Raw genomic sequence first — 137,798 nt, forward strand, 5'->3', positions numbered from 1 at the left:
CCACAGTTCTTCCATCTGCCTCATTATAGGGAATCTTCCACCAGAGATTCAGTCTGAATCACATATTTTCAGAGATTTACACCTGAAACCCTGATGCAAGCACTCAGCGCAGAGCCCAGGACAAATGTTCGCCGAGCCTTAGGCCGGCCTCACACTAGCGAGTTTTACGGACGTACGAGCGCATAAACTACGTCCATAAAATACGCATTACACACGGCCCAATGATTCTCTATGGCCCAGCTCCTATCTGCTGTATATTACGCATCAGTAATATACGGTCTTGTACGGCCGTAAAAAATCGCAGCATGCTGCGTTTGTCACCGTATTGCGCAAAAAAAATCGCCAATGAAAGTCTATGGGGGCAAGAAAAATACGGATTCCACACTAACCAGCAGTGTGACTTGCGAGAAATACGCAGCGGTGTTAGTGAAAAGCCGGTAATTCAATTGCCGGCTTTTCATTTCTCCTTCCCAAACCCGACATGATATGAGACATGGTTTACATACAGTAAACCATCTCATATCACTTTTTTTTTTTTTGCATATTCCACACTACTAATGTTAGTAGTGTGTATGTGCAAAATTTGGGCGCTGTAGCTGCTAAAATAAAGGGTTAAATGGCGGAAAAAATTGGCGTGGGCTCCCGCGCAATTTTCTCCGCCAGAGTGGTAAAGCCAGTGACTGAGGGCAGATATTAATAGCCTAGAGAGTGTCCATGCATCTTGGCCCCCCCTGGCTACAAACATCTGCCACCAGCCACCCCAGAAAAGGCACATCTGGAAGATGCGTCTATTCTGGCACTTGGCCACTCTCTTCCCACTCCCGTGTAGCGGTGGGATATGGGGTAATGAAGGGTTAATGTCACCTTGCTATTGTAAGGTGACATTAAGCCAGATTAATAATGGAGAGGCGTCAATTATGACACCTATCCATTATTAATCCAATTGTATGAAAGGGTTAAAAAAACACACACATTATTAAAAAGTATTTTAATGAAATAAACACACAGGTTGTTTTTTTATTGCTCTCTCAATCCACCTGAAGACCCTCGCTCTGAAAAATAATAAACCAACAATATACATACCTTCAGATGATCTGTCACGTCCCACAAAGTAAATCCATCTGAAGGGGTTAAATCATTTTACAGCCAGGAGCTGTGCTAAAGCACTCGCTCGTGCCTGTAAACCCCGGGTACTGAAAGGAAAGCAGGATGATCTGTACTTACCTTGAGTTGCGGTGATGCGCCCTCTGCTGGATGTCCTCATGAACTGGAGCCTTGGAAAAGTTCCCACGCTCGAGTTCATATGAGGACATTTCAGTACCCGGGGGTTTACAGGCACGAGCGAGTGCATTAGCGCAGCTTCTGGCTGTAAAATGATTTAACCCCTTCAGATGGATTTACTTCGTGGGACGTGACAGATCATCTGAAGGTATGTATATTGTTGGTTTATTATTTTTCAGAGCGAGGGTCTTCAGGTGGATTGAGAGAGCAATAAAATATTAAAACAACCTGTGTGTTTATTTCATTAAAATACTTTTTAATAATGTGTGTGTGTTTTTTTAACCCTTTCATACAATTGGATTAATAATGGATTGGTGTCATAATTGACGCCTCTCCATTATTAATCTGGCTTAATGTCACCTTACAATAGCAAGGTGACATTAACCCTTCATTACCCCATATCCCACCGCTACACGGGAGTGGGAAGAGAGTGGCCAAGTGCCAGAATAGGCGCATCTTCCAGATTTGCCTTTTCTGGGGTGGCTGGGGGCAGATGTTTGTAGCCGGGGGGGCCAATAACCATGGACCCTCTCTAGGCTATTAATATCTGCTCTCAGTCACTGGCTTTACCACTCTGGCAGAGAAAATTGCGCGGGAGCCCACGCCAATTTTTTCCGCCATTTAATCCTTTATTTTAGCAGCTACAGCGCCCAAATTTTGCACATACACACTAGTAACATTAGTAGTGTGGAATATGCAAAAAAAAAGGGCATATGAGATGGTTTACTGTATGTAAACCATGTCTCATATCCTGTCGGGTTTGGGAAGGAGAAATGAAAAGCCGGCAATTGAATTACCGGCTTTTCACATATATCGCACTGAATTAAATATAAATACAGAATATACTGTATATATATATGTGTCTCAATGACATATATATATATATATATATATATATATATATATATATATATATATATATATTATATATATATATATACTGTATATATGTTTTAACGAACATTTGAGCACATAAATCCATTAGATGTCGGTTTTGCAAGCCTGCGAGAAAATATCGCAGTACGGATGCCATACGGATTACATACGGAGGATGCCATGCGCAAAATACGCTGACACACCCTGCCTACGGATGACATACGGATCACTATTTTGGGGACTTTTCTGAGTATTACGGCCATAAAAAACGGACCGTATTTACATACGCTGAGTGTGAGGCCGGCCTTTCTGCGATCTTTGGGAGGCAGAATGAAAAAAATCAACATCGGGTGAAGAATTGGTTTTATTTATTTTGTATGCCATTCCTTGTGTGGTATAAGTGATTAGGTGACTTTATTCTTTGGATCGGTGCGATTACAGCAATACCAGATTTATATTGGGTTTTTATGTTTGGCAGCTGTCACACACTAAAAGATGCTTTTTATCGCAAAAAAAACAGTTTTTGCATCAGCATATTTTGAGAGCTATATTTTTTTATATTTTGGTTCACTGACTCATGTCAGGGCTTTTTTAAAAAAAATTCTTTATTTAAGTTTTCAAATAACAAGCAAGAAATCAGAATTGTTATAGCACACAATACAATCTAGTATGAAGGATAGAGAACGTATGTTTGCATATACCAATTAGTAGCATTGAGGTCTCTACTAGAAGAATCAAACAAAACATAACAGACAAACAAACAGTAAAAACAATAATAATACAAAGAGAAATAAAAGAAAGAACAAATCAATAAAACAATTCCAGGTCAAAAAATAAATCCTTATTCCAGCTCTACTGTAGAGAGAGGAAGAAAGGTTGGGTGACATGAATAAAGAAATGTGACTTTAGGACTACGTAATATATATATCCGCTGATAAAATCATGAAAAAGAGGAAGGATGTTAATTTCTTATAGAGGGCTAAGACAGGTTATCACTCAGGTCAATGGGTCCAACCACTGTGGCGTTTGCAAGGGGTCCGGTAGGGGGCAAAGGAAAAAGTAGCGCATCTGGGACAAGGATCAAGACATGGGACAGAAGGAGAACTATCAGAAATTAAAAACAAAGAAGCGAGGAATGACTAAAGGTTTTATTGGAGGGCGTGGGAAAATTTAAACCAAGGAAGCCAAGAGATTTGAAATTTCTCATGTGAGTGAATTTCCCAGCTGGACAGTTCTTCCAAACGATATAAGTCATGTACCTTAGGCTAGGGTCACATTGCGTTAGGACAATCCGTTTAGCGCTAAGCGCTAGCGGATTGCGCTAACGCAATGTCTTTTTCGGGGTCGCGTTAAACGTCCCCGCTAGCGCAGATCCCCGATCTGCGAGAGCGGGGAACAGACCTCGGGCGCGCCGCGGACGCTGCAAGCAGCGTCCGAGGCACGCTACAAAAGACCGGCACATCGCTAGCGCGTGCCGAAAATGACACGCGCTAGCAAGGCGCTTTAACATTGCCGGCAATGGGAGCGCTAACGGACGCGTTGCACGGCGTTCATTTCCCCGTGCAATGCTGTCCGTTAGCGCTCAGCCATAAACGCAATGTGACCCTAGCCTTAGTGATCCATTCATTCAAAGTTGGAGGGGTCGCCTGTCTCCAATGTGTTGAGATCAGGTGTTTTGCAGCTGCCAGAAAAAGGGGAAGCAGGTCGTGTTTCCTTGGGTTAAAAGTTGCCGGGTAAAGAAAGTAAAATATCCTAGGGTGTAAGGTTTTGTTTCATTAAACAAATACGACGTAGAGATTTGTTTATGTCAGTCCAGAATTTCAATAATCCTGGGCATTAGTAACATAGTAACATAGTTATTAAGGTTGAAGGAAGACTTTAAGTCCATCTAGTTCAACCCATAGCCTAACCTAACATGCCCTAACATGTTGATCCAGAGGAAGGCAAAAAAAACCTAAGTAAGCTCCATATTGGGGAAAAAAATTCCTTTCCGACTCCACATATGGCAATCAGACTAGTCCCTGGATCAACACCCTATCAAGGAATCTAGTATATATAACCCGCAACATCATTGGTTGGAAAGAAGTCGGGAAATTGGGAGGTTCGGTAGGGAAGCCCAAAGTCCAAAAGCATCTTCATAATTAGGGTCGGTCAGCCATGGAATAATTTTTAGGGGGATATTATCCAGAAAAAGGCAATAAGTGATTTGGAATAAGGGCACTCCTAATGGATAAGGCGTTTTGAGTCAGATCATCGACTTTTTGTTATGGTGGAATAATAGATGACCAAAGATAAAGGTCAGCATCTTTTCCCATCAGGGAAAGTTCCACATTTGTGCGTGGATTATCCGAGCTGGATTTAACCAAGTTTATCCATCGGGCAAGGTTGATGACTTTATAGTATGTTTGAAAGTCAGGGAGACCAAGACCACCAAAACCCTTGGGGAGAGAAAGAATTTTTAGGAGAAGTCTGGCTTTTTTGTGTTTCCAGACAAAATTAGAGATCAGTTCGTTAATAGAGAGGAAAAATGAGTTAGGGAGAGGTATGGGAACCATATTCATTATGTAAACATTTTGGGGGAAAATATAATATTTTATAACGTTAATTCTTCCTATCCAGGATAAATATGAAAAATCATACTTTTTTTGATCTGCTTGTAATTTTTCTAAGAGGAGAGAGTAATTATACTTATACAGGGAAGAGGGATCCGCAGTTAAGAAAATTCCAAGGTATTTCAATTTTTCTGAGGGCCAGTTAAAAGGAGTGTCATTCTTTAGTGCCAAAATATCTGCGTTGTTTGACTAAACATTTAGAGCCTCTGATTTGTTCATATTTATTTTAAAGTTGGAGACTTGACCAAAATCAGTGAATATAGCCATAAGTCTGGAAAAAGCTATTTTTGGGTCAGAAGCAGCTTTGATCTCCAACTGACCGACAGGGAGGCCTTTGATGTCATCATCCTGTCTAATCTTCTGTATCAGACGCCTCTCCATTATTAATCTGGCTTAATGTCACCTTACAATAGCAAGGTGACATTAACCCTTCATTACCCCATATCCCACCGCTACACGGGAGTGGGAAGAGAGTGGCCAAGTGCCAGAACCAAATACTTATTTTCCACCATAATATGCAAATAAAATGATAAAAAAACAGACAATGTAATTTTCTGGATTTTTTTTTCTCAGTTTGTCTCCCATAGTTGAGGTCTACCTATGATGTAAATTACAGACGCCTCTCATCTTTTTAAGTGGTGGAACTTGCACTATTGCTGACTGACTAAATACTTTTTTGCCCCACTGTATATATATATATATATATATATATATATGTGTGTGTCTCAATGACATATATATATATATATATATATATATATATACACATACTGTATATATGTTTTAACGAACATTTGAGCACATAAATCCATTAGATGTCGGTTTTGCAAGCCTGGGAGAAAATATCGCAGTATGGATGCCATACGGATTACATACGGAGGATGCCATGCGCAAAATGCGCTGCCACACCCTGCCTACGGATGACATACGGATCACTATTTTGGGAACATTTCTGCGTATTACGGCCGTAATAAACGGACCGTATTTACATACGCTGAGTGTGACGCCGGCCTAACAGAGTAGACACTGGGAGGACTGGACGAGGAGACAAGGAAGCCTGGGAGAGACAGAGAAGCTGAACTGGCTGGACAGAGTGGAGACTCAAAACAGGCAGTACAAAGACAAAGGTGGACCTGAGTCACAGAAGCACAAATGCCAGACAGGCAAGGAGCAGAGGAAGGAAACGCCTTATATACATGGAGTGCTGGAGGACTTCCGGGTCACGGTCCTCCAGGATCACAGAGAGGAGATATAGAGTGCCTGTATATCAGAAAGAGGAAGTGCTGGAGTGGGCGGTGCGCACGCGCACCCGACGAGAACCAGGGAGCGGAGAAGAATGAAGGAAAGGATGCGCGCCTGCAGGAGGAGAGCGCCGCAGCGGGTTAGAATGAGCGGAAGGAGTGGCCGTGACAGTACCCCTCCCCTTACTCCCCTCCTTTCTAAGACCAGACAGAAACCTAGATAAAATCTGAGGAGCTTGTATGTTCTCACGGGTCTCCCAAGACCTCTCCTCGGGACCAAAACCCTTCCAATCAACCAAAAAGAGAGTCTTACCTCGAGACTTTTTCATAGCAAGAATGTCCTTAACCTCAAAGACATCTGGGTCGGAGACAGATAAAGGAGTTTGAGCAGGAGAAACATGGAACTGATTGAAAATGACAGGTTTTAGAAGGGAGACATGAAAAGAGTTGGGGATCTGAAGTGAAGTGGGCAATTTCAATTTGTAGGCAACATCATTGATACGAGACAAAACTTCGAAAGGACCTATGTAGCGTGGACCCAGTTTATACGAGGGGATTTTAAGACGAATAAACTTGGAAGACAACCACACCTTATCACCAGGCTGAAATAACGGAGGATCCAGGCGTCTCTTATCAGCATATCTCTTAGTCCTTGCCTGTGCCTGTTCTAACGCGATTTTGGTCTCCCGCCAGACCCTGGAGAACTCCTCGGACAGAAGATCGGCTGCCGGCACACCCGAGACAGGAAGTACCGGCAGAGGAATACCAGGATGTTGCCCATAGACTATAAAGAAGGGAGACTTGGAAGAAGAAACATTGATATGGTTATTGTATGCGAACTCGGCCCATGGAAGCAAATCAGACCAGTCATTTTGATGACCGTTGGAAAAATGACGAAGATAAGTCATTAGAATTTGGTTTGTGTGCTCTGCTTGTCCGTTGGTCTGTGGATGGTAAGCTGTAGAGAAATCTAGAGTAACGTTCATTAGTTTGCATAGAGCCCGTCAGAATCAAGAGGTGAACTGGACTCCTCTATCAGAGACAATGTGTACATGGAAACCGTGAATCCGGAAGATATGAGTAAGGAAGATTCTTGCCAATTCTGGAGCAGAAGGTAAGCCTGGCAAAGGAACGAAATGAGCCATCTTGGAGAATCGATCTACGACCACAAATATGACTGTATGACCAGAAGACCGGGGTAAATCGGTAATGAAATCCATTGCAATATGTTGCCATGAAGCCGAAGGAAGTGGAAGCGGATGCAGGAGACCGGAGGGCAGACGTCTAGGAACCTTGTTCCTTGCACACGAAGGACATGCAGCGACAAAACCTTGGACATCCGGAAGAAGAGATGGCCACCAATAGTGGCGCAAAATGAGAGCAAGTGTCTTCTTATATCCCACATGGCCTGCCAATTTAAAGGCATGACCCCAACGAAGAACTTGAGTACTCTCGTTCTCCTGGACAAAGGTCTTACCAGGAGGCAAAGAAGACACGCTAACCAGAGCCACAAGAATGATTTTGCTTGGATCCACGATATGTGAAGGCTCCTCTTCCGCATCGGATGCGAGAAAAGATCTGGATAAAGCATCAGCCTTGAGATTCTTGTCGCCGGGACAGAAATGTAATTCAAAGTCAAAGCGGGCAAAGAATAACGACCATCTGGCTTGTTGGGGGTTAAGTCTTTGCACTGAGCGGATATACTCCAGATTCTTGTGGTCAGTATAGATCTTGAAAGGATGAACAGTTCCTTCTAGCAGATACCGCCACTCCTCCAACGCCAACTTGTTGGCCAATAGTTCCCAGTCGCCAATGGTGTAATTTCTTTCAGAGACGGAGAAGATCTTGGAAAAGAAACCACAGGTAGCCAGGTGTCCGGAAGAAGATCTCTGGGAAAGTACTGTGCCAGCGCCGATGGCAGAGGCATCTACTTCTAAAATGAAGGGCTTATTGATCTCAGGTCGACGGAGTACAGGAGCCGAGGCAAAGGCTTGTTTTAGAGAGTGAAAAGCATCTTCAGCCTCCGAAGACCAAACGTGAGGGTTAGATCCTTTACGAGTCAAAGCTGAAATTGAGGCGACCAGAGAGGAAAAATGTGGGATAAACTGCCGATAATAATTTGCGAATCCGAGAAAGCGTTGAATTGCCTTTACTCCCTGCGGACGCGGCCAGTTAAGCACAGCAGACACTTTATCCGGGTCCATCCGCAAACCAGAATCAGAAATTACATAGCTAAAAAACGGTAGCGAAGTTTGTTCAAAAACGCACTTTTCGAGTTTGGAGTAAAGATGGTTTTCTCTTAGTCGAGACAGAACTTGGCAGGTGTGTCTTCTGTGGGAAGCTAGATCCGAAGAAAACACAAGAATGTCGTCCAGATATACCACTACACTGGAGTAGAGTAAGTCCCGGAAAACATCATTCACAAACTCCTGAAACACCGCTGGAGCATTACACAGGCCGAAAGGCATGACTAAATATTCATAGTGGCCATCTCGGGTGTTGAAGGCGGTTTCCATTCATCACCAGAGCGAATACCGATGAGGTTGTAGGTTCCACGAAGATCCAGTTTCATAAAAATACGTGCTCCCCTAATACGATCAAACAACTCAGGAATGAGTGGAAGTGGATACTTGTTCTTGATTGTGAGGTTGTTGAGACCACGGTAGTCTATACAAGGACGGAGGGTTCCATCCTTCTTAACGAAGAAAAAACCTGCGCCTGCTGGAGAGGAAGATTTGCAGATAAAGCCTTTAGCTAGATTCTCCTGAACATATTCAGACGTGGCTTGTGTCTCGGTAGGAGACAATGGGTAGATTCGACCTCGAGGCGGAGTACAGCCTGGTACAAGATCAATTGGGCAGTCGTATGGTCGATGCGGAGGCAAGGTCTCTGCTTCTCTCTTATTGAAGACATCCAAAAAAGCCTGATACAAGGAAGGTAAATTTGAGGATTCAGAAATAAGACGAGAAGGTTTTCTTGGCTGAACCTGAAGAAGACAGTTCTTCTGACAGAAGAGACCCCAACGCAGGATTTCACCTGACCGCCAGTCAAGAGTAAGCTCATGAAACCTCAACCAAGGAAGACCAAGCAAAATAGTATGAGACAAGGAAGGCAGCACATAGAAGGCGATCTTTTCCCGGTGAAGAATTCCAATTTGAAGCTCCAATTCTTCGGTAACCAAGGTAACGGACTCCCTCAGAGGTTGACCGTCGACCAACGCAATCTGTCGAGGAGTCTCCAGGGATCTGACCGGAATCCGCAATCTCCTAACAACCTCGAGATGGATGAAATTCCCAGCAGCCCCAGAATCTATATAGGCAAAATCAGAAAAACGCTTATCACCCAAATGCAAAAGAACAGAAAGAGTAAAGGTACCGTCACATTTAGCGACGCTGCAGCGATCCAGACAACGATCCCGATCGCTGCAGCATTGCTGTTTGGTAGCTGGAGAGCTGTCACACAGACAGCTCTCCAGCGACCAACGATGCCGAGGTCCCCGGGTAACCAGGGTAAACATCGTGTTACTAAGCGCAGGGCCGCGCTTAGTAACCCGATGTTTACCCTGGTTACCAGCGTAAAAGTAAAAAAAAAAACACTACATACTTACCTTCCGCTGTCTGTCCCCCGGCGTTCTGCTTCTCTGCACTGTGTAAGCACAGCGGCCGGAAAGCAGAGCGGTGACGTCACCGCTGTGCCCTGCTTTCCGGATGGCACTTACACAGTGCAGAGAAGCACAGCGCCGGGGGACAGACAGCGGAATGTAAGTATGTAGTGTTTGGTTTTTTTTACTTTTACGCTGGTAACCAAGGTAAATATCGGGTTACTAAGCGCGGCCCTGCGCTTAGTAACCTGATGTTTACCCTGGTTACCAGTGAAGACATCGCTGGATCGGTGTCACACACACCGATCCAGCGATGTCTGCGGGAGATCCAGCGACGAAATAAGGTGCTGGCCTCCTAGCTCCGACCAACGACATCACAGCAGGATCCAGATCGCTGCTGCATGTCAAACACAACGATATCGCTATCCAGGACGCTGCAATGTCTCGGATCGCTAGCGATATCGTTGTTAAGTTGTTCAGTGTGAAGGTACCTTAAGGGGTTGAGAGGGTTCAGAGATACCTAGGGAGACCTCTCTTACCTGCCCTAGGTGGAGGCGTTTCCCGGCCTGACTGGACAAGAACGCAAAAGATGTGATGCACTGCCGCAATAGAAGCAAAGACCTTGGGTTAGCCTTTCCTTCCGACGCTGGTCTACAGGTTTTAGGCGATCCACCTGCATAGGTTCTGGAGCAGTACTAGCAGAAGTCAAATCTGAAGGAGGACGGGAAGAACTAGGAATAGCCGGAAGAAGACGAGGAGACCTTCTCTCTCTAGCGGTTTCCCGAGAACGTTCTTGAAAATGTGAATCGATGCGGGTCGCCAAAGAAATAAGATCCTCCAGGGAGGTCGGAGTATCACGACCCACTAACTCATCCTTGATCCGAGGAGAAAGCCCCTGCCAGAAAGCTCCTACCAGAGCCTCATTATTGCATCCTAATTCGGATGTAAAAGTGCGAAACCGGATGGCGTATTGACCCACCGAAAGCGTACCTTGATGGAGGTTAAAAAGGGACTCGGTGGTAGAGGCCAAACGACCCGGTTCGTCAAATACCTTGTGGAAAATATCAATAAAGATGGAAAGTTGAGAAACGAGAGGATCATCCCGCTCCCAGAGAGGATTAACCCATGCCAAAGCCTCACCCTCCAGGTGTGAAATTACAAAGGCTACTTTAGCACGGTCAGTGGGATACTGCAAGGGAAGTAACTCAAAGTGGAGCTGGCATTGGTTTAGAAACCCTCTACACAATTTGGGATCCCCACTATAGCGAGGAGGTTTCGCCAGACGAGGAGGTGGGTGAGGGACCGAAGCCGGGGGAAAAACGGGAGCGGAAGCTTGAAGAGCACGAAGGCGATCATCCACTGAAGCCATAAAATTAAGTATATGGTTTTGAATATCTCGCTGTTGAGCTAGCTCCTGTTGAAAAGTAACCAGCTGCGAAGCACTACCGGGATCAGAAGCCTGTAGCACGGAGAGACGAGACTCCATGGACTTCAAAAGGGACATAATCCTGGACTGGTTTTCCCATAGGAACAATAACTCCTTCAGAGTTGGAGTTGAGGTCCCAGCGGGGTCCATGGCCTGTCTGTACTGTGAGAATCAGACTGCACTCAGATGTCATCCGAGTGCAGTCCTATTGTGAGATATTTTGGAATACCTGGGGTGGACCCGCAGATCCACGACAACGAACCTCCCAAGGGTGAGTTGACCAGGTAAACCACCCCCTATACAGGGAGGGTTAGGGGCAGACCCAAGGGAGACTATTGCCGCAGAAGCTGGAACCCGGAGATAGGTAGTAGGAGGTAAGAGCTGGGTACAGGCGAGACCAAAGGAGCACTGAGAAGGGGAAGACACAAAGGAAGCAGGACAGGACAGAGACACCAGACTAACAGAGTAGACACTGGGAGGACTGGACGAGGAGACAAGGAAGCCTGGGAGAAACAGAGAAGCTGAACTGGCTGGACAGAGTGGAGACTCAAAACAGGCAGTACAAAGACAAAGGTGGACCTGAGTCACAGAAGCACAAATGCCAGACAGGCAAGGAGCAGAGGAAGGAAACGCCTTATATACATGGAGTGCTGGAGGACTTCCAGGTCACGGTCCTCCAGGATCATAGAGAGGAGATACAGAGTGCCTGTAAATCAGAAAGAGGAAGTGCTGGAGTCAGGGAGTCATAGCTAGAGCTTTTGCTGCCCAGGGCTGTTCCCGAGTTTGGCGACCCCCCTCCCCCCCCCGGAAGTGTGGCTGAACTACCCGGATATGACGTCACCTTCACATAACTTTATTTCGCGGAGCAGAACGTACAGTTCCGGCTGCAGGCTGTGCCCGGCGTGTAGGGTGAATATGGGCGGTAACTGCCGGTGAGTGCCCACTCGGCCCCAGGCTATGTGCTCAGGATGCGCTACAACGAGAAGGAGCTGCTGTCCCTCTCCCGGCAGAGAGCGGAACAGGCGGCGGAGCTGCACATGAGGGGCGTGCACTCGCCGGCGACTGACAATGACGTCAGACGCCGGCGACATGCACGCTGGGACTGACGTCAGCTGTCAGCCTCAGCCTCGGGCCCGCTCGTCAATAGCGTTAAACAGCTGCAGCCTGCAGCGCCGGCCGCGGCCCGGTGACCCACCCCCGCATTGTGCCGCCCAGGGCGCCCCCCCCGCCCCCCCGCACCCCCCTTCCTACGCCACTGGCTGGAGTGGGCGGTGCGCACGCGCACCCGACGAGAACCATGGAGCGGAGAAGAATGAAGGAGAGGACGCACGCCTGCAGGAGGAGCGCGCCACAGTGGGTAAGAATGAGCGGAAGGAGTGGTGGTGACACATTTGTTTTTGTGAAGATGCTTTTTATAAATTTTTTCTCTTATTGTTTTTTAAAGGGAATCTGCCACCCCAAAAATCTTATATGAGATAAGGCCAACGGCATCAGGGGCTTATCTACAGCATTCTGTAATGATGTAGATAAGCCTCCGATATAACCTAGAAGGTCAGAAAAACAGGTTATATTATGCTGACCCAAGGACGGTCCCAATTCTGTTCGGGTCCGATGGGCGTTGTGGTCCGGCGCCTCCCATCTTCATATGATGACTTCTTCTTGTCTTCCTGCCGCGGCTCCGGTGCAGGCGTACTTTGTCTGCCCTATTGAGGGCAGAGAAAAGTACTGCAGTGCGCAGACACCAGGAAAGGTCAGAGAGGCCCGGCGCCTCCACACTGCAGTACTTTGGTCTGCCATCAACAGTTCAAATCAGTAGGCCTGTGCTGGAGCCGCGGCAGGAAGACAAGAAGAGGACATCATCGTATGAAGATGGGAGGCACCGGACCCGGACCGCGATGCCCATCGGACCCAGACTGCAGAGGGACCGCCCCTGGGTGAGTATAATATAACCTGTTTTTCCTACCTTTCAGGCTACATTGGGAAATTATCTACAGCATTACAGAATGCTTTAGATAAGCCCCTGATGGCGGTGGCCTTAGCTCATATACGATTTTTGGGGTGACAGATTTCCTTTAGGCATTTGTGTGGTGAGTGTGCCACTTTTGTTTCCGTGCATGTAGAAACGATGCCTACAGTACGTGAACAATTTGGCCCATCTCACGTTTAACATATCTTTAAGTTTATTATGGAGGGAGGTGAGGTCCAGGTGAGACTCACGTGATCTAGTGTTTTTTTGAATAGGTTCTGTTGTATTAATTTGGTGAAGGAGAGACTGGATTTCCTTATCTCTCTGCTTTTTAATGTATGAACTCAATGAGATGAGTTCCCCTCTGAGAACAGCTTTATGTGTCTCCCAAATGTTGGGATGCCACAGTGATTGAACCCGTACCTACCCAACTAGTCATCATCAATCCATTCCTTAAAGTCCTTTGTCACATCAGAGAGCCTGAAAAAAACTATAAAATTGGGTAAATAACAAATTATGTCCAGTGGTATGCTCGCCCATCGCAGGGAGGGGGGTTTGAATACCTAAACATAGGCGAGGTAGTCCAAGTGGTGATCTTAGAACAGTAATATACAGGGGCCCGGCAGGTCAGAGCAGTGGTGTATCTGGGGGGGCAGCCGGGGCATGTGCCCCGGGCGCAGCCGACAGGGGGGTGCCAGCGGGCCACCTGATGATTCGGCGGTCCAAGGAGGGCGTTGGCAGGGCCAGGTAGCGGGGGCTGTCTAATTATACTCACCTACTCCTGGCGCGGTCCCTGCAGGTCCCTGGCTGCCCGGCGCCCCGGCTTCTTCCTGTACTGAGCGGTCACATGGTACCGCTCATTACAGTAATGAATATGCGGCTCCACCTCCCATAGGGGTGGAGACGCATATTCATTACTGTAATGAGCGGTAACGGTGACTGCTCAGTACAGGAAGAAGCAGCAGCGCTGGGGAAGTAGGGACTGAACTGCACCAGGAGCAGGTGAGTATAATGAGGAGGGGAGCGCAGCACTGTGTGATATTCACCTGCTCCTCGTTCCAAGCCGCCGCTCCATCTTCTGCAGTGACGCTGAGGTCAGAGGGCGTGATGACGTAGTTAATGCGCGCCCTCTGCATGACCGTCAGTGCAGAGGAGGCGGAAAATGGAGTGGCGGAGAGGTGAGTATGTGATTTTTTTTTTATCGCAGCAACAGCATATGGGGCAAGTGTCTGTATGGGGCCATAACGTTTGTGCAGCATTATATGGGGGCCATAATGTTTGTGCAGCACTATATGGGGGCCATAATGTTTGTGCAGCACTATATGGGGGCCATAACGTTTGTGCAGCACTATATGGGGGCCATAACGTTTGTGCTGCACTCTATTGGGGCCATAATGTTTGTGCAGCACTATATGGGGGCCATAACGTTTGTGCAGCACTATATGGGGCCATAACATTTGTGCAGCACTATATGGGGGGCATAATGTTTGTGCAGCACTATATGGGGGCCATAATGTTTGTGCAGCACTATATGGGGGCCATAATGTTTGTGCAGCACTATATGGGGGCCATAACGTTTGTGCAGCACTTTTTTTTTGGAAGTGCATTTGAACAGCAAGGTGGCTTGTTGTTGAAGGGAACTAGAGAAAAAAAAAAAAAAAACTATAAATCTTCAGCATAGCGAGTGTGAGCGAGCTGAGTGTGACCTGAGCATAAGTGTGGACGGCAGTAAGTGTGACTTGTGATTCAGTGACTTTGGGTTCAGGGAGTTTCCAAGGGAGGAATTGCTGTCTGTTTTTAATTAATACTTTGTATTTATTTTTTATATAACGTTTCTGTGGTGCAATCCCCATTAGGAAATGTGCTCCACTATTGTTAATGCCATCCAGTGCACATCTTGCCACATGTATGCAATCCTTGATCAGCCGGTCGAGGGTGCATACTGCTGTGCGAGATGTGAGCACGTTGTGCATTTGGAATCCCAGATTCTGGATCTAAATGTGCAGCTGGCAACACTGAGATCCATAGACAATATGGAGAGGAGTCTTCTGCTCACAGAGCGGCCGCTCAATGGGATAGATGAGGAGGGGGATGGTAGGATGGAGCTGCAGGACAGTAAGGCAGTTAGCTGGGTGACAGATAGAAGGCGGGGTAGAGGGAAGAGTGCCAGGGAGGCTAGTCCTGATCTGGCACACCCCAATAAGTTCGCTAAGTTGGCAGATGAGGGGGGTGCCAGTACAGGAGTAGCACTGCTGCAGCCAGGCATGTCCTCTGAAAGCTGGAGGAGTGACTGCTCCAGTAAGGAGGGAAATAGGAGAGCAGGGCAGGCCAGACAGGTGCTGGTAGTGGGGGACTCAATTATTAGGAGAACAGATAGGGCAATCTGTCACAAAGACAGGGATCGTCAAACGGTGTGCTGCCTACCTGGCGCTTGAGTCCGACACATCGCTGATCGGGTGGACAGATTACTGGGAGGGGCTGGTGAGGACCCAGCGGTCATGGTGCACATTGGCACAAATGACAAAGTTAGAGGTAGGTGGAAGGTCCTTAAAGATGATTTCAGGGAATTAGGCTGCAAGCTGAAAGCAAGGACCTCCAACGTGGTATTTTCCGAAATACTGCCTGTACCACGTGCCACGCCAGAGAGGCAACGGGAGATTAGGGAGGTTAATAAGTGGCTCAAGAATTGGTGTAGGAAGGAGGGGTTTGGGTTCCTGCAGAACTGGGCCGACTTCTCAGTTGGCTACAAGCTCTACGCTAGGGACGGGCTGCACCTCAATGGGGAAGGTGCAGCTGTGCTGGGGGAGAAAATGGCTAGAAGGTTGGAGGAGTGTTTAAACTAGGGATTGGGGGGAGGGTATTCATTTTATAGGAGGGGAAGATAGTGCAGATAGAGACCTGGGCACAAATAAGGAAGTTGGGGGTGGCGGTGGCATGGGGGGTGGGGTTAGAACAGCTAATAATTTAAGAAAGAATAGAGGTACAGAGAGGAACATCAAGTGCATGTATACTAATGCCAGAAGCCTCGCCAACAAAATGGACGAATTAAAACTAATGTTGTTGGGAGATAATTATGACATGGTGGGGATATCTGAGACATGGCTGGACGAGAGACATGACTGGGCTGTTAATTTACAGGGCTATAGTTTGTTCAGAAATGACCGAATAAATAAGCGAGGGGGACGTGTGTGTCTATATGTAAAATCACCCTTAAAACCCATCCTGCGTGATAATATAGGTGAATCTAATGAAAATGTAGAGTCCCTGTGGGTGGAGATAAGGGGAGCGGGAAAAAATAATAAATTACTGATAGGGGTTTGTTATAAAACTCCAAAAATAATGGAAGCAATGGAGAATATCCTCGTAAGGCAAATAGATGAAGCTGCGACTCAAGGAGAAGTCATTATTATGGGGGACTTCAACTACCCTGAAATAGATTGGGGAACAGAAACCTGCAGTTCCAGTAAAGGTAATCGGTTTTTGACAACTATGAGAGACAATTACCTTTCACAACTGGTTCAGGACCCAACAAGGAGGGGGGCACTGCTAGACCTAATATTAACCAACAGGCCAGACCGCATATCAAATATAAGGGTTGGGGGTCACTTGGGGAATAGTGATAGTTTTCAGGTCTCCTTTAACCCCTTCATGACCCAGCCTATTTTGGCCTTAATGACCTTGCCGTTTTTTGCAATTCTGACCAGTGTCCCTTTATGAGGTAATAACTCAGGAACGCTTCAACGGATCCTAGCGATTCTGAGATTGTTTTTTCGTGACATATTGGGCTTCATGTTAGTGGTAAATTTAGGTCGATAATTTCTGAGTTTATTTGTGAAAAAAACGGAAATTTTGCAAAAAATTTTGAAAATTTCGCAATTTTCACATTTTGAATTTTTATTCTGTTAAACCAGAGAGTTATGTGACACAAAATAGTTAATAAATAACATTTCCCACATGTCTACTTTACATCAGCACAATTTTGGAAACAAATTTTTTTTTTGCTAGGAAGTCATAAGGGTTAAAATTTGACCAGTGATTTCTCATTTTTACAACAAAATTTACAAAACCATTTTTTTTAGGGACCACATCACATTTGAAGTCAGTTTGAGGGTTCTATATGGCTGAAAATACCCAAAAGTGACACCATTCTAAAAACTGCACCCCTCAAGGTGCTCAAAACCACATTCAAGAAGTTTATTAACCCTTCAGGTGTTTCACAGCAGCAGAAGCAACATGGAAGTAAAAAATGAACATTTAACTTTTTAGTCACAAAAATGATCTTTTAGCGAAAAAATTTTTATTTTCCCAAGGGTAAAAGGAGAAACTGGACAATGAATGTCGTTGTACAATTTGTCCTGAGTACGCTGATACCTCATATGTGGGGGTAAACCACTGTATGGGCGCACGGCAGGGCTCGGAAGGGAAGGAGTGCCATTTGACTTTTTCAATGAAAAATTGGCTCCAATCTTTAGCGGACACCATGTCGCGTTTGGAGAGCCCCCGTGTGCCTAAATATTGGAGCTCCCCCACAAGTGACCCCATTTTGGAAACTAGACCCCCCAAGGAACTTATCTAGAAGCATAGTGAGCACTTTAAACCCCCAGGTGCTTCACAAATTGATCCGTAAAAATGAAACAGTACTTTTTTTTCCCACAAAATATTTTTAGCCTCAATTTTTTCATTTTCACATGGGCAACAGGATAAAATGGATCCTAAAATTTGTTGGGCAATTTCTCCTGAGTACGCCGATACCTCATTTGTGGGGGTAAACCACTGTTTGGGTGCACGGCAAGGCTCGGAAGGGGAGGTGTGCCATTTGACTTTTTGAATGAAAAATTAGCTCCAATCGTTAGCGGACACCATGTCGCGTTTGGAGAGCCCCTATGTGCCTAAACATTGGAGCTCCCCTACAAGTGACCCCATTTTGGAAACTAGACCCCCCAAGGAACTTATATAGATGCATAGTGAGCACTTATAACCCCCAGGTGCTTCACAGAAGTTTATAATGCAGAGCCGTCAAAATAAAAAATAATTTTTCTTTCCTCAAAAATGATTTTTAGCCCAGAATTTTTTATTTTCCCAAGGGCAATAGGAGAAATTGGACCCCAAATGTTGTTGTCCAGTTTGTCCTGAGTACGATGATACCCCATATGTGGGGGTAAACCACTGTTTGGGCGCACCGCAGGGCTCGGAAGGGAAGGCACGCCATTTGGCTTTTTGAATGGAAAATTAGCTCCAATCATTAGCGGACACCATGTCGCGTTTGGAGAGCCCCTGTGTGCCTAAACATTGGAGCTCCTGCACAAGTGACCCCGTTTTGGAAACTAGACCCCCCAAGGAACTTATCTAGAAGCATAGTGAGCACTTTGAACCCCCAAGTGCTTCACAGAAGTTTATAACGCAGAGCCATGAAAATAAAAAATAATTTTTCTTTTCTCAAAAATGATTTTTTAGCCCACAATTTTTTATTTTCCCAAGGGTAACAGGAGAAATTGGACCCCAAAAGTTGTTGTCCAGTTTCTCCTGAGTACGCTGATACCCCATATGTGGGGGTAAACCACTGTTTTGGCACACGTCGGGGTTTGGAAGGGAAGTAGTGACGTTTTGAAATGCAGACTTTGATGGAATGCTCTGCGGGCGTCAGGTTGCGTTTGCAGAGCCCCTGATGTGCCTAAACAGTAGGATCTCCCCACAAGTGACTCCATTTTGGAAACTAGACCCACAAGGGAACTTATCTAGATGTGTTGTGAGCACTTTGAACCCCCAAGTGCTTCACAGAAGTTTATAACGCAGAGCCGTGAAAATAATAAATGTGTTTCCTTTCCTCAAAAATATTTTTTTAGCCCAGAATTTTTTATTTTTGCAAGGGTAACAGGAGAAATTTGACCCCAAAAGTTGTTGTCCAGTTTCTCCTGAGTACGCTGATACCCCATATGTGGGGGTAAACCACTGTTTGGGCACATGCCGGGTCTCGGAAGGGAAGTAGTGACGTTTTGGAATGCAGACTTTGATGGAATGGTCTGCGGGCATCATGTTACGTTTGCAGAGCCCCTGATATGCCTTTGGAAACCCGCCAAGGAACTTATCTAGATGTGTGGTGAGCACGTTCAACCCCCAAGAGCTTCACAGAAGTTTACAACGCAGGGCCGTGAAAATAAAAAATCATTTTTCTTTCCTCAAAAAAGATGTTTTAGCAAGCAATTTTTTATTTTCACAAGGGTAACAGGAGAAATTGGGCCCCAATATTTGTTGCCCAGTTTGTTGTGAGTGTGCTGGTACCCCATATGTGGGGGTAAACCACTGTTTGGGCGCACATCAGGGCTCGGAAGGGAAGTAGTGACATTTGAAATGCAGACTTTGATGGAATGGTCTGCGGGCATCACGTTGCATTTGCAGAGCCCCTGATGTGCCTAAATAGTAGAAACACCCCACAAGTGACCCCATTTTGGAAACTAGACCCCCGAAGGATCTTATCTAGATGTGTGGTGAGCACTTTCAACCCCCAAGTGCTTCACAGAAGTTAATAACGCAGAGCCGTGAAAATAAAAAATAATTGTTCTTTCCTCAAAAATTATGTTTTAGCAAGTAATTTTTTATTTTTGCAAGGGTAACAGGAGAAATTGGACCCCAACAGTTGTTGCCCAGTTTGTCCTGAGTACGCTGGTACCCCAAATGTGGGGGTACACCACTGTTTGGGCGCACGTCGGGGCTTGGAAGGGAGGGAGCACCATTTGACTTTTTGAACGCAAGATTGGCTTTAATCAATGGTGGCGCCATGTTGCGTTTGGAGACCCCTGATGTGCCTAAACAGTGGAAACCCCTCAATTCTAACTTCAACACTAACCCCAACACACCCCTAATCCTAATCCCAACTGTAGCCATAACCCTAATCACAACCCTAACCCCAACACACCCCTAACCACAACCCTAACCCCAACACACCCGTAACCCTAATTCCAACCCTAATCCTAACCCTAATCCCAACCCTAACCCTAATCCCAACCCTAACCACAACTGTAACCCCAACACACCCCTAACCCTATCCGTAACCCTAACCACAAGCCTAATCTTAACCCTATTTCCAACCCTAGCCCTAATTCCAACCCTAACCCTAAGGCTATGTGCCCACGTTGCGGATTCGTGTGAGATTTTTCCGCACGATTTTTGAAAAATCTGCAGGTAAAAGGCACTGCATTTTACCTGCGGATTTACAGCAGATTTCCAGTGTTTTTTTGTGCGGATTTCACCTGCGGATTCCTATTGAGGAACAGGTGTAAAACGCTGCGGAATCCTCACAAAGAATTGACATGCTGCGGAAAATACAACGCAGCGTTTCTGCACTGAATTTTCCTGTACTGTAAACCTGATGGAAAACTGCTACGAATTCACAGCGGCCAATCCGCTGCGGATCCGCAGGCAAACCGCTGCGGATCCGCGGCCAAATCCGCACTGTGTGCACATGCCATAACCCTAACCCTACCCCTAACCCTACCCCTAACCCTAACCCTAACCCTACCCCTAGTTCTAACCCTAGTTCTAACCCTAACCCTAGTGGAAAAAGAAAAAAAAAATATTTTCTTTATTTTATTATTGTCCCTACCTATGGGGGTGATAAAGGGGGGGGTTTATTTATTATTTTTTATTTTGATCGCTGTGATAGAACCTACTACAGCGATCAAAATGTACTTGTAACGAATCTGTCGGCCGGCAGATTCGGCGGGCGCACTGCGCATGCGCCCGCCATTTTGGAAGATGGCGGCGCCCAGGGAGAAGACGGACCGACTTCGGGAGGCTCGGTAAGTATGAGGGGGTGGTGGGGGGGTGGATCGGAGCACAGGGGGGGAAATCGGAGGACGGGGGGAATGGACAGGAGCACGGGGGAGCGGACAGGGGGACGGAGGGGGGTACCGGACAGAACGGAGGACTGGGGAGGAGATCGGGGGCGGTGGGGGGGGCAGAACATGATTTCCAGCCATGGCAGATGCTATTGCAGCATCGGCCATGGCTGGATTGCAATATTTCATCATTTTCATAGGTGAAATATTGCAAATTGCTCTGATTGGCTGTTGCACTTTCAACAGCCAATCAGAGCGATCGTAGCCACGTGGGGGCAAAGCCACCCCCCCTGGGCTGAAGTACAACTCCCCCTGTCCCTGCAGATCGGGTGAAATAGGAGTTAACCCTTTCACCCGATCTGCAGGGACGCGATCATTCCATGACGCCACATAGGCGTCATGGGTCGGATTGGCACCGACTTTCATGACGCCTACGTGGCGTCAAAGGTCGGGAAGGGGTTAATAAGATGTGTAGTAGAGGGGTGACAAGGACACTAAACTTCAGGAGGGCAAATTTCCAACAGATGAGAGAGGATCTTGGTGCAATTAACTGGGACTATATCCTGAGACATAAAAGTACACAAAGAAAATGGGAGACGTTTATTAGCATCCTGGATAGGACCTGTGCACAGTATATACCGTATGGGAATAAACATACTAGAAATAGGAGGAAACCAATATGGCTAAATAGAGCTGTAAGGGGCGCAATAAGTGACAAAAAGAAAGCATTTAGAGAATTAAAGGAAGTAGGTAGTGATGAGGCATTAAATAAATATAGAAAATTAAATAAATTCTGTAAAAAGCAAATCAAGGTAGCAAAGATTGAGACAGAGAGACTCATTGCCAGAGAGAGCAAAAATAACCCCAAAATATTCTTTAACTACATAAATAGTAAGAAACTAAAAAATGATAGTGTTGGCCCCCTTAAAAATAGTCTGGGTGAAATGGTGGATGAGGATGAGGAAAAAGCCAATATGCTAAATGACTTTTTTTCATCAGTATTTACAAAAGAAAATCCCATGGCAGCCAATATGATTAGTGATAAAAATTCCCAATTAAATGTTACCTGCTTAACCCAGCAGGAAGTACGGCGGCGTCTAAAAATCACAAAAATTGACAAATCTCCGGGCCCGGATGGGATACACCCCTGAGTACTGCAGGAACTAAGTACAGTCATTGATAGACCGTTATTTTTAATCTTTAAAGAGTCCATAATAACAGGGTCTGTACCACAGGACTGGCGTATAGCAAATGTGGTGCCAATATTCAAAAAGGGGACAAAAACTGAACTCGGTAATTATAGGCCAGTAAGCTTAACCTCTACTGTGGGTAAAATCCTGGAGGGCATTCTAAGGGATGCTATACTGGAGTATCTGAAGAGGAATAACCTCATGACCCAGTATCAGCACGGGTTTACTAGGGTCCGTTCATGTCAGACTAATTTGATCAGCTTCTATGACGAGGTAAGTTCCGGACTGGACCAAGGGAGCCCAGTGGATGTAGTGTATATGGACTTTTCAAAAGCTTTTGATACGGTGCCACACAAAAGGTTGATACCTTTATTGAGAATAATGGGGATAGGGGAAAATATGTGCAAGTGGGTTGAGAGCTGGCTCAGAGATAGGAAACAAAGGGGGGTTATTAATGGAACACACTCGGACTGGGTCGCGGTTAGTAGTGGGGTACCACAGGGGTCAGTATTGGGCCCTCTTCTTTTTAAAATATTTATTAATGACCTTGTAGGGGGCATTCAGAGTAGAATTTCAATATTTGCAGATGACACTAAACTCTGCAGGGTAATCAATACAGAGGAGGACAATTTTGTATTACAGGATGATTTATGTAAACTAGAAGCTTGGGCTGATAAATGGCAAATGAGCTTTAATGGGGATAAATGTAAGGTCATGCACTTGGGTAGAAGTAATAAGATGTATAACTATGTGCTTAATTCTAAAACTCTGGGTAAAACTGTCAATGAAAAGGACCTGGGTGTATGGGTGGATGACAAACTCATATTCAGTGGTCAGTGTCAGGCAGCTGCTACAAAGGCAAATAAAATAATGGGATGCATTAAGTTACATAGTGTCTGTATGGAGCATCTATGGGGCCATAATCAATGTTTCTGCAGCATTATATTGGGCAAATGTGTCTATGGAACATCTTATGGGGCCATTATTAACCTTTATGCAGCATTATATGGGGCATATTTTAATATGGAGCATCTTATGGGCCGATCATGAACTGTATGGAGCATTATATGGGGCTCCTGATTCAATATGGATACTCAAAAACACTTAACCTACTGATGTCTCAATTAATTTTACTTTTATTGGTGTCTATTTTAACATTATGGAGATTCAGGAATGTACCTTGGCTTGGTCATACAGTTTCAATAGAGTTAAGGTTCAAATGGGGGAGGTTTTGGGGAAGGGGGAGGTTTTTTTTGGGGGGGCGCCAAACTGATCCTTTGCCCTGGGTGCAGGAAAGGCTAGATACACCTCTGGGTCAGAGGCACCCAACACCATGTTGCAGTGCAGGAGATTCCTCCTGCACGGCAACAGTCCGAGGCGTATCTAGGGGGAGGGGGCAACCGGGGTATGTGAGAGATAGGAAGCAGCTCCAGTCAGCACTGTGAGACAGCTTCTCCAGCTCTGCAGCCCCGGGACAGAAGGTGAGAGCAGGGGGAGGTGCAGGACAGAGCTGCTGTAAGCAGGAGAAACTGAGGAGCTGCAGGTTTATATCAGCCTCCCCTGTACCAGAGAGGAGAGTGTGAGATGTGTATATGAGCTGGTATCTGGTGTGTGTGTGTCTGATATCTGTAGTGTGTGTGTGTGTGATATCTGTAGTGTGTGTGTGTGTGTGTGTGTGTGTGTGTGTGTGATATCTGTAGTATGTGTGTGTGTGATATCTGTAGTGTGTGTGATATCTGTAGTGTGTGTGTGTGTGTGATATCTGTAGTATGTGTGTGTGTGTGATATCTGTAGTGTGTGTGTGATATCTGTAGTGTGTGTTTGTGATATCTGTAGTATGTGTGTGTGTGATATCTGTAGTGTGTGTGTGATAACTGTAGTGTGTGTGTGATATCTGTAGTATGTGTGTGTGTGATATCTGTAGTGTGTGTGTGTGTGTGAGGCAGGGGTGTAACTACCACGGTCACAGCGGTCGCCGCTGCAAGCGGCTCTGGCAGGTCAGGGGCCCGTGTGTCCCCTTGAGCCTGTCTCCCTTGTCCCCTTATGCTTGTGTCCCTTGTCTGTTATGGACCTGGTGGTTAGGAGCACCCGAAATGACCTGATGGTTAAAACAGAAAACCTGGGACAAGCTCTGAGGAGGTGGTAACTCTACTGACTGCAATTCCTAATCCTATCACACACACTAGAAATAGCCGTGGAGCGTGCCTAACTCTTCCTAGACGCCTCTTCACAGCCTAAGAGCTAACTACCCCTAAAGATAGAAATAGCAGCCTACCTTGCCTCAGAGAAATTGCCCAAAGTAAAGGTAGCCCCCCACAAATATTGACTGTGAGTTAAGAGGGAAGTAACAAACACAGGAATGAAACAGATTTTAGCAAAGGGAGCCGAATCTTCTCTAGATAGACAGAGGATAGGAAAGGGAACTGTGCGGTCAGTATTAAAAACTACAAAAACCACGCAGAGTGTGCAAAAAGACCTCCACACCGACTCACGGTGTGGAGGTGCAGCTCTGCACCCCCAGAGCTTCCAGCTAGCAAGGAAATATCATAATAGCAAGCTGGACTAGAAATGTACAGCATGTACTGAGAAATATATTCAAAAACCAATGAACAGCAAATGATCTAGCAGGGACTTAGCTTCTGCTGGAGTAGACAGGTCATCTGAGAAATCCAAGAGAGATCTGAACCAGTACTGAGACATTGACAGCTGGCATGAACTAACGACCTGGGCAGAGTTAAATAGGGAAGCCAGCAGAAGCAATAAGCGAGGGCAGCTGAGAAAGCCAACCTCAAAGATCAGCAGTTCCACTCAAAGCCACCAGAGGGTGTCCAAGGACAGAACTCACCAAAGTACCATTCATGACCACAGGAGGGAGCCCGAGAACGGAATTCACAACACTTGTCCCCGTGTGCCAGTCTCCCTTGCCCATTAGTCCCTGTGTGTCCCCATGTGCCTGTCTCCTTTGTCCCCTTGTGCTTGTGTCAGTCTCCTTTGTCCCCTTGTGCTTGTGTCAGTCTCCCTTGCCCACTAGTCCCTGTGTGTCAGTCTCCCTTTCCCACTTGTCCCTGTGTGTCCCCTTGTGCTTGTATCCCTTGTCCCCGTGTGTCCCCTTGTGTTAATCTCCCTTGTCTCCTTGTGCTTGTCCCCGTGTGTCCCCTTGTGTCAGTCTCCATTGCCTACTAGTCCCCTTGTATCAGTCTCCTTTGCCCACTAGTCCCCGTGTGCCCCTTGTGTCAGTCTCCCTTGCCCACTTGTCCCTGTGTGCCCCTTGTGTCAAGCTCCCTTGCCCACTAGTCCCCGTGTGTCCCCTTGTGTCAGTCTCCCTTGCCCTCTAGTCCCCTTGTAACGTTCTCCCCTGCCTCCTAGCCCCCATGTGTCCCCTTGTGCCTGTCTTCCTTGCTCCCTAGCCCCCCTATTTACCCTTGTGCCTGTATCCCCTAGCCCCCTTGTGCCCTCTCCCCTGCCCCCTCATCACCATTTGCTCGTGTCTTTCTCACTGACCCTGTATGGAGGGGCTGCATTATACTATGAGGGGGGCTGCATTATATTCTATGGGGGTTACATTGAATTGTATGGCAGGGCTGCAGTATACTCTGTGGGGTGGCTGCATTATACTCTGTGGGGTGGCTGCATTATACTCTGGGGTGGCTGCATTATACTATGTGTGGGCTGCATTATACTGAATCGAGGACTATGGGGAATATATTATACTATATGAAGAACTATGGGGTCCATTATACTGTGGGAAGTGAATAAGACCCGGGAGGGTCGAAACGTCGGGTTCTACTCTATCACTGTGGCGAACTATCATTTTGTTTTTCCTGAATAAAATTGGCTTAAACCTTTTTTTGCACTATACTAAAATTGAGTGTGCGGTAATTTTTTCTATGTGGGAAGTGAATTGTGCGACATGGATGACGATGGCGGTGCATTATACTATATGGAGCACTATGAGGAGTGTATTATACTATATGGAGGACTGAGCAGTGTATTTTAATATATGGAGGACTATGTGGAGTGTATAATACTAAATGGAGGACTGAGGAGTGTATTATACTGTATGGAGGACTATGAGGGGTCTAACGCATCGGGTATTCTAGAATATGCATGTCCCCGTAGTATATGGACAATGATGATTCCAGAATTCGCGGCAGACTGTGCCTGTCGCTGATTGGTTGAGGCAACCTTTATGACATCATCGTCGCCATGGCAACCATTATGACATCTACGTCGATACTGTGCCCGTCGCTGATTGGTCGAGGCCTGGCGGCCTCGACCAATCAGAGACGCGGGATTTCCATTATGACATCATCGTCGCCATGCTGTGCCCGTCGCTGATTGGTCGAGGCCTGGCAGCCTCGACCAATCAGAGACGTGGGATTTCCAGGACAGACAGACAGAAAGACAGACAGACAGACAGACAGACGGAAAAACCCTTAGACAATTATATATATAGATGGAGCACTATGAGCAGTGTATTATACTATATGGAGGACTGAGGAGTGTATTATACTATATGGAGGACTGAGCAGTGTATTATACTATATGGAGGACTGAGCCGTGTATTATACTATATGGAGCACTATGAGGAGTGTATTATGCTATATGGAGCACTATGAGGAGTGTATTTTAATATATGGAGGACTATGAGGAGTGTATTATACTATATGGAGGACTGAGGAGTGTACAATACTATATGGAGGACTATGGGGAGTGTATTATACTATAAGGAGGACTATGGGGAGTGTATTATACTATAAGGAGGACTATGGGGAGTGTATTATACTATAAGGAGGACTATGGGGATGCATTATACTTCTTATATGGATCACTATGACTTCTATGTTAGCCCCTGATGAGTATAATGGTTTATTTTCTTTTATACATTACATAACAATGGTAGTACAGGGGACAAATATATCCCAGGATGGGGCACCGGATAGTTATTCAACTGAGGTCACACTATACAACTTTGCAATAAAGCTATAGTGTGCAAAATGAATAAGGAAAATATGAATTTGGGAGGAAAATATTTTGGCGTGGGGGGGGGCCCATTTGAAAGTTTGCACCGGGGCCCATAACTTTGTAGTTACGCCACTGGTAATATACCTAACAAAGATGATAAAAGAACCAGAAAAACCAGTAAGGAAACTGAGAATGAGATCCGTGAAAAAGGATCTGAAAAAACAAAAACATGCAGGTGATTCAAGAAAACAAGAGGGGCTTCCCTCATCCGAAATCGTCTTTCTCCGCCATATCTGGAAAAGAGTCTGGGAGAACTAAGCTTCAAAAACTTCTCTTGCTTAAAAGGGAGATTCAGAGAAGGTGGTGAACAAAAGACCAATGATTTCGACTCAACCAAAATTACCCATCGCGGGGCTTTGAAGAGTTCAAGTTGGGTGGTTCTTGGAGACAATCTTCTTAGGTTTAGGGGAGGAGTGCTTTTTCTTGAGGGACCTCTCCATTGGTCTCGTCAACTGGGGGAGGCTCCAGCGTGTGTCGACTGGCAACCAGGAAGGAATGTCCATTGGTGCAATGTACAGAACCTTCCAGGCATTGTCTAAATCAGTTGGGGTGCGTATTGTGACCTGATGGTTGCCCATGTTGATAGCAAGACCAAAAGGGTATAGCCACTTATAAACCAGACCCCTTGATCTCAGTTCCGTCAGAAGGGGCTTAAGGATCCGTCTCTTTGCAAGGGTAGAGGGAGAGAGGTCCTGAAAAAGTTGAAGTTGTGAACTTTCATAAAGAAGTTGTCTTGTTCTTTAGCATTAGCTAGAATGGCAGCTGAGTCAACAACACTTAAGAGACCACATATGACATCTCTTGGATTATTATTTTGTTTTGGCTTGGGCTTGAGGGCACGGTGCACTCTTTCAATGACAATAGAATCAGCCCTCTCTTTGCCGAGGAGTTTAGTGATTATTTCCCGGAAACTTTGTCAAGGGATTCACGAGCAAAAGATTCAGGCTGTCATGATCTCCATGGCCAGAGAACTAGCATAAGCCTCAATAGGAACAAGCTCTTGGAAGATGTAACTGTACTGACCATGAACTAAACCTACCGCATCATCTAGAAGTAGCCAGGTAGCATGTCCTACTTTTTATCCCTATATGCCCAGCGCCGGCCGGAGAACTAAATAATGCTAGCAGAGGGAAATATAAGACCTGACTCACCTCTAGAGAAATGCCCAAAAAGGAGACAGAAGCCCCCCACATATATTGGCGGTGATATGAGATGAAACAACAAACGCAGCAGGAAAATAGTTTTAGCAAATTTGAGGTCCGCTTTCTAGATAGCAGAAGACAGACAGCATACTTTCATGGTCAGCAGAAAACCCTAACAAAACACATCCAGAAATTACTTTAGGACTCTGGCATTAACTCATAATACCAGAGTGGCAATTCCTGATCAACAAGAGCTTTCCAGACACAGTAACGAAACTGCAGCTGTGAACTGGAACCAAAATACAAAAACAAAACATGGACGAATGTCCAACTTATCTAGTAGATGTCTGGGAGCAGGAACAAGCACAGAGAGGCTTCTGATAACATTGTTGACCGGCAAGCATCTAACAGAGAAGCCAGGTTATATAGCGACACCCAGATCTAATCAGAACAGGTGAACAGGGAAGATGATGTCACAAGTTCAATTCCACCAGTAGCCACCGGGGGAGCCCAGAATCCAAATTCACAACAGTACCCCCCCCTCAAGGAGGGGGCACCGAACCCTCACCAGAACCACCAGGGCGATCAGGATGGGCCCTATGAAAGGCACGAACCAGATCAGAGGCATGAACATCAGATGCAGTGACCCAAGAATTATCCTCCTGGCCGTATCCCTTCCACTTGACCAGATACTGGAGTCTCCGTCTGGAAACACGGGAGTCTAGGATTTTTTCCACAACGTACTCCAACTCACCCTCAACCAACACCGGAGCAGGAGGCTCAACGGAAGGCACAACCGGTGCCTCATACCTGCGCAATAACGACCGATGAAAAACGTTATGAATAGAAAAGGATGCAGGGAGGTCCAAACGGAAGGAAACAGGGTTAAGAATCTCCAATATTTTATACGGACCGATGAACCGAGGCTTAAACTTAGGAGATGAGACCCTCATAGGGACAAAACGAGAAGACAACCACACCAAATCTCCAACACAAAGCCGAGGACCAACACGACGGTGACGGTTGGCAAAAAGCTGAGTCTTCTCCTGGGACAACTTTAAATTGTCCATCACCTGCCCCCAGATATGATGCAATCTCTCCACCACCGCATCCACTCCAGGACAATCCGAGGATTCCATCTGACCGGAGGAAAATCGAGGGTGGAACCCCGAATTACAGAAAAACGGGGACACCAAAGTGGCAGAGCTGGCCCGATTATTGAGGGCGAACTCCGCCAATGGCAAAAAAGCAACCCAATCATCCTGGTCAGCAGACACAAAACACCTCAGATATGTCTCCAGGGTCTGATTAGTCCGCTCGGTCTGGCCATTAGTCTGAGGGTGAAAAGCAGACGAAAAAGACAAATCTATGCCCATCCTAGCACAGAATGCCCGCCAAAATCTAGACACAAATTGGGTTCCTCTGTCAGAAACGATATTCTCAGGAATACCATGCAAACGAACAACATTTTGAAAAAACAGGGGCACCAACTCGGAAGAAGAAGGCAATTTGGGCAGGGGAACCAAATGGACCATCTTAGAAAAACGGTCACACACCACCCAGATGACAGACATCTTCTGAGAAACAGGCAGATCTGAAATAAAATCCATCGAGATGTGTGTCCAAGGCCTCTTAGGAATAGGCAAGGGCAACAATAATCCACTAGCCCGAGAACAACAAGGCTTGGCCCGAGCACAAACGTCACAAGACTGCACAAAGCCTCGCACATCTCGTGACAGGGAAGGCCACCAGAAGGATCTTGCCACCAAATCCCTGGTACCAAAAATTCCAGGATGACCTGCCAATGCAGAAGAATGTACCTCAGAGATGACTCTACTGGTCCAATCATCAGGAACAAACAACCTATCAGGCGGACAACGATCCGGTCTATCCGCCTGAAACTCCTGCAAGGCCCGCCGCAGGTCTGGAGAAACGGCTGACAAGATAACTCCCTCCTTAAGAATACCTGTGGGGTCAGAGTTGCCGGGTGAATCAGGCTCAAAACTCCTAGAAAGGGCATCCGCCTTAACATTCTTAGAACCCGGTAGGTACGATACCACAAAATTAAACCGAGAGAAAAATAATGACCAGCGCGCCTGTCTAGGATTCAGGCGCCTGGCGGTCTCAAGATAGATCAAATTTTTGTGGTCAGTCAATACCACCACCTGATGTCTGGCCCCCTCGAGCCAATGGCGCCACTCCTCAAACGCCCACTTCATGGCCAAAAGCTCCCGATTCCCAACATCATAATTCCGCTCAGCGGGCGAAAATTTACGGGAAAAGAAGGCACAAGGCCTCATCACGGCGCAGTCAGAACTTTTCTGCGACAACACTGCCCCAGCCCCGATCTCAGAAGCGTCGACCTCAACCTGAAAAGGAAGAGTCACATCAGGCTGACGCAACACAGGGGCAGAAGAAAAACGGCGCTTAAGCTCCTGAAAGGCCTCCACAGCATCAGGGAACCAATTAGCAACATCAGCACCCTGTCTAGTCAAATCGGTCAATGGCTTAACGACATCCGAAAAACCAGAAATAAATCGACGATAAAAGTTGGCAAAGCCCAAAAATTTCTGAAGACTTTTAAGAGAAGAGGGCTGCGTCCAATCACAAATAGCTTGAACCTTGACAGGATCCATCTCAATGGAAGAGGGAGAAAAAATATATCCCAAAAAGGAAATTCTCTGAACCCCAAAAACGCACTTAGAACCCTTGACACACAGAGAATTAGACCGCAAAACCTGAAAAACCCTCTTAACTTGCCGGACATGAGAGTCCCAATCATCCGAAAAAATCAGAATATCATCCAGATACACTATCATAAATTTATCCAAAAAATCGCGGAAAATATCATGCATAAAGGACTGGAAGACTGAAGGGGCATTAGAAAGACCAAAAGGCATCACCAAATACTCAAAGTGGCCCTCGGGCGTATTAAATGCGGTTTTCCACTCATCCCCCTGCCTGATCCGCACCAAATTATACGCCCCACGGAGATCAATCTTAGAGAACCACTTGGCCCCCTTTATGCGAGCAAACAAATCAGTCAGCAACGGCAATGGGTATTGATATTTAACCGTGATTTTATTCAAAAGCCGATAATCAATACATGGTCTCAAAGAGCCGTCTTTTTTTGACACAAAGAAAAAACCGGCTCCTAAGGGAGATGACGATGGACGAATATGTCCCTTTTCCAAGGACTCCTTTATATATTCTCGCATAGCAGTATGTTCAGGCACAGACAGATTAAATAAACGACCCTTTGGGTATTTACTACCCGGAATTAAATCTATAGCACAATCGCACTCACGGTGCGGAGGTAGCGAACCCAGCTTGGGTTCTTCAAAGACGTCACGATAATCAGACAGGAACTCAGGGATTTCAGAGGGAATAGATGATGAAATGGACACCAAAGGTACGTCCCCATGAGTCCCCTTACATCCCCAGCTCAACACAGACATAGCTCTCCAGTCAAGGACTGGGTTGTGAGACTGCAGCCATGGCAATCCTAGCACCAAATCATCATGTAGATTATACAGCACCAGAAAACGAATAGTCTCCTGGTGATCCGGATTAATACACATAGTCACTTGTGTCCAGTATTGTGGTTTATTATTAGCCAATGGGGTGGAGTCAATCCCCTTCAGAGGAATAAGAGTCTCCAAAGGCTCTAAATCATACCCACAACGATTGGCAAAGGACCAATCCATAAGACTCAAAGCGGCGCCAGAGTCGATATAGGCGTCCGTAGTAATAGATGACAAAGAGCAAATCAGGGTCACAGACAAAATAAATTTAGACTGTAAAGTGCCAATGGGAACGGATTTATCAAGCTTTTTAGTACGCTTAGAGCATGCTGATATAACATGAGTAGAATCCCCACAATAGAAACACAACCCATTTTTCCGTCTAAAATTCTGCCGCTCGCTTCTGGACAGAATTCTATCACACTGCATGTTTTCTGGCGTCTTCTCAGTGGACACCGCCAGATGGTGCACTGGTTTGCGCTCCCGCAGACGCCTATCGATCTGAATGGCCATTGTCATGGACTCATTCAGACTTGCAGGCACAGGGAACCCCACCATAACATCCTTAATGGCATCAGAAAGACCCTCTCTGAAAGTAGCCGCCAAGGCACACTCATTCCACTGAGTAAGCACAGACCATTTACGGAATCTTTGGCAGTAAATTTCAGCTTCATCTTGCCCCTGCGATAGGGACATCAAAGTTTTTTCTGCCTGAAGTTCCAAATGAGGTTCCTCATAAAGCAAGCCCAAGGCCAGAAAAAACGCATCCACATTGCGCAACGCAGGATCCCCTGGTGCCAATGCAAAAGCCCAATCTTGAGGGTCGCCGCGGAGCAAGGAAATCACAATCCCAACCTGCTGTGCAGGGTCTCCAGCAGAACGAGATTTCAGGGACAAAAATAACTTACAATTATTTCTAAAATTCTGAAAGCTAGATCTATTCCCTGAGAAGAATTCCGGCAAAGGAATTCTCGGCTCTGATACCGGAGCATGAACAACAAAATCTTGCAAACTTTGTACTTTCGTGGCGAGATTATTCAAACCTGCAGTTACACTCTGTAGATCCATTATAGACAGGTGAACATAGAGCCATTCAAAGATTAGAAGGAGAGAGAAAAAAAAGAAAGACTGCAGCATAGACAGACTGGCAAGTGATCCAATTAAGAGCACACTAACTACTAGAGAAAAAAAAAAAAAAAAAAAAAAAAAATTTTCAGCAGACTTCTTATTTCTCTCCTTTCTCAGCCAAGGATTTTAACCCTTTAGGGGGCCGGTCAAACTGTCATGATCTCCATGGCCAGAGAACTAGCATAAGCCTCAATAGGAACAAGCTCTTGGAAGATGTAACTGTACTGACCATGAACTAAACCTACCGCATCATCTAGAAGTAGCCAGGTAGCATGTCCTACTTTTTATCCCTATATGCCCAGCGCCGGCCGGAGAACTAAATAATGCTAGCAGAGGGAAATATAAGACCTGACTCACCTCTAGAGAAATGCCCAAAAAGGAGACAGAAGCCCCCCACATATATTGGCGGTGATATGAGATGAAACAACAAACGCAGCAGGAAAATAGTTTTAGCAAATTTGAGGTCCGCTTTCTAGATAGCAGAAGACAGACAGCATACTTTCATGGTCAGCAGAAAACCCTAACAAAACACATCCAGAAATTACTTTAGGACTCTGGCATTAACTCATAATACCAGAGTGGCAATTCCTGATCAACAAGAGCTTTCCAGACACAGTAACGAAACTGCAGCTGTGAACTGGAACCAAAATACAAAAACAAAACATGGACGAATGTCCAACTTATCTAGTAGATGTCTGGGAGCAGGAACAAGCACAGAGAGGCTTCTGATAACATTGTTGACCGGCAAGCATCTAACAGAGAAGCCAGGTTATATAGCGACACCCAGATCTAATCAGAACAGGTGAACAGGGAAGATGATGTCACAAGTTCAATTCCACCAGTAGCCACCGGGGGAGCCCAGAATCCAAATTCACAACATCAGGCATACCTCTCAGCCTAACATTCTTCCTCCTGCTTCGATTTTCCTGGTCTTCCACTGCCAGGAGAGCTGTGTTTAGCTGATGTTGTTGATGGAGAAGCTGATCACGTAAGCAGGTTATTGCATCTACTGCTTCCATGTTGGCGAATTCCAAAACTTCCACTCTCTGGCCCATTTTTTGCAAGTCTGTACGTAGGCCAGATATTTCATCTAGGAGTGGTTGCATACTTTGGGCCAAAAACTTTTTCATGAAAGCTCTGGAAATTCTTGCAGAGTCTTCTAAAGTGGATTCACAATCAGAGCCATCTCCACTAGAGTCTGAATCTCCTATATTATCAGGGGAGGCAGGTCTCTTAGAGGATTTCTTTGAAGGGGTCTGCATTGTATCAGCCCTTTTCTTTAGGTATTTATCGAGATCACCATGAGATTTGCATTTCTGTTCCTCGGTTGAGGTCTTGGTCGTATGTTTTTCACACTCTTTGTTTGTTCTGACCATGTTGAAGCTTCTATTAGCATGATGTGCATTGATCACCACTTGAACATATTAGAAGAAATTATCTGTCCATGTTAATGCAGAGAGCAACGTTTTGCAAACTGAACAGTAGGTGTCACTCTTGTGTCAGCCAGAAGAATAGAACATGGGTCTTGGTGTGTATAAAAAAAAATAAATATAATGTAAAAATAAGAAATAAAAAAAACAAAAAAAAAAGAAAGTTATCCAAGAAAATGATTGTGCGTGACAGGGCTGCTTATTCTCTAGCCTTAAGGTCACACTGGGACTTTAGGAGGCAGTTCGTTCTGTACTGAGAGGAAAAAACTGTATCCTGCCCCATAATGGCTGTTGCAAGGGAAAAATGGTGCCGGCCTCATGGAGACACCGATGGGGAGGGGCCTCGCTCCGTGCTCCGCTTCTCACCTCTAACCGAGGAATGGAGGATTTCTTTACTGCTTCGTTTGATAGCCGCCATCCTCCTGCCATACACCTCTCAGGTGCCGAGTCAGATTGCGTTCAGCGGGGGAAGCAGCCACAGTCATGGGGCGCTGCTGTCGCATCGCTGCAGGATTCGCTCCCTGGGCACCGCTCCCTCAACCGCGAGAGGAAAGGTAGCTTTTTTTATGGTGACCGCGGGGGTATGGTCGGGGCAACCACGAGGTCCGGTGAGTGCCACGTTTAGGTGCTGTTTATATGGAGAGGTCTACAGCTCCAGACTGGCGAGGCCTGGGCCGGATCTTGTACTCAGGGCTTGTTTTTTGCAGGACGAGTTGACGTTCTTATTGGTACCATTTTCGGGCACATGACATTTTTTGATCGCTTTCTATTCCAATTTTTGGGGGGCAGAATGAAAAAAAACACAGCAATTCAGGATTTTTTGGGGGGTTATGATGTTCTGTGTGTGGTAAAGTTGATATGGCAGTTCTATTCTTCGGGTCTTCTGTTTTGGTGCTTTTACACAATAAAAACTATTTTATAGACAGAATAATTATTTTTGCATCTTTTTATTCTAAGAGCTTTAACTCACTTTTTCGCTGATTGAGCTGTATGGCAGCTTGTTTATTGCAGGACAAGATGACGTTTTAGAAGTACCAGGTTTATTTATATCTGTCTTTTTTATCACGTTTTACTACACTTTTTGTTCGGCGGTATGATGATAAAGCACTGTTTCTTGCCTTTTTATTTACTTTTTTATGGTGTTCACTAAAGGGTTTGACTAGTGGGACAGTTTTATAGGTCGGGTCTTTGCATACATGGCGATACCAAATATATGTACTTTTATTGTTGATATCTTTTTGTTTAATTCAAATATTTATTTATAGATACAATATCTTTTGATTATTTTTTATTATTTGTAATATTTTTACAATGATTTGAAAAATAAGTTTTACTTTTTTTTTTTTTACTTTTATACTTAGTCCCACTATGGACTATCAATTTTTACAGGCTGCTCTCTGCAGCAGCAGCATCCCCATGTTGTGTATACTGTCAGGTCTGCACTGACAGAGAAACTTGCTGATCATGCACTGTGAATCATCACCTGCTCCTGGAATGCTGCGTGAGTGTGCGCGGACGTTCGTGCAGATGTAATGATCTGTGCCTGGTCAGATAGACCCAGGTCACATGGACGGATTATTACATCTGATGTCAGAAAAGGGTTAAAGGGGTGGTCCAAGATACTAAGTACTTTTCATTCTAAATGCCTATTTAATGCTGTAATCTAAGCTGTTTTCTAATAAATTTTGATAAAAATTTCCCTACCCTTCCCTGACTACTCTTGGGGTTTTTTTGGAAATCATATATAGAACAAAGCACCAACAAGACCGATGTCATATAAAACGTCAAATTTTTTATTGATAAATATATAAAACCATATGACCAAGAATCAATAGGGATTTGACAAAGGTGAGCCAAAATAGGTGGAACCACAATCAGAGACTGATACCGTAAGGTACATACGACATGAATAATTTCCCAAAAAGGTGCATGTGCACAAATTATAAAGTGGTGCATACTATAGCCAGATCAAAAAGTCCCCAGAAGGGCTTTGTGCCACATCTAGAAAAAAGAGCAAGGAGCAAACGGTAACAAAACTAAAGTGTAAGCATTACCTGAAAGGTACCTGGAGCTCTGCCACCGTCTGGTTTTTTTCCCTAGTTCCTCTTTGAAGATGCTTCATTTGAGAATCTCAGTGCATGCTGAGATACTGAAAGCTCCATCAGAGGGCAGAGCAGAAGCCTCTGTCCCCTTCCTGAAACAAAGCATCATCAGTGACCTTGGCTTCAGAGGTGGGCAAGTCCCTGTGGGATGAGCACTGTAAAGGCCCCGTCTCACATAGCGATTTACCAACGATCACGACCAGCGATACGACCTGGCCGTGATCGTTGGTAAGTCGCTGTGTGGTCGCTGGGGAGCTGTCACACAGACAGCTCTCTCCAGCGACCAATGATCAGGGGAACGACTTCGGCATCGTTGAAACTGTCTTCAACGATGCCGAAGTCCCCCTGCAGCACCCGGGTAACCAGGGTAAACATCGGGTTACTAAGCGCAGGGCCGCGCTTAGTAACCCGATGTTTACCCTGGTTACCAAAAAAAACAAACAGTACATACTCGCCTTTCGGTGTCCGTCAGGTCCCTTGCCGTCTGCTTCCTGCTCTGACTGAGCCGCCGTACAGTGAGAGCGCAGCGGTGACGTCACTGCTGTGCTGTGCTCTCACTGTACGGCAGCACTCAGAGCAGGAAGCGGACGGCAAGGGACCTGACGGACATCAGATGGTGAGTATGTACTGTTTGTTTTTTTTTACATTTACGCTGGTAACCAGGGTAAACATCGGGTTACTAAGCGCGGCCCTGCGCTTAGTAACCCAATGTTTACCCTGGTTACCAGTGAAGACATCGCTGGATCGGTGTCACACACACCGATTCAGCGATGTCAGCGGGACCTCAACGACCAAAAAAAGGTCCAGGCCATTCCGACACGACCAGCGATCTCACAGCAGGGGCCTGATCGCTGGTACGTGTCACACATAGCGAGATCGCTACTGAGGTCGCTGTTGCGTCACAAAACTAGTGACTCAGCAGCGATCTCGCTAGCGATCTCGCTATGTGAGACGGGGCCTTAAGATGTGTAAAATGACAGCATGTTCCGGCTCAGATCAGTAGCAACAAGCTGACAATAGTGCAGCAGAGTGCACTAACAGCCACACTTAGCATTCTGATAACCTGCCCTGCTCTGTTGGCGGCTCATTACTACTGATCTGAGCCAGCAAGAGAGCGCACTGTCTTTATGCACATGGTACAGAGGATTAGCCCAGCCCCTAAAATGAAGGTTACTGATACCGGATTCAAGTTAGTCTGCAGTTAGCTATTAGATATTAGTTAGTTATTCGATTTTTAGCTATTAGTTATTAGTTAGTTATTCGATTTTTCATGCATGGTGAATTATACATAGAGTGGATATTGTTTGGGTAAAATTTTGATCAGGACTTTGAGATGTTTATTTTGCCTACTTGTGGTCCTGGGTTATTAACATAAATCGCTTATGTAGCACATAATCAAACATACTCAATCGTACGTAAGTTCAATTTGAAAAGAGGTACCCTGGACCACTAGCACTCAAAATGACCAGCTCAATGTCCTGAACAATATTTTCCAAAAAAAAATCAACTCTATGTGTCGTTCAGAAGTTATTTACGTAAATCGCTTATGTCGCGAATAAACAAATGCACTCAATCGTACGTAAGTTCAATTTGAAAAGAGGTACCCTGGACCACTAGTACTCAAAATGAACATACCAATGTCCTGAACAATATTTAGCAAAAAAAATATCAACTCTATGTGTAGTTCAGAAGTTATTCACGTACATCGCTTATGTCACGAATAAACAAATGCACGCAATCGTACGTAAGTTCAATTTGAAAAGAGGTACCCTGGACCACTAGCACTCAAAATGACCAGCTCAATGTCCTGAACAATATTTGCCCAAAAAAATATCAACTCTATGTGTAGTTCAGAAGTTATTCACGTAAATCGCTTATGTCGCGAATAAACAAACGCACGCAATCGTACGTAAGTTCAATTTGAAAAGAGGTACCCTGGACCACTAGCACTCAAAATGACCAGCTCAATGTCCTGAACAATATTTGCCAAAAAAAATATCAACTCTATGTGTAGTTCAGAAGTTATTCACGTAAATCGCTTATGTCGCGAATAAACAAACGCACGCAATCGTACGTAAGTTCAATTTGAAAAGAGGTACCCTTGACCACTAGTACTCAAAATGACCAGCTCAATGTCCTGAACAATATTTGCCAAAAAAAATATCAACTCTATGTGTAGTTCAGAAGTTATTCACGTAAATCGCTTATGTCGCGAATAAACAAATGCACGCAATCGTACGTAGGTTCAATTTGAAAAGAGGTACCCTGGACCACTAGCACTCAAAATGAACATATCAATGTCCTGAACAATATTTACCAAAAAAAAATCAACTCTATCTGTAGTTCAGAAGTTATTCACGTAAATCGTTTATGTCGCGAATAAACAAACGCACTCAATCGTACGTAAGTTCAATTTGAAAATAGGTACCCTGGACTACTAGCACTCAAAATGACCAGCTCAATGTTGTGAACAATATTTGCCAAAAAAAATATCAACTCTATGTGTAGTTCAGAAGTTATTCACGTAAATCGCTTATGTCGCGAATAAACAAACGCACTCAATCGTACGTAAGTTCAATTTGAAAAGAGGTACCCTTGACCACTAGTACTCAAAATGAACATATCAATGTCCTGAACAATATTTACCCAAAAAAATATCAACTCTATGTGTAGTTCAGAAGTTATTCACGTAAATCGCTTATGTCGCGAATAAACAAACGCACTCAATCGTACGTAAGTTCAATTTGAAAATAGGTACCCTGGACTACTAGCACTCAAAATGACCAGCTCAATGTCCTGAACAATATTTGCCAAAAAAAATATCAACTCTATGTGTAGTTCAGAAGTTATTCACGTAAATCGCTTATGTTGCGAATAAACAAACGCACTCAATCGTACGTAAGTTCAATTTGAAAAGAGGTACCCTTGACCACTAGTACTCAAAATTAACATATCAATGTCCTGAACAATATTTAGCAAAAAAAATATCAACTCTATGTGTAGTTCAGAAGTTATTCACGTAAATCGCTTATGTCGCGAATAAACAAACGCACGCAATCGTACGTAAGTTCAATTTGAAAAGAGGTACCCTGGACCACTAGCACTCAAAATGACCAGCTCAATGTCCTGAACAATATTTGCCAAAAAAAATATCAACTCTATGTGTAGTTCAGAAGTTATTCACGTAAATCGCTTATGTCGCGAATAAACAAACGCACGCAATCGTACGTAAGTTCAATTTGAAAAGAGGTACCCTGGACCACTAGCACTCAAAATGACCAGCTCAATGTCCTGAACAATATTTGCAAAAAAAATATCAACTTTATGTGTAGTTCAGAAGTTAATCACATAAATCGCTTATGTAGCGAATAAACAAACGCACTCAATCGTACGTAAGTTCAATTTGAAAAGAGGTACCCTTGACCACTAGTACTCAAAATGACCAGCTCAATGTCCTGAACAATATTTGCCAAAAAAAATATCAACTCTATGTGTAGTTCAGAAGTTATTCACGTAAATCGCTTATGTCGCGAATAAACAAACGCACGCAATCGTACGTAGGTTCAATTTGAAAAGAGGTACCCTGGACCACTAGCACTCAAAATGAACATATCAATGTCCTGAACAATATTTACCAAAAAAAAATCAACTCTATGTGTAGTTCAGAAGTTATTCACGTAAATCGTTTATGTCGCGAATAAACAAACGCACTCAATCGTACGTAAGTTCAATTTGAAAATAGGTACCCTGGACTACTAGCACTCAAAATGACCAGCTCAATGTTGTGAACAATATTTGCCAAAAAAAATATCAACTCTATGTGTAGTTCAGAAGTTATTCACGTAAATCGCTTATGTCGCGAATAAACAAACGCACTCAATCGTACGTAAGTTCAATTTGAAAAGAGGTACCCTTGACCACTAGTACTCAAAATGAACATATCAATGTCCTGAACAATATTTACCCAAAAAAATATCAACTCTATGTGTAGTTCAGAAGTTATTCACGTAAATCGCTTATGTCGCGAATAAACAAACGCACTCAATCGTACGTAAGTTCAATTTGAAAATAGGTACCCTGGACTACTAGCACTCAAAATGACCAGCTCAATGTCCTGAACAATATTTGCCAAAAAAAATATCAACTCTATGTGTAGTTCAGAAGTTATTCACGTAAATCGCTTATGTTGCGAATAAACAAACGCACTCAATCGTACGTAAGTTCAATTTGAAAAGAGGTACCCTTGACCACTAGTACTCAAAATTAACATATCAATGTCCTGAACAATATTTAGCAAAAAAAATATCAACTCTATGTGTAGTTCAGAAGTTATTCACGTAAATCGCTTATGTCGCGAATAAACAAACGCACTCAATCTAACAAATTTCTCCCCCAAAAAAATTCAGAACTCTATGTATTTTTGAAGAATTATACAAAATATGCTAACTCCACATGTGAAACATTTTATCGGTACCTCACTGTTTGCTATCACAACTTACTTGAAGTTTCCATAAGGGCTTAACCCACTAATCTATGTTTAATTCAAGGGTTGTTGAACAGATGCTAAGTTTGTGTGTGAAATTACACTTAATAAAGTTTTATGTCATCAAATTATTTATATGTAATTGTATCGTCATTCTTAACCTTTTTTTAACTTTACATAGTGGTTCTTGTGTAGACATGGGGGTCAGTGGGTGCTCTCATCCGCTGTCCCGACCACCTTTACAAAGACAGCATGGACCATGGCTCATCCCAACTGAACGCCCGACCTCCTCAACAGTGGGTGGAACACTACTCATACAACACAGGGTGACGGAATCACAATATTAAGACTTTCTGGGATCTCCAAACAATTAATGGCATATATCACACAACCAGCAAAACACAAAATGTAACAGGCAACAGTTTCTCACCCTTCCACTGGCTCACCAGGGATTATAATATCCGTTCAACAGAGCTTCCAGGGCTACTTACTCCAAGCCAGCAGCACCCCGCTTTCGGCGGGCACCCACCGAGAACGGAATAATGCCAGAATTAGGAAGCTGACTGAGTACCGCAAATTCTGTAGTCAGGTGACTGGATTGTCCCAAGCTGTATACCGTCCTTATGTAGTCTTTGATCTCTCATCCGAATCCTTGCATTCGATGCTGAAGTCCATTTAGTCTTATAATCCATGTTCAGTTATGGCCTGCCAATCGGATCCGCAGATCAAAAATTGGTACCATGCAGCAAGAGAGACTTGGTCACTGGACAGTCCTTCTATACCCCTGAGCTCTCAATTCAGACTTGGGTCTTCATGATTGGTGGAATAAGAGTGTGCTAGATTGGCTAGATTCCAAGCCGCAAACATAATATCTTTAGTACTAATGGTGTCTAACAGAGATGAGATAGAGTCAGCTAATTTACATAGAATCGAGCAATACAATGAAAGGTTAGCATAATTGATAAAAGGCCCCGTCACACATAGCGAGATCGCTAGCGAGATCTCTGCTGAGTCACAAGTTTTGTGACGCAACAGCGACCTCAGTAGCGATCTCGCTATGTGTGACACGTACCAGCGACCAGGCCCCTGCTGCGAGATCGCTGGTCATGTCGGAATGGCCTGGACCTTTTTTTGGTCATTGAGGTCCCGCTGACATCGCTGAATCGGTGTGTGTGACACCGATCCAGCGATGTCTTCACTGGTAACCAGGGTAAACATCGGGTTACTAAGCGCAGGGCCGCGCTTAGTAACCCGATGTTTACCCTGGTTACCAGCGTAAATGTAAAAAAAACCAAACAGTACATACTCACCATCTGATGTCCGTCAGGTCCCTTGCCGTCTGCTTCCTGCTCTGAGTGCCGCCGTACAGTGAGAGCAGAGCGCAGCGGTGACGTCACTGCTGTGCTGTGCTCTCACTGTACGGCCGGATCTCAGTCAGAGCAGGAAGCAGACGGCAAGGGACCTAACGGACATCAGATGGTGAGTATGTACTGTTTGTTTTTTTTGGAAACCAGGGTAAACATCGGGTTACTAAGCGCGGCCCTGCGCTTAGTAACCCGATGTTTACCCTGGTTACCCGGGTGCTGCAGGGGGACTTCGACATCGTTGAAGACAGTTTCAACGATGCCGAAGTCGTTCCCCTGATTGTTGGTCGCTGGAGAGAGCTGTCTGTGTGACAGCTCCCCAGCGACCACACAGCGACTTACCAACGATCACGGCCAGGTCGTATCGCTGGTCGTGATCGTTGGTAAATCGCTATGTGTATACGAGTCTGTGACCTTCCCTGGCAAAGGTAATTACATGAGTCAACAGGAACTGTAAACCTAGACTCCTAAAGGTACCTTCACATTAAGCGTCGCTGCAGCGATAGCGACAACGATGCCGATCGCTGCAGCGTCGCTGTTTGATCGCTGGAGAGCTGTCACACAGACCGCTCTCCAGCGACCAACGATGCCGAGGTCCCCGGGTAACCAGGGTAAACATCGGGTTGCTAAGCGCAGGGCCGCGCTTAGTAACCCGATGTTTACCCTGGTTACCAGCGTAAAATGTAAAAAAAACAAACAGTACATACTTACATTCGCGTCCCCCGGCGTCCGCTTCCTGCACTGACTGAGCGCCGGCCCTAACAGCAGAGCGGTGACGTCACCGCTGTGCTGTACTTTCACTTTCACTTTACGGCGCTCAGTCAGTGTGTGAAGCGGACGCCGGGGGATGCGAAGGTGAGTATGTAGTGTTTGTTTTTTTTACATTTTACACTGGTAACCAGGGTAAACATCGGGTTACTAAGAGCGGCCCTGCGCTTAGTAACCCGATGTTTACCCTGGTTACCAGTGTAAAACATCGCTGGTATCGTTGCTTTTGGTGTCAAACACGACGATACACGCTGGTCTGACGACCAAATAAAGTTCTGAACTTTGTTCAACGACCAGCGATATCACAGCAGGATCCTAATCGCTGCTGCCTGTCACACTCAACGATATCGCTAGCCAGGATGCTGCAACGTCACGGATCGCTAGCGATATCGTTTAGTGTGAAGGTACCTTTAAGGTACCGTCACATTAAGGCTAAGTTCACACGTTGCAGAATTGCCGTGGAAATTTCCGCGGCAATTTTGCGCCTCCTGCTGCGGGAATATCGCATGCAGAATTAGCATGCATATACCCGCAGAAAACTAGCGTTTTGCAAGCATAATTAGCTTGCAGAATGCTAGAGTTTTCCAAGCGATCTGTAGCATCGCTTGGAAAACTGACTGACAGGTTGGTCACACTTGTCAAACAGAGTGTTTGACAAGTGTGACCAACTTTTTACTATAGATGCAGCCTATGCCGCATCTATAGTAAAAGATAGAATGTTTAAAAATAATAAAAAAAATAAAAAAAATGGTTATACTCACCTGCAGACCTCAGCGCCGTCCGTTCCTATAGCTGTTGTGCGGTGAAGGGCCTGAGATGACGTCATTGGTAGCGTGAGCGGTCACATGCTGTCTCGCGACCAATCACAAGACACTGACGTCATTGCAGGTCCTTCACCGCCCAGCAGCTATAGGAACCGAAGCGGCAGCGTGCAGCGGAGAGGCTGGAAGACTGCGGGGGACATCGAGGGTGAGTATATCGATATTTTTTATTTTTATTCTTTTATTTTTTACTAATTATATGGTGCCCAGTCCGTGGAGGAGAGTCTCCTCTCCTCCACCCTGGGTACCAACCGCACTTGATCTGCTTACTTCCCGCATGGTGTGCACAGCCCCGTGCGGGAAGTAAGCAGATCAATGCACTCCTATGGGTGCAGAATCTCCGCGATTCTGCAATTTTAATGAACATGCTGCGTTTTTTTCTGGAATGCGATTCTGCTCAGGAAAAAAATGCAGCATGTGCACAAAAAATGCGGAATGCATTTTATTACATAGGATGCTTAATGTTAGTGAAAAACCGCGAAAAAAACGCGAAAAATATGCTACGTGTGCACACAGCCTTAGCGACGCTGCAGCGATACAGACAACGATCCCGATCGCTGCAGCGTCGCTGTTTGGTCGCTGGAGAGCTGTCACACAGACCGCTCTCCAGCGACCAACGATGCTGAGGTCCCCGGGTAACCAGGGGTAAACATCGGGTTGCTAAGCGCAGGGCCGCGCTTAGTAACCCGATGTTTACCCTGGTTACCAGCGTAAAATGTAAAAAAAACAAACAGTACATACTTACATTCGCGTCCCCCGGCGTCCGCTTCCTGCACTGACTGAGCGCCGGCCCTAACAGCAGAGCGGTGATGTCACCGCTGTGCTGTACTTTCACTTTCACTTTACGGCGCTCAGTCAGTGTGTGAAGCGGACGCCGGGGGATGCGAAGGTGAGTATGTAGTGTTTGGTTTTTTTACATTTTACACTGGTAACCAGGGTAAACATCGGGTTACTAAGAGCGGCCCTGCGCTTAGTAACCCGATGTTTACCCTGGTTACCAGTGTAAAACATCGCTGGTATCGTTGCTTTTGGTGTCAAACACGACGATACACGCTGGTCTGACGACCAAATAAAGTTCTGAACTTTGTTCAACGACCAGCGATATCACAGCAGGATCCTGATCGCTGCTGCCTGTCACACTCAACGATATCGCTAGCCAGGATGCTGCAACGTCACGGATCGCTAGCGATATCGTTTAGTGTGAAGGTACCTTTAAGGTACCGTCACATTAAGGCTAAGTTCACACGTTGCAGAATTGCCGCGGAAATTTCCGCGGCAATTTTGCGCCTCCTGCTGCGGGAATATCGCATGCAGAATTAGCATGCATATACCTGCAGAAAACTAGCGTTTTGCAAGCATAATTAGCTTGCAGAATGCTAGAGTTTTCCAAGCGATCTGTAGCATCGCTTGGAAAACTGACTGACAGGTTGGTCACACTTGTCAAACAGAGTGTTTGACAAGTGTGACCAACTTTTTACTATAGATGCAGCCTATGCCGCATCTATAGTAAAAGATAGAATGTTTAAAAATAATAAAAAAAATAAAAAAAATGGTTATACTCACCTGCAGACCTCAGCGCCGTCCGTTCCTATAGCTGTTGTGCGGTGAAGGGCCTGAGATGACGTCATTGGTAGCGTGAGCGGTCACATGCTGTCTCGCGACCAATCACAAGACACTGACGTCATTGCAGGTCCTTCACCGCCCAGCAGCTATAGGAACCGAAGCGGCAGCGTGCAGCGGAGAGGCTGGAAGACTGCGGGGGACATCGAGGGTGAGTATATCGATATTTTTTATTTTTATTCTTTTATTTTTTACTAATTATATGGTGCCCAGTCCGTGGAGGAGAGTCTCCTCTCCTCCACCCTGGGTACCAACCGCACTTGATCTGCTTACTTCCCGCATGGTGTGCACAGCCCCGTGCGGGAAGTAAGCAGATCAATGCACTCCTATGGGTGCAGAATCGCCGCGATTCTGCAATTTTAATGAACATGCTGCGTTTTTTTCTGGAATGCGATTCCGCTCAGGAAAAAAATGCAGCATGTGCACAAAAAATGCGGAATGCATTTTATTACATAGGATGCTTAATGTTAGCGAAAAACCGCGAAAAAAACGCGAAAAATATGCTACGTGTGCACACAGCCTTAACGACGCTGCAGCGATACAGACAACGATCCCGATCGCTGCAGCATCGCTGTTTGGTCGCTGGAGAGCTGTCACACAGACCGCTCTCCAGCGACCAACGATGCTGAGGTCCCCGGGCAACCAGGGTAAACATCGGGTTACTAAGCGCGGCCCTGCACTTAGCAACCCGATGTTTACCCTGGTTACCCGGGGACTTCGCATAGTTGGTCGCTGGAGAGCTGTCTGTGTGACAGCTCTCCAGCGACCACACAGCGACGCTGCAGCGATCGGGATCGTTGTCTAGATCGCTGCAGCGTCGCTAAATGTGACGGTACCTTTAGGCCGGGGTCACACTTGCAAGAAACTCACATGAGTCTCGCACCTCGATACCCGACACTGGCGCCAGCACTCGGGACCGGAGTGTGCGGCTGCATGTATTTCTATGTAGCTGAACGCTCCAGGCCCGAGTGCCGGCGGTAGTGAAGGGTATTGAGGCGAGAGACTCGTGTGAGTTTCTCGCAAGTGGGACCCCGGCCTTGAAAGAAATATGTTTAATTTTAAAAAAATGAAAAAAAAAAATTGGTGCCAGTGAGGGAAAGCCAGCGACTGGGGGACCAATGTTTGTAGCCTGGGAAGGGGTTAATACCCATAGATCTTTCCAGGCTATTAATATCAGCTCGCAGCTGTATATTTAGCCTTTACTGGCTATAAAAATAGGGGGACCCCCCCAAAAAATGACGTTGGGGTCCCCCTATAATTTATAGCCAGAAAGGCTACGCAGACAGCTGCGGGCTGATATTCATAGCCTAGAGATGGACCATGGATATTGGCCCCTCCTGGCTGCAAATACCAGCCCGCAGCCGCCCCATAAATGGCGCATCTGTGAGATGCACAAATTTCGGTGCTTAGCCTCTCTCTTCCCACTACCGAGTAGCGGTTGGATATGGGGTAATAAGGGGTTAATGTCACCTTGCTATTGTAAGGTGACATTAAGTCGGATTAATAATGGAGAGGCGTCAATAAAACGCCTATCCATTATTAATCCTAGAGTAGTGAAAGAGTTAAAAACAAAATAAAGACACAGCAAGAAAAATGGTAGTATTTTAGTATTATTAATTTAACCATACTTACCATACTTCAGAGCCTGCAAAAAACGTAAAATAATAAACCGTATACTCCCTGTCCGACGCAGTCCAATTAATAACGAGTGTCCCACGATGATCTCCCCCATAGAACAGTGACATCGGGTGATGTCACTGCTCTAAAGGACCTCCAGTGACACACTGACAGGAGACAATGGCTCCTGCAGTGCATCACTGAGAGGTTACTGTAGTTCACTGGTCTCACTTTATGGCAAAAGCTGCATGGGAACTTTCTCACAGCAATGCCAAAAGTGAGACTGGGGACTAGATTTTACAGTGGCGGAGGAATACAGTGCGGAAGGATACCTTCCTCCCGTCATTGTATTCCTGGAGCCCCTAGAGAGCGGTCTCATCAGCTGATGCTGCTGCTCTCCACAGGAGATCGTCGTGGGACACTCGTGGATTTCAGCGGACAGGGAGTATATTGTTAGTTTGTTATTTTAATATTTTTTTTACAGATGACACTGGCTTCGGGGAACAAAGTGACAAGTTATGGTGAGTATGTACTCTATGTTATATGTACTTTATGTCTATATGTATGTAATGTATGAATGTATTGTATGTATGTAGTATGTATCTAGTATGTATGTTGTATGTATGTGGTATGTTGTATGTATGTAGTATGTTGTATGTATGTTGTATGTAGCATGTATGTATGTATGTAGTATGTTGTATGTATGTATGTAATATGTTTGTAGTATATAGTATGTTGGATGTAGTATGTATGTTGTATGAATGTGGTATGTTGTATTTATGTTGTATGTATGTTCTATTTATGTAGTATGTTGTATGTATGTGGTATGCATGTATGTAGTATGTATGTATGTAGTATGTTGTATGTATGTATGTAGTATGTATGTTTGTGTTGTTTTTTTTACAATCCACACATTAGCCGGATGATGGGACTACTACTGTCCCATCATTGGCTAATGTGTCAATCACTGTCATTGTAGCAGGCATAGCCGATGGGACTTGTCATACCATCGGACGATGGCTGAACAAAGACACAAAGACCCCCGGCAGGCCCGCACAGACCCCGGAGAGGCCCGTACAGACCCCCAAGAGGCCCGTACAGACCCCTGGCAGGCCCACAAAGACCCCCGAGAGGCCCGTACAGTTCCTCAGCAGGCCCACACAGACCCCCGACGGTCACACACAGACCCCGCCTGCACACACAGACATGCAGTCTCCGCCCACGCACCGCCCACACTCCATTATAGTGCATCTTGACATCATTTGAGCAGCCAATCTCAGCCATGCCATTAGTTAACATGGCTAACATGCCTAACAGGATGTGCCCACACTTCTTAGGATCCTCATTGGCTGAATAGAATAAAACTAGCTCATTGCATTATGGGAACTTCTGATTCCGGTATTCGATATTGTAAAAGTATTGGAACTCAGTATCGGAACTCCGATACAGCGAATATCGGCCGATACACGATATTGCAGTATCGGAATGCTGGAAACAAACATCACTGTCAGAAGTGCAATGGATAGTGAGCTTATATGTCTATAAGAAGTCATTAGATGTCATGGCGTGGTGTGGTTATTTTTACATTTAACATTGATAGAAAACAAAAACAAGTATGTTTCCAAATGAATAACACTCTCCTCTTTGTGCAAATTTATAACCTGTGATATAAGGTATATCCTTTAACATATTCAACAAACTATGTAATAAACATAGAAAGCAGATTGTACTATCTTCCCCTATGAAATAAGTCAAATGAATTAATTTCACAAATGACCAATTGAGACCCAAAGATTATTATTCTGTGCCATTTATCATTTTCATGGAAACATACTAGGGTTACTTAGGAAATTAAAAAAAACATTCTAATGGACAATGACAGACACAACACTTAATTTGTATTCATGAAATCTCAATGTTGTATTACCAAGCTAACCATGTGATTTATATTTTTATTACGTGTTCAGAGTGGCATAGGTATTTAATATTTTAATGTAAGTGTATGTAATTTTTTTTTAAGTGCTCAGTGTGCCACATTAGGGTTATAATTTAAATGTAACTGCATGTAATGTTATTACGTCACCTTTACAATGGACAACATTCCCTATCACAAGGACTATAAACATGACAACAGACCACACATATTTTCACGCCTAAGCCAACTAGAACGCCAATCATACAACCCTGATGCAAGATAGCCACACAAATTTGCGCCCTGCAATAGCTAACATGCACGTTGTAACGTTTCGTAAACTCAAACCTGTTAGTCCAACGATGGGTATAGACTCAACCACTGAGACATAACTAAAGTCTCTTATCTGCCTTTTAAAAATCTTAATGTGACTATGGCTGCTCTTCGTACATCAAAACATTCCTAAGCCAACAACCTAAAAATTTTATGCGCATTAAAATTATCTACTGTATTTAAAATGCATGAATGTTCCACTTTTCACAATGACGCAACTCACTTTAGTTGCATTTCATAGATATTACAAGGATTGGTAACAAATAAAATTTATGTCTAATAATCAGTTTACTAAAACCATACTACTAAATCAACAACCTTGATCAGGTACATAAAACTTAATAATCCACATATTTTGAAATTATTGTCAGTGACATGAATATAATAAGCATTTATAATAGGTATACTTTCTAATATTATTATCAATTAATTTAATTTCACATACTTTGTGCCTATAATACATAGAGTATGAATATCTAGTTGAAGCACTACTTCCTTGCACACTAGTTGACAAGATGATACTTGTCAACAATATTTATACATACACTGTAGCAGTTTCGTATTAAGACAAAAATTTTAAAGCAAGACCTCCAATGTCTAACCTTTTTGAGATATCAAAACAAAAATGATTCAAAAAATTTACATTAAGCAAGTACATTTGTAAGTAAAATGTTGAGACTGATCTCATCATTTACTTTTATTCTTAAAAATATTAAAAATTTTATATACCCAAATATAAATTTAACTTTCAAACAGGACAAACACAACAACACTGAAATTCATACTTGAGGTTACAGTGTAAGTTAACTTCAGTATGCCAGTTCAACACAAATCCTTACCATGTACAGATGAAGTTCACAGACAATCCTCCATGTAGGGCCACTCTATAGCATACTTCGATGGCTTCCAAGTGAGTGTATCACATCAGAACAGCTCAGTGATGACATGGACTCTTTCAATGCCTACTATTGGTTGAGTTTCTTAAAATTTGGTCACACATGATGGTATTCTGTTTATTACCATGTGATAAGCCCCTCATTGTTTCTACAAGACTCTAAAGGCCCCGTCTCACTTAGCGACGCTAAAGCGATCCCGACAACGATACGACCTGTCAGGGATCGTTGCTGCGTCGCTTTGTGGTCGCTGGTGAGATGTCAAACAGTGAGATCTTCCAACGATCGCTGCTGCGATCTCACTGTTTGACATCTCACCAGCGACCTGTAGCGACCTGTACAACGATGTCACATGGGAGCTATTATGACGATTCAGTGTCTGAGTCGTCAACGAGGTCATTGGTAAGGTGTCAAACACAGCGATGTGTGCTACCCAGCGGGACCTCAACGATCAAAAAAAGGTCCAGGCCATTCCGACACGACCAGCGATCTCACAGCAGGGGCCTGGTCGCTGCTACGTGTCACACATAGCGAGATCGCTACTGAGGTCGCTGTTGCGTCACAAGACTTGTGACTCAGCAGCGATCTTGCTAGCGATCTCGCTTAGTGAGACGGGGGCTTAAGGAGTCTAGGTTTACAGTTCCTGTTGACTCATTACCTTTGCCATGGAAGGTCACAGACTCGTATAAATCAATTATGCTAACCTTTCATTGTATTGCTCGATTCTATGTAAATCTCTATCTCATCTCTGTTAGACAGCATTAGTACTAAGGATATTATGTTTGCGGCTTGGAATCTAGCCAATCTAGCACACTCTTATTCCACCAATCGTGAAGACCCAAGTCTGAATTGAGAGCTCAGGGGTATAGAAGGACTGTCCAGTGACCAACTCTCTCTTGCTGCATGGTACCAATTTTTGATCTGCAGATCCGATTGGCAGGCCATAACCGAACATGGATTATAAGACTAAATGGACTTTAGCATCGAATGCAAGGATTCGGATGAGAGATCAAAGACTACATAAGGATGGTATACAGCTTGGGACAATCCAGTCACCTGACTACAGAATTTGCGGTACTCAGTCAGCTTCCTAAATCTGGCATTATTCCGTTCTCGGTGGGTGCCCGCCGAAAGCGGGGTGCTGCTGGCTTGGAGTAAGTAGCCCTGGAAGCTCTGTTGAACGGATATTATAATCCCTGGTGAGCCAGTGGAAGGGTGAGAAACTGTTGCCTGTTACATTTTGTGTTTTGCTGGTTGTGTGATATATGCCATTAATTGTTTGGAGATCCCAGAAAGTCTTAATTTTGTGATTCCGTCACCCTGTGTTGTATGAGTAGTGTTCCACCCACTGTTGAGGAGGTCAGGCATTCAGTTGGGATGAGCCATGGTCCATACTGTCTTTGTAAAGGCGGTCGGGACAGCGGATGAGAGCACCCACTGACCCCCATGTCTACACAAGAACCACTATGTAAAGTTAAAAAAAGGTTAAGAATGACGATACAATTACATATAAATAATTTGATGACATAAAACTTTATTAAGTGTAATTTCACACACAAACTTAGCATCTGTTCAACAACCCTTGAATTAACCATAGATTAGTGGGTTAAGCCCTTATGGAAACTTCAAGTAAGTTGTGAATGTGATAGCAAACAGTGAGGTACCGATAAAATGTTTCACATGTGGAGTTAGCATATTTTGTATAATTCTTCAAAAATACATAGAGTTCTGAATTTTGGGGGCAAAATTTGTTAGATTGAGTGCGTTTGTTTATTCGCGACATAAGCGATTTACGTGAATAACTTCTGAACTACACATAGAGTTGATATTTTTTTGGCAAATTTTGTTCAGGAAATTGAGCCGGTCATTTTGAGTGCTAGTGGTCCAGGGTACCTCTTTTCAAATTGAACTTAGGTACGATTGAGTGCGTTTGTTTATTCGAGACATAAGCGATTTACGTGAATAACTTCTGAACTACACATAGACTTGATATTTTTTTGGGTAAATATTGTTCAGGACATTGAGCTGGTCATTTTGAGTGCTAGTGGTCCAGGGTACCTCTTTTCAAATTGAACTTATGTACGATTGCGTGCGTTTGTTTATTCGCGACATAAGCGATTTACGTGAATAACTTCTGAACTACACATAGACTTGATATTTTTTTTGGCAAATATTGTTCAGGACATTGAGCTGGTCATTTTGAGTGCTAGTAGTCCAGGGTACCTATTTTCAAATTGAACTTACGTACGATTGAGTGCGTTTGATTATTCGCGACATAAGCGATTTACGTGAATAACTTCTGAACTACACATAGAGTTGATATTTTTTTTGGCAAATATTGTTCAGGACATTGAGCTGGTCATTTTGAGTGCTAGTAGTCCAGGGTACCTATTTTCAAATTGAACTTACGTACGATTGAGTGCGTTTGTTTATTCGCGACATAAGCGACTTACGTGAATAACTTCTGAACTACACATAGACTTGATATTTTTTTAGCAAATATTGTTCAGGACATTGAGCTGGTCATTTTGAGTGCTAGTGGTCCAGGGTACCTCTTTTCAAATTGAACTTACGTACGATTGAGTGCGTTTGTTTATTCGCGACATAAGCGATTTACGTGAATAACTTCTGAACTACACATAGAGTTGATATTTTTTTTGGTAAATATTGTTCAGGACATTGATATGTTCATTTTGAGTACTAGTGGTCAAGGGTACCTCTTTTCAAATTGAACTTACGTACGATTGAGTGCGTTTGTTTATTTGCGACATAAGCGATTTACGTGAATAACTTCTGAACTACACATAGACTTGATATTTTTTTTGGCAAATATTGTTCAGGACATTGAGCTGGTCATTTTGAGTGCTAGTGGTCCAGGGTACCTCTTTTCAAATTGAACTTACGGACGATTGAGTGCGTTTGTTTATTCGCGACATAAGCGATTTACGTGAATAACTTCTGAACTACACATAGACTTGATAATTTTTTTGGCAAATATTGTTCAGGACATTGAGCTGGTCATTTTGAGTGCTAGTAGTCCAGGGTACCTATTTTCAAATTGAACTTACGTACGATTGAGTGCGTTTGTTTATTCGCGACATAAGCGATTTACGTGAATAACTTCTGAACTACACATAGACTTGATATTTTTTTTGGCAAATATTGTTCAGGACATTGAGCTGGTCATTTTGAGTACTAGTGGTCCAGGGTACCTCTTTTCAAATTGAACTTACGTACGATTGAGTGCGTTTGTTTATTCGCGACATAAGCGATTTATGTGAATAACTTCTGAACTACACATAGAGTTGATATTTTTTTTGGTAAATATTGTTCAGGACATTGATATGTTCATTTTGAGTACTAGTGGTCAAGGGTACCTCTTTTCAAATTGAACGTACGTACGATTGAGTGCGTTTGTTTATTCGCGACATAAGCGATTTACGTGAATAACTTCTGAACTACACATAGACTTGATATTTTTTTTGGCAAATATTGTTCCGGAGATTGAGCTGGTCATTTTGAGTGCTAGTAGTCCAGGGTACCTATTTTCAAATTGAACTTACGTACGATTGAGTGCGTTTGTTTATTCGCGACATAAGCGATTTACGTGAATAACTTCTGAACTACACATAGAGTTGATATTTTTTTGGGCAAATATTGTTCAGGACATTGAGCTGGTCATTTTGAGTGCTAGTAGTCCAGGGTACCTATTTTCAAATTGAACTTACGTACGATTGAGTGCGTTTGTTTATTCGCGACATAAGCGATTTACGTGAATAACTTCTGAACTACACATAGAGTTGATATTTTTTTGGGCAAATATTGTTCAGGACATTGAGCTGGTCATTTTGAGTACTAGTGGTCAAGGGTACCTATTTTCAAATTGAACTTACGTACGATTGAGTATGTTTGATTATGTGCGACAAAAGAGATTTATGTGAATAACCCAGGACCACAAGTAGGCAAAATAAACATCTCAAAGTCCTGATCAAAATTTTACCCAAACAATATCCACTCTATGTATAATTCACCATGCATGGAAAATCGAATAGCTAACTAATATCTAATAGCTAACTGCAGACTAACTTGAATCCGGTGTTACTGATAGTGTTACAGGTGAGAGAAAGAGACAGAGGACCCTAAAAAATCACAGAGAGAGAGGGAAGGAAAAAGAGTGAAAGAAAAGAGAAGGGAAAAGAAAAAAGAGACAAAGAAAAAGAGAGAGAAAAAGAGAGGAAGAGAAAGAGAAACAAAAAAAGAAGAGAAAGAAAGGAAAAGAGAAACAAAAAGCAAGATAAACAGAGAAAAAGAGGAAGAAAAAAAGAGAAAGAAGAAGAGAGAGGAAGAAAAAGAGAAAGAAAGAAAAAGAGAGACAAAGAAAGGAAAAAGCATGAGAAAGAAAAAGAGAGGAAGAAAAAGAGAGGAAGAAAAAGAGAAAGAAGCAAAAAGAGAAAGGAAAAGAGAAATAAAGAGAGAAATGCACAGACTTGAAGCACATTCCTCCCCCAGCCTGACACTACTGCTTCATCTGTGGATGATGGGGGTCACCCAAGGTTTCCTCTAAGGAGCAGATGCTGCAGCTCAGTGATAATAACGCTATGGTGTAAGACCCTCACACACAGAGTTCACGTCTCTGGCTTTGGTGATGGTTTCGTTTCCCTGCGTCTCTTCCCTCCCTGCCCAGCACCTACAGGATGAGGGCAGGCACCTCTCGGTAATCCGCTGAGATTAGTTTATCTCCCTCCTCCTTCTGAAACACCGTCTTGTCCCCTCCACAGAGAGAGAAGTGGGTGGCTTAGGGGAGGGACAGTGGGCACCTGTGGCCGGGCACATCGTCCTCCTCGCCCCCTATTTCTAGTCCAACAAGAGCAACCAACAAAGGGAACATCAAGGAAAACACTTCTGTGTCAGGACTGACTTATACAGGATCTGCTCTCATCATTTAACAGAAAGGTAAGAACAACAGATTAAGCATCATTTCCGAATGTAAGATTTGTACGTACAGATGTAGCAGGGCTGAATTTGTTACACTGTAAGGTCACAGATTTATTGTGAGTTGAGTCTTTTACCTGCAGCCCTGCTATGGAGAAAGAAAGACAATGCTGGGTCCAATGACTTGTCTCTATGACATTTGTAGCATGTATTTTCTTTACTCCAAAGACTGGAAAGAAAATGTAATATCTGAAGACAAATGTTTGTTGCATCTTATATATTATATATAAAAAACACATATAAACAAAATTAAAAAATGAACTGACATGAATATTTATACATGAGAGTGTGTGATTTTGTCTCTTGTCTTTCGTGGGCTTTCGGATGCATGTAAAGCTTAAATACTGTACAAAAATGTCATTAAGAGTTTTCTGGAATCAATTATGTTTGCTTCCTGGCTTGTCCAATGTGAAAATAACAAAATACAGTAGTGCATACAGACTTGAAGTGGGTGAGCACAGATTATTTAATTTTACACTGGGCAGACCAAGAAATAAAAAAAATCCTGGAAAATCCATTTAATTCTAACATATTATTATAGGTTTTCACAAATTACAGTTAAATAAAAGTATATTAATTAGGTACAAAATTAGCACTTCCCAACATGGTACAGAAAATCTATAAGTGGTTATTCTCAGTGACTTTTTTTGTGTGGGCCGGTACATAAATACATGTGTAGCAGTCCTAAATCTGTCATGGCTGCATTGTACGTTACTAATTGATCGACTTTTCTATACCACAAGTAAAACGCTGAAGTTACTATGATTTGTATGAAGTACATTGCATTTTATTACAGTATGATTAACCACTTAAGGGGTTGTCCAGGACTTTGGTTTATTTTTTGCTCTGGGGCTAAGATGTTGCTAGCTACCTGCCTGCTGTGCCCAGCGCCGATCTCTGCCTCCTCAGGACAGTCACATTCCTGCCAAAGAGTCGGTGACTACTGATGATGTCACGTTGACAGAGCAGCTTCTTCTTTTCCGCTCTGCAGTGACAATCAGCAGTGACGCCAGGGCTGGACTGGGACTAAAATTCAGCCCTGGCATTTGAAGTCACACAGGCCCACTTGTCACATGGTGACTGTATAATATCTTTGTACACTTGTAGGTTACAAGAAGTGAGGGGAGTGTAACACGACTATGTAACATATAATCACAGCTGTATCCAGCATTACAGCTCAGTCCCCATAGAATGTAATACAGCACAGCCCCCATAGACTATAATACAGCACAGCCCCCATAGACTATAATACAGCACAGCCCCCATAGAATGTAATACAGCACAGCCCCCATAGACTATAATACAGCCAGCCCCCATAGAATGTAATGCAGCACAGCCCCCATAGACTATAATACAGCCAGCCCCCATAGAATGTTATGCAGCACAGCCCCCATAGAATATAATACAGCCAGCCCCCATAGAATGTAATGCAGCACAGCCCCATAGAATATAATACAGCACAGCCCCCATACAATATAATGCAGCACAGCCCCATAGAATATAATACAGCACAGCCCCATAGAATATAATACAGCACAGCCCCATAGAATATAATACAGCACAGCCCCCATAGACTATAATACAGAACAGCCCCATAGAATATAATGCAGCACAGCCCCATATAATATAATGCAGCACAGCCCAATAGAATATAATGCAGCACAGCCCCCATACAATATAACGCAGCACAGCCCCATAGAATGTAATGCAGCACAGCCCCCATACAATATAACGCAGCACAGCCCCATAGAATGTAATACAGCACAGCCCCATAGAATATAATGCAGCACAGCCCCATAGAATGTAATGCAGCACAGCCCCCATAGAATGTAATGCAGCACTGCCCCCATAGAATGTAATGCAGCACTGCCCCCATAGAATGTAATGCAGCCCAGTCCCCATAGAATGTAATGCAGCCCAGTCCCCATAGAATGTAATGCAGCCCCCCCCCCCATAGCCCCCTTATCACTCAGACAGTCAATGACATATAATAATAATTAAAAAAAAACACTCTACTCACCTCTCTCCTCGTGCCCCGCGTTGCTCCTGGCTCCGGTCTCAGCAGCTGCATTCTGCCCGCCCGGTCACACAGCAGGTGCGCGATGATATGACGTCATTGCGCACCCGCAGTGTCAGCGGCAGGCAGAGCGGGGAATGATGGGAGAGGGGGCATCAGCAGACGCACTCTCCTCCATCATTGCATTCAACTGCACCGGCGTCATAAACGCCGGTATAGTTGAATGCGGGGCCGGGAGTGTGGGGACAGCGGGGGGAGTGTGCCGACAGCGGCACACTCGAGCGGCCCACTACTGCCATCGGCCCTTCTGGCACTTGCCAGAATGGCCCGATGGCCAGTCCGGCCCTGAGTGACGCTCACTCGACTGAACAGACTGGAGTATGAAGAGCTGCTTTGTTGACTTTTTTTCACACTTTTGACTGACTTTAATAGTCCTCTTAGGAGACTTGAAACTGTGATCGCCCGATCGCTTGTACTATACAACACTTCAGCATTGCTACGTATAGTAGAAATCATGATCTCCTATGAACGATGGCAACAAGCCGGTGTTCACAGGAGATTCACATCGACAGGCACTGGGGTCCTCTGCAGATTCCCTGGTTGTAATGATAACCTATCGATGTGTTGCGTTCAAGTGACAGCGGTGCCGATGGGCGGGACATGTGACGCGCTTCCAGCTGGCGTGTGTTAAATCCCACAGTCAGTGATTGGACAGGTGGAGTGCTGCTATTAAAGGCACTTGATGGCTGATTAAATCAGTCATTGAGTGCAGGGAAAGACATGGGCTCAGCATTGGAGCGTGCAATGAAGGCATGGACAAAAGATCAAAAGATTGTATCTGCACCAAAATGGTATCATTAAAAACGTCAGCTCAGCACGCAAAAAATAAGCCCTCACCTGACCCCAGATCACGAAAAATGGAGACACTACAGGTCTTGGAAAATGGCGCAATTATTTTTTTTTTTTAACAAACTTTGGAATTTTTTTTCACCACTTAAATAAAGAAGAACCTAAACATGTTTGGTGTCTATGAACTCATATTGACCTGGAGAATCATAATGGCAGGTTTTTAGAATTTAGTGAACATTAGTCGGCACTGCTCCATATTATAACATTGGAGCGAGTGCTACACAATGAAACATCAGATAGCACTCGTCCGAGTTTATGCTGGCTACATGCCAGTCTGAACGAGCCCTAAGGGTATGTGTCCACGTTCAGGAAACGCTGCGTTTTTGACGCAGCGCTGAGCCGCAGCATCAAAAACGCAGCGTCCAGATGTTACAGCATAGTGGAGGGGATTTAATGAAATCCCGTCTCCACTGTGCATTTAAAAACGCATGCGTTTTTCCCGCAAAAACGCATATGCGATGCGTTTTTTCAGAACGCAGCATGTTGCTACAATGAGCAAAACACGCAGGAACACCGCAGGTGACCTGCCAGTGACCTCAGGTGCATTTTTGGTCAGGATTTTACCTGCATAAAATCCTTTCCAAAGCCTGAAGCAAACCTGAACGTGGACACATACCCTAAGAGAAATATACAGCTACTGGAATTAATAATACTGACAATAGCAAGAGTTGCACCCTCTGTGTGCTGTATGGATTCCATGTATCAGCAAAGTATGTTCATTTCAATGTAAATACCACTTTACAGAATTTCCTAGCAGAGCACTTCATTTATATATAATTAGACACAAAACATTTAGTGTGTTAAAGGGAACCTGTCAGCAGGATTGTGCACAGTAACCTACAGACAGTGTTAGGTTGGTGCCATTATACTGATTAGAATGATACCTTGGTTGGCGAAATCCATCTTGTGGTTGTTGTTTAATCTTTATTTTCAGTTTTCAGTTAATGAGATGCGACCTGTGTGGGGGTCTTCATGTGATGCTCTGATTAGATATTCATGCTGATGGCTTATGAGTTATGACAAGTCACTTATCTCAAAGTGAACTGCCCCCTATTTTACATAATGAATATTATTTGAATGGGGAAAAAAATCACCTTCAGCAGGCAGGTGCTGTATGTTCTCCCTGTGTTTGCGTGGGTTTCCTCCGGGTACTTCGGTTTCTTCCCACATTCCAAATAAATACTGATAGGGAATTTAGATTGTGAGCCCCATCGGGGACAGCAATGATAATGCGTGCAAACTGTAAAGTGCTGCAGAATATGTTAGCGCTATATACAAATAAAGATTATTTTTTAATATTATTATTAAGTCCTTCATCTTTTCTTTTCATCTTCATCCAGCACAGACCGCCATCACCTCCAGCCAGGGCTCGTCTCTGCAGGAAGTAACACAGTTATCTAGAGCAACACATTACTTAATTTTTCCCCAAATTCTAAACTACATCAGAAGAAGAAAAAAAGGTGACAGTGTCGCTCTGTACAGTAACAAGACCGCCTCCCGCATTTAAAACAGTATCCTCAAAAATTAAAATAAATATATCACTGCAGTAATAATATCCCTTAATTAGCCCCTATGGTAATAATATCCCCCATCTTGGCCCCTTTGTGTCTCATTCCTGGCTCCAGCAATATGTTCTCCCATCCTACCCTGATGAGTATCGATTCTGCCCCCATGTGATATCCCATCCTGCCCCATCTGTCCCATGATCCTGCCCCATCTGTCCCATGATCCTGCCCCATCTGTCCCATGATCCTGCACAATCTTCCCCATGATCCTTTCCCATCTGTCTCCATTGTATCCATCCTGCCCAATGATCATGTACCATCTGTCTCCAATCCTGCCACCCCGTGTCTCCAATCCTGCCCCGTGTCTTCAATCCTGTCCCTGTATCTTCAATCCTGTCCCAGTGTCTCCAATCTTGCCCCTGTGTCTCCCATCCTGCCTCTTGTCTCCATTCTGCCCCTTGTCTCCATTCTGCCCCCATGTATCCCATCCTACACCCTTGTCTCCATTTTGCCTCTGTCTCTCCATTCTGCCCTGTGTCTCCATTCGGCCCCTGTGTCTCCAGTCCTGCACCCATGTCTCCCATCCTTCCCCCGTGTCTCCCATCCTGCCCTGTATCTCCAATCCTGTCCCCTTGTCTCCATTCTGCCCCATGTCTCCCATCGTGCCCCATGTCTCCCATCCTGCCCCTTGTCTGCAATCCTGCCCCTGTGTCTACCATTCTGCCCCCGTGTTTCCATTCTGACCCTTGTCTCCCATCCTGCCCCCATATCTCCCATCCTGCCCTGGTGTCTCCAATCTTGCACCCATGTCTCCCATCCTTCCCCTGTGTCTCCCATCCTGCCCCGTGTCTCCATTCTGCCCCATGTCTCCCATCCTGCCCCTTGTCTCCCATTCTGCCCCTGTGTCTCCATTCTGCTCCTGTGTCTCCAGTCCTGCACCCATGTCTCCCATCCTTCCCCCTTGCCTCCAATCCTGCCCCCGTGTCTCCAATTCTGTCCCTGTGTCTCCATTCTGCCCCTTGTCTCCATCCTGCCCCTTGTGTCTCCCATCCTGTGTCGGGTAGGATGGAGACACATGGTCCATATTGCCGCTGGGGCCCGAACCTGGTGATCAGAAGAGACGGCCCATACGCCAGTCAGGGCAGTAATGACCTGATGGCGGCCCTGATCTCCTAGGTCACTGCAAGGCTTCTCAGTAGCAGGAGGGTTCCTCCTTCTATTTCTCTATGCTCATTGTTGTGCTTGTTAACAATAATCACATTAAATGAAGTAACACCAAAAAATACAATAAATAAAATACAGGGTAATCTGAGCAGCTAGCTGTCTGGGGTCATGACTAATCAGCAATGAAGTACCAAGAGGTTATTTGACTTCCTGAGAAATTGTTTCCTAAAGGTACCTTCACACGAAACGACTTTACAACGAGAACGACAACGATCCGTGACGTTGCAGCGTCCTGGATAGCGATATCGTTGTGTTTGACACGCAGCAGCGATCTGGATCCTGCTGTGATATCGCTGGTCGGAGCTAGAAGTCCAGAACTTTATTTGGTCGTCAGATCGGCGTGTATCGTCGTGTTTGACAGCAAAAGCAACGATGCCAGCAATGTTAAACATGGAGCTAACGACCTGTGAGAACGATAAGTGCGTCACCGCTACGTCACAGGATCGCTCCTGCGTCGTTCTGGAGCTGCTGTGTTTGACATCTCTACAGCGATGTAAACAGCGACGCTGCAGCGATCAGATCGTTGTCGTTCTCGTTGTAGAGTCGTTTCGTGTGAAGGTACCTTAAGTCTTATTAGGGACAGAGACTAATATGGTGACAATTTCATTGTGGTATAGATAGATAATATAAAAGCAACAAGTAATATAAAACTAAAATATTCTGGATTTCATAACATTTCTTTCTAAGGTTCCTCAACAGAAACAGAAAACCCCTTAAGTATAATGTCATTCTAATAGAACTAGACAGAAAAGCTCTTGTTAACATTTGCATGAGCAGCTGAGCAAATCAGATATCCTTCTGGCTTAAAAAGACTTTCTGCCTCTCCTGAGCCAGAGCTTTCCCTCAGCTGTTTCTGACCTTCTTACAACTGGATAAGCTGACAATCACCTGATCGCTTTGTGCAGAATTCCCTCCCAGCTTAGCCTTCGCTGCCAGTTTATACAGTTCTCCTGGCTCACTATAATGCCATCTTTTCTGTTCTGAGAACAGGTTTGCCTTGTGATATCAAAATCCACAGAAAAACCTCCCTCGTGTGTGCAAAATTCAATTTTGGTCACAATGTCCTCATTTATTACAGGGGGTAGGAATCTTACATGGTGCGCCTACCCTTGTTGTGCACCCTGTGATATTTTGGTTTATGTGCTCTTGTCTTGTATTTTAGGTGTATAGCCTATTAGAATTCTTAGTTTCATCTTTTTTAAGATTGAAAGTAGATTTAAAGCGTAACAGTCATTTTAATTTTTATTTCATAAATTAGTAGTACGCATGAAAATAAGTAACTTACTAACTATGTAATATATCTTATCAGAAATGCCTGCTTCTTTCTCTGCCAGAATTGATCAGTTATTATCAAAATTCTCAATTCTGACACAGTTGGGGGCTGCAACCCTCAGCTGTCAGCTTCAGCAAGACTGGTTATCAAGAGTAGAGGGGTCCCCATGTCATATTTTTATTTAAATAAATAATTTAAAAATGGCGTGTGGTCGCCCAATTTTTGACAACCAGCCTTGCTAAAGTGGACAGCTGGGGGCCGGTATTCTTTGGTTGGTAAAGGGCCATGGATATAGGCCACCCCAGACTAAAAATAGCAGCCCGCAGCTGCCCAGAAAAGCCCCCAATTCTCTCACTTTGCACGGCTCTTCCCACTTGCCCTGTAGCAGTGACAAGTGGGGTTGATGTCACAATTGTATTGTCCGGTGAAATGTATGTGTAACATGGATTACGGCATGGGACAGAACGACCGATAGGTGAGGGTTATTTTTGTTTTTTTATTTTAGTCTTATTACAGGAGAATGAGGGCTTCGGTGGAATTAGGTGAGTATAACTGTGTTTGTTATTTTTAAATAAAAATGGCAAACTGTTTAGTCTTATTTCTAATAAAGGATTTTATTCTGGCTGTGTCTTTATTTACCATACAACTATGGGATTAGTAATGGATAGGTGTCTCATAGACACCTCTCTATTACAAAGCTGTGGGCTTGATGTCACCAGAAAATACAAAGGTGACATCAACACCACAAATATGAACCCACTTGCCACTGCTAGAGGTCAAGTGGGAAGAGCTGGTCAAAGCGCCAGAATTGGCTCATCTAATAGATGTGCTTTTTCTGGACGACTGCGGGCTACTATTTTTAGGCTGGCGGGGCCAATATTCATGGCCACTTATTAGCCTGAGAAGCCTGAGAATACCAGCCTCCAGCTTTCTGCTTTAGCAATTCTGGTTGTCAAAAATGGGGGGAACAGTGTTGGAAATGTGTCACCCCAGGAGTTCGGGTACCACAGTGGTGCTGCCTTCCTCTTGGAGAGGGTACTGCAATGCCTGGAGACAGGAGGGATCCCTTTGGCAGGTAATCTTACATGCAACACTTTCTGACTCCAGGCCAGAAGGGGGAGCTCTAAACCCTGTTTAAGGGGAACTTCCTTATATACATCCTTGTCTGGAGGAGGAATTAGAGAGTTGAGAGCAGACAGTGAAGGAGCACTGAGGAACTTAGGGGCTAGAGGAGGGCTGTGATTGGGTCCCTCTAAGCAGAGTGCAAAAACTGGGCACCAGGAGCCCGAGGTTGTGGGTAACTGCAAGTCACACAGCAGAACCAGAGGGCAGGAAGCTAAAAGTGACTTGACCACAGTAAACCTGAGGTACAGCAGCATTCCATATCCTGGAGTCACAGTGTAAAGAGACCCCAGAGAAACGGCTCAAGTTGCCTACCGTGCAGGTACTGTCCCAGGACAGAGTAAGAGAACTTTGTTAGGACACCACAGGCAGCAAGAGACTAGAAACCAGCGCATAGGGGAAGGCTCCCAAACTGACCTGGATTCCTACTTGTTTTTGGGCTGCCTGTACTCCTTCTACACCTGTTACCGGTACCCTGAACTGAGGCTGACTACAACATCAATAAACCAGGTAAAGACTGCAACCCTGTGTCCTCCATTTACTTGCCAGCATTCATCATCCCTGCTAAACACATCAGGAGCCCTAGGGACCCCGCTTCACCTGTGGGAATTGACACCATCTTTGCTGCAGTAACATTGTCCCAGAGGACCCCTTTAAGCAGCGTCGGTCCCCTCTGACCCTTTAAAGACCTTTCCCCTTTTCCTTGGGCGCCCAGGGCCACGGACTGGGTCACAGCCACCGTGACATCCCCTTTAAGTACCGGACCCGGTACCGAGTACCACATGGCCCTGGCAGGTGACTCAGAATCATTGGCTTTTGTGCTGTGTATTTTTGGCTGTATTTGGTGATTAAATTGACGATTAAATCGGTGAATATTACAAATTCGGCGATCTTGAACTGAACCAAATATTAAAATATTCACTCATCTCTATTCATAACCAAAAGATATATGTTATTTGGAACAGGGCCAAAAACAAAAAACTTGAACTCACATAACCGCTGCTTGCCGCCCTATTCTTTCAACACTGAGGCCTTATGACGAGCAGTGACCTCTGTGGCCTGGACGCGGCAAACAGTCTTGGAGATGGAGCACACAACGCTGGAACGAAGAAGACGATATGGTGGCTGGAAAGGTCAGAGGTGAGTATTACTTTTTTTGTTTGTCTTTTTAATATCCTACATTCATAACTATGGGTCATACATACAGTGAGTACAGAAAGTATTCAGACCCCTTTACATTTTTCACTCTTTGTTTCATTGCAGCCATTTGATAAATTCAAAAAAGTTATTTTTTTCACATTAATGTTCACCCTGCACCCCATCTTGACTGAAAAAAAACAGAAATGTAGTAATTTTTGCAAACTTAATAGAGAAGAAAAACTGAAATATCACATAGTCATAAGAATTCAGACCCTTTGCTCAGACACTCATATTTAAGTCACGTGCTGTCCATTTCCTTGTGATCCTCCTTGAGATGTTCTACTCCTTCATTGGAGTCCAGCTTTGCTTAATTAAACTGATAGGACTTGATTTGGAAAGGCACACATCTGTCTATATAAGACTTCACAGCCCACAGTGCATGTCAGACCAAATGAGAATTAAGAGGTCAAAGGAACTGGCCAAGCAGCTCAGAGACAGAATTGTGGCAAGGTACAGATCGGGCCAAGGTTACAACAGAATTTCTGCAGTACTCAAGGTTCCTAAGAGCACAGTGGCCTCCATAATCCTTAAATGAAAGAAGTTTCGGACCACCAGAAGTCTTCCTAGTCCTGGTCGTCCAGCCAAACTGAGCAATCGTGGCAGAAGAGCCTTGGTGAGAGAGGTAAAGAAGAACCCCTAAATCACTGTGGCTGAGCTCCAGAGATGCAGTAGTGAGATGGGAGAAAGTTCCACAAAGTCAACTATCACTGCATCCCTCCACCAGTCGTGTCTTTGTGGCAGAGTGGCCCAACGGAAGCCTCGCCTCAGTGCAGGACATATGAAAGCCCGCATAGAGTTTGCTAAAAAACACATGAAGGACTCCCAGACTACGAGAAATAAGATTCTCTAGTCTGATGAGATGATAATAGACTTTTTTGGTGATAATTCTAAGCGTTAGTTGTGGATAAAACCAGGCACTGCTCATCACTAGTGATTGGTGAGCACTAAAATGCTCGGGTGCTCATTGCTCGGGTCGAGCAAATTGGAATGCTCGGGTGTTCGACCCGAGCAATGAGCCCTATGTAAGTCTATGGGAAGCTCGGGGATTTTTCTGGCGGGCAACACCCCCCCCCAGTCTGCATAGGGACTGGAAATTGGTGAAATCGATGGGAACAGTGCTCAAATGACATGGGAACAGCATGGGGAAGACCCCTGGAAGCATTTCTGTCTCCCAGGTCACTGCTGTGAACAATGTTGTCAGAGTCATATGACACTTTTACAGACTCACGATAAAACATACAAAAACTAAACCAAAATGGATTTTCCTGGGAAATATATTAAGGAACATCCTTTCCAGGGTAATGACTTGTATATAAGGCAAAATAAATAGCCAAAAACAAAAATGTTCCTCCACACCTTGGGTTGGGCTATGTTCACACGTAGCATTTTTGATGCATTCACTGGGAAATGTCTTTTTAACATTTTACAACCTTATCTGGCCATGTGGTGTGTTGCACATTATCAGACACATCTTGTTTCATTTATGAAGGAGGGACTCTGAAAGTCACAAAGTCTTTTTTAATAGGGCCATCAGGCGGCCTTTACTATTCTTAAAGTGCCAGCTGTCAGCCCTCACTATTCTTAGAGAGCCAACAGCCGTCTATGCTTTTTTGTTCCCATTATTAAACAGTGGTTTTCCTATACTGTTATTGCGTGTGCAGTGAGTAGCAGGACTGCCATTTGGACGCATCCCAATACCCCTTTGAAGTGACATACAGGAGTGCCTTCTGAAAGCAATGTTCCTATTATTAGGAAGTGGGTCTCCCTTACTGTTTGCCTATGCAGTGAAAGCAAGAGCTGCCAAAAATTTGGATGCACCATAATACCCTTTGAAGAGACGTACAGCAGGGCCTCCTGAAAACAATGTTCCCATTATTAGAAAGTGGGTCTCCCATTATGCTTGCCTATGCAGTGAATGTAAGGCCTTCCCAAAATTTAGGTGCAACCCAATACCCCTTTGAAGAGACATACTGGAGGGCTCATGAAAAAATGTTCCCATTATTAGGAAGTGGGTCTCCCATGGTGTTTTCCTATGCAGTGAATGCAAAGGCGGCCAAAAAATTTTTGGAAGTCCAATGCCCCTTGGAAGAGATGTAGAGGAGGGCCTCATGAAAATATGTTCCCTTTGTTAAGAAGTGGGTCCCCCATAGTGTTTTCCTCTGCAGTGAATGCAAGGGCTGGCAAAAATTTTGAGGAAATCCAATGCCCCTTGGAAAAGACTTTGAGGTCAGAGAGCCTCCTGAAAACAATGTTCCCATTATTAGGAAGTGGGCCTCCCATAGTGTTTGCCTATGCAGTGAAAGCAAGGGCTGCCAAAAATTTGGAGGCACTCCAATGCCCCTTGGAAGAGACGTGGATGAGGGCCTCAAAGAAAATGTTCCCATTAGAAAGGAGTGGGTCTCCGATACTTGTAATGCCCATGCACTAAGTGTATTTGCTGTCAAACATTTACCCCTGGGGGTATACATAAACATACTGTATACCATTTTTTACGGTCATCATAAACACCCTTTAAAAAATTATGTGGGTGTTCCATCATAGACAACATTCACCCTGGTCATGTGGTGGTGGTGAAGGAGGAGAAGGAGGACAACAGCAAATAGCCAAAATCAAGAAGCGTATACCCATGTGTGGGTGTGAAGAGGTACATGAGAATAAACCTCCCCAAAAAAGACACTGGATTTGAGTTTGTTACGCTGCTATAATTTGATGGTGTTGAGAAGCCAGCCTGTCACCATTTTCAGTTGACAGGCAGATGCCCTTATCAGTTATAATTCCACTAGCGGCACTAAAAACCAGCTGTGACAAAACGCTAGTGGCAGGGCAGGCCAGGACCTCCAAGGTGTAGAGAGCCAGTTCATGTCACATGTCCAGCTTGGATACCCAATAATTATAAGGCACAGAGGAATCACGGAGGACGTTGGTACGGTCAGCAAGATACTCCCTCAGCACCTTCCAAAAATTTGCATTCCTTGTGAGAGTACCCCGTGTCTCATGGCCAGTGCGATGGGAGGGTCTGAGAAAACTCTCCCAGAACTTTGACAGTATTCCCCTGCCTTTGCTGGATTGGAGTTGTGTCTCTCTATCCTGTACTCCTTGGTTGTCCAATGAACTGTGACCTATGCCGCCAGCATTTTCAGACGGGAATTTTATTAATAGTTCTGCAACAAGGGCCCACTGGTACTGCTCCATTTTAGTTGACCTGTCCACCTCGGGAATAAGAGATAGAAAGTTCTCCTTGTAGCATGGGTCTAGAAGTGTCACCAACCAGTAATGACTGTCACTCAAAATTTGAGAATGCGAAGGTCACGGGAGAGGCAGCGTAACATAAACTCAGCCATGCATGCCAGACTGCTAACAGGCAAGACTTCCATGTGCTCACCAAGATGATGACTGACCATGCTCTCCTCCTCCTCCCTGTCCTCAGGCCATCCACTCTGAACAGATGGTATGACAGTTGGGCGGATAGTACCATCTATAGTGCATGAAACTAGCTCCTGTTCTTCCTCCTCCTCATCTTCCTCATTGTCACCCAATCCACATTGGGATGAGATGAGGCTGGGCTGTGTAATCACCCTGTATGGTTCCCTGCTCTATCTCATCGTGCTCCGTCGGCAATGCATCCTCTTTGATTATGAGCAGAGAGCGTTTCAGAACACAGAGAAGCAGGATGGTGACGCTAATTATGGCGTCATCGCCGCTCACCATATTGGTGGAGTCCTCAATGTTTTGGAGGATGGTACATATGTCTGACATCCATGTCCACTCCTGAAGTCTTATGTGTGGAGTCTGAATTGAATACCGATGGCCTTGTTGATGCTGGTTGTCAACAACTGTCTTCTTCTGCTCACAAATCCTTCCCAACATCTGCAGTGTAGAGTTTCAATGTGAGGGGACATCACACACCAGTTTGTGAGCCGGAAGATGCAAAAGCTGCTGATGCACGGCAAGGGCTGCGGAAGCTGTAGCTGACTTTCTAAAATGGGCACACAGGCGGCATACTTTGACAAGCAGATCCGGCAGCTCCAGGTAGGTTTTGAGAAACTGCTGAACCACGAGATTAAGCACATGGGCCAGGCATGGTACGTGTGTGAGCTAGCCTCGCCTCAAAGCTGCCAACAGGTTCCAGCCATTGTCAAACACGACCATGCCTGGCTGTAGGTTCAGCGGTGTCAGCCACAGATCTGTCTGCTTATTCAGAGATGTCCACAACTCTTCAGCTTTTGTGGTTTGTCAGCTAAGCATATTAGCTTCACCACAGCCTGTTGCCGCTTGGCTGAGGCAGTGCTGCAGTGCTTCATGCTTGTGACTGATGTGGTCATTTCTGAGATGGAGGCTGAAGAGGAGGAGGAGGTGCAGGAGCTTTAGAATGTGGGGGCAACCATGATTGACCTAGGGCCTGCAATCCTCGGCGTCGGGAGCACGTGTTCCATCCCAAGGACTGACTGGGTCCCAGCTTCCACTATGTCAAGTGTGCCATCAGCAAGATGTACCATCCCTGCCCACAAGCACTTGTCCATGTTTCCGTGTTGAGGTGGACTTTCCCAGTAACTGCATTGTTGAGGGCACAGCTAATGTTGTGGGACACATGCTTGTGTAATGCAGCAACGGCAGACCGCGAGAAATAGTGGCAGCTGGGGACCGAGTACCGAGGGACAGCCACCGCCATCAGGTTGTGGAAAGCTTCTGTCTCCATGAGCCTTAAAGGTAACATTTCGAGCAGTCACGAAATGTGTGAACTTAGTAGTGTGGCCTGTGGGGTGTTGGCTGCGTATTTGCACTTGCGTTCCAAGGAATGGGGTATGGACAACTGAACGCAGCGCTTGGACAAGGACGTGGCTGTGCTTGCTGATGGTGCTAGTTGAGTGTGTGTGTCAGGACCCTGAACATTTTGATTACCTTTTGTGCATTACTGCCCTTTTCCAAGATGGCGTCTTTGGTCTCATGTGCAATGTGTCTTCTTGCTATATAACTCCACCCCAGCCTTTAGTCTGTGCTAGAGTATTCTGCCTTGCATCCAGCTCCTGATGACTCCCTGACTTTGGACCTGCACCTGCTCCTGTGAACCTGTGTGGAGATCCTGCTACTCAGCTCTGAGTTTCTGCTGCATACATTGGTTTCCAGTAATCCTCCATCTGGCTGCTTGTGTTTGTCTCCATCTGCATTTGCTGGACATGTAAGCTGTTGCTGCTCTGCTTAAACCTGAGACTTTTACCCAGGCCTCCCTGGTTGTGCTAAGATATTATTTGAACTGCCTTATAAGCATATCTATCTGTGTTTGGACTACCAAGGACTTATTCGCTTCAAGTATCCACAAGAATAATTGTGCTTCATAGACTTTCTGCGTGATTGCATTTTCCTCTGAAGTTTCCAATAGACTGTTAAGCTGCGTTTAATTTTTACACCAAGTGTTGTGGACTTGAGTTTCTCTCTGCACCTGTTTGAATCACCGTGTGATAATATAGACTTTACCACTTATAAAACTGTGTCCTGTAGTTGTCTTGTTCCATGCAAAGAGTCTCCTGAGTTATCCCTTATAATCTTTACAGTGTGCAACGACAGGTGCAGGGCAGGAGCCATCTTCGCATGCACCATGGACAGGGTTTTGGCTTGCACGCACAACAGCGGAAGAAGCAGTGGTGTCACCTGCAGACAATGTTCCTGGACTCTGGGGTTTGGCCCACAAAGTTGGGTGCTTTGCTGCCATGTGCCTGATCATGCTGGTGGTCGTCCAGCTGGTAGTTTTGCTACCCCTGCTGCTGCTGGCCTGGCAGGTGGTGCAAATGGCATTTTGGGGGTTATCGGCAGAGTCTTTATAAAACAACCAGACTCAGGAAGACCAGTTGGACTGGCAACTTATGTCGTGTTGGTGTTACGAGGAACAGTTTCCTGCATTCTGTCTTTGGCCACCACACTGCTTCGTCCTGCCTGTTGGATTGCTATGCCTCCCTCCCCCTGTGTGCCCAAGTGGGCTGGGCGAGAGGCTCGAATCTATAAATGGAAAAGTGAACAGCCCTTCGGAGTGTCCAAGTGTGAGATCAGTTGTCTCCGGGCACTTGGCATGGTGGGAGGAAGGAGAATAAGGCCGGGGTCAGACCTAACATGTAAAAATATGGTCCGTTTTTTACGGCCAAGATATGCAGAAAAGTTCCTGTACAGTGATCCGTATTCAATGCGAGGATGCAATTTTTTCTCCAAAAAGTGTCCGTGTGTCATCCGTATGTCATTCGTATCGCATTCGTACAGCGAGATTTTCTCGCCGGCTTGCAAAATAGACATATAATGGATCCACGGGCTCAAATATTCATGAAAACATATATACAGTCTACATATATGTCAGTGAGAACATATATATATTTATATTTAATACAGAGCTAGATAGCATAAAGTCATCAAAGCTGCGCCCCCTGGTGGCATAAACTCATTTGAACTGTAGTGTGGGAATTTTTCTGAATATTTTCTCATGCTACAGTTAATATGAGTTTATGCCACTAGGGGGCGCAGCTTCAATGACGGCACCGCAAGTCACCGAAGCTTCCCTGCATTCCATTCATTCCCCTGTATTTTACAGCCCGGAGCGGATGCATTAGCAGGCTCCTGGTTGTAAATGTATTTAACCCCTTCAGATGGATTTACAGCATGGGACATGACTGTACGGCAAACAGGTATGGGATATTGTTGTTCTTTTATTTTCCTTTTTTTTTTCAGAAGAGCGAGGGTCTTCAGGTGGATTGAGTGTACATAAAGATATTAAAATCCCATGTGTTTATTTCATTAAAATACTTTATTCATAATATGTGTGTGTATTTTAAACCCTTTACTACTATTGGATTAATAATGGATAGGTGTCTTATTGACATCTCTCCATTATTAACCAGGCTTAATGTCACCTTACATTAGCAAGGTGACATTAACCACTTATTACCCCATATCCCACCGCTACTTGGGAGTGGGAAGAGAGTGGCTAACTGCCAGAATAGGCGCATCTTACGGATGTGCCTTTTCTGGGGTTGCTGGGGGCAGATGTTTTTAGCCAGGGGGGCCAATAACCATGGTCCCTCTCTAGGCTATTAATATCTGCCCTCAGTCACTGGCTTTCCCACTCTGGTATAGAAAATGCTCAGCACAGCCTAGGAGGGGAGGTGCACAGTCATAGGTTCCCAAACCTTGATGTGTAAGATACAAGTGACTAGCACACTCCAAAATGTTGTGATGCAAAAAAAAGTGGGGTTTATTTACATACAGAGATCGTTTCGGTCGATACTGGACCTTCATCAGTGTGCTAAATTTAGCAGTATGCTTGGTGGAGCCCCAAAAGTTAGTTTGAATTGCATCCAAAAAAATGGCCTAGAAGATATGGGCCACAAAGGCAGTGGAGACTGTCAACCCACTGAGACAGGATACACGCTTTATCCACCGCAAGTGTAGTTGGCTTTCCCACTCTGGCGGAGAGAATTGCGCGGGAGCCCATGCCATTTTTTTCCGTGATTTAACCCTTTATTTTAACACCTAGAGTTCCCATATTTTGCACAGACAAACTACTAACATTATTAGTGAGGAATATGTAAAAATATGACGGATATGAAATGGTTTACTGTATGTAAACCATGTCTCATATCTTGTCGGGTTTGGTAAGGAGATACCAAAAGCCGGCAATTGAATTACCAGCTTTTATACTATCTAGCTCTGTATTAAATATAAATATATATATATATACAGTACAGACCAAAAGTTTGGACACACTTTCTCATTTAAAGATTTTTCTGTATTTTCATGACTATGAAAATTGTACATTCACACTGAAGGCATCAAAACTATGAATTAACACATGTGGAATTATATACTTAACAAAAAAGTGTGAAACAACTGAAATTATGTGTTATATTCTAGGTGCTTCAAAGTAGCCACCTTTTGCTTTGATGACTGCTTAGCACAATCTTGAAATCTCTTGATGAGCTTCAAGAGGTAGTCACTGGGAATGGTTTTCACTTCACAGGTGTGCCCTGTCAGGTTTAATAAGTGGGATTTCTTGCCTTAAAAATGGGGTTGGGACCATCAGTTGTGTTGTGCAGAAGTCTGGTGGATACACAGCTGATAGTCCTACTGAATAGACTGTTAGAATTTGTATTATGGCAAGAAAAAAGCAGCTAAGTAAAGAAAAATGAGTGGCCATCATTACTTTAAGAAATGAAGGTCAGTCAGTCCGAAAAAATTGGGAGAGCAGAAATGACAGAATTTTGAGCCCAGTTATATGTGATCCGTGTGATGGACAAACCACAGTTTGAAATTGCTCGCCTGTAGGTAATGGTGTGAATAACTTCGCTAACACACTGCAACAAAATTTAAATGGATGTAAGAAATGGCAGAATTTTGGGCGCACATTTTATCTATGATCCGTGTGACAGACAACCCAGTTTTCAATAGCTGGCCTGTAAATATCTATTTTTACCAGCAAACTGGTGTCAATAACTTCGCTAACACACTGCAAAAAAATGTAAATGGATGACAGAAATGGCAGAATTTTGAGCACATCTTTTATCTCTGATCCATGTGACAGACAAACCAGTTTTCAGTAACTGGCCTGTAAAAAAAATATTCCTGGCCCCTGATATCTGGGATTATGTCTACAAATATCTGTACCAGCAGCAGCAACAGCCAGAACTGGAATGGACCCTCTTGCTATATGCACTGCAGTCTGCCACCCTGCCTGCCTACCTAGCACTGATATCTATGCAGCTTTATAAGTCCTCAGAAGGACTGTTAGTTGAGATGGATATGTGTGTATTATATGGTATACCCACATTAAGGCTGGGTTCACATTAGCGTATCTGTGCGCAGTGTTTCATCTGCATGTGCAAACGCATGCCAAAACGCATTTAAACACATGCTTACGCTGAGTTTTTTTTATCCGCATTAGCTTGCTCATGATGCAAAAAAAACGCTGCATGTGCATGAATTTGTATGCGCTTTTGCATGCGTTTATGCACATGCATTCGATATTTTCATGGGAATTTGGGTATGCGGACAATGCTTTTCCAGAAGAATTTCCTTGACACAAGCCACACACATTGGGCGTGTCTCATGGTATTTCTATATATAAACCCTGCACAGATGAAATCCTCATCTTTTTCTGCTGTATACAGCTTCAAGATGAATTATAGCGTGGAGAGCTTCGATTTTAATTTTGATTTGTCACTGAAATTGGCTTTTGCCTTTGCTGTGGCTTGTGAAGAAGAAAGAAGAAGAGAAAGATGGAGAAGACGTCGTTGTCGCTATTGGCAACACCCCATCGTTGAAGTCCAAGAGAGCCATGGAGCCTACCACTCGTTGTACACCGAGTTCCGTGAAAACCTGGAGAAGTTTTATGACTACACAAGGATGTCGGAACAAAAACTAAAGAAGAAGGGAAGTACAAGACCAAAAAGTAAAATTTTAAGATATTTTATTCACAATGAATTAAAATCATTATCTTTGTACAAAAAGGGAATTTAAACAAGGCAGAGTGAGCTCAAAGCAATCCATGGCATGAGTGAAAAATATAAATCAAATGCAAAGTCTTAGTGGTGAGTAAGTAAAACGATACAGTATATATTGCACAACAGTGAAACAGCAGGCTCTAGATTGTAAAAGAAAAGTTTCACGATAAATGCACAAAACTGCCTACAGAGTAAAGGTCTATCGACTACTAAAGTGCAAGTGCATGGTCCCCAAAATATTATATAGGTGTATAGGGTATGTAAAAAGGATCCTATAAAGTATAATAGTGTATAAGATCTATAAAGAAAGATCCTATAGAGATCAAGAATGACTCCTAATAAGGTGCAAGTGCATCATGATAAAGTAAATGTAAGTCTAAGGGGACTATAGGACTATTCAGTGATGCCAATGTAGAAAAATACTAAGAAGGCAGCAGCACCATGTTGTTTACCTGCATGCGTAGGGACTGCCGTGAGGAGGAAAACCCCAACGCGCGTTTAGCACGTAGCTTCTTCCTGGGGGTCACTATGTCCGAGGATTCATCACCAGGCAGGACACACAACTACGTCGAGCAATACCTGCTGAACATCTGTTGGTGACTCTGAGGTACATAATTTTGAAAAAGAAACACATCATTATTATTGTTATAAAAGCCATCTACTGATTTTTTTTTTCCATTTTCTGTTCTACAGATTTCTGGCTACCGGAGAGACCTTATCATCTCTACATTTAGGATTGGAGTGTCCACCCTTTCTGGGATAGTTGCAGACACTAGCCGTGCTTTATGTGATGTTTTGCATGAAGAATTCCTCCCCAACCCACAACTGACCTCTGGCTGGAAAATGCTGCAAAATTCCAGGACATTTGTAATTTTCCCCACTGGGGGGTGTGGACGGCAAAAACATTCGGATTCTGAAACCTGCTAGAAGTGGATCTGAGTATTTCAATTACAAAAAATACTTTTCAATTGTTCTCATGGCGATTGCAGGTGCTGCCTGTGAATTTATCGCCATGGATTTTGGCTCATTTGGTCAAGCCAATGACTCTCAGACTTTCAAAGACTCTGACATGGGCCATCGTTTGCATGGGAATAATTTCAATTTTCCAATGTCACAACCTCTTCCGAACACTGAAGGACCGCCAATGCCATTTGTTCTGGTTGGGGATGAGGCGTTTCAAATGTGTGCCAACCTCATAAAACCATACTCGAGTCAGGACTTGAATCACACAAAAAGGATTTACAACTACCGATTGACAAGGGCACAAAGAACTGTGAAGTGTGCCTTTGGAATGCTGGCATCTAAATGGTGCATTTTGGGAACAGCCATCAATGTAAAAACTGAGACAAATGATGAGGTAGTGAAAGCGTGCGCTGTTTGGCACAATTACATCCTGGTGAGCAGCGTAGCTACCGGGGAGCATAAGGGGCCATTACCCCAGGCCTGGAGCTCAGAGGGGGCCCACCCAGAGCTACGCAGCATGCCAATACAGTTACATTCTGCGGCAGAGCAGGGAGAATCGATCTCCCTGCTCTGCTTCCCCCCCCCCCGCTATGCCCCCGTTGAGTTTTTTGGTTTCCATTTCCAGAGGTGCTGCATTCAGCAGCGTGATGGGTGCTGCACTCGGCTGCATGGTAGGTGCTGCATGCTTCAGTGGAGCTGCACTCGGCTGAGTGGTGGGTGCTGAATGCTGCAGAGGTGCTGCACTTGGATGTGTGGTGGGTGCTGCAAGCTGCAGGGGTGCTGCACTCGGCTGCTTGGTGGGTGTTGAATGCTGCAGAGGTGCTGCACTTGGATGTGAGGTGGGTGCTGCATGGTGCAGGGGTGCTGCACTCGGCTGCTTGGTGGGTGCTGCAAGCTGGAGGGGTGCTGAACTCGGCTGTGTGGTGTAGCTGGGAACTGTAGGAACTGCTGTAATGTCCAGTGGTGGTGGTGGAGGATAGTTCACTTGCGCTGAAGTCAATTGTTAGTATCCAAGTCCTTGTAGGGCTGGCATATTCTAGTGCTGTGCTGGCCCTTGTTGCCATGTAGGAAACAAAATATGTGGCAGCTGGTGATATCTTGACTGCAGTTGGGACTGCTGTTTGGCCTCGGTGTAAGTGGAGCGCCCCCCACACCACCGCAGGGCCGAGGGGTACCCGGAGCCGGGCCTCTGGGATCTCAGTCCTGGGGTTGTCACGGTGGCTAGACCCGGTCCGTGTCCCTGTCTGTCAGTGGGGGACGTCCGGTGCAATAAGTGGTGTTGTAACGGTGCAGTTGTGGGGTGCAGGTCGCGGTAAATAATGAGGACACCAGGTTGCAGTCTCTTTACCTCTTTACTGAAGATCTCTGTGTCCTCAATCCAGAATACGGCTCACCAGGCTGCGCAAGTCCGGCTGGTCCAATGACACTTCCAGAGTTCTCTTCACAGGAGGAAATCTGTGCCTTCCCCCTAGCGCTATGTGTTGTAGTCCTTCCCTGCTGTGCTTATGGAAAGTACCCCACAACTGTTGTGTCTGTTTCTTAAGTTCCCTCACAACTCGACTAGATGATGTTCTGCTAATCCTCCGTCCCTCCCTGAGGTTCGGGTAGGAACGGCACCCGTTTGACGGGTAGGCCTGGAGTTCTTCCGGGACCCTAGAGACGCCCCTCTCCCACAATTGCCTCCCAAGACTTCATAGGTGATTTGAGTTAGACAGCCCGCCTGAGACTGACTGTCCTGCCGCTGTTTGGAGTATTGCTTGAAGCTGAATGTTATTCTACTCCCTCGGCGTTCCGGCCACCGGTAGTGCGCCTCAGTAGGATGTTGCTTCGGTCTTACAGCACGACTCCTACTGGTATTTCTCCTTTGCGTGATCCCGTTTCTCACTCAGCACAATCTATCTCTCTTCTGATCCTTTCTTGGGCACCGCCGCTACCCGGAGCAGGCACGGTCCCGTTACGTTCGTTCTCGTTGCCAAGCCTCTGTCAGGATCCCACCCCTGACAAAGACCCTACTGTATCTTCCCCTACAACACCCTCTGCCACAAGGTGTTGCCTGGTTCCAACCCAGTCAGCTTTCTGATCTAACTTCCTGCCTGACCCCCAGTTTACCCACTATGGTGGGGAGTGGCCTAATGAATAGCACCCTTAGCTCCCCCCGGAGGCCCGGCTGTGAAATGTATTGGTGTCTGTGATACCTGATCAGATGAACTCCTTCAGTGCCATTGGACGCACTATAGCTCCCCATAGTGGCGGAGCCACAGTACTGCAACGACCAGGACTCTGGGGCGCTGCACTCCCCCCTGGTTAAACACAGTACTCCGGGACTGGGAAGAAAACAACAATACAAGTTTAGCAAAAAGACATACAATTTTTGTTGAGTGCAAATAACAATACGTATACTTGAACAAGCTTCCCTTTATGGGAGGTGAGGACACTTGAACGTTACAAAACATGGTTAAACATTAAACATTATAAATTACAGGCTATAAATAACTCCTGTTACCCAACCGGGTATTCTACTAAGTGCAAAAATTGCTGAACAATACTTTAACATTGCCTTTAAGGACATACACTCTGTATCCACCAAAGACCTTCCTATAATCACATTATAAGGTAAGTTAACTTTTCATTCTCCTTCTTTGAATCTGCAGGACCGCCTGTCCTATCGGCACCAGACCTACTGCCTCTCCTTTCTGTTACAGGACCGCCCCGTTCAGCCAGGGCCTACTGCCTTTTCAACTTCTATACACAGTATAGATCATAACATTACTTTCAGTTTTAGAAGCACTGAGCCATCTACGTATGGCTCCCAGGAGGACTCACTACCTAACCCCTACGGGTTCACCTTCTGTCCTCTGTAACACATTATTAACTCTTTCTTTACAATAACTAACTTACTATGGAGGACTCAGGGTTTACCTTCCATCCCCAGTTTCTTATCAACATTATCACCTATCCCCTTATAACATCAATCCTCATTACTATTTTCTTTCTGGAAACATCATCTGCATTTCTTTACATTTAACCAATCAAATACATATAACTTTTACATGTAAGAATTATCATCACTTTCGCTCATCAAGACATTATTGCTATCCATCAATCTTAAAGCAATACGGTTCTTCAAATATACACGTGGATGTCCCCTTTAAGAAGGGACCAAGTCTTTAGGAGGTAGCATTCGTTCTCTAGCTACCAGTCCATACTCAGCAAAGGCTCCGGTGTGGTATCTTCGCAAAGAGTCTCTTTCTAAGTAAAACCAGTAGGAAGCGCCTTTAATAAGGTGCGAACTATTTACAAAAAGTTTGTATCATGCACTGTTCATGATTGCGGCAGTTCTAGAAACTTGTGCAAAACTTAAGAAAAATAAACAAAAACAACAAGGATCCCGGGTCAACAAAGGGATCCATAAGAAATTAACCCTGGACGGGTTTAGCAGCAACAGTAAACAAACAGTTAAACGGAGAACTATTTACATTTTCTTAAAGCAGTCATGCTTACTCATTTGGCGCAGCAGGTGGTTTCCTTCCGAGCCTCACCAGGCCAACGGGCCGCGCTGCCTCACCAGGAAGTGGCTCTGGTCCCAGCAACGACAAGATCCCTCGCCGTGATGCCCTTCTCACCGAGGATCCTGCACGCCCCCAAGGCACATGGTGGGTCCGGGTTCTCTGCTGTTCTGCCGGGTCAGGTTCTTTGGCCTTTTCGGCAGGAGGTTCGTCATCAGATGTTTCAGCGGCGGCCTGGAGCGCAACGCATCGCTGGACGCCCCGTGCCATCCACCCAGCTTCACCTGTTGCTCTCCTCCACCGGGTATAAGTCACGGCATCACCGGGCTCCAGGTCGCGGGCAAACCTTCCTCCGCAGTGCTCGACCTCCTTCCGGTCCACGTGGATTTGTAGCGGCTCCCCGATCTCCTGTATAACCCCTCGTCCATATCGGGGGTTGAAGGAGACCACTACACCCCAGTGGGATGATGGGACCTCCGCGACGGTGGCCAAATCAATCTGGGCTGCCGGTTGCGGTCGGTTCCGCCATGCAGCCATCAAGCGCCGCAGGTGTTCGGCCTCTGGCATAATCTTCAGGCCTTGTGTTTGCAGCGCACCTTCAGCCGCGGCGGGGTCAGGAGGGGCAGGGGACACCGGAGTCAAACGGACCTCCGTGGGTTGGCCCAGCCGAGCGAGCACGCGGGCCTCGGCCTCCACGAGGCGCGCTAGCTGGCGGGCCTCGGCTGCAGCTACACACTCCGCCGACGGCGGCAAGGGGGATCGGCCCATCGGTAGCTCCGTAAGAGTCAGCTCCCGCAACGCTGGCGCATCTGGGGCTGTGTCGGGCGGTGCAGCCTCAGGCTGGATCGGGGCAGTCCCACGCGGTGCTCTCGGTGTCGCCATCTTTTCTCCTCCTTCGGTGTCCTCTTCCCGCGGTCTCTTTCGTGGGCGGCCCCGTCTCCATGGTCTCCACCCTCCAAACAGGATCAGGAGGCGGACCTCGGCCGTTGACGGACACGTCCTCAGGACCAGAAAATGTTTAGACTGGGCGGCCATTGCCCTTCGCGCTCTCTAGCTTGTCTACGCCTACTCCACGCCCCTCTTCTTCTCCTGCGCCTCTCCTCAGCGCTGCAATGGCGGCGGTTTTGGCGGTTAACAGCACAGTTCACTCAATAAAGTACAGTCCAAGCACAACAAATCACAGTTCCAAGGCACACATGACCTGATTCTTCAGGCTTAAGTAGATCCTGTTCGTGACGCCAAGTTGGAGCGCCCCCCACACCGCCGCAGGGCCGAGGGGTACCCGGAGCCGGGCCTCTGGGATCTCAGTCCTGGGGTTGTCACGGTGGCTAGACCCGGTCCGTGGCCCTGTCTGTCAGTGGGGGACGTCCGGTGCAATAAGTGGTGTTGTAACGGTGCAGTTGTGGGGTGCAGGTCGCGGTAAATAATGAGGACACCAGGTTGCAGTCTCTTTACCTCTTTACTGAAGATCTCTGTGTCCTCAATCCAGAATACGGCTCACCAGGCTGCGCAAGTCCGGCTGGTCCAATGACACTTCCAGAGTTCTCTTCACAGGAGGAAATCTGTGCCTTCCCCCTAGCGCTATGTGTTGTAGTCCTTCCCTGCTGTGCTTATGGAAAGTACCCCACAACTGTTGTGTCTGTTTCTTAAGTTCCCTCACAACTCGACTAGATGATGTTCTGCTAATCCTCCGTCCCTCCCTGAGGTTCGGGTAGGAACGGCACCCGTTTGACGGGTAGGCCTGGAGTTCTTCCGGGACCCTAGAGACGCCCCTCTCCCACAATTGCCTCCCAAGACTTCATAGGTGATTTGAGTTAGACAGCCCGCCTGAGACTGACTGTCCTGCCGCTGTTTGGAGTATTGCTTGAAGCTGAATGTTATTCTACTCCCTCGGCGTTCCGGCCACCGGTAGTGCGCCTCAGTAGGATGTTGCTTCGGTCTTACAGCACGACTCCTACTGGTATTTCTCCTGTGCGTGATCCCGTTTCTCACTCAGCACAATCTATCTCTCTTCTGATCCTTTCTTGGGCACCGCCGCTACCCGGAGCAGGCACGGTCCCGTTACGTTCGTTCTCATTGCCAAGCCTCTGTCAGGATCCCACCCCTGACAGAGACCCTACTGTATCTTCCCCTACAACACCCTCTGCCACAAGGTGTTGCCTGGTTCCAACCCAGTCAGCTTTCTGATCTAACTTCCTGCCTGACCCCCAGTTTACCCACTATGGTGGGGAGTGGCCTAATGAATAGCACCCTTAGCTCCCCCCGGAGGCCCGGCTGTGAAATGTATTGGTGTCTGTGATACCTGATCAGATGAACTCCTTCAGTGCCATCGGACGCACTATAGCTCCCCATAGTGGCGGAGCCACAGTACTGCAACGACCAGGACTCTGGGGCGCTGCATAAGCAGCCTGACAGGCCTTCATTACATACAGCTGGAGGTCAGGCGGCAGGTTTTCCGACATGCCTGGCTCTATTGCGGAAAAAAAAATGTCTCGCCAGTCTCTGAAGGTCGGCTTCCAGGCACTCAAGGCGTCGGTGGACTTCCTGGAAAAGTGTGTTCACATGATTGAACCCACTTTCCACTCTTTCCACAACCGTCCTCATCCCATCCTGGAAGATCGAGCGTAAAGGTACCGTCACATTAAGCGACGCTGCAGCGATAGCGACAACGATGCCGATCGCTGCAGCGTCGCTGTTTGATCGCTGGAGAGCTGTCACACAGACCGCTCTCCAGCGACCAACGATGCCGAGGTCCCCGGGTAACCAGGGTAAACATCGGGTTGCTAAGCGCAGGGCCGCGCTTAGTAACCCGATGTTTACCCTGGTTACCAGCGTAAAAGTAAAAAAAACAAACAGTACATACTCACCCAGCGTCAACCAGCTTCTGCTTCCTGACACTGACTGAGCTCCGGCCCTAACAGCACAGCGGCTTTCACTTTCACTTGAGGGCCGGCGCTCAGTCAGTGTCAGGAAGCAGACGCTGGGGGAGGTATGACGCTGGGTGAGTATGTACTGTTTGTTTTTTTTACTTTTACGCTGGTAACCAGGGTAAACATTGGGTTACTAAGCGCGGCCCTGCGCTTGGTAACCCGATGTTTACCCTGGTTACCAGTGTAAAACATCGCTGGTATCGTTGCTTTTGGTGTCAAACACAACGATACACGGCGATCGGACGACCAAATAAAGTTCTGGACTTTATTCAGCGACCAGCGACATCACAGCAGGATCCTGATCGCTGCTGCGTGTCAAACTAAACGATATCGCTAGCGAGGACGCTGCAACGTCACGGATCGCTAGCGATATCGTTTAGTGTGACGGTACCTTTAGTGAATAAACTCAGGAATGATTGTCCCTCCCAGTCCCTCTGCCGCTGGCGAGAAGTCCCAACAAAACCAGTGGCAGAGGGCCAGGAGAGGGGAGAACCTGATGGACCGGCTGCCTGTTCCCCAGCCTGTGAAGCCTGCCTGGTTGCTCCATCGCTGGTGGATGATTGGGACTGTTCAGTGGCTGATCGATTAGGGGCCGCTCCAACTGAGGACGATCGAGAATGTGTTATGCTGCTTCAGGTTCTGTGTGGAAAATAAATTATAAACATTACTAAAAAAATAAAATAGTTTAGATAATAGTAATACAACACAAAAGATACTCACGTTCGCTGAGCAACCGCAGGCCTCAGAAAAGACATCATACAATGGTATTTATATTTTGTGACCTTTGGAGCAGCACCACTTCAAACATCTCCTCTCTCATATCCTTATTGAAGTGATCCTTCATTGAACACCAATGGACTTTTACTCTCTTCAATGTGAATGGGGAAGAAATAAATAAATTGTAAAAAAAAAACAGCACCTACATATACAGGAAAACAGACGCATCAGACCACATTGCAATGCTTACAAAAATCCTTTCTGTCTTGTGGGGTGGTATGGTCCCAATCATCCAACAGCGATCTGGCCACTTCTTCCCAGAGTCGTCGAATCAATCCTGAGTCAGAATGGTGACGATCACGGGTGTCCCCACAATGCTACTCGCTCTTGCGCAAGAGGAATAAGCTTGTCATTGTCAATCATAGGTTTGCCTTCAACACGTCGTGGAACCTATAGATAAAATTTAAAAAAAATTACAAGTCAAATAGTTTTAAAGATACAAAACTGAAACCATATTCAATTACAATTCTGATAATGAAAAGACTACTTACACACGGTCTTTCTTTCTCAGGAACTTGAGCCCGACGACCCTGGGAAGATTCATTTCCACTCAACTGCTTCTACTCTTTTGCACTGGAATACATGATTTACCACATGTCTATTGTCAGTCACTACATACCAATCAGAATATCAAATGTGATTGAGTAGTCACTGTCATGTCCACTATGGGAAGCATTCTGGTCTTCACTGGAGGACATGATGGAATAGCAGGCAGCAGTCAAGTGAAACACTACATAAGAACAAATAAGAGAATTTTAACCCCTTTACCCCCAAGGGTGGTTTGCACGTTAATGACCGAGCCAATTTTTACAATTCTGACCACTGTCCCTTTATGAGGTTATAACTCTGGAACACTTCAACGGATCCCGGTGATTCTGACATTGTTTTCTCGAGACATATTGTACTTCATGATAGTTGTAAAATTTCTTTGATATTACCTGCGTTTATGTGTGAAAAAAAACAGAAATGTGGCGAAAATTTTGAAAATTTCGCAATTTTCCAACTTTGAATTTTTATGCAATTAAATCACAGAGATATATCACACAAAATAGTTAATTAGTAACATTTCCCACATGTCTACTTTACATCAGCACAATTTTGGAACCAAAATTTTTTTTTGTTAGGGAGTTATAAGGGTTAAAAGTTGACCAGCAATTTCTCATTTTTACAACACCATTTTTTTTAGGGACCACATCTCATTTGAAGTCATTTTGAGGGGTCTATATGATAGAAAATATCCAAGTGTGACACCATTCTAAAACCTGCACCCCTCAATGTGCTCAAAACCACATTCAGGAAGTTTATTAACCCTTCAGGTGTTTCACAGGAATTTTTGGAATGTTCAACCCCTTAATCCCATATGACGTACTATCCCATCGAGGTGGGGTGGGCCTTAATTCCCACCGACGGGATAGTACGTCATAGCGATCGGCCGCGCTCACGGGGGGAGTGCGGCCGATCGCGGCCGGGTGTCAGCTGCCTATCGCAGCTGACATCCGGCACTATGTGCCAGGAGCGGTCACGGACCGCCCCCGGCACATTAACCCCCAGCACACTGCGATGAAACATGATCGCAGTGTACCGGCAGTACAGGGAAGCATGGTACAGGGAGGGGGCTCCCTGCATGCTTCCCTGAGACGATCGGTACAAGGCGCTGTACTCACCTTGTACCGAGCGTCTCCTCCCTGCAGTCCCCGGATCCAAAATGGCCATGGGGCTGCATCCGGGTCCTGCAGGGAGTACTTCCGGGTGCCGTGCAAACTGTCAGATCGGCGATCTGTGATGTCCCCCCCTGGGACAAAGTAAAAAAGTTTAAAAAAAAAAATTCCACATGTGTAAAAAGAAGAAAAAAAAAATTCCTAAATGAAGAAGAAAAAAAAAAAGAATTATTATTCCCATAAATACATTTCTTTATAAAAAAAAAAAAACAAAAACAATAAAAGTACACATATTTAGTATCGCCGCGTCCGTAACGACCCAACCTATAAAACTGTCCCACTAGTTAACCCCTTCAGTGAACAACGCTTTATTATCATACCGCCGAACAAAAAGTGGAATAACACGCAATCAAAAAGACGAATATAAATAACCATGACCGCAAAAAATGAGCCGCCAAATAGCATCATAACCAAAAAAATAAAAAAGTTATAGTCCTCAGAATAAAGCGATGCCAAAATAATTATTTTTTATATAAAATAGCTTTTATCGTATAAAAGCGCCAAAACATAAAAAAATGATATAAACGAGATATCGCTGTAATCGTACTGACCCGACGAATAAAACTGCTTTATCAATTTTACCAAACATGGAACGGTATATAAACGCCTCCCCCAAAAGGAATTCATGAATAGCTAGTTTATGGTCATTCTGCCTCACAAAAATCGGAATAAAAAGTGATCAAAAACTGTCACGTGTCTGAAAATGTTACCAATAAAAACGTCAACTCGTCCCGCAAAAAACAAGACCTCACATGACTCTGTGGACCAAAATATGGAAAAATTATAGGTCTCAAAATGTGGAGACGCAAAAACTTTTTTGCTATAAACAGCGTCTTTTAGTGTGTGACAGCTGCCAATCATAAAAATCCGATATAAAAAACGCTATAAAAGTAAATCAAACCCCCCTTCATCACCCCCTTAGTTAGGGAAAAATAATAAAATTTAAAAAATGTATTTATTTCCATTTTCCCATTAGGGCTAGGGTTAGGGTTAAGGCTAGGGTTAGGGTTAGGGCTAGGGTTAGGGCTAGGGTTAGGGATAGGGATAGGGTTAGGGCTAGGGTTAGGGTTAGGGCTAGGTTTAGGGCTAGGGTTAGGGTTAGGGATAGGGTTAGGGTTAGGGTTGGGGCTAGGGTTGGAGCTAAAGTTAGGGTTGGGGCTAAAGTTAGGGATAGGGTTGGGGCTAAAGTTAGGGTTAGGGTTGGGGCTAAAGTTAGGGTTAGGGTTGGGGCTAAAGTTAGGGTTAGGGTTTGGATTACATTTACGGTTGGGATTAGGGTTGGGATTAGAATTAGGGGTGTGTCAGGGTTAGGGGTGTGGTTAGGGTTACAGTTGGGATTAGGGTTAGGGGTGTGTTTGGATTAGGGTTTCAGGTAGAATTGGGGAGTTTCCACTGTTCAGGCACATCAGGGGCTCTCCAAATGCGACATGGCGTCCGATCTCAATTCCAGCCAATTCTGCATTGAAAAAGTAAAACAGTGCTCCTTCACTTCCGAGCTCTCCCATGCGCCCAAACAGAGGTTTACCCCAACATATGAGGTATCAGCGTACTCAGGACAAATTGGACAACAACTTTTGGGGTCCAATTTATCCTGAAACCCTTGTGAAAATACAAAACTGGGGGCTAAAAAATCATTTTTGTGAAAAAAAAAAGAATTTTTATTTTCACGGCTCTGCGTTAAAAACTGTAGTGAAACACTTGGGGTTTCAAAGTTCTCACAACATATCTAGATAAGTTCCTTGGGAAGTCTAGTTTCCAATATGGGGTCACTTGTGGGGGGTTTGTACTGTTTGCGTACATCAGGGGCTCTGCAAATGCAATGTGACGCCTGCAGACCAATCCATCTAAGTCTGCATTCCAAATGGCGCTCCTTCCCTTCCGAGCTCTGCCATGCGCCCAAACAGTGGTTCCCCCCACATATGGGGTATCAGCGTACTCAGGATAAATTGGACAACAACTTTTGGGGTCCAATTTATCCTGTTACCCTTGTGAAAATACAAAACTGGGGGCTAAAAAATCATTTTTGTGAAAAAAAAGAATTTTTATTTTCACGGCTCTGCATTATAAACTGTAGTGAAGCACTTGGGGGTTCAAAGTTCTCACAACATATCTAGATAAGTTCCTTGGGAGGTCTAGTTTCCAATATGGGGTCACTTGTGGGGGGTTTGTACTGTTGGGTACATCAGGGGCTCTGCAAATGCAACGTGACAACTGCAGACCAATCCATCTAAGTCTGCATTCCAAATGGCGCTCCTTCTCTTCCGAGCTCTGCCATGCACCCAAACAGTGGTTCCCCCCCACATATGGGGTATCAGCGTACTCAGGACAAATTGGACAACAACTTTTGAGGTCCAATTTATCATGCTACCTTTGTGAAAAAACAAAACTGGGGGCTAAAAAAATCATTTTTGTGAAGAAAAAAAAAAGATTTTTTATTTTCACGGCTCTGAGTTATAAACTGTAGTGAAACACTTGGGGGGTTCAAAGCTCTCAAAACACATCTAGATAAGTTCCTTAGGGGGTCTACTTTCCAAAATGGTGTCACTTGTGGGGGTTTTAATGTTTAGGCATATCAGGGGCTCTCCAAACGCAACATGGCGTCCCATCTTAATTCCAGTCAATTTTGCATTGAAAAGTAAAATGGCGCTCCTTCCCTTCCGAGCTCTGCTATGCGCCCATACAGTGGTTTACCCCCACATATGAGGTATCGTCGTACTCAGGACAAATTGCATAACAGCTTTTGTGGTCTAATTTCTTCTCTTACCCTTGGGAAAATAAAAACTTGGGGGCGAAAAGATCATTTTTGTGAAAAAATATGATTTTTTATTTTTACGGCTCTGCATTATAAACTTCTGTGAAGCACTTGTTGGGTCAAAAAGCTCACCACACATCTAGATAAGTTCCTTAAGGGGTCTACTTTCCAAAATGGTGCCACTTGTGGGGGGTTTCAATGTTTAGGCACATCAGAGGCTCTCCAAACGCAACATGGCGTCCCATATTAATTCCAGTCAATTTTGCATTGAAAAGTAAAATGGCGCTCCTTCCCTTCCGAGCTCTGCTATGCGCCCATACAGTGGTTTACCCCCACATATGGGGTATCGTCGTACTCAGGACAAATTGCATAACAGCTTTTATGGTCTAATTTCTTCTCTTACCCTTGGGAAAATAAAAAATTGGGGGCGAAAAGATCATTTTTGTGAAAAAATATGATTTTTTATTTTTACGGCTCTGCATTATAAACTTCTGTGAAGCACTTGTTGGGTCAAAGTGCTCACCACACATCTCGATAAGTTCCTTAAGGGGTCTACTTTCCAAAATGGTGTCACTTGTGGGGGGTTTCAATGTTTAGGCACATCAGAGGCTCTCCAAACGCAACATGGCGTCCCATCTCAATTCCAGTCAATTTTGTTTTGAAAAGTCAAATGGCCCTCCTTTCCTTCCGAGCTCTGCCATGCGCCCAAACAGTGGTTTACCCCCACATATGGGGTATCAGCATACTCAGGACAAATTGGACAACTGTTGGGGTCCATTTTCTCCTGTTAGCCTTGGTAAAATAAAACAAATTGGAGCTGAAATAAATTTTGTATGAAAAAAAGTTAAATGTTCATTTTTATTTAAACATTCCAAAAATTCCTGTGAAACACCTGAAGGGTTAATAAACTTCTTGAATGTGGTTTTGAGCAGTTTGAGGGGTGCAGTTTTTAGAATGGTGTCACACTTGGGTATTTTCTATCATATAGACCCCTCAAAATGATGTGGTCCCTAAAAAAAAATGGTGTTGTAAAAATGAGAAATTTCTGGTCAACTTTTAACCCTTATAACTCCCTAACCCAAAAAAATTTTGGTTCCAAAATTGTGCTGATGTAAAGTAGACATGTGGGAAATGTTACTTATTAAGTATTTTGCGTGACATATCTCTGTGATTTAAGGGCATAAAAATTCAAATTTGGAAAATTGCGAAATTTTCAAAATTTTTGCCAAATTTCTGTTTTTTTCACAAATAAACGCAAGTTATATCGAATAAATTTTACCACAAACATGAAGTACAATCTCTCACGAGAAAACAATGTCAGAATCGCCAAGATCCGTTAAAGCTTTCCAGAGTTATAACCTAATAAAGAGACAGTGGTCAGAATTGTAAAAATTGGCCCGGTCATTAACGTGCAAACCACCATCGGGGCTTAAGGGGTTAAATAAAAATGAACATTTAACTTTTTTCACACAAATTTACTTCAGCTCCAATTTCTTTTATTTTACCAAGGGTAACAGGAGAAAAGGGACCGCAAAAGCTGTTGTACAATTTGTTCCGAGTACACCGATACCCCATATGTGGGGGTAAACCACTGTTTGGGCGCATGGCAGAGCTTGGAAGCGACAGAGTGCCATTTGACTTTTCAATGCAAAATTGACTGGAATTGAGATGGGACACCATGTTGCGTTTGGAGAGCCTCTGATGTGCCTAAACATTGAAACCCCCCACAAGTGACAGCATTTTGGAAAGTAGACCCCCTAAGGAACTTATCTAGATGTGTGGTGAGCACTTTGACCCATTAAGTGATTCACAGACGTTTATAATGCAGAGCCGTAAAAATAAAAAATCATATTTTTTCACAAAAATGATGTTTTTGCCCCCAATTTTTTATTTTCCCAATGGTAAGAAAAGAAATTGGTCCTCAAAAGTTGTTGTACAATTTGTCCTGAGTATGCTGATACCCCATATGTGGGAGTAAACCACTGTTTGGGCGCATGAGTGAGCAAAATTGACAGAAATTGAGATGGGACACCATGTTGTGTTTGGAGAGCCCCTAATGTGCCTAAACATTGAAACCCCCCAATTATAACTGAAACCCTAATCCAAACACACCCCTAACCCTAATCTCAACGGTAACCCTAACCACACCCCTAATCCTGACACACCCCTAATCCCAACCCTATTCCCAACCGTAAATGTAATCCAAACCCTAACCCTAACTTTAGCCCCAACCCTAACCCTAACTTTAGCCCCAACCCTAAATGTAGCCTTAACCCTAACCCTAGCCTTAACCCTAACCCTAACCCTAGCCCTAACCCTAACCTTAGCCCAAACCCTAACCCTTGCCCTAGCCCTAACCCTAGCCCTAATCCTAATGGGAAAATGGAAATATACATTTTTTTAATTTTTTAATTTTTCCCTAACTAAGGGGGTGATGAAGGGGGGTTTGATTTACTTTTGTAGCAGGTTTTCTAGCGGATTTTTATGATTGGCAGCCATCACACACTAAAAGACGCTTTTTATTGCAAAAAATATTTTTTACCACATTTTGAGAGCTATAATTTTTCCATATTTTGGTCCACAGAGTCATGTGAGATCTTGTTTTTTGAGGGACGAGTTGACGTTTTTATTGGTAACATTTTCAGGCATGTGACATTTTTTGATCGCTTTTTATTCCGATTTTTGTGAGGCAGAATGACCAAAAACCAGCTATTCATGAATTTCTTTTGGGGGGTGTTTATACCGTTCCATGTTTGGTAAAATGGATAAAGCAGTTTTATTCTTCGGGTCAGTACGAATACCGCAATACCTCATTTATATCATTTTTTTATGTTTTGGCGCTTTTATACGATAAAAACTATTTTATAGAAAAAATAATTATTTTTGCATCACTTTATTCTGGAGATTATAACTGTTTTATAATATCGCTGATGATGCTGTATGGTGGCTCATTTTTTGCGGGACAAGATGATGTTTTCAGTGGTACCATGGTTATTTATATCCGTCTTTTTGATCGCGTGCTATTCCACTTTTTGTTCGGCGGTATGATAATAAAGCGTTGTTTTTTGTCTCTTTTTTTTTTTACGGTGTTCACTGAAGGGGTTAACTAGTGGGACAGTTTTATAGGTCAGGTTGTTACGGACGTGGCGATACTAAATATGTGTACTTTTATTTTTATTTTTTTTATTTAGATAAAGAAATGTATTTATGGGAACAATATATATATTTTTTTTAAAAAACTTTTAGGAATTTTTTTTTAATTTTTTCACACATCTGACACTATGTCAGATCAGCGATCTCACTTACAGTGCTGCAGGCTTACCAGCACCTGCACTGAGCAGGCGCTTGGTAAGCCACCTCCCTGCAGGACCTGGATGCAGCCCCGCGGCCATTTTGGATTCAGGGCCTGCAGGGAGAAGAAGGTAGGAGACCCTCGGAGCAACGCGATCACATCGCGTTGCTCCAGGGGTCTCAGGGAAACCCACAGGGAGCCCCCTCCCTGTGCGATGCTTCCCTATACTGCCGGAACACTGCAATCATGTTTGATCGCAGTGTGCCGGGGGTTAATGTGCTCCTGGCAGATAGTGCCGGATGTCAGCTGCGATAGGCTGTGAGCATGGCCGATCGCTATGACGTACTATCCCGTCGGTGGTCATACGGGCCCACCCCACCTCGATGGGATAGTACGTCTAATGTCAGAAAGGGGTTAACTAGAGCCAACAACAATGAAGCCAAAGAAAAAAAAATTAAAAACACAATGGATGCATACATTACAGACAGTAGTCAAACAGCACAGCAGTCAGGCAGCACAGCACCAGGACAGCAGAGCAACACTGGGACAGCAGCACAACACGGGACGGCAGCACAACCCTGAGACAGTAGCACAACACCAGGACAGCAGAACAGGGGAAATCCAGGACTGGATAAATCCAGAACAGACCTCAATCCAGGATACCAGCACGGCACAGTCTACAAGGAACAGAAATAAAAACATAAGTGATGAAGACTGTAAGACTGGGCAGAGCATTATATTAATTGAAAAGTTCATACACTCATACTTACATTAAGCAACTGAGAGGGCCAGTACCACACCACCGAATAGGAGAAATCCGGGACAGAAGAAATCTGGAACAGGAGAAATCCGGAACAGGGATCCAGGACACCAGCACGGCAATGTCTACAAGTATCAAAAAGCAAAGCATAAGTACAGACTGCAGTGAGAGACAGACAGACATTTTCAAAGCTTCTATACTTACATACAAAGTCTTGATATCCCATCCACAGTCTTGAGAGTTCAGGACTTCCTGTGTCCACACCCACTTTTATACACCTGGGATTTGGGAGGAGATGAATAATCAGTGCCTGGACATGCTCATTCTGAAGTATGCATGCGTATCGAATGCATCCATGCACATATCCATGCGAACCAATGCGTTACCATAGATGGATCAAAAAATGCCACATGTTGCATTCGACGTGCGCAGCAAAATGACGCATGTGGACGCATAAGCATCCAAACTGATGCAAACGCATGTCCCTGCATACACAATGTTAAAGATAGGTACGCAAGATGCATGCGGATCTATTCAGATCTGTACACAGGCATACGCTGAGCACAGATCAGCTAATGTGAACCAAGCCTAAGTAAGAACCAAGCAAATCTCTCCCTAGCTCAGCAGCAACTTCTCCCTGCACTGCTTGATTCTTGAAGTAGACTGTGACGAGCAGGACGGCACCAGGTTGGATACAGACCTGATGACGCTGTGCAGTTTGCCAATCACTGTGATGCCAAAACCAACATGGCTGTGGCTTTGCAGTGTGTGGCAGACAGTCCCTACATGTTCATTGGCTCTCTAAAGAACACCAAACATGCAGGGTGGGGACCCGAGCTCCTGCTGAGTAACCCCAGAAAAACTCATTGAGCTCCGAGCATCTCGAGAAGTGACATGCTCAGGAGAGCATCGAGTAGTGGCGAGCATGCTCGCTCATCACTACTCATCACCTGCCCAATACAATCCCAACAGTGAAACATGGTGGTGGCAGCATCATGCTATGGGGGTGTTTTGCAGCTGCAGGGACAGGACAACTGGTTGCTATTGAAGGAAACATGAATGTGGCCAAGTACAGAGCTATCCTGGATGAAAACCTATTCCAGAGTGTTCTGGACCTCAGACTTGACTGAAGGTTCACCATCTAACAAGATAATGACCCTAAGCACCCAGCTAAAATAACAAAGGAGTGGCTTCAGGACAACTCTGTGACCATTCTTGACTGGCTCAGCCAGAGCCCTGACCTAAACCCAATTGAGCTTCTCTGGAGAAACCTGAAAATGGCTGTCCACCAACGTTCACCATCCAACCTGACGGAACTGGAGAGGATCTGCAAGGAAGATTGGCAGAGGATCCCTAAATCAAGGTGTAAAAAACGTGTTGCATCATTCCCAAGAAGAGTCATGGCTGTACTCAAAAGGGAGCTTCTATTCAATACTGAGCAAAGGGTCTGAATACTTATGACCATGTGATATTTCAGTTTTTCTTTTTTAATTTGCAAAAATTACTGCATTTCTGTTTTTTTTCAGTCTAGATGGGGTGGAGAGTGAACATTAATGAGAAAAAAATGAACTTTTTTGAATTTACCAAATGGCTGCAATGAAGCAAAGAGTGAAACATTTTAAGGGGTATGAATACTTTCCGTACCCACTGTATATCATGTCAGAAGACTGCCTGTATTGATTATGGCTATATAATTGTTCTTAGATTTTTTATTTGCTTACAATAAAATGTAAAAATTGTATAGACTTTATACTGGAATTGGCTTTTTGGAGTTAATCATGGACAAGAAGTAGATACCCAACAGTGTAGAAAACAATGGACAGTTAGGGTACTGTCACACAGTGCAATTTTGATCGCTACGACGGCACGATTCGTGACGTTCTAGCGATATCGTTACGATATCGCTGTGTCTGACACGCTACTGCGATCAGACATCACGCTAAGAATCGTACGTCGTAGCAGATCGTTTGGAACTTTCTTTCGTCGCTTGATCACCCGCTGACATCGCTGGATCGTTGTGTGTGACAGCGATCCAGCGATGTGTTCGCTTGTAACCAGGGTAAACATGGGGTAACTAAGCGCAGGGCCGCGCTTAGTAACCCGATGTTTACCCTGGTTACCAGCGTAAACGTTAAAAAAACAAACAGTACATACTTACATTCCGGTGTCTGTCCCCGGCGTCTCAGCTTCTCTGCACTGTGTGAGCGCCTGCCGGCCGGAAAGCGAGCACAGCGGTGACGTCACCGCTCTGCTTTCCGGCCGCTGTGCTTACACAGTGCAGAGAAGCTGAGACGCCGGGGACAGACACCGGAATGTAAGTATGTACTGTTTGTTTTTTTAACGTTTACGCTGGTAACCAGGGTAAACATCGGGTTACTAAGCGCGGCCCTGCGCTTAGTAACCCGATGTTTACCCTGGTTACCCGGGGACTTCGGCATCGCTCCAGCGCCGTGATTGCAAAGTGTGACCGCAGTCTACGACGCTGGAGCGATATTCATACGACGCTGCGACGTCACAGATCGTGCCGTCGTAGCGACGAAAATTGCACTGTGTGACAGTACCCTTAGGCTGATGGGAAGGCCAATCTAATCATTGGAATCAGCTGGTGGTGAAGGAAAGTCAGCACTTATCCATGCCTGATTTATTTTAACAAACATAAGGTTTTCACACTTGCGGAGGGAACCCGGTCCGCTTTGACATGACAAAGCCACCAGCCATTCTGAATATCCTATCTGACAGTATATCGGAGGCTGGACATAGTACGCCCATAGCATACAGGGACAGTTTTAGATGTTGGTCCTATCTGATGAGCCAGATGTCCTTGAGATCTAGGTTATCTACCAGAAAAAGACATATTCTATGAAAAGCTGGGTATTCAGCCAGAACGTCCTAGTTTGCTGAAATGTATCAGTTTAGAAAAATGGCAGATATAACATCTGATCCTTCATATCAGATATACTGAATCTGGTGTTGCCTCGACTCCTTGCCACAGCGCTAGCACTGGCACATCGTTGGGTCTGTGGGGTCTCCTGGTCAGTCATGCAGGTGCCCGCTCAGTGTACACTTTACAGAGACGGAAACACAGTTTATCCTCGCAATAAGCCATCTTGGACTCCATTTAAAAAGTTAGAATATACTCCCCCATATTACTTTTATTGCAAGGGTCTAAAAGCATAGCTTTTTTCTGCAGTGCTAATGTCACGTCAACGACACTGCAAGCAATAACTGGGCTCGGCAGCTTTGAGGTGACTGCGTCCTCAACTCATGTGAAGCTGCTGTGCTCAGTTATTGGTTGCTGAGTACTCGACGTGGTGTCAGTGCTACACATAAAAAAAACATCGGGAGTGGGTGAGTAATGCCATATTTGTTTTTTCAGTACGTGTATGATTCATAGAGGGCCTAAGTTCCCCATATGAATATCTAAATAGTTAAGTTTCAGTTTTGAGATGACAGATTCACAGAGTGCGGACATAACCTAACATATAAAATCATCCTCTTGTTTGCAAAGTTTCTCTTTTCATTACTCATACATTCGCCAGTAATCATTGATAGAATTTAGTTTTGTTTTAATATCACAGAAATTCATTTTAATCCAGTGTTCACTGTAAGCCTTTTTGTTCTGTAATTTTAACTTTGTACTATATAAGTAGATTACAGATTAAAGAGAATTATCAAAAATTGAATTTAAGATTAGATTTTGTTTTTTAATATGAACATAAATGAAAGTATCATTCCAAGATGTATTCCCCAGTTCTGGAATAACCATAAAACCAAATGAAATCCATAATTATATAAAATATATAGAGGCTGCATATAAAAATAAAACAAATATCCAGCTGCTAAATATGTCTCTGTTTACACCATATTTGGCCATTCAGTTGATTGTATACATGGGTGTTCTGAAAGTCATGTATGATGTTAGGGCTGAATAGCTGCAATGATGCAGGTGGTAGTAATAGCAATGTGCAGCGCCCCAGAGTCCTGGTCGTGCAGTATTGTCGCTCTGCCGCTAAGGGGAGTGATGGTGCGTCTGATGGCACTAAAGGAGTTCACCTGACCAGGTATCACAGTCACACACTACACTTCACAGTCCGGCCACCAGGGGGAGCAAAAGGTTCTATGTATTAGGCCACTCCTCACACTCTGGTAAAACTGGGGGTTGGATAGAAAGGGAGAAAGCTGACTGGGTTTTGCCCAGGTAACATCCAGTGAGAGAGGGTGTTGCGGGGAAAGATTCAGGGGGGTCCCTGTCAGGGGTGGGATCCTGACAGAGGCCTAGCAAGAGACAGATCTTTACGGAGCCGCGCCTGCACTTCATTGCAGCGGCTTAAGAAAAGACAAGAAGTGAAGTATATTGTGGAGAAGTGAGAAACGAGATAACAGCAACAAAGGAGATAATACTGGGAGGAGTCGTGCCCTAAGATCGTGGCAACATCCTTCTGAGGTGCATAGCCGGTGGCTGGAAAACCGAGAGAGTACTGGCTCTACGCTTTACTTCAATAACGCAGGGCAGTTGACTTTAGGTTGGCTGTCTCACCTTTTCACCTAAGCAGACAACGGAGGCAAATTGTGGGAGAGGGGCGTCTCTAGGGTCCCTATAAAATAGCTCCAGGCCTACCCCGTCATACGGGTGCGTCCTATCCAAACTGGGGGACGGAGAGAAAGAACATTAGAAACAGATACAAGAGGTGTGAGGACTATCCCGTGGTGTTCAGCAGGGAGGTACTACAACACACAGGCGCAAGTAGGAAGGCTACGGATTTCAACCTGCAAAGGGAACTCTGGATGTGCCTTCGGACCGGCCGGTCTCAGCAAGCCCTGTTAGCAGTGCTCTGGATTGTGGATGCCGAAGTCTACAGTAAAAGGTAAAGAGACTGCAACCTTGTGTCCTCGTTATTTACCGCGACCTAAACCACCGCCACCTACATTTTTAATTGGACTCCCCTTAGCAGGGCCACGGACCGGGTCGGGCCACCGTGACATCCCCAGAACCGTGACAGAGGGACCCGGTACCGAGTACCCCATTGCCCTGCGTCTGGGGGCGCTCCAAATGCATGTTACAATGACTTTCAGACTACAGATTTCCCCTAGGAAAATGTGATTTAAGACCATGATTTTAATAAACAACAGCATAGTCTGAGAATCTAGTCTCACTCACAAATGCATGCCCTCCAGCTCCATTCTAGGGCAGCTAGACAGCAGAGGAGCCAAGAAGCAGAGGCTTAATAAATCTCTATTACTGTATATTTTCTTTTTAACCAGCCTGCATTTAATTAGTATAAATCAGGGTATATAACTTTTCAGTCAATGGAGTCTATGGCAGACGTATACAAGGATGTTGGTGAATAGAGTTGAGTGAATTTTTCAAAATTTGGTTCCAACTATGATCGGTGGCGAATATTATTTTTGCAACATTTGCCGAACACAGCGCTTACCAATGTGGGGCAGCGGACACCGGGTAACATTGGTAAACGCTGCTCCTTACAATTTTAACTTTGTGCTGTGGGATATTTCTACCCATGTGCCAACACACAATTTGATTTCCGGCAGCACCTTATCCTTCAATTCTGCATGTTGGTTACTTGGGCAGCTCACACCGGGGGATATCCTCTCTCACCATCCTTATGCACTTTATTGGATATTGATTTCTGTATACTGTAGGCACTTTACATGTTTTTTGTAACGATTAATAAAATATTACTCTTTTTAAACCTATATCCTCCCTTTGTACTCCTTTTCTAACATTATAATATATGGAGGACTGTGGGGTGTATTACACTAAACAAGCAAAATGCTGCATATTCATCGAGTGATTAGATTGTTTATGCCAGAACAAAAATCATTGTTCTCATCAGCACATTGCCCGGTGTAAACTGTAGATGTGCTGCTGATAACATGATACTGTATGGGGACAGATTGATCTAATAGTGATTGTTCTGTTCCCATCATACTTTCTCAGTTGGTATAAAGAGGCCGAGAAACAAGAGTGATGTGCCATATGTTAGCATTTGGGGCCCCATTTTAAACTTTTGCCTAGGACCCCACTTTGCCTATAACCGGCCCTGAGTTTTTGGTTAATTTAGAGTCAATATAGGAGTCTGTGTCATTTGTTCAAATAAAGTAATTTATTCTTGGTGTTATTTATTTCACAATTTGACTATGGGGTTACTAATGGAGGTGTCTTGTAGATGCCTCTCCATTACTAAGCCCTGGGCTTGATGTCACCTGACAAAGGTGACAACAACCCCAATACTATCACCCCACTTGCCACCGCACTAGGGCAAGTCGGAGGTGCCAGATATGTGCATCTGCTGGATGCGTTATTTCTGTGGCAGCTGAGAGCTGATGGTTTTAGTCTGGCCCATTCCTAGGCGATTAAAATGAGCCCACAGCTGTCTGCCTAGCCTTTGCTGTTTATTAATTATAGGGGACCCTAAATAATTTTTTGGAGGGTCACCCATTTTAATAACTAGTAAAGGCTTAGTATACAGATGTGAGCTGATATTAATAGCTTGGGAAGCTACATGGGTGTTACCCCTTTCCCAGGCTATAAACATCTGACCCAAGCTGTCGGCTTTCCCTCTGCTGGCTTATAAAATTTCGGGGAACCCCACGCCATTTTTTTCAGAAAACTATATTTATTAATAAAACATATGTACAGTAAGCTACACAGACAAAGCCTATCACATATTTATATCACATATTTATATCTATCTGTCTGTATCTATCTATCTGTCAGTATATCAATCTAATAAATATAGATCTAGATAGAGCGAGAGAAGAATATTTCCTTGGAAAACTATGTATAAATGACAGAGAATACTTCTATGTAAAAGCTCATGTTAAAATCGCATTGCAATCAGATCAGATGTCATACGGATGCTCCATGGAAAAAAATTGCATTGTATTCTCAAGAAAATCGCATGACACTTGCATGACACACATCCCACTTTTCTGGATCGATATCGGACCAATTTTTTATGGTGATGGGTATGAGCCCTCACTCTACTATGCTGACTCTAATATCATCTATGTCACCAGACACCAGCTGCTCTGCTACATCAGTCTGGGAAGGGCTCTGTAAAGCCCTCCTTCTTATCGGGAGTGCGTGAAGAATATCCCAGCCCTTTAGGACTTGCCTAGCAGTGGTGGCTTGCCCTAAGTGCATCTGTAATGAACACCATATCAGGCTCACCACCAGAGACTGTACGCTTGTCCAAAGAACCCAGAAACTCCTACAGTGGAAAGTGAACACGGCAGAAAGTGTGCTGCAGGAGGAACAGGACCTGCAATCACGTGAGTACTGGGGGCGTCATTGGGGGCGGAGCTAGGTCCCAGACTCCTAGCAGGGATAGTGGGACCCAGCAGAGCCAGGAGAATAGTTAATAGAGCCGAGGTCAGACCAGAGGTCAGATCAGTAACGAGCGGGTAACATGAATAGAGTGGGAAGAAGCAAGCCAGGGATCAGAAGCCAGAGAAAGCCACGCAGTACCAGGGGAACAGGCAGGTGGGAAGTCAGGGACATAGCCAGGATAGAACCAAGAGTAACACAGAAAGTACAGAATCAAAATATCAAATGGGAAACAGACCGGGTCATACACGGAGTAATCATACAGAAGCAGGCAATATACACAGATATACAAGGGTCAGCTATTCAGCCAGGAACAGACTTATCACTGACAACGAGCATAGCACCAGTGCGGTTACTTATAGCCCTCCCCAAACCAAAGAGAGGCCACATAGGATTAACCCTAGAGGGACCGTAACAGAAACTCCAAGCAGACCATGACAGCATCTGTGCGCATTTGCTGGTCAGGCGTGAGTCGCTTCTGAGTAGATTATCTCTAACAATATTTAAATATTCTTTAATTTTTATATGAATCAAGCTATCACCTTTGTGAAAACAAGCAATTTCCTTGTCAAGGTTCCCTGGCTTTCAACTTGGAACCATATAGCTGGCAGAGACACTTGTATGATGGAGTAGAACGTCCACCACTATTTTGCAATGTTTCTGGGAACCCTCCTTTTTCAAGTGCATGTACTCAGGTTTCCTGTGCATATAAAATACTACATAAAACTTTCCCCACTAAAAACACCACAGTTTTAAAAATTACTAAAACTTTCACAGTACAAACACTAGATATTGGCAGATATCACAAATACGATCAATTGTATTACAACAATGTTTTTTCATTATATTATCTAGAGTTATAGAATAATTATTTATCAGAGTATTTCTATCTTATGCAATTCACAGTGGAAGTCCATGAAGAAAGCATACCCGAAACACTGTTCAAGTGTTGCATATCATTGCATGGGTCATGTGGTATAATGCTCCTAATATGTAACATTTCACAGTTCCTGTTTTACTCTTCATGTTATCTGCAATATGAATTACCGTATTTTTCGGACTACAAGACGCACTTTTTCCCCCCAAAAAAAGGGGGGAAAATGGGGGGTGCATCTATTAGTCGAAATGCAGGCTTACCCGTGGAGGCAGAGGTGCGGTGGCAGAGGTGCGGCGGCAGAGGTGCGGCGGCAGACGTGCGGAGATGAGGAGGCGCAGTGAGCGGGGTCCCTTTCCCCGGTGAGGTGATGCAGCAGCCCGGTAAGGAGCAGAGCCGGGTGAATCCTGTTGTCATCGGTGGTGGCGGCCATCTTCCGGGGGCCGCGCGTGCGCAGATGAAGCGCTCTGCTTCCCGGGGCTTCAGGAAAATGGCCGCGGGATGCCGCGCGTGCGCAGATGGGGATCGCGGCGGCCATTTTTCTGAAGTTCTTAGCTTCAGGAAAATGGCCGCGCGATCTCCATCTGCGCACGCGCGGCCTCCCGCGGCCATTTTCCTGAAGCCCCGGGAAGCAGAGCGCTTCATCTGCGCTCGCGCGGCCCCCGGAAGATGGCCGCCACCACCGATAACAACAGCATTCACCCGGCTCTGCTCCTTACCGGGCTGCTGCATCACCTCACCGGGGAAAGGGACCCTCTCACACCATACCTGTCACTGCGCCTCCTGATCCCAGCAACTCCTGATCCCAGCACCTCCTGATCCCTGCACCTCCTGATCGCAGCACCTCCTGATCGCAGCACCTCCTGATCGCAGCACCTCCTGATCCCAGCACCTCCTGATCGCAGCACCTCCTGATCCCAGCACCTCCTGATCGCAGCACCTCCTCATCCCAGCACCTCCTCATCCCAGCACCTCCTCATCCCAGCACCTCTGCTGGTAACCAGTGCTGCAACCCTCCCATGGACACCAGGCCGTGGCGTCGCCCACCTAAGCAGGAAGGGACCCTGCTCAGGTGCACGCCGTACCGCATCACCCCACCTCTGCCGACACCATGCCTCCTGTGACCCTGCTCTGCCACCGCCAGCCTTCAGGTAAGATACTGTAAATTCGGACAATAAGACGGACCCCCATCTTATAAAAAATCTTTTTTTCTGCAATTTTCACCCCAAATTTGGGGTGCGCCTTATGGTCCGGTGCGTCTTATAGTCCGCGAAATACGGTAAGAGCAACTTAAAGAGTAACTGTTGTTTCAGTTTTTTCATCAATCTATTATACAAGTGGAGATAAGAAATATAATATATCTTATCAGAGAAATATGGTTCCATCTCTGGACTGATTATGCTCATGCAAGATCTGTAAGGAGGCATGAGATGACAGTTGCTGCTCATAAAATTCTATGGAGATTGGAGGATGAGGAGCTAGAAGCAAGCAGACATATTCTACTGCAAGTTCTCCTAAAACTAAAAAGTTACACTTTCAATATAATAACTTAATTAAAGGGAACCTGTCACCCCATTTTTTGAAGATGAGCTAAAAATAGCGTTAAATAGGGGCAGAGCTGGGTGTTACATTAGTGTCTTTTGTGTGCCTTTATTACCCACCTATGCTGCTGAAATACCTTTGTAAAGTCGCCGTTTTCTGCTGTCACTCACGCTGGTCTGGTCCTATGGGCGTGGTGACAGCACTGTTTCTCCCCCAGATCAGGCTCATCATTACGTTGGTGGCGTAGTGGTGTGCGCATGTCCAACAGAGAATATCCACTGCCCAGGAGATGAAAAAGAGCGCGATCTGCGCTATTCAGCCGTTTACCGGTGGGCGCGGCCATCTTTCCTGTGGCCGTGCGTGCGCAGATGGAGCGCTCTGCTGCCCGGGGCTTCAGGAAAATGGCCGCCGTGATCTCCATCTGCGCACGCGCGGAATCCCGCCGCCCAGCTCTGCCCCTATTTAACGCTATTTTTAGCTCATCTTCAAAAAACGGGGTGACAGGTTCCCTTTAAAACACTTGGTAAATATGGCTTTTTGATAGAATGGGAAGCTGGATGGTTTGATTTTTACAGTCAATCAATATTTTAAATTATTGTACTTCTAGTAATGCTCTATATATTTCACAAGTAAAATACATTGAAATGCCACGTCTAGAGCATACAGCATTAAAGAAGCACTCCCACAATTCTTTTTTACAAAACGTGTATATGTATATGTAGTGTAGTGTAGTGTGTATGTGTTAACATACTCACCAACCGTCGCCTCCTGCTGGATCCAGCACCGTTCTGCTCCTCGTCTAAGTGACCTCTCTGCTCTTCAGACTATCTGGCTCACTCCATGCGCTATACGTGAGCCAGAAGTCTCTGTTACAATGTAACCCTATGGAGACTAGTTATGAGCCACTTCTGGGTGATGCAGAGTGTAGTATGACCTGGAGAGTATGAAGAGCAGTGAAATCACTGAGAAGAGGAGCAGAGCAGCGTAGGTCCTGCAGAGAGGCAAGTATATTAACACACTCACACTACACTACATACAAATATACACACATTTACTAAAAAAATCTTCATAGAGTCCCTTTTTTAAAGAAGGAGGAGCTCTGTGTGCGCTATCCAACAATATGCAAATTAAAGAGTAAAATATGTATTCATTTATTTCATTTTTAATCTAGAAACATAATTTGATTTGTAATAAGGTAAATTACTCTATTTTGCTGCCTTCATGGAAGAAATAGGTGCTTAAGTGCGATTTATCAAATGCATATAGATCGATACTCCTTTAACTTATATAGATATATAGATGACTTGTGCATGTCAACTGTTATTCAAGGTTACTGTAATCATCAGATGATAGTTGTTGTGAATTGGATTGGGTAAAAGATCAGTGGGGCACACTTCTAAAATGCAGATCACAACAGGTTTTTGTCATAGAAAATTGTACAACATACAGCTCTGGCAAAAATTAAGAGAGCACTGCAAAATGTTTAGTTTGTCTGATTATTCTCTTCATAGGTGTATTTTTGAGTAACATGTAAATTGTTCTTTTAGTCTATAAACTTCTGACATATCTCCGAATTTCCAAGCAACAAATTTTGTATTTTTTTTAAAAAAAGGAGAAATGGTCAAAATTTAAAAAAACTGTGCTTTCAGACCTCAAATAATGCAATGAAAACAAGTTCATAATCATTTAGAAACAACAATACTAATGTTTTAACTCAGGAAGGGTTCAGAAATCAATATTTTGTGGAATAACCATGATTTTTAATCACAGCTTTCATGCTTCTTGGCATGCTTTCCACCAGTCTTTCACACTGCTTCTTTGTTTGATGGCTTGTGACTATCCATCATCCTCTTGATTACATTCCAGAGGTTTTCAAGGGGTTCAGGTCTGGAGATTGGGCTGCCCATGACAGGGTTTTGATGTGGTGGTCTCTTAATTTTTGCCAGAGCTGTATATTGTTAGGTGATATATATTTTAGTATGATAGATTTGAATAATTTAATTACTTATACTTGACAGCACAAAATGCACAAAGCATACTTGCATGTCACATAGTAACTTAAATATAATTTGCTCTGATCTAGGATTGCTATGCTGAATTTTTCGATAGTGACATTTGCTTCGGACAGATAGGTTGGTTGTACATTCATCTGAATGACTACCATATGATAATATATGACTAAAGGCAACTTATGAGAAGTGAAGAGATGACCCCATTAAATCAGAAACTATTGTGCATGTTTTTAGTTTCTATAGTAAAATGACTACTTTTGCTTCTTGAAAATTTCAGACATTTCCTGTTATGATCCTTGTGGCTTAGGATCACAAATCTGACCAGCTAAGTAGGAACATAGAACGAGCTCTGGGGATGTGGTAACTAGACTGACCGCAATGCTGATCCTAACCGCACACACTATAAGCAGCCGTGGAACGTACCTAGAAATCCTAGACGTCTCTTCACAGCCTGAGAAACTAACTACCCCTAAAGGGAAACAAAACCTCACTTGCCTCAGAGAAATAATCCCAAAGTATAGGACAGCCCCCCACAAATAATAATGGTGAGTAAAGGAGAAGGCACAAACGCAGTAATGAAAACAGATTCAGCAAAGGAGGCCCGCTAATCACTAGATAGACAGAGGACAGCAAAGAGTCTATGCGGTCAGTAAAAAACCCTATCCAAAAATATCCACGCTGAGGATGCAAGAACCCCCACACCAACTAACGATGTGGGGGGAGCACCTCAGCACCCCAGAACTAACCAGCGAGCAAAAAATCACATAAAAGCAAGCTGGACTGAACTCATAATATACTGAGAAACGTTTTCAAGGAAATCATAAGCAAACTTAGCTTCACCTAGCAGAAGACTGGTCACAAGGAATATTCAGGAGAGCAATGAATCCGGACTGAATACACCGACAGCAGGCAACAAGTAAAGGTCCAGCTGGCTTAAATAGGCCCCGCTTAGCAGCAAAAATGAAACAGCTGAACCCAGCCAAGACCAGCCATATAGCTAAAGGCCACCAGAGGGAGCCCAAGAACAAGTTCACAACAGAGCCCAAGAACAAATTCACAACAGTACCCCCCCTTAAGGAGGGGTCACCGAACCCTCACCAGGGCTCCCAGGCCGATCAGGACGAGCCAAATGAAAGGCACGAACCAAATCGGCCGCATGGACATCGGAGGCGACAACCCAGGAATTATCCTCCTGACCATAGCCCTTCCACTTAACCAAGTACTGAAGCTTCCGTCTCGAAATACGAGAATCCAAGATCTTCTCCACCACATACTCCAACTCCCCCTCGACCAAGACCGGAGCAGGAGGATCAACAGAAGGGACCACAGGCACCACATATCTCCGCAACAATGACCGATGGAACACATTATGAATGGCAAACGATGTAGGAAGGTCCAAACGAAATGACACAGGGTTGAGGATTTCCAAAATCTTATAAGGACCGATGAAACGAGGCTTGAACTTAGGAGAGGAAACCTTCATCGGGACATAACGAGAAGACAACCATACCAAATCCCCCACACGAAGTCGGGGACCCACACAGTGACGGCGGTTAGCAAAGCGCTGAGCCTTCTCTTGGGACAAGGTCAAATTGTCCACCACATGGTTCCAAATCTGCTGCAACCTATCCACCACAGAATCCACCCCAGGGCAGTCAGAAGGCTCAACCTGACCCGAGGAAAAACGAGGATGAAAACCAGAATTGCAAAAGAAAGGTGAAACCAAAGTAGCAGAACTAGCCCGATTATTGAGGGCGAACTCAGCCAATGGCAAAAAGGTCACCCAATCATCCTGATCAGCAGAAACAAAACATCTCAAATAAGCCTCCAAGGTCTGATTAGTTCGTTCGGTTTGACCATTCGTCTGAGGATGGAAGGCCGACGAAAAAGACAATTCAATGCCCATTTTAGCACAAAAGGACTGCCAAAATCTAGACACAAACTGGGATCCTCTGTCAGACACAATGTTCTCCGGAATACCATGTAAACGAACCACATTCTGAAAAAACAGTGGCACCAAATCGGAAGAGGAAGGCAGTTTAAGGCAGTTTAGGCAAGGGTACCAAATGGACCATTTTAGAAAAACGATCACAAACTACCCAGATGACAGACATCTTCTGAGAGACAGGAAGATCCGAAATAAAATCCATGGAAATATGCATCCAAGGCCTCTTTCGGACAGGCAAAGGCAAAAGCAATCCACTGGCACGAGAACAGGAAGGCTTGGCCCGAGCACAAATACCACAGGACTGCACAAAGGAACGCACATCCCGTGACAAGGAAGGCCACCAAAAGGACCTCGCCACCAAATCCCTGGTACCAAAAATCCCAGGATGACCCGCCAACACTGAAGAATGTACCTCGGAAATAACTCTACTGGTCCATCTGTCTGGAACAAACAGTCTGTCCGGTGGACAACGGTCAGGTCTATTGGCCTGAAACTCCTGCAACATCCGTCGCAGATCAGGAGAGATGGCAGACAAAATCACCCCCTCTTTGAGGACACCAGTTGGTTCAGAAACTTCCGGGGAGTTAGGTACAAAACTCCTAGAAAGGGCATCAGCCTTCACGTTTTTCGAACCCGGAAGATATGAAACCACGAAATTGAAACGAGAGAAAAACAGCGACCATCGAGCCTGTCTCGGATTTAACCGTTTGGCAGACTCGAGATAAGTCAAATTCTTGTGATCCGTCAAGACCACCACACGATGCTTGGCTCCCTCAAGCCAATGTCGCCACTCCTCAAATGCCCACTTCATTGCCAACAACTCTCAATTACCAACATCATAATTCCGCTCGGCAGGCGAAAACTTTCTTGAAAAGAAAGCACATGGTCTCATCACAGAGCTATCAGAGCTTTTCTGCGACAAGACAGCCCCTGCTCCAATCTCAGAAGCATCAACCTCGACCTGAAAGGGAAGAGAGACATCGGGCTGGCGCAAGACAGGAGCCGAAGAAAACCGACGTTTCAGCTCCTGAAAGGCCTCCACGGCCGCAGGGGACCAATTCGTCACATCAGAACCCTTCTTGGTCAAATCCGTCAAAGGCTTAACCACACTAGAAAAATTAGTGATGAAGCAACGGTAGAAATTAGCAAAACCCAAGAACTTCTGAAGACTCTTCACAGATGTAGGTTGAGTCCAGTCATGAATAGCCTGGACCTTGACTGGATCCATCTCAATAGCAGAAGGAGAAAAAATAAAGCCCAAAAAGGAAACCTTCTGGATTCCGAAGATTAATTTAGAGCCCTTCACAAACAAGGCATTGGCACGCAGGACCTGAAATACCATCCTGACCTGCTTCACATGAGACTCCCAATCATCAGAAAAGACCAAAATATCATCGAGGTACACAATCATAAATCTATCCAGATACTCTCGGAAGATGTCGTGCATGAAGGACTGAAACACAGAGGGGGCATTAGAAAGCCCAAAAGGCATCACCAAGTACTCAAAATGGCCTTCGGGCGTATTAAATGCTGTTTTCCATTCATCGCCCTGCTTTATGCGCACAAGATTATACGCACCTCGAAGATCTATCTTGGTGAACCAACTGGCCCCCCTAATCCGGGCAAACAGATCGGACAACAGTGGCAAGGGGTACTGAAATTTGACCGTGATGTTATTTAGAAGGCGATAATCTATACAGGGTCTCAGAGAACCATCCTTCTTGGCCACAAAAAAGAACCCCGCACCCAAAGGAGACGAGGACGGGCGAATATGTCCCTTCTCCAAGGACTCCTTAATATAACTCCGCATAGCGGCATGTTCTGGTACAGATAAATTAAAAAGTCGTCCCTTAGGGAACTTACTACCAGGAATCAGGTTTATGGCACAATCACAATCCCTATGAGGAGGTAGGGCACTGGATTTGGGCTCATCAAATACATCCTGGTAGTCCGACAAAAATTCAGGGACTTCAGAAGGAGTAGAAGAAGCAATTGATACCAAAGGAGCATCGCCATGAATTCCCTGGCAACCCCAACTTGACACAGACATTGCTTTCCAATCCAGAACTGGGTTATGAGCCTGCAGCCATGGCAGGCCCAATACGACAACATCATGCAAATTATGTAGTACCAGAAAGCAAATCACCTCCTGATGTGCAGGAGCCATGCACATGGTCAATTGAGTCCAGTACTGAGGTTTATTCTTGGCCAATGGTGTAGCGTCAATTCCCTTAAGTGGAATAGGGAATTGTAAAGTCTCCAAGATAAAACCACAGCGCCTGGCAAATGACAAATCCATCAAATTCAGGGCAGCACCTGAATCCACAAAAGCCATAACTGAGTAGGATGACAGAGAGCAAATCAAAGTAACAGACAAAATGAATTTAGGTTGTACAGTACCAATGGTGACAGACTTAGCGAAGTTTTTTGTGCGCTTAGAGCATGCTGAGATAACATGAGCAGAATCACCACAGTAAAAGCACAACCCGTTCTGACGTCTGTAGTTTTGCCGTTCAACTCTGGTCAGAATCCTGTCGCATTGCATAGGCTCAGGTTTCTGCTCAGAAAATACCGCCAGATTGGGCACAGGTTTGCGCTCCCGCAAACGCCGATCAATCTGAATGGCCAAAGACATTGACTCATTCAGACCCGTAGGCGTGGGGAACCCCACCATAACATCTTTAAGGGCTTCAGAAAGACCCTTTCTGAAAATCGCCGCCAGGGCGCACTCATTCCACTGAATGAGCACTGACCACTTCCTGAACTTCTGGCAATAAACCTCTGCTTCATCCTGACCTTGAGAGAGAGTCAGCAAAACCTTTTCTGCCTGGTCTACTTGATTAGGTTCCTCATAAAGCAATCCAAGCGCCAGAAAAAACGCATCAACATTTAGCAGTGCAGGATCTCCTGGCGCCAGAGAGAATGCCGAATCTTGAGGGTCGCCACGTAACAAAGAAATAACAATTTTAACTTGCTGAACAGAGTCACCAGATGAGCGAGGTCTCAAAGAAAGGAATAACTTACAATTATTCTTAAAGTTCAAAAACCTAGATCTATCTCCGGACAACAGCTCAGGAATAGGTATTTTAGGCTCTGACATAGGACTGCGGATTACATAATCCTGAATGCCCTGTACCCTTGCAGTGAGATGATCCACACTAGAAGACAGACTCTGAATGTCCATATCAGTAGCTGCATTCAGAACCACCCAGAGATTAAGGGGAGGAGAGAAGCTGAACACAGTGCAGAGGAAAAAAAAAAATGACCTTAGGATTTCTCTTCTCCCTCTTCTGCTGCATTTAACACTTTCGGGCCTGCTGTACTGTTATGATCCTTGTGGCTTAGGATCACAAATCTGACCAGCTAAGTAGGAACATAGAACGAGCTCTGGGGATGTGGTAACTAGACTGACCGCAATGCTGATCCTAACTGCACACACTATAAGCAGCCGTGGAACGTACCTAGAAATCCTAGACGTCTCTTCACAGCCTGAGACACTAACTACCCCTAAAGGGAAACAAAGCCTCACTTGCCTCAGAGAAATAATCCCAAAGTATGGGACAGCCCCCCACAAATAATAACGGTGAGTAAAGGAGAAGGCACAAACGCAGTAATGAAAACAGATTCAGCAAAGGAGGCCCGCTAATCACTAGATAGACAGAGGACAGAAAAGAGTCTATGCGGTCAGTAAAAAACCCTATCCAAAAATATCCACGCTGAGGATGCAAGAACCCCCACACCAACTAACGATGTGGGGGGAGCACCTCAGCACCCCAGAACTAACCAGCGAGCAAAAAATCACATAAAAGCAAGCTGGACTGAACTCATAATATACTGAGAAACGTTTTCAAGGAAATCATGAGCAAATAAACAAGCAAACTTAGCTTCACCTAGCAGAAGACTGGTCACAAGGAATATTCAGGAGAGCAATGAATCCGGACTGAATACACCGACAGCAGGCAACAAGTAAAGGTCCAGCTGGCTTAAATAGGCCCCGCTTAGCAGCAAAAATGAAACAGCTGAACCCAGCCAAGACCAGCCATATAGCTAAAGGCCACCAGAGGGAGCCCAAGAACAAGTTCACAACAGAGCCCAAGAACAAATTCACAACAATTTCCATCCTCAAAGCTGCTAATTAGGCTGATTTTTGTTAAAATATGAGAAACTAGCTGCATGCATTGTCACTGATGTTACTAAAGTACAGCTGCTAACAGGGTCAGATTTTCCATAAGGCCAACCTAGGCCATAGCCTAGGGCTTAGCAGTCAGGGGGGCCTACATACAGAACAAATAACCAAATGTTTACACATTTTTCAGTATTATTTTGAAAAGTCCAAATAAAAGGCTGTTTTTTAAATTTACATCCATATACATTAAATAAGTTGAGCTATGCATTTATGATGCTCATCTCTTCACCTAGCACTGTCTTACATAGTCACAGGCAAAAAGCAATTGCCATCTCTCTTACATACTCAGTGTTAACCACACATTGAAACAGATTTAACGAGATCTATCAACTTCAATTAAACAACTGAAACTTTTCTTGGACAAAAGTGCAAAGGAAGAAATTCTATTAGGTATTTAAGATGACTTAAAGAAATTTGAGGGAAAGATTTTTTGTTGGTGTGTCACATGTGTGTCACGTCCCTCTGGAACACCTGGAGTTAGCTGGTCCTACCTGGTAATGAATCGCAGGTCTTCTTTAGAGTTGGTGTGATTTGTGTCCCATATTTAATGGATTTAGTTTCCTCTGGTGTGGAAGAGGTTAATTACCCTTTCTATGCTGGTCAGAAACAATTCCATTCCAGCTGCTTCTGATCTGGTCATTACCTCTTCCTATAAAAAGTGGTGAGACCTTCTTATCCCTGCCAGTGAAAGAGTCGTCTTTCTGTGCTGTGTACTAAAGATAAGCAGTTGGAGTAGAGTTGTTGTAGTACTGTTCTGTGGTTTGCTGTAGTATGTGTGTGTGTGTGTGTGTGTGTGTGTTTATCTCCTGATCCCTGTTCTTATTTAGTTTATTCCTCCCTGTCCTTATCCTCCTCCCTATTGTTGGTTAGTGCTTTTGTATGTTAGAGGTTATCCCTGTTTACCTTACATTTCTGTCCCATGCCTCATGGGTTGGGGGAAGGGACAGATCAGGTTTTAACAGGAACATAGCAAGCTCGGAGACTAGGCCTTTTTTACCTTCAAGAGTACCCCTTGGACAAGGATAGTTCGGGTCCCAGATCCAGGGACAATTTGAGGCCCCCCTTCCTACCAAAGACTGTCACAGCATAACAAGGTGTTATGGTTAGTCAGTTTCATAAATAGTGTAATAGTTTAGTTTTGAATTAAAAATATAATGTGGTTCAAAGATTATAAAGATTGTATTAAATGCTTATGTGTTTCAAAAATAAACTATTACATGTTAAATTGAAAGTTAGAAAAAAACTTTTTTGAGGTCGGGGGAGGGGACACAGAATTTTGTGTTTTGGCCCAGGGCATAGAAATGTATAAATCCAACCCTGGATGCTAACATTCATTGATGAATAATTTATGTTACCAATACCATTACTCAATTAAGTTTTTATATGATCTTTTAATTTCTGTAAGCAAAAAAGATTTCCAACACCTTTGTTACTAATGTAATAAATGTAACTGCCCCCTCCCTAAACGTATTAACTGATTTTGCCTTCTGTAGAAGCAACAATATCTGCACTAAGGCTGGAAATCATCAATGTGCTTTTTCTAGATTTTTGGAATAAAATACTTTGAAAAGTTGCAAAAGAGCTGAGAGAGGCTGAGCAAATCAGGACAGAAGCAAACTATTTTTCACTGTTTGCATGAACTTACTTTTAGGCCATGTGCACACGTTCAGTATTTTTCACGTTTTTTTCAAGTTTTTTCGCTATAAAAACGTGATAAAACGCGAAAAAAACGCTGACATATGCCTCACATTATTTTCAGTGTATTCCGCATTTTTTGTGCACATGCTGCATTTTTTTCCGCAAAAAAATCGCATCGTGGAAAATAAAGCAACATGTTCATTAAATTTGCGGAATTGCGGGGGTTCCGCACACCTAGGAATGCATTGATCTGCTTACTTTCCGCATGTGGCTGTGCACACCATGCGGGAAGTAAGCAGATCATGTGCGGTTGGTACCCAGGGTGGAGGAGAGGAGACTCTCCTCCACGGACTGGGCACCATATAATTGGTCAAAAAAAAAGAATTAAAATAAAAAATAGTGATATACTCACCCTCTGATGGCCCCGGAGTGTTCCCGCCTCTCAGCGGTGCATGCTCTCTCTTCCGTTCCTATAGATGGTGTGGTTCAGGACCTGCGATGACGTCGCTGTCTTGTGATTAGTCGCGTGACCGCTCATGTGACCGCTCACGTGACGTCATCGAAGGTCCTGAACCACACCATCTATAGGAACGGACGCCGCTGAGGATTTCGGCTATCTGCAGAGGGTGAGTATAACCATTTTTTAATTTTTTTTATTATTTTTAACATATCTTTTTACTATTGATGCTGCATAAGCAGCATCTATAGTAAAAAGTTGGTCACACTTGTCAAACAGTATGTTTGACAAGTGTGACCAACCTGTCAGTCAGTTTTCCAAGCGATGCTACAGATCGCTTGGAAAACTTTAGCATTCTGCAAGCTAATTACGCTTGCAAAATGCTAAAAAAAACGCGAAAAAAACGGGAAAAAAACACAAAAAAATGCGGATTTCTTGCAGAAAATTTCCGGTTTTCTTCAGGAAATTTCTGCAAGAAATCCTGACGTGTGCACATACCCTTAGGCCTCATTCAGATGTCTTATTTGCTCAAATATGAGAAAAACAGACTGATTGTGATGTGACTCTTGATCACAGTTTGATCAGTGTGGTCCGTATGTTTCAGATTTTCTCGTACATGGAGAAACAAAATGTCTTCACCTTCTTTTTGACAGTGAAAGTCAGACAGCATTCATTTGTCATCCATGTGAGGTCCAATTTTGTCAAGGATCCATAGACTTGCATTGCAATTTTGATCCAAAATTCGTATCAAAATCGAACATGTATCCGAGATTTTACAAAAAAATCATGGACATGTGAATAACACCACAGATACGAGTGTTTTCTGTGAAAACCAGATAGCACTCATACAAAAAAATCAGACGTCTGAATGAGGCCTCAATGATATATTGCATCACAAAATAATCAAGTAGCATTTTTTATCTTAATAATGATATCTTGAGACAATGTGGTACAAATTTGTAGCCAAACATTGTAACTAAAACAAAAATTTAAAGCTGCAAATTCGAGACCCTGAAGCGTTCCATTGTAATTTACCGAATGTCCATTATTTGTAACACAAATACAGCTAAAAACCAAGTATTTCATCTGAATGGGGTTGTCTTACAGCAAACACAAGCTCTAGTCAAATGAATTAGCTATTTGCAGAACATTTATAAGGTGTAAATATCATCTTGTCTACCCAGTGGAAAAAAAAACCTATATATGCTGTATAAAGTCACACAGAAAGAATCAAAAACTCTAAAGTGTCACCCCCACCTTTATTATAGTTAGGAGCTTTTATCTTGGTTTGTATGCCTTTTATGAAGGTTTAGTAATTAATTTGCTATTTTTCAATGCCTAGCAACAGAAGATACCAAGTGGGTTGTAATTCTCCAAAATAATTAGTTGGCTTAATCAGATTATTCTGCTTATCAAATGCAACTTTCTCTTCGTGTGTCAGAAAATTAAATAGGTCACATCTTATGTCACAAGACAATGGACAATGTGGATAAGCAAAATTGTTGCTTTCATAAAAAGAATTAATGAGAGCAACAGACTTAGGATCAGTCTTACAAGCCAACGGAAGCTTAGCCAAAAATAGTATGCATTAATTCTATATCTCTCCTTGTAATCCTTCTTGCTAGCTCCAAACACATCACTGCAAACCAAGAGCTAAATGCTGCCTGCAAATACTATTCTGAGTCTTGTTTAAACTAATGGTTACAATGGCTCTTAAGTTATACTAAAGATCTTATTTCAAATACATTTTTGTATTTAAGAAGCAAAAAAGGCTTACAAAAATGATTTGTGAACTTCTGGTTAGGAAACACTTTGCATATATGACAATTTAAAAAACAGCACTGTACTACAAAAGAAAACCTCAAGAATAATTAAAAAACAAGAAGGAAAAATTTATATTAAGATGGCACTGGGGCTCTGGGTTTGAATGCAGCCAAAAACAACATATTTATGGCATGGCTATATTCTCTCCCCATTTGCATGGATTTCCTTTAGGTTCTCTGGTTACCCCTGAAACACCAAAACATATTGATAGGGCCAATTTAAATGGACTCCAGTAAACTGACGATCAGCATAAACCATGAGCCTCATTGTGGACAGTGACTAATGTGAGTGAAGGCAAAACTATTGATTATATATAAGCAACAGGATATAACAAGAAGAGGAGTGTAAGGTTCCAGAAGATTTCAATTTGAGAAGATGACAATCCCCATTTGAGAATGCATTTGTATTTGTGATTCATTGTGAGGTGCAAGTTAAGTACAGTGCTCGTTAAAGCATATTGTGGTTTTTTAATCACCTTGTTTATTGTGACTGATGTTATCATTAATTATAAATATATTCATGATTTCATCTTTTTCATGCAGGTGCTGAAGTCCGTCATATATCATGGCAGGCAGGGACCATAACCCCCCAGTTTGCCAAGAAACAGTTCATGTATTTTGCCAAAAGAAGACCAACTGTGGATGCCAATTCCTCTCCAAAAGCTCGTCTGCCCTACCCAACACTGAGAGTCCACAAAGTAAGCCAGAGATTCATAAAAGCCTTAACAACATTACTTATGTGGCCAAGTGCAATGAGAACAGCGTGGTTCAGAATTCACATAGTTCTGAGTGGTCTTGTAGCATGGATGGTCCTCTTAATCTTAATCCAGAAAAATCTGATTGCAATAATCTTTCTGTCATTCACATTGAAGAAAGCACGCATCCCAAAATTCACTATCTCTCAGATGATTCATCCTTAGCAACAGCAGAGCAAGAGATCAAAAAGATCTTCGCCAGATACAAGGTCTCTGAAAATATTTCCTTACTCAGCCATTCAGAAACGTCTATGTGTAAAGTTGATAGCATGGATAATCTTAACTCAGTAGGCCTGATAGTCCAGAAGAGTTTTTCAGATTACTCCTGTGGAAGCAGGACCTCTGTGCCTCATTCCATAAAGGTAAATAACACAATCAGTGCCACATATTCCAATCTTTCTGCTTCCAGCAGCATTTCTGGGTCTGGCAGCGATGGCACCTGTACACTTAGTAATTTTACCCAAGACTCTGGGATAGATCATTCTCCATCAAATCTGCAAAACAACTTGACTGATGTATATTCTGACAAGGAGCCAAATATTCCATTTAGTCATTTGGACAGCAGTGAAATTCAGCACAACATCACTGTGTATACAGTGCCAGGTGCCTATCAACATGGAGTGTTTGGCCATCAAGATCCTAAAAATCTGCTACAAACTAATGAGTATATGTGTTGTCAGCCATACTATAATATATCAGGTCTTATGTCTTGTGATGACATCTCAGAAACTAAGCTGTCACCACCAGCTATGAGTATTCATGAAAGCTGTTCTGTTCATTGCAGCAAGGGCTATGAACCATTGCAAAAAGTAGATGACACAATTGCTGCCTGTTGCCACTCCTTGCCCATATCATCTATTCAGTTCTCATCCGGACTGGAACATTCACTTGGTGAATCGGTCTTAGGGCATACTCTACCACAGTTCTGTTCACAATTACCACCCCCTGATAAATTTTCAATTCCAAAACTAGTATCGTCAGTTAGTGAATCTGGACTGGAAACTAAAAAGCTACTTCGATGTGGCCGGTTTGCTTTTCCACCACCTCCTGTTTCCATTGGGGAAAATAATTTGCTCACTTACGATAGAAATACCAGTGATTTACTACTTAAAACAGTAGAAACACCATTAGATTTCTTGGAAATACCAGACTCACATGCAAAGACAAAAGATACGTGGACAATGACATCTACAGACTATTTATCACTAGACCATAAAAGTTCCCTCAACCTCAAAGATGCAGAAGTACAAACTGTGATTGTCATGGAAAGCAAAGCAGTCTCAACCTCTTCATTTGCTCATAGCAGTAGTCATTTACTTCCGGAGGTTGGCTTAGGAATTAACCTACACTGTCCTCAATCACCAGTGCGAGAAGTTAGATGGGATAATGAAGGCATGACATGGGAAGTTTATGGAGCTGCAGTAGACCCTGAGGTTCTTGGGTTAGCTATCCAGAAACATTTAGAGATCCAGATAGAGCAGAACACACAGCAGTCAGACCAATCAGGAGAAATTGAACTATCAACTAAAGAAAAAAGAAGGTCTATCAGAACCGTTATGCAATCTTTGAGACAGTCCAACTGTTGTGCATGCACCACCATCACGTCTGATTGACATTACAGATGGGAAAATAATAACATTAATTTCAAGTATCTGCTGTACAATGGCCCTGCTACTCATTAATGGAAATATCTGCTATGAAGTGAGAATTACTCTTGCCTATTTTAAGATTTTGAATAATTTAGGACCTACAGACTCCATATCAGGCCAGGTTTCCACAAGCAGTTTTGGTGCTGTTCCTGGAGCCTAATAGACACCAGCACTTAAAATATTGTATATTAGTGGACAGATGCTTCAGAGCTTCTTTGTTCAGATTTGTTACGTATGGACATTTTATAAGGGCATATACTTTCCTATATGTGGGCTCAGATATAAAATGCTATGATTTTTTCAGTTTATTCTGTTCTGAAGCTCAACAGAGTTCCAGTGGACCTCTATGTAAGTTCTATTATGCCTCCATCCAAACTGGAATCATAACAAAGTAGTATTCATCATTGCTAAGACTATATTCAAGTACTGAGGCAGATTTAGTTATTCTGGCTAATATACAGTATACACAGTGTGGACTATGACTAGTTTATTTTTTTAACCCAAAAAGTTAGTGTATATTATGACATTTTAAATTCCTTTTACTAATCCATGCCCCCTTGTGGAGTATAAACGGCTGATTAAATGTGGTGCATCTCATATGCACTAGACTAGACTTCCGCCTCAGTGGGCCAAAGGTCTTGTATATTTTAATTAGTACATTTGCCCCATTGTGTTCATGTCATCTTGTTCTCCACAATTTTAAGCAACACTGTGGCAAAACTGGCTGTCCATAAATTACATCAAAAACTGGATTCAACACAAAACTACATATTTATGTACTGTCTGCATGCAATGGGCCTGATTCTCAAGGCTTTGATGTTCCCTACACCAAAAATTTCACTCCTGAAATTTCTGGCATAGGACACAGAGGCACACACCACTCGTGAGATGCTCCTGATCCATGAAGATTTGTGCACTACTTCATGAATCAAGAGCACAAAACTCTAGCACAGCTCCTCATCAAGACCAGCATGAGCAACTCTGGTCTTGATGAATAAGGCCCATTTTCTCTCTCTAACTTGTTGCTGTTTATCATGCCTTGATGCCTAATTTTTTCAATTAATTTACTTTTCTACTTTCCGCTGTATAATGGTTGAATAAATGATTTGAAAAGTAAAAAATGCCGTCAAATGTTGAACCAAGAACTGAAATATAAATCCAACCTTTAGCAAGTGTATCTTTTCTATCAGTTGTACGGACTTATATATCACAAGTGCTGAAATTAAAAGCAAATCCACTAAAAAAGAATAGATCATTCTCCTAAAAGTCAAGAAATAACACAGCAAAAAAATGGCAGCAGTATTTACCTGCCCAGGTCTCAGAAGTAATGCACTATCAGGATAGAGCAAACCCATATAGCAAAGATGATGGCAACACAGGTGCAATATAGTGATGAGACAACAACTCACAACCTACCAATTCATGGAGGGGGCAATTGCTTAGTATTAGGCCGGCGTCACACTCAGCGTAAGACAATACGGTCCATTTTTTACAGCCATAATACGGCCGTAATACAGAGAAATGTTCCCAAAATAGTGATCCGTAGGCAGGGTGTGTCAGCGTATTTTGCGCATGGCATCCTCCGTATGTAATCCGTATGGCATCCGTACGGCGATATTTTCTCGCAGGCTTGCAAAACCGACATCTAATGGATTTATGTGCTCAAATGTTCGGTAAAACATATATAGAGTATATATATATATATATATATATATATATATATATATATATATATATATATATATATATATGTCATTGAGACACATATATATATATTCTGTATTTATATTTAATTCAGCGCGTTATTTGTGACAAGCCGGTAATTCAATTGCCGGCTTTTCATTTCTCCCTCCCAAACCCGACAGGATATGAGACATGGTTTACATACAGTAAACCATCTCATATCCCCTTTTTTTTTGCATATTCCACACTACTAATGTTAGTAGTGTGTATGTGCAAAATTTGGGCGCTGTAGCTGCTAAAATAAAGGGTTAAATGGCGGAAAAAATTGGCGTGGGCTCCCGCGCAATTTTCTCCGCCAGAGTGGTAAAGCCAGTGACTGAGGGCAGATATTAATAGCCAGGTGTTATGGTTAGTCAGTTTCATAAATAGTGTAATAGTTTAGTTTTGAATTAAAAATATAATGTGGTTCAAAGATTATAAAGATTGTATTAAATGCTTATGTGTTTCAAAAATAAACTATTACATGTTAAATTGAAAGAAAAAAACTTTTTTGAGGTCGGGGGAGGGGACGCAGAATTTTGTGTTTTGGCCCAGGGCATAGAAATGTATAAATCCAACCCTGGATGCTAACATTCATTGATGAATAATTTATGTTACCATTACTCAATTAAGTTTTTATATGATCTTTTAATTTCTGTAAGCAAAAAAGATTTCCAACACCTTTGTTACTAATGTAATAAATGTAACTGCCCCCTCCCTAAACATATTAACTGATTGTGCCTTCTGTAGAAGCAACAATATCTGCACTAAGGCTGGAAATCATCAATGTGCTTTTTCTAGATTTTTGGAATAAAATACTTTGAAAAGTTGCAAAAGAGCTGAGAGAGGCTGAGCAAATCAGGACAGAAGCAAACTATTTTTCACTGTTTGCATGAACTTACTTTTAGGCCATGTGCACACGTTCAGTATTTTTCACATTTTTTTCGCGTTTTTTCGCTATAAAAACGTGATAAAAACGCGAAAAAAACGCTGACATATGCCTCCCATTATTTTCAGTGTATTCCGCATTTTTTGTGCACATGCTGCATTTTTTTTCCCCGAAAAAATCACATCGTGGAAAAAAAAGCAACATGTTCATTAAATTTCCGGAATTGCGGGGGTTCCGCACACCTAGGAATGCATTGATCTGCTTACTTTCTGCATGTGGCTGTGCACACCATGCGGGTAGTAAGCAGATCATGTGCGGTTGGTACCCAGGGTGGAGGAGAGGAGACTCTCCTCCACGGACTGGGCACCATATAATTGGTCAAAAAAAAAGAATTAAAATAAAAAATAGTCATATACTCACTCTCTGATGGCCCCGGAGTGTTCCCACCTCTCAGCGGTGCATGCTCTCTCTTCCGTTCCTATAGATGGTGTGGTTCAGGACCTGCGATGACGTCGCTGTCTTGTGATTGGTCGCGTGACCACTCATGTGACCGCTCACGTGACCGTGACGTCATCGAAGGTCCTGAACCACACCATCTATAGGAACGGACGCCGCTGAGGAGGTCGGCTATCTGCAGAGGGTGAGTATAACCATTTGTTTTATTTTTTTTATTATTTTTAACATGATATCTTTTTACTATTGATGCTGCATAAGCAGCATCTTTAGTAAAAAGTTGGTCACACTTGTCAAACAGTATGTTTGACAAGTGTGACCAACCCTTCAGTCAGTTTTCCAAGCGATGCTACAGATCGCTTGGAAAACTTTAGCATTCTGCAAGCTAATTACGCTTGCAAAATGCTAAAAAAACGGGAAAAAAACGGGAAAAAAACACAAAAAATGCGGATTTCTTGCAGAAAATTTCCGGTTTTCTTCAGGAAATTTCTGCAAGAAATCCTGACGTGTGCACATACCCTTAGGCCTCATTCAGATGTCTTATTTGCTCAAATATGAGAAAAACAGACTGATTGTGATGTGACTCTTGATCACAGTTTGATCAGTGTGGTCCGTATGTTTCAGATTTTCTCGTACATGGAGAAACAATCAGGGTGATCTGTACTTAAATTGAGTTGCGGTGAGGCGCCCTCTGGTGGATGTTCTCATGAACTGCAGCCTTGGAAAAGTTCCCACGCTGGAGTTCATATGAGTTCATCCACCAGAGGGCGCCTCACCGCAACTCAATGTAAGTACAGTTCACCCTGATTTCCTTTCAGTACCCGGGGTTTTTACAACCACGAGCAAGTGCTTTAGCGCAGCTCCTGGCTGTAAAATGATTTAACCCCTTCAGATGGATTTACTTCGTGGTACCTGACAGTTCATCCGAAGGTATGTATAGTGTGGGTTTATTATTTTGCCAAGCGAGGGTGTTCCGGATGGATTGAGAGAGCAATAAAATACTAAAACAACCTGTTTGTTTATTTCATTAAAATAATTTTTAATAACGTGTGTGTGTGTTTTTTAACACCTTTCAGACAATTGGATTAATAATGGATAGGTGACATAATTGACGCCTCTCCATTATTAATCTGGCTTAATGTCACCTTACAATAGCAAGGTGGCATTAACCCTTCATTACCTCATATCCCACCGCTACACGGGAGTGGGAAGAGAGTGGCCAAGTGCCAGAATAGGCGCATCTTCCAGATGTGCCTTTTCTGGGGTGGCTGGGGGCAGATGTTTGTAGCCAGGGGGGCCAATAACCATGGACCCTCTCCTGGCTATTAATATTTGCCCTCAGTCACTGGCTTTACCACTCTGGCGGAGCAAATTGCGCGGGAGCCCACGCCAATTTTTTCCGCCATTTAACCCTTCATTTTAGCAGCTACAGCGCCCAAATTTTGCACATACACACTACTAACATTAGTAGTGTGGAATATGCAAAAAAAAGGGGATATGAGATGGTTTACTGTTTGTAAACCATGTCTCATATCCTGTCGGGTTTGGGAAGGAGAAATGAAAAGCCGGCAATTGAATTACCGGCTTGTCACTAACACCGCTGCGTATTTCTCGCAAGTCACACTGCTGGTCCGTGTGTAATCCGTATTTTTCTCGCCACCATAGACTTTCATTGGCGTATTATTTGCGTAGTACACTGACAAACGCAGCATGCTGCGATTTTGTACGGCCGTAGAAAGCCGTATAATACGTCGCCGTAATATACGGCTGATAGGAGCAGCCCCATTGAGAATAATTGTGCCGTTTGTTTGGCGAGTTTTACGGACGTATTTTCTGCGCTCTTACGTCCGTAAAACTCGCTAGTGTGACGCCGGCCTTAAATTGCACAAAAGCGGTTTGTATAGGACGTTGGTCACACACACAGGTAATGCACAGAATCTAACTTACAGCCATTGGGCCCATTTACACTTGTGATGAAATCGTGTGCTCATCTGCGTTTTTTTTTCCAGCTCAGATCACATCACGATCTGACTGGAAAAAACTCAGCATGCTGCGTTTGTAATTGGAAATCGGATTGCATCCTACAATAGAAGTCAATGGGTGGGAGAAAAAAAATCACACAGCACTCGGACCATGCGAGTGCTGTCCGATTTTTACACACCGATCTCCTTGTAAAAGCCAGCATTTCATGGCCGGCATACAGTAAAATCACAGCGTGACAGGTTAGAATAGTATAGATAGCATAGATACTGTATATACACATAGAATACATAGATATGTAGATGTCAGTGACACACACACACCTATATATATATATATATATATATATATATATATATATATATATATATATATATATATATATTGCAAAGATAGAAGAAAAGCCGTCATTTTATCTGCCGTGTACTGTAAAATCACTGCAGGAGCTGACAGCATAGAAGAGATGGATTACATACAGTAAATACAAATAGAATGGGTAGATATAAAGATGTCTGTGAAAAATACAATTAGTACAGTGTGTGTGCAGGTTAGGCTTCTTTCACACTTCCGTTTTTTACAATCAGTCACAATCCGTCAAAATGTTGAAAAGACGGATCCTGTGTAGATTGTAAAAAATGGATGCACTGGATCCGTTTTTTTGACAGATCCGTAGCGTATTCCAAGCGATCTGTAGCATCGCTTGGAAAACTGATTGACAGGTTGGTCACACTTGTCATACATAGCGTTTGACAAGTGTGACCAACTTTTTACTATTGATGCTGCTCATGCGCATACGCTGCCCGATTTTCCGACGTGCACAAAAAATGTTTCTATGTACGTTGTCTCCACCCGATGGACAGAGATTTTACGACAGATCCAGAGCACGATGGATGAAACGGAAGGCCATCTGTCACAATCCGTCACAAATACAAGTCTATGAGATAAAAATGGATCCATCAGAAACATTTGCTGGATCCGTTTTTTTCACAAAACGACGCATTGTGATGGAAAAAGAAAGACGGCAGTATGAAAGAGGCCTTACTGTACATGTATTTAATTTGTGATGCAGTGACACCGATGTTTATAGCCTGGGAAGGAGGTAATACCCATGGAGCTTCCCAGGCTAGTAATATCAGCTCACAGGTTTATAATGAGCCTTTACTGGCTATTAAAGTGGCAGACCCCCCCAAAAAATGATGCGGGTCCCCCTATAATTAATAACCAGCAAAGGCTATGCAGACAGCTTTGGGCTGATATTAATAGCCTAGGAAGGGGCCATGAATACTGCCCCCTCAAGCTAAAAACATCAGCTCTCAGCTGCCCCAGAAAAGGCGCATCTCTAATATGCCCCAATTCTGGCACTTAGCCCTGCTCTTCCCACTTGCCCTGTAGTGGTGGCAAGTGGGGTGATAGTTGGGGGATTGCTGTCAGCTTTGTATTGTCAGGTGACATCGAGCCCCGAGGTTAGTAATGGAGAGGCATCAATAAGATGTTCATTGGCTGTGAACTCGCAGGACCTGTCTGACAGCACTGTGAGCAGGAGAACTTTCTCTTATTGACGCCTCTCCATTACAAAACTCAGAGCTTGATGTCACCCCCACTATCACCCCACTTGCCACTGCTACAGGGCTAGTGGGAAGAGCGAGGCTAAGTGCCAGAATTGGCACATCTTAGAGATGCACCTTTTCTGGGGTGGCGGAGAGCTGATGTTTTTAGCCTGGGGGGCAGTATCCATGGCCCCTTCCTAGGCTTTTAATATCAGCCCACAGCTGTCTGCATAGCCTTTGCTGGTTATTATAGGGGGACCCCACATTTTTTTTTAGGGTCACCCATTTTAATAGCCAAGTAAAGGCTAATTATACAGTTGTGAGCTGATATTAATACCCTGGGAAGCTCAATGGGTGTTACCTCCTTCCCAGGCTTTAAACATCGCCACCCAGCCATTGGCGTTCCCTCTGCTATTTAAGCCCATGCCATTTTTTTCAGAAAAATAATCTTTTATTAATTAAATACACATATAGTAAGCTGCACACACACTGTACTAATTGTATTTGTCACTATCATCTATATGTCTACCTATTCTATTTGTATTTACTGTACGCAATCTATCTCTTCTGTCCTGTCGGCTCCTGCAGTGATTTTACAGTACACCACAGATGAATTGCTGGCTTTTCTTCTAGCTATATATGTATGTAATATACATACTGTACATATGCATGTGTGTTACTGACATCTATATATCAATGTATTCTATGTGTATATATCTATTCTATCTATTCTAATCTAACCTGTCACGCTGTGATTTACATTTTTCACTCTTTGTTTCATTGCAGCCATTTGGTAAATTGAAAAAAGTTCTTTTTGTCACATTAATGTACACTCTGCACCCCATCTTTACTGAAAAAAACAGAAATGTAGACATTTTTGCAAATTTAATAAAAAAGAAAAACTGAAATGTCACATGGTCACAAGTATTCAGACGCTTTGCTCAGACACTCAGACTTAAGTCACATGTTGTCCATTTCCTTATGATCCTCCTTGAGATGGTTCTACTCATTCATTGGAGTCCAGCTGTGTTTAAATAAACTGATAGGACTTGATTTGGAAAGGCACACACTTGTATACAGTACAGACCAAAAGATTGGACACACCTTCTCATTTAAAGATTTTTCAGCATTTTCATGACTATGAAAATTGTACATTCACACTGAAGGCATCAAAACTATGAATTAACACATGTGGAATTATATCCTTAACAAAAAAATGTGAAACAACTGAAAATCTGTCTTATATTCTAGGTTCTTCAAAGTAGCCACCTTTTGTCATGAAAATGCAGAAAAATCTTTAAATGAGAAGGTGTGTCCAAACTTTTGGTCTGTACTGTATAGGACGCAAAGGGAGGATACAGATATTACAGCACAGGATCGCAGCTGATTCTTTCTGTGAGGTAAAACATTTTACTGCTTGTTTTTAACCCATTCACAATGGCAGTGCAGGAGCTGAGTTCCCGCAAACTGCAGTATATATACGGCTCCATGATGGCGTGGGCTCACGTTGAGAGTGGCCACATTGAAATGTGATCGTCAGCTCTACAGTATATGCTAGCACTGATCATAGGCGTTTAACCCCTGTGATGCTGCTGACAGAAACATCGCTGGGAATCACAGAGGGAGTGACTCCCTCTGTGCTCCCATCGGCATAACGTGATGCGATCGATCGCGTCATGCCAATTGTCTCCAGGCTAAAAGATGGTCACCCATGGACGGTGGCTTGTCAGGTCATGCTGAGAGCATGAGCTGTCATGCCTCCTCCCTGCATGTCAGATGTTGATCTAATGCTCTGCAATGCAGAAGCATTGCAGAGTATTAGATCCGCAATCTGTTAGTGCGAAGTTGATGTCCCATCCTGGGACAATTTGATAAAAAGTTAATAAAAATTGTAAGTATTTTTTAAAAAAATCACAAAGTAAAGAATAAACAAAAAGAAAAAATATTAATCCAATAAAAACATTTATTTATGCAAAATAAAAAATGAAAAAAGTGCACATATTGGGAACGACTCGATAAATAATAAACTTGATAATAAAATTGTCCTATTAGTTAACCTATTCAGTGAACATCATAAAAAAAATAAAAAACAAGGCAAAAAACTATACGTTATTAGCATGTCACCTAACACAAAGTGGAATAAATAAATAAAAATGGTGCCTCTGAAAACATCATCTTGTCCCACAAAAAACAAGCCATGATACATCTCCATCAGCGAAAATTTTTAAACATTATAGCTCTCAGAATAAAGCGATGCAAAAATATTTTTTTCCATTATATAGTTTTTTATTGTGTAAAAGCGCCAAAATATTTACAAAAAAAAATTCAGTGTGGCATTGCTGTAATTGTAGTGACCCAAAGAATAAAGCTGCTGTATTAATTTTACCACACACGGAACGGCATTAAAAAAAAAATCCTGACTTGCTGGTTTGTGTTCATTCTGCATTACAAAAATCAGAATAGAAAGTGATCAAAAAACGTCATGTGCACAAAAATGGTACCAATAAAAAGGTCAACCTGTCCCAAAAACAACAAGCTCACTCATGACTCTGTCACCTGAAATATGGAAAAGTTATAGCTATCAAAATATGCCCATGCAGTTTTTGCACAAGCTCAATTTTGGTGTTTTTTCTTTGTATTATTGCATTCTGTGCAAGCCAGGGTATGGCCTCCCTTTTCTGAGCTGGAGATTGTACATAAGGCTTCCCCAGACTGGTGTTCCACTGGTTGGGCCCAGTCCTTTTGTCTGCCCTTATTCACACTGAGGTCAACATTGACACATGGTAACGTTTTTAATATTAGACAGTGTAGCACTGTCCCGATCAGAGTTACCTTGTCATGGTGGGATAGCTTTTATGCTATTTTTGATCAAAAACAGTATTACTAAAAACTCTTTGTTATTTAGATGCATCTTTTGGCTTTTTACTTAAGGTACCTTCACACGAAACGACTTTGTAACGATATCGCTAGCGATCTGTGACGTTGCAGCGTCCTGGCTAGCGATATCGTTTAGTTTGACACGCAGCAGCGATCAGGATCCTGCTGTGATGTCGCTGGTCGCTGAATAAAGTCCAGAACTTTATTTGGTCGTCCGATCGCCGTGTATCGTTGTGTTTGAAAGCAAAAGCAACGATACCAGCGATGTTTTACACTGGTAACCAGGGTAAACATCGGGTTACCAAGCGCAGGGCCTCGCTTAGTAACCCGATGTTTACCCTGGTTACCAGCGTAAAAGTAAAAAAAACAAACAGTACATACTCACCTGCGCGTCCCCCAGCGTCTGCTTCCTGACACTTACTGAGCGCCGGCCCTAAAGTGAAAGTGAAAGCACAGCGGTGACGTCACCGCTGTGCTGTTAGGGCCGGAGCTCAGTCTGTGTCAGGAAGCAGACGCTGGGGGACGCGCAGGTGAGTATGTACTGTTTGTTTTTTTTACTTTTACGCTGGTAACCAGGGTAAACATCGGGTTACTAAGCGCGGCCCTGCGCTTAGCAACCCGATGCTTACCCTGGTTACCCGGGGACCTCGGCATCGTTGGTCGCTGGAGAGCGGTCTGTGTGACAGCTCCCCAGCGATCAAACAGCGACGCTGCAGAGATCGGCATCGTTGTCGCTATCGCTGCAGCGTCGCTTCGTGTGAAGGTACCTTTAGTTACAGCAGGGTTTTTGCTCATTTTTTCTCTTGAAGGCTTTTTGAGTTCTGGTTTGTGTTCATTCTGCCTTCCAAAAATCAAAATAGAATGTGATCAAAAAATGTCATGTGCACAAAAATGATACCAATGAAAAGGTCAACCTGTCCCACAAAAAAAAAAACAAGCCCATTCATGACTCTATCACCTGAAATATGGAAAAATTATAGCTATCAAAATATGGCCATGCTTTTTGCAACAAAAAGCATTTTTTTTAGGGTGTGACAGCAGCCAAACATAAAAACCCAATATAAATCTGGTATCGCTGTAATCACACTGACCCAAATAATAAAATGGTCTAATCGCTTACAACACACAAGAAATGGCATTAAAAAAACATAAAACCAATTCTTAATCTGCTGTTGATTTATTTTGCCTCCCAAAGATCGCAGTAAGGCTAGTCTCACACGTCCAGATAATTCCGGTACCGGAGAAAATGGAACCGGAGTTATCCGTGTCCGTGAGAGCACGTATGCCATCCGTGTGTCATCCGTGTCCTGTCCGTTTGTACGTATTTATCATCCGTGTGCTGTCTGTGTGCTGTCCGTGTGCATACGTATCACACACAAAGGTTTAGAGGTGCATATGAGGGGTTAAGGCATTAATTAAAGGATTGGAAGTTGGAAAGGTGTGATCCATTAGTGATGATGTTTTAAAACAGTTCCTAAAAAGTTTTGGACAATGACATATCATCTTAGGGGTGTGTGTTAGGACTCCTTAGGTGTCACAAATATGTCTACTGACAATGAGGCGTTGTTATGGTTGGCATGGCTTGTATCACGTCGCTTTGGGGTTCACCATCATATGCTTAATGAGGAACCACAGCTGCAAAAAAAGGGTTCACCCTCTACTGTTGCTACGTGGGGCATATGGTCATTTTTCCAAATTGTATAATGAACTTCGCAGATACCCGGTGAAGTTTGTTGCTTTTTGTCGTCTTTCCATTCCCGGCTTTGACAACCTACTTCATGTTTTGCGGCCTTACCTTCTCAGACAAGATACCTGCATGCGACTCAGCGTTTCTTCGGAGGAGTGTTTGCTCATAACCTTGAGATTAGATTTTTTGCACAAACATGATATTGTGACCAATAACGTGAAAACCATCGTAGTGGGTTAAGTGTTTCAATCTCTAGTGAGTAAGGTTCCAGTTCACTAGGTTATACAATGACCATAATCGTAACTGCAAAACATGTGTTGGTTAACCATTGACATAGAAATCAAGCCAAACAGACAGTTTGGATATGTATTCTTACTAGCAAACAAATAGTAGGGCCCACAACCAAACTCATAACATGGACACTTTGTGAACTGTTCATTCTAAGTGACACCTGTGTGGTGCATTAATGGGTGTGGGTTATATTGGAGCAAACATATGTTTTATGTTTATCTGTGCTGTATTACCTTCACCATGTTAGTCTTTTTTTATTTAGCAGCATAATCAACAATTGATGGCGATTGTTTGACATCCAAACTATGGTTTTTTTAACAGATTCCTGGCTACTGGCCACTCATATTCTTCACTTCATTTTGAGTTCCTCCTTGGCACATCAACCATATCCGGGATTGTGCGCTCAACCTGTGATGTGATTTGGGACAAGCTAAAGAGCCACCTCATGCCTCAGACAAACACACAAGACTGGCTGCGGATTGCCCAGGGTTTCATGGAAGCCACTGAGTTCCCAAACTGCATTGGTGCCCTGGATGGTAAACACATTTGTGTCAAGAAGCCGCCAAACTGGTTCTAGTTATTTTAGTTACAAAAAATATTTTTCCGTTGTGCTCCCGGCTGTAGCTGACAGCAACTACTGTTCTGTTGTTGGTGACATTGGGGCATATGGGAGTGCCTCTGATGCTCGCATCTTTAGAGCTTCCAGATTAGCTCGGCGACTTGCTGACACTAATTTAAATCTGCCACAAATATGTGTGCTTCCTAGTGTGTCAGGCCCACCTGCACCATTTATCATGGTTGCTGATGAGGGTTTTGCGCTCTCAAGGCATGTTCTGAGACCCTTTCTACGTTGAGGTTTGGACAACTGAAGAAGAATTTTTAACACTCGACTGATGAAAGCCCTTCGATTGGTTGAGTGTGCTTTTGGAATCTTGACTTCAAGATGGCGTATTTTTGAAACACAAATCCAAATGCATCCCCAAAATGTCCAGGCAGTCATAAAGGCTACCGTTCTTTTGCATAATTTCTGCCGACAAGAACCATCCTTGGATGATGTTGATGATGGGAGAGTGGTTAATGTGGCATTACCAGAGGATAGACAGCATGCTCCCCGAGTAGCTCACTCTGCCTTTATAGTGAGGAATATTTTTGCTGATTTTTTTCTAACACCAGAGGGTAGTGTGCAATGGCAAATGGAGGAGCACAACTAATGTTACACTTAAATATGTATTCTGTCCAAGATTTTTTTTTTTCAACAATTTGTAGGTTCCTTTAATTACAAATTGTTTAGGGACTCACAAGGCAATGAGGACCCTTGACGTGGGTTGCGAGCTTACATTTGATGTGGGTAACTGATACATGGCCATCTCAAAGCCTCATTGCTACCCCTAACAAATAACTAATACCTCATTATAATGTGTTTACTGTGGGTGTCCTAAATATGCCATGTATTAAAGTATGTATTTGGTCATATAATTGTGGACTTACTACTAATACCTAAGACCCTCACTCATTGACTGTGTCCTGGAAGGAGAGTGGGTGACCTGTCGATCATGTTGTTCAGACATACTGAACTTGAAGAGTACAATTTCACTGCCATTTGGCCATGGTCAATAGCTCAATGCAGTTGAGGCTTTGAGAGGGCGCAGTGTTGTGAATTGTATTTCTTGGCTCCCTCTTGTGTTCTCTAGCGGTATGACACTTGGATTGTCTGTCTCCAGGTTTTTACCCACCTGGGTCGTTTGGCCTGGGTGTTCCTATTTAGACTTCCTGGAAACTCAGTATGGTGCCTGGAATCGATGTTACCAGTCTAGTCTTTTGGCTCCTGTCTTCTGCTTTTTGCAAGATAAGCTAAGTCCTGCTTTCTTATTTTTGTTTATCCGCATTTCTGATATTTTGTTCCAGCTAGTTACAATGTGATTCTGATTTTTGCTGGAAGCTCTAGGGGGCTGATATTCTCCCCCTGCACCATTAGTCGGTGCGGGGGTTCTTGGATATTCAGTGTGGATATTTTGATAGGGTTTTTTGCTGACCGAATAAGTTCTCTTTCTATTTTCTGCTATTATTTAGTGGGCCTCACTTTGCTAAATCTAGTTCATACTTACGTTTGTCTTTTCTTACCTCACCGTTATTATTTGTTGGGGGCTTGTATTTCATCTTTGGGGTCCCTTCTCTGGAGGCAAGTGAGGTCTTATTTTCTCTGAAAGGGTTAGTTAGTTCTCCGGCTGGTGCGAGACGTCTAGAATCAACGTAGGCACGTTCCCTGGCTACTGTTAGTTGTGTGCTATGATCAGATATTCGGTCAGCCTAGTTACCACCTCCCTATGAGCTAGTTTTTGTGTTAGCAGACTTAGTTTGTATATTTGAGATCCTCTACCACTAGGATCACAACAGAATTCCAGGCCATTAATGCATTGCTGAAGCGGGATTAAAAGAAAAGAAGTTCTGAGTTTTTTTTGTTTTTTTTTCTTCTTCCCCTTTTTCTCTGAGTGGCTTGAAGCTCTGCTGCAGACATGAATGTTCAGACTCTGATTACTAGTGTGGATCAGCTTGCTGCAAGAGTGCAGGGCATTCAGGATTTCGTTACTAGCAGTCCTATGTCAGAGCCTAAGATACCTATTCCTGAACTTTTCTCTGGTGATCGATTTAAATTTAGGAATTTCAGGAATAATTGTAAATTGTTTCTATCTTTGAGACCGCGTTCGTCTGGAGACTCAGCTCAGCAAGTTAAAATTGTTGTCTCTTTCTTACGCGGCGACCCTCAGGATTGGGCTTTTGCATTGGCGCCAGGAGATCCGGCATTGGCAAACATTGATGCGTTTTTTCTGGCGCTCGGTTTACTTTATGAGGAGCCCAATCTTGAAATTCAGGCAGAGAAAGCGTTGCTGGCTATCTCTCAGGGCCAGGATGAGGCTGAAGTGTATTGCCAAAAATTTCGGAAATGGTCCGTGCTCACTCAGTGGAATGAGTGTGCTCTGGCCGCAATTTTCAGAAATGGCCTTTCTGAAGCCATTAAGAATGTGATGGTGGGTTTTACCATTCCTACAAGTCTGAGTGATTCTATGGCTTTGGCCATTCAGATAGATCGGCGTTTGCGGGAGCGCAAATCTGCTAATCCTCTGGCAGTGCTGTCTGAACAGGCACCTGACTCAATGTTATGTGATAGAATTCAGACTAGAGCTGAACGAAGAAATCATAGACGTCAGAATGGGTTATGTTTTTACTGTGGTGATTCTACACATGTTATCTCGGCTGTTGTGAATTTGGATTCTGGGCTCCCCCGGTGGCTACTGGTGGAATTGAACTGGTGTCTTCATCTTCTCTGTTCACCTGTTCCCATCAAGATGTGGGAGTCGCTATATAACCTTGCTGCTCTGTTAGTTGCTTGCCGGTCAACAATGTTATCAGAAGCCTCTCTGTGCTTGTTCCTGCTCCTAGACAACTACTAGATAAGTTGGACTCTTGTCCATGTTTGTTTTTGCATTTTGTTCCAGTTCACAGCTGTAGTTTCGTTACTGTGTCTGGAAAGCTCTTGTGAACGGGAATTGCCACTCTGGTGTTATGAGTTAATGCCAGAGTTTTAAAGTAATTTCTGGATGGTGTTTTTTGATAGGGTTTTCAGCTGACCATGAAAGTGTCCTTTCTGTCTTCTGCTATGTAGTAAGTGGACCTCAAATTTGCTAAAACTATTTTCATACTACGTTTGTTATTTCATCTCAACTCACCGCCAATACATGTGGGGGGCCTCTGTCTCCTTTCGGGGTATTTCTCTAGAGGTGAGCTAGGACTAATATTTTCCTCTGCTAGCTTTATTTAGTCCTCCGGCTGGGCTGGGCATCTAGAACCAACGTAGGCATGCTACCCGGCCACTGCTAGTTGTGCGTTAGGTTTAGTTCATGGTCAGCTCAGTTCCCATCTTCCAAGAGCTAGTTCCTATATATGCTTATGCTATGATCTCTTGCCATTGAGATCATGACAGTTTGACCGGCCCGCAAAGTGTTAATTGTTTGGGCTGAAGCAGGAGAAAAAGAAGTGTTGAAGGGAAATTTTTTTTTTTTTTTCCCCTCAGAGTTTTGCTGCCTAGCCCTTAATTGCTGTCTAGCTGCTTCTTACCTCCTCTTAACCCTTGAATGGCTCTGTGTCCACCTGTTTGTAATGGATCTTCAGAGTGTAACTGCAGGTTTGAATAATCTCGCCACGAAGGTACAAAATTTGCAAGATTTTGTTTGTCATGCACCTGTATCTGAGCCGAGAATTCCTTTGCCGGAATTTTTCTCGGGGAATAGATCCGGGTTTCAGAATTTTCGAAATAATTGCAAATTATTTTTGTCTCTGAAATTTCGCTCTGCCGGAGACCCTGCACAGCAGGTCAGGATTGTGATTTCCTTGCTCCGGGGCGACCCTCAAGACTGGGCTTTTTCATTGACACCAGGGGATCCTGCGTTGCTCAATGTGGATGCGTTTTTTCTGGCCTTGGGGTTGCTTTATGACGAACCTCATTTGGAGCTTCAGGCAGAAAAAACTTTGATGTCCCTATCTCAGGGGCAAGATGAAGCGGAAATTTACTGCCAAAGATTCCGTAAATGGTCTGTGCTTACTCAGTGGAATGAGTGCGCCCTGGCGGCGACTTTCAGAGAGGGTCTCTCTGATGCCATTAAGGATGTTATGGTGGGGTTCCCTGTGCCTGCGGGTCTGAATGAGTCCATGACAATGGCTATTCAGATCGATAGGCGTTTGCGGGAGCGCAAACCAGTGCACCATCTGGCGGTGTCCACTGAGAAGTCGCCAGAGAGTATGCAGTGTGATAGAATTCTGTCCCGAAGCAAGCGGCAGAATTTTAGACGGAAAAATGGGTTGTGTTTCTATTGTGGTGATTCTACTCATGTTATATCAGCATGCTCTAAGCGCACTAAAAAGCTTGGTAAATCTGTTTCCATTTGCACCTTACCGTCTAAATTTATTCTATCTGTGACCCTGATTTGCTCTTTGTCATCTATTACCACGGACGCCTATGTCGACTCTGGCGCCGCTTTGAGTCTTATGGATTGGTCCTTTGCCAAACGCTGTGGGTATGATTTAGAGCCTTTGGAGACTCCTATTCCTCTGAAGGGGATTGACTCCACCCCATTGGCTAATAATAAACCACAATACTGGACACAAGTAACTATGCGTATTAATCCGGATCACCAGGAGATTATTCGCTTTCTGGTGCTGTATAATCTACATGATGATTTGGTGCTAGGATTGCCTTGGCTGCAATCTCACAACCCAGTCCTCGACTGGAGAGCTATGTCTGTGTTGAGCTGGGGATGTAAGGGGGCTCATGGGGATGTACCTGTGGTTTCCATTTCATCATCCATTCCCTCTGAAATTCCTGAGTTCCTGTCTGACTATCGTGACGTCTTTGAAGAATCCAAGCTTGGTTCGTTACCTCCGCACCGAGAGTGCGATTGTGCCATAGATTTAATCCCGGGTAGTAAATACCCAAAGGGTCGTTTATTTAATCTGTCTGTGCCTGAACATGCTGCTATGCGAGAATATATAAAGGAGTCCTTGGAAAAGGGACATATTCGTCCATCGTCATCTCCCTTAGGAGCCGGTTTTTTCTTTGTGTCAAAAAAAGACGGCTCTTTGAGACCATGTATTGATTATCGGCTTTTGAATAAAATCACTGTTAAATATCAATACCCATTGCCGTTGCTGACTGATTTGTTTGCTCGTATAAAGGGGGCCAAGTGGTTCTCTAAGATTGACCTTCGTGGGGCGTATAATTTGGTGCGAATCAGGCAGGGGGATGAGTGGAAAACCGCATTTAATACGCCCGAGGGCCACTTTGAGTATTTAGTGATGCCTTTTGGTCTTTCTAATGCTCCGTCAGTTTTCCAGTCCTTTATGCATGATATTTTTCGCGATTATTTGGATAAATTTATGATTGTGTATCTGGTTGATATTCTGATTTTTTCGGATGACTGGGACTCTCATGTCCAGCAAGTCAGGAGGGTTTTTCAGGTTTTGCGGTCTAATTCTTTGTGTGTGAAGGGTTCTAAGTGTGTTTTTGGGGTACAGAGGATTTCCTTTTTGGGATATATTTTTTCCCCCTCTTCCATTGAAATGGATCCTGTCAAGGTTCAAGCTATTTGTGATTGGACGCAGCCCTCTTCTCTTAAGAGTCTTCAGAAATTTTTGGGCTTTGCTAACTTTTATCGTCGATTTATTGCTGGTTTTTCGGATATTGCTAAACCATTGACCGATTTGACTAAGAAGGGTGCTGATGTTGCTGATTGGTCCCCTGATGCTGTGGAGGCCTTTCGGGAGCTTAAGCGCCGTTTTTCCTCTGCCCCTGTGTTGCGTCAGCCTGATGTTGCTCTACCTTTTCAGGTTGAGGTCGACGCTTCTGAGATCGGAGCTGGGGCAGTGTTGTCGCAGAAAAGTTCTGACTGCTCCGTGATGAGGCCTTGTGCCTTCTTTTCCCGTAAATTTTCGCCCGCTGAGCGGAATTATGATGTTGGGAATCGGGAGCTTTTGGCCATGAAGTGGGCTTTTGAGGAGTGGCGCCATTGGCTTGAGGGGGCCAGACATCAGGTGGTGGTATTGACTGACCACAAAAATTTGATTTATCTTGAGACCGCCAGGCGCCTGAATCCTAGACAGGCGCGCTGGTCATTATTTTTCTCTCGGTTTAATTTTGTGGTGTCATACCTACCGGGTTCTAAGAATGTTAAGGCGGATGCCCTTTCTAGGAGTTTTGAGCCTGACTCGCCTGGTAACTCTGAGCCCACAGGTATCCTTAAGGATGGAGTGGTATTGTCAGCCGTTTCTCCAGACCTGCGGCGGGCCTTGCAGGAGTTTCAGGCGGAGAGACCTGATCGTTGCCCACCTGATAAACTGTTTGTTCCTGATGATTGGACCAGTAGAGTCATCTCTGAGGTTCATTCTTCTGCGTTGGCAGGTCATCCTGGCATTTTTGGTACCAGGGATTTGGTGGCAAGGTCCTTCTGGTGGCCTTCCCTGTCACGAGATGTGCGAGGCTTTGTGCAGTCTTGTGACGTTTGTGCTCGGGCCAAGCCTTGTTGTTCTCGGGCTAGTGGATTATTGTTGCCCTTGCCTATTCCTAAGAGGCCTTGGACGCACATCTCGATGGATTTTATTTCAGATCTGCCTGTTTCTCAGAAGATGTCTGTCATCTGGGTGGTGTGTGACCGTTTTTCTAAGATGGTCCATTTGGTTCCTCTGCCCAAGTTACCTTCTTCTTCCGAGTTGGTTCCTCTGTTTTTTCAAAATGTTGTTCGTTTGCATGGTATTCCTGAGAATATCGTTTCTGACAGAGGGACCCAATTCGTGTCTAGATTTTGGCGGGCATTCTGTGCTAGGATGGGCATAGATTTATCTTTTTCGTCCGCTTTCCATCCTCAGACGAATGGCCAGACCGAGCGGATTAATCAGACCCTGGAGACATATCTGAGGTGTTTTGTGTCTGCTGACCAGGATGATTGGGTTGCTTTTTTGCCATTGGCGGAGTTCGCTCTCAATAATCGGGCCAGCTCTGCCACTTTGGTGTCCCCGTTTTTCTGTAATTCGGGGTTTCATCCTCGATTTTCCTCTGGTCAGGTGGAATCTTCGGATTGTCCTGGAGTGGATGCTGTGGTGGAGAGATTGCATCAGATCTGGGGGCAGGTGGTGGACAATTTGAGGTTGTCCCAGGAGAAGACTCAGCTTTTTGCCAACCGCCACCGTCGTGTTGGTCCTCGGCTTTCTGTTGGGGATTTGGTGTGGTTGTCTTCTCGTTTTGTCCCTATGAGGGTCTCTTCTCCTAAGTTTAAGCCTCGGTTTATCGGCCCGTATAAGATATTGGAGATTCTTAACCCTGTTTCCTTCCGTTTGGACCTCCCTGCATCCTTTTCTATTCATAACGTTTTTCATCGGTCATTATTGCGCAGGTATGAGGTACCGGTTGTGCCTTCCGTTGAGCCTCCTGCTCCGGTGTTGGTTGAGGGTGAGTTGGAGTACGTTGTGGAGAAAATTTTGGACTCTCGTGTTTCCAGACGGAGACTCCAGTATCTGGTCAAGTGGAAGGGATACGGCCAGGAGGATAATTCTTGGGTGAATGCATCTGATGTTCATGCCTCCGATCTGGTTCGTGCCTTTCATAGGGCCCATCCTGATCGCCCTGGTGGTTCTGGTGAGGGTTCGGTGCCCCCTCCTTGAGGGGGGGGTACTGTTGTGAATTTGGATTCTGGGCTCCCCCGGTGGCTACTGGTGGAATTGAACTGGTGTCTTCATCTTCTCTGTTCACCTGTTCCCATCAAGATGTGGGAGTCGCTATATAACCTTGCTGCTCTGTTAGTTGCTTGCCGGTCAACAATGTTATCAGAAGCCTCTCTGTGCTTGTTCCTGCTCCTAGACAACTACTAGATAAGTTGGACTCTTGTCCATGTTTGTTTTTGCATTTTGTTCCAGTTCACAGCTGTAGTTTCGTTACTGTGTCTGGAAAGCTCTTGTGAACGGGAATTGCCACTCTGGTGTTATGAGTTAATGCCAGAGTTTTAAAGTAATTTCTGGATGGTGTTTTTTGATAGGGTTTTCAGCTGACCATGAAAGTGTCCTTTCTGTCTTCTGCTATGTAGTAAGTGGACCTCAAATTTGCTAAACCTATTTTCATACTACGTTTGTTATTTCATCTCAACTCAACGCCAATACATGTGGGGGGCCTCTGTCTCCTTTCGGGGTATTTCTCTAGAGGTGAGCTAGGACTAATATTTTCCTCTGCTAGCTTTATTTAGTCCTCCGGCTGGGCTGGGCATCTAGAACCAACGTAGGCATGCTACCCGGCCACTGCTAGTTGTGCGTTAGGTTTAGTTCATGGTCAGCTCAGTTCCCATCTTCCAAGAGCTAGTTCCTATATATGCTTATGCTATGATCTCTTGCCATTGAGATCATGACACTCGGCATGCTCTAAACGCCTTACAAAGATGATTAGTCCTGTCACCATTGGTAATTTAAATCCTAAGTTTATTTTGTCTGTGACTCTAATTTGCTCATTGTCTTCCTACCCTGCTATGGCGCTTGTGGATTCAGGTGCTGCCCTGAGCCTTATGGACTTGTCATTTGCCAAGCGCTGTGGTTTTGTCCTGGAGCCTTTAAAAAATTCCATTCCTCTTAGAGGAATTGATGCTACGCCATTGGCGGAGAATAAGCCGCAGTATTGGACACAAGTGACCATGTGCATGACTCCTGAACATCGGGAGGTGATTTGTTTTCTTGTTCTGCATAAAATGCATGATTTGGTCGTTTTAGGTCTGCCATGGTTACAGACCCATAATCCAGTCTTAGATTGGAAGGCAATGTCTGTGTCAAGTTGGGGTTGTCAGGGAATTCATTGCGATTCCCCGTCGGTGTCTATTGCTTCTTCTACTCCTTCTGAAGTTCCGGAGTATTTGTTGGACTATCAGGATGTATTTAGTGAGTCCAGGTCCAGTGCCCTTCCTCCGCATAGGGACTGTGACTGCGCTATAGATTTGATTCCTGGTAGTAAATTTCCTAAGGGACGTTTATTTAATTTATCTGTACCTGAACATGCTGCAATGCGTTCTTATATAAAGGAGTCTTTAGAGAAGGGACATATTCGTCCGTCCTCTTCCCCTCTTGGTGCGGGATTTTTTTTTGTAGCCAAAAAGGACGGGTCTTTGAGACCTTGTATAGACTATCGACTTCTGAATAAAATCATGGTCAAATTTCAGTATCCTTTGCCACTGTTGTCGGACTTGTTTGCTCGGATTAAGGGTGCTAAGTGGTTCACCAAGATAGATCTTCGTGGTGCGTACAATCTTGTGCGCATTAAGCAGGGAGATGAATGGAAGACTGCGTTCAATACGCCCGAAGGTCATTTTGAGTACTTGGTGATGCCTTTTGGCCTTTCTAATGCCCCTTCAGTGTTTCAGTCTTTTATGCATGACATCTTCCGGAAGTATCTAGATAAATTTATGATTGTTTATCTGGATGATATTCTGGTTTTTTCTGATGATTGGGATTCTCATGTAAAGCAAGTCAGGATGGTGTTTCAGGTTTTGCGCGATAATGCTTTGTTTGTGAAGGGCTCAAAGTGTCTCTTTGGAGTGCAGAAGGTTTCCTTTCTGGGTTTCATTTTCTCCCCTTCTACAGTGGAGATGGACCCAGTCAAGGTCCAAGCTATTCACGATTGGACCCAACCCACGTCCGTTAAGAGTCTTCAGAAATTCTTGGGTTTTGCTAATTTCTACCGTCGTTTTATTGCTAATTTCTCTAGCGTTGTGAAACCTTTGACGGATATGACCAAGAAAGGTTCTGATGTGACTAATTGGGCTCCGGCAGCCGTAGAGGCTTTCCGGGAGCTGAAGCGCCGGTTTACTTCGGCGCCTGTTTTGTGCCAGCCTGATGTTTCACTTCCCTTTCAGGTTGAAGTAGACGCTTCTGAGATCGGTGCAGGGGCTGTTTTGTCGCAGAAAGGCTCTGGTTGTTCTGTGATGAGACCTTGTGCTTTTTTTTCTAGGAAGTTTTCGCCTGCAGAGCGGAACTATGATGTGGGTAATCGGGAGTTGTTGGCCATGAAGTGGGCATTTGAGGAGTGGCGTCATTGGCTCGAGGGAGCTAGGCATCGTGTGGTGGTCTTGACTGATCACAAGAATTTGATGTATCTCGAGTCTGCTAAGCGCCTGAATCCTAGACAGGCTCGTTGGTCGTTGATTTTCTCCAGTTTTGACTTTGTGGTTTCATACCTGCCTGGTTCGAAGAATGTGAAGGCAGATGCTCTTTCAAGGAGTTTTGTGCCTGACTCTCCGGGAGTCTCAGAGCCAGCTGGTATTCTTAAAGAGGGAGTAATTTTGTCGGCCATTTCTCCTGATTTGCGACGTGTGTTGCAGAGATTTCAGGCTGGTAGACCTGACTCTTGCCCACCTGATAGACTGTTTGTTCCTGATAAATGGACCAGCAGAGCTATCTCTGAGGTTCATTCCTCGGTGTTGGCAGGGCATCCTGGGATTTTTGGTACCAGAGATTTGGTGGCTAGGTCCTTTTGGTGGCCTTCCTTGTCGCGGGATGTGCGTTCTTTTGTGCAGTCCTGTGGGATTTGTGCTCGGGCTAAGCCTTGCTGTTCTCGTGCCAGCGGGTTGCTTTTGCCCTTGCCGGTCCCGAAGAGGCCCTGGACACACATTTCCATGGATTTCATTTCAGATCTTCCGGTTTCTCAAGGTATGTCTGTCATCTGGGTGGTGTGTGATCGCTTTTCCAAGATGGTCCATTTGGTGCCCTTGCCTAAGTTGCCTTCCTCTTCCGATCTGGTTCCTTTATTCTTTCAGAACGTGGTTCGTTTGCATGGCATTCCTGAGAATATCGTGTCTGACAGAGGGTCCCAGTTTGTGTCCAGGTTCTGGCGATCTTTTTGTGCTAAGATGGGCATTGATTTATCATTCTCATCTGCCTTTCATCCTCAGACTAATGGCCAAACGGAGCGAACTAATCAGACGCTGGAGGCTTACT

The 137,798-nt window shown here is 44.2% G+C and overlaps 1 protein-coding gene across 1 annotated transcript; it reads left to right on the forward strand.

Annotated features, from left to right (window-relative positions):
• The first annotated feature begins 54,932 nt into the window (after positions 1-54,932).
• On the forward strand, positions 54,933-115,885 carry GPRIN2 (G protein regulated inducer of neurite outgrowth 2). Its single transcript, XM_077257193.1, has 2 exons — positions 54,933-55,143; positions 112,981-115,885. The coding sequence occupies exon 2, from the start codon at positions 113,003-113,005 to the stop codon at positions 114,803-114,805; it is 1,803 nt and encodes a 600-aa protein (XP_077113308.1). The 5' UTR covers positions 54,933-55,143; positions 112,981-113,002; the 3' UTR covers positions 114,806-115,885.
• The last annotated feature ends 21,913 nt before the right edge of the window (positions 115,886-137,798 follow it).

The sequence above is a fragment of the Ranitomeya variabilis genome, chromosome 4, assembly GCF_051348905.1.
Source record: "Ranitomeya variabilis isolate aRanVar5 chromosome 4, aRanVar5.hap1, whole genome shotgun sequence".
In the NCBI taxonomy this organism is placed as follows: domain Eukaryota; kingdom Metazoa; phylum Chordata; class Amphibia; order Anura; family Dendrobatidae; genus Ranitomeya; species Ranitomeya variabilis.

Excerpts from the sequence above, each read along its gene's own strand:
- GPRIN2 (XM_077257193.1), top strand. The coding sequence starts at position 113,003 with ATGGCAGGCAGGGACCATAACCCCCCAGTTTGCCAAGAAACAGTTCAT.